Here is a 144,179-nt window from a genome sequence, read left to right as displayed (position 1 = left end):
TGGATCAAAGCGAGGCGTGGGGGTGAGACTGCCCGAGTCTTCTTTCTGCCATCAGACCTTGAAGCGGTTGCACTGGCATCTCTCAGGCCCGCCTGTTTCATCAGTATGCACATGCTGCTGGAAATTAATTTGATTAAAGGCCCTCTGTTTGCACCTCCACCCGCCCGGCTCCTCCTGTTTAAAAGCCCTCATAGTGTATGATTAGCGCGCATTTCCCCAACCTGGCTGGGAGTGGCGGCTGGGTCGGGAGGTCGCGCAAATGAAAGAGAACAACTTCATTGTGAGATGACTGGCCCATAAATCATCGGCCGTTTTCTATAAATCACGGCAGATGGCAGGGAGCGAGCCGAGGCTCATGGGAGCTTGACGCAGCCCCTGTGCATGATGGGAAGGGCCGGGCCGAGCTGCGGCGGAGGCTAGCAGAAGCGCGGGGTCAGTTCCAGTTTGCGGAAGACGTGAGGTGCGGTGGAGGCGGGCCAGAGCCTCCCCCCACCACCCTGTCTCACCTGATGAGATGCAGACCCCGGAGGTCCTGGTCCCGCCCCTCATCACGCTGCCCTCCATTTAACGGGTCTAATCTGCCTGCTTAATATGGAGACAACTTCATCTCTCCCTCGTCCCCGAGCTGCTCCGAGAGCTGTCAAGTTGACACTAAATGTCCGCCCAGGAGGGCCGACTCACACCTTCATTATTCATCATGATTATTTAACAGAGCAGGATCCACTGCAGCCTGACTCTGCTGCAACACTCGCCTTTAGCACCTTCTACATTTCACGTGTTCATATGCAAGAACAGGAAAGTCTACTTTTTCTGCTTCTACAGAACAATTTAAAACTATCAACAGAGTGTGAAACAACAACAGCTGTGACATTCACACTGTGGGGCACATACAGCCCAATTTGACCTTAACAAGTAAATTTAGCCTGTATAACACATACAAAGCAACAGATGAACTCTTTACAATTCTCCTTTTTCACTGCAAAGATATCAAACTTCACATTTTATTTCTACAGTATACAGAAATACTGTTGCAGTAAATGAAATAAGCCCATCAGGATGGCTGTTCAGGCCTAAACTTCAAGAAATAACTGTGTAAATTTACAGAAAAACTCTGGCAGCTCAATATCCAGGCTTGTCATCAAATTAAAAAAATAATAATTTTGTGTTAATTTACTAAAATGCACACAAAAAAAGACTAACAATAAATGTTGTAGAAATGGCATCCCACCAGTCAAAAAAAAAAAAAAGAAAAAAAAAAGAAGAAAGAAATGGCATCCCACGAGCAAAGTTGGACTGTTTAGCAGGACCCTGGGCCACATTTTTGACCCCCCTGAGGTAAGTTGTTAATTCTTAAGCGTTTATTCAGTTATGTCAGCAAAAGGGGCATCCACACAAGAAGTAAATCACAGCAGCAGATCGTGAAATATGAAAGATACTTTGTAACATGAAATAACAATGGGCGAAATAACTTTTGGCAGTAGGCTTCCAACTATGAGGCAAGTGACTGAAGCCAATACCAATGAAAATGAAGGACAGTGATGACTAACATATAACATATGGTAAATATAATATAGGATTACCTAGGCAACCAGAATGTCCATTAGCGACTGACCATCAGTGACATTAACCATCGTGTAACAAGCGAATTTTATGTGTGGAAACTTATTTTGTTCAAACAGAGCTATGATGCACTGTCATGTAATATTACTTTAAACCACCAGATGGAGTAGTGAGTCACCATTGTATCCAACATTATTCAAGCTAATGTTAGCTCAACATTTAATCAGACAATTTATTTGAATGAATACACTGAAATATGAATTAGAAGTTGCCTTTCAAGTTAGAAAAAGAAAACAGAGCACAGACATGGATCAAAACTATCACTAGTGGAGACTTAACACTCATCAAAATTGAATTTAAGACATCCTTTTTAATCTTTTTTAAGACATTATATTAACAAATTTGTATTTAAGACTTTTAAAAGTTTTTTTTAAACCTTTAAACCTTTAAAACCAAAGTTACATCAAAGTTACTGATGTTGAAATCTGGTTAAGCTGCACCCAGCTCATGAGGGGCAGCCAATAAAAAAAGAAAGCTGCCTTGAAAAGGGAGGAGCTAAAGTAGCTAAAACAAAGAACTGAACTGAAATTAACTGAACTAAATGGCTGCAACCAAAGGCCCAGTATGAGCTGAATATTTGGAAGCTGCTCTAGTAGAGCCCAAAAACAAAATCATAGAGCTGGGGTGAATGAAAATCAGAGTTAATGGGGTATTCCACTGCTTTTACTGGAGCTGTCTCCTTGAGGTCAAAATAGGTTGTATGTGGCCCCTGAACTAAGTCGATACTGCAGTGTTTCTTCTCTGTGCAGGAAGCAGTTTGATCTCCACTCAGTCTGATCAGTTCCTCTGAGATGTGAGTTTGGAATTTATGGGGTTGCCTCAGTCGGCCCCCAGGTCAGACCTTGGGGTCTTCAGAGACCTCTGATGGGCCCCTGTAGGATTCTGCAACCCAAAGCAACCGTGTTGTTTGGATGTGGATCAAATCCCAGCGTGCATCTGGTCTGAATTTCTTCTTGCGATAATTGAGGGCGTGATCTTGGTATTTTTTCTGCCTGTGTGTTTGGGGAGTTTGTTTTTCTGAATCTCAGTGTTTTTTCAAAGACAGGAGGGGAATGGCTTGTTAGGCTTTTCTGCACGATTTAAGGGTTTCTGACTTTATACAAAGGCACACCAGAGGTGTGTTTTTGCTTTTTATCAACAACATCATGCTCATTAAAGTAACCTACAGTTTGGATCTTTCTTCTGGATGTATAATATGAAGCCCCAAGCTCGATAAAAACATGCATTTTGCAGGTTTATGTCCTGACCCATTCTGAAATGGATGGTTTAGGTTTGCGTAACTTTTGAAGCTTTTTTCAGGGACTGTGAGGGGAGTCAGAAGCACTTCAAGCAACCTGCCACTGTGTTTCTGATGGGTGGGTTTGTACCACTGATATAGCAGCAAGCTCTCAGATTATGAGATTCAGTCATGACTACAGGATTTTATGTAGAGATCACTTTGTTACATTAGCTGGTTATAGTGTGTGTGATGTTGCTGAGAGGCACACAAAAACAGCTGGCGTGTTGAGTATTACTTGTTATAAATGATAAAAAAAGAAAACACTGAAGATTTCACTGAAAATACAAATGTGCAAGTCAAAACTTAACTGACCCACTTAACAGCAAATTCACTTGTTATTGTAAATGCACAAGTTAGAAAATTGTGAATATTGAAAAAATTAAAGTCCAGACGCTGGACTGAAAAACATATTAGTCTTTTTCCAAAGTCCTCCGATGTCTGAGAGCATGATTCACTTTGTCAACAATCTGTTTTAAAGGTCAGATTCTGACAGATTCTTGTTAAAACACACACACACACACACACACACACACACACACACACACACACACACACACAAAACAACACAAACAAAAACAGACCAACAACTAGACGTGACCGATAGAGCCTCCAAAATATATCACAATATTTCAAGAAGATTTGTGATAATATTTATGACATGACAGTCTGGTGAACTGTCCAGAGTTTATGGATGGATAGTTACGGCAATATATAAAAAGAAAACCTTAACAAGACTTTATCAGTGTTTGCAAAAGGACATTTTCAGGTCATTAGGTCATTTTTCTTCTTCTATCCTTCTTTTTCCAATTAGTTGTTGTGACTGATGACACACTTCCTAATTCAACGTTTCCAGTGCACAAAGCATAAGTTGTTGTTCTAGGAATCATATCACAGTGTGACGCTTTTATAACTTGCATCAAAATGGATAAAAATGTTAAAATTTATAGATTATACACAATTACTCTATGATGATGATGTGTTTAAATTCATTACAAATCAATGCAAACATGGTCTAGTACAGTGACTTCAGTTAGCTGAGGTGAAACCTAGCTGACAGCTAACAGCTAGAGTTGCCTGTGTCACCATCCACCTCACAGTCAAAAGACCCCTAATAGAGCAAAGCTTCAATACAATCTAAACAGGTGAATTATCCATTTTCTTCCATTTATCCAGTTCAGGATCACAAGGGGGCTATCCCAGCTACCAAGGGCTTACTCCCTGGACAGGTCGCCAGCCTGTCACAGTGCCAACACAGAAACATGCAGAACCATTCACACTTGCATTCACGGTTTTTGTAATGCACAACATTTTTTAAAAAGTTCAAATAGTTTGAAAGAATTAAAAGTATCCAAATAAATCGATTACATGTAATTTCACCAGGAACATCAGTAAGAACTGCAGAAACAGCCAAAATCCATCCTCAAGAAAAGAGTGTAAGTCATATATCTTGATCAGAGTCTATGCAAAGATAAAATCTGAATGAAACATAAAGGGCCGATTACCCAAATACACTCCAGCATCTGACTGAAAAACACTCTTAGACCAGAAGTCGGATCCAGACGGGCCCTTGAACATCACAGGCGAGTGATCATTAAGCAGGCTGAGGATTTCAATTCTGTTCTGTCTGTTGTCCTTTCCCTCTTTCTATCTTTGTTTTTTTTAAAGTGTTTGAAACAGGTCTCAGAGGGAACGGGAGCTTCTGGTTGAGAGCCAGTTGGACAGAAAAGATCCAGCAGAGGGGGAAAAAGAAAATAAAGAAAAGAGGGCAGCAGCTAATGGGGCTCTGCTGCTTTTAAGTGCAACGTGCCAGAGGAATAGATGAATGTGGAGAATTCCCCGTTTTCCCCCAAATCACAGCAGAAAGACTTCAAAACCAAACAACACAGAGAGGCTTCAGACGGTGACTCACATGTGTGAGCGAGTGGCAGAGGAGCACGTTCGAACACAACACGTGACTTTAACTCAACATCCTCTTCTTGAACATCATCTGGATACCAAGAAATAAATGTGGAGATCCCAATGTGTACAAAGACTGTGGAGGAAAAAGGTGCATATTGAATTGTCCTCGGTTTGGATTTTCAGTCTGTTCACTGAATATATTTGCGCAAATACATCTGCAAGAAATTTCTGTATGAACAAAAACAACATCTTATTTTCAAAGAAAAAAAAAAATAGAAAAATGAATGAAATGTAAATACTAGTGTTGGTCACTGAGGGAAATCAGAGAGTTCTACACATCTGTGAGGAAAAAAAATGTGGATCTTGAGGATTTAACTTTGTAACTGAAATAGATTAAAAAATAATACCGTCTTTTGACAGAATTGATGGCCATGGATTATGGTGCACTACTTTTCAGTGAGAACGAAAGTTTGGAGAGTAGAAGGATATTGTTTGAAGACAAATCTGTCACTTCCACTCACAACCACAAGAATATGCTAGCAACCAAAGTGTCAAGGTTTTTGGTTGAGGAATACACATTTTTAATTTTCACAAAACAACTCTAACAGGAGGGAAATTTATTTACAACTCACCTGTTTAAACCTTTTGAAGCCTTAAAGTTTGCATTATTACTGGCTTGACTTCTTTCACTGACAGGCATGCTTCTTACACCCCACAGGCAGGTGTAGATGCTAACTGGTCGTGTCCAAATTCATGGACTGCATCCTCCTGAGGCCGCATTTGTAGACCGATTACGTCACAGCGACGCGCTGAAGGCTGTCCAAATTCGTAGACTCCTCCGAATGCAGCCGACAAATGCGTCCTCCTTTTCCCCGAATTTGAAGGATGGGTCGGGTGTGTCCTTCGTGGTCTACCATATCCCAGAATTCATAGCGCGGCCCAGCCAAACTCCAGTTTCCAACAATGGCGGCCGCTACTAAGTTTTAAAATTACTCAAACTAATCTTTCTGGGTCACAAAATAAACTTTTAACATATTTTCAGGTGAGAAACTAGCTGTGTAAACATCAAATATCTGCTCGGTTTATCAAGATATCGCATATTTGCAAAAGTGCTTCGACATTTTCGGTGACGTCTGCTACCCACCAGCTCGATAGCAAGCTGGGAGCTCGAGGGTCACTGAAGCTCCCAGCACATCATTTTCAGATCACCGCGGAGTTTCGCTACTCGGGTTAAACGTAATATATAAGTCACTTAGACAACCTAAAAATGTTATTGTTGGGCTTTTTTCAGTGTTTTATTTGTTCGTGAGTAAATCAGTTTGGCTCAGATTAAAGTTATTAGATTAGATTAGATCAAATAAAACTTTACTAATCCCCTGGGTGGGTTCCTCCGGGATTTTCACACAGCTGAATAAACGTCACACAGACAACTGATTAAACAGAATTGTGAGACGGCCGAGTTTATTAAACTCCACTGAGACAGCGGTGATGCAGATCAGAAGGCTAGACCGTCCAATTCCACAGCCGTTTACTTCCGGCCTACCCGACCTTCTGAGGACCCGGCCCACGTAGACCCCGAAGGCCGGGGTTAGGGTTAGTGACATTATCAGCCTAATATGGTTGCTGTGTGGTTAATTGCAGGCAAGAAATCTCTGCACTAGTTGTGGTGCAATTTTATAATATAACTTTATGGCTGTTACCTAGCATTATTTAGCAGTTTGCACAACTAAGATTGCTAGCATTAGCTAATAACATCTCCTGTCATCCAAATGTGATAACTTTTGGCTTAAACAAATAGTGGTATGCAAAACACTACTGTGATAACTTTGAAAAGATGAGACCAAAATGAAGGGGTGGCTGCAGCCATATTTGATATGTAATCTGTAGAAAAACAGAAATTTAAACAAAAACTGTTAAATCTGCTCAAACTTTCAGGCTGCAGCTCTAAATAAAGTTGCTTTGTTTCACTTGCATTAACACAGTGACCTCTGATTTTGTGCTTGCTGAAGGTTTTAAAACTTTTAGATATTGTCTTGCGCTCCAGAGACAACCCCCCACCCCCACCCCCCCGCGACGCCACACTACCCTTACCCAGGAGTCCCCGACCTGAGGCGCAGCCACTTTAGATCTGGTCGACAGTGTAACGGTGGATTGTGTTTTGAAAATTTCTTCGCTGAGTCTTCACATGAAAGGTGTTGTTTTTTGGGGGGGGATTTTTTTTTTTTTTTTGGGGGGGGGGGGGGATGTTATCCCGTTGTGGTCAGGCAGTAAAAAAAAACATGTTATCCTAGAGGGGAGTTCATCCTTTCTCGCCGTTTCAAAGCCAAAACAGCAAAAGGCAGAGAACAAAGCAGCTCTGTGTGTTTAGGCCGGCTGCTCACCGAGTGTTTGTGTCTCAATTTTTACCCCCACCTCTTCCTCCTCCTCCTCCTCCTTCATCGCTGGCAAAGGCGAGGCTTTGGCGGGGAGCTATTATTTCATAGCCCGTGAAAACGGAGAAACGAAGCGCGCGTAAATTTTAACCACAAATCATAAATACCTGATTTCTCCTCAAACCTGTCAGAAGAGTAATCAGAGCAGGAGCAACGTGATACACCTTGTTCAGAAAGGCTTATTCTTTGTTATTTTCGCGCTGCGGGGCTTTGCCAAGAAGAGCACACAAAGAGAACACAGGCGGCATAAAACATTCAGCACCTGATGCAACGGTGATTTAAGTTGGTTAATGTTTTTCTCCCCGTGGTGAAAATGAGCTCACTTGGTGCCAAGAACCCTCCAAAGCCTGATTATTCTTTCTTGTATTTAAGACTCCGAGTTTATAAATCAAGCTTTTCTCCTCGGATGGAGGGGGTAGGGGCCTTGTTTTCTTTACAAGCTGCTTCAACAGGCGGGAAATGCAGCATCATTTTCCACTGCAATTAACAGGGAGGCCCTGATGCTGAGGTGCCAGCTCTGTGTATGGCTCTGGCACCTTCCAGCCTTTTTCTGGAAAGACTTAACAGGCCCCGACTGCATGTCTTGGCTCGGAGATTTGAGCTGGAGTCGGCCTCCCCTGACGTAATCCTTTAAGAAACGGCTCTCCTCGCATAAAAGGGAGGCTTGCTGTGACTATCAGTGCGGTTAATATCCCCGACGCGAGGCCAAAGTTAGCGGAGAACATCTGAAAACGACCTCTTCCTCTTCTTCCAGCTCCACATTAAAGCCCATTTATGCAAAGCGTAGCTCGGCCTGTCAGCGTCTAATCATTACAAGGATGATCGATGGTGTTTATTTTCTGATGATGGAACGCAACCCCCTGCCTGATGATAATTGTAATAAAAAGGACAGATCAAGCCGGCAGAGTTATTAAATTATCAGACTATAATTTGCATTAATGCCGGCTGCAGGGATGCAGAGGGGTGGTGGTGGTGGTGGTGGTGATGGGGTTGGGATGTTTGACAGAAGCCCAGCTCCAGCTTGTTAGAGAGTCCACCTTCAAAAGCTCCCTCTGCCCTTGGCACCCCCCATACGGATCCTCAGCATGCCATCATGTCATGATGACATGCATGTCATATGACAGGGGGACAGCTGAGAGGCACAACAAAAGTGAACGAGGCAAACTTTAGTGGGCATGAGAGCTGATTTGAGCTAAAGCTGGTTTTTAGGACAGATTCACAATTTTCTTTTCTCTCCACTCGTCTGACCTGAGAGTCGCTTCCTTGCACACCTCTGACCTACAGGTAAGTTCGGCCTTTCTGTGAGAAAACAATGAGCAAGCAACCAAAATATGCAGTTTGGGAGTGGCTCAGTTGGCCTCCAGAATTGCCAGGAAGTGCCAAAAGTTGCACTTCGCCCTCCGTACAGTTGTTGTGAAGGAGGAAATTAGCATTAGAGACCAAAACAGTTTTTTGTGTCCAGGTCTAAATGTCTTTATTACTGCTTTAAAGCTGCACATTTTAACTTTGGAGTCAAACTCAGGTGGACATGAGATTAACCTCCGTAAGCTTCTTTCAGCTGCTCCCTTATTTACACCCATTCACAACAGGACATGGATCCAAATATTTGATCTGAAAGATTTTGCTGCCATGTGCTCTTCCTGCAGCAGCCCTACCAGGATCTGTGCCTCCTTCCAGTCTCGAACTGGGATATTTCTCAGTATTACGCTGAAATTATGATTCAGCAGTGGTTGTGCACTGGCAGTGCGTCTACCTGCAGACCGTGTCCACTGCTGATAGAGGAGGCATGCAAAACAAGTGGTGCAACTGGTCTGTGGACCATTCTTGTTTATGCTGTTGTTGTTGGATCATCAGCTGTGGAAAAGAGCGAAGAGCTGAAGTGAAACTGATTGTCCACTGAAGCCACTGTCTGTGCTTTTCATGCTGTATTTTAGATATTTGCTGATTTTCTTGCAGTTCTCTCATTCCTGGTTTGAACTTCACTGTCCGTTTCTTTCAGCCCACCTTTCAACTATTTACGAAACAAAGAAATAATTAGCTTAAGCCACTCCATAATATGGCCCGTGTCTTTTAAAGTACAGCGTGCTTATGATGTAAGATAGGGGAATATTGTTTCTTCCTGTAAAAACCTGACTTGTTACCCCTTTATTTGGTTGACATTAAGTATTTGTAAGTGAATATAATTACTTTGTAATTTCAAATAAATTTGATAAAATTCAATTTAATTACAGGGGAATAACACGTTTAGTCATGGGCCCTGTTTATAAAGTGTTACCGAAGTTTCTTCAAACCTGACTAAAGTGGGAAACATGTTGATATTAGGCAAATGTTAAATAACCTTTAGGACTTTTGAGACTTTCTAGCGAGCACTGAGCGTTTAAGTCTTTCTGTGTGTTCTCATCAGGATACTCCAGCTGTCAGCACACACCTGCTGGATGACACCTGGATGGGCCCAGCATACGTTTAGTGCTGCGAATCCTCAGAGTGGGTGGACTGGGTGAGGAGGAGGGGGAGAGGGCACAGTGATAGGAGGTTTTAATGAGGACCTCCATCCTTAAACCTCCAGAGAGCCAAGACCTGCAGGGCCCCGCTGGCTGTGAGGTGGCGGCGCTGACCTCCCTCAGCTGCCTCTGCCATCCACCACTTCCTGGAGAGTTTGAGCCATCCATTCACAGAAAAGTTGAGCAACTTTACACAACAAAATGTACATTTTTAAACCTTACAATTTGTTTGTTACAACTATTTAATAAGGAACATTTCTTAATTTTGTACTCAGCATTTTTTACTTATTGCATCTCATGTTATGGCAATGCATCAGATCGTCGTAGATTTCATTCACAGTGATTAATGGTGTGAAATGAGAGGCTGAAAAATGTCAAAATTTGCCCTCTGGAAAATAAAAAACATTATCTCTCGTTATAAAATATAATATTTAGCATTTACTGGCTTTCTATTAATTATTTATATCAGCAATTCCAAAAAACAAGCTGAGATACTTCATCTCTCCAGCATATTCTGGGTCTGTCACCCAGCACTTCCCACCCTATATTGCTCCTATAAAAATGAACTCCCTGAAATGCATATAAGACATATAAGGACTCAAAAGCATCACTCACAAGCATTCCCACCTCTTACAAGCAATCACTACACTGCACACCAGTACGGTTTTCAAGCCAAACCCAGTTTATACTGGCACAGCGTGTTAGTACATTTTTCCCTTTGTCTCAAGAACCTGGGATCCTTAAAGTCATCCACTTGAGGCATCAACTCATTCCCAATTCCCAATGCAAAGAAGGTGCTCAACCCTTATCTGGGGCTCTCTGGTTACTTCAAACCTTTGTGTTTAACCCTGGAGAACCCATGGGGTCAAATTTGACCCCATGGGTTCCCTAGAAAACCAATGGGGTCGGCTCTGACCCCATGGGTTCTCCGGGGTTAAAGTAAATGTAAATACCTGGAGTGTTATTCATGACTAATTTCCTTTTTATTTACGTCAGAGACAAATCTCATACCAGCTGATGATTCTGGAAGTTTTGCAAGTTTCCTCTAAAAAGGTGTGATGATCGATAATGATTGACAAGTAAAACCGACTTCCTGTTGCAAAGCGTCCTTGAACAAAACCCTAACCTGTACAGAAACACCAACTTCCTGCCAGATGTCCTCGCAGTGGTGTGTGTGTGTGTGTGTGTGTGTGTCATTACATGTAAATGACAGTGGAGACTCTGCCTGCATGAAGTAGCCCAGATAATGACCACCACAATTGTTTGTGTGAAAGCTCTCGGTGTCGGGATGAGCCGTTAATATCACAGAGCGCCTCAGACAGATGGCACGTTGTTGGAAAACAGATGTTATTTTGCATAGCAACATATCATGAATATGCATACTGTATTAGTTCATGACACCGAAGGCCTCGGCGATGATTGGCCCGCTCTTTGTTAGTTAGCAGTAAAGGAAATATTTTAACTGTAGCATCTTTTGACCTCTGACATGGGAGATTAAAAAAAACTGACAATGGTCATGGTTTGTTGTAACCTCATCACTGCAGCCATATGCAATACCAACCTGAGTGCCAGACAGTACAGATGATTTTACAGGTGTTCAGTCTGTGTATAAAGAAATCTGGAGGTTTGATAAACATCTTCAAGTGATTCTGCTCTGAAGTTTGCACATATTTAAAAAGTTAGCAGTTCCTACCTGACTTTTATCAGCTCTCATTCTGATGCCGCTACGATTGTGTTTTAGAGCCAGAAGGAAGGGAGGTGTGGAGTGAAAACATGAAGACTTCTGGTTCTCCTTACCTGATTCTGGTATTTTAAAGCTTACAGTTGCAATGTTTAAATGGAGTTAGTGGGGATAGGTTATTTGGAAACCGTAAATTGCCCATAGGTATGAATGCGGGTATGAATGTGAGTGCAAACGGTTGTTTCAGTGTGTTAGGGAGTACCCTGTCTCTCGCCCTAAGACAGCTGGGATCATGACCCTAGGTCAGTTTGCTCAGCCTTTTTTGGGTTTTTTTAGACTTCAAATTTTGTTTACTTAAATGTTTTATGTGATTTGTGGTTTTCTTAGTGTTTAGGTAGTTTCGTGTATATTTGTCCTCTTAGTGTACAGTTGTTTAAGAGTTTAGTTCTTCCCTAAGTGTTCTGCCCTCTTCTGTCAAGTCTCCTGTGTTAAATGTATTCATGTGTCCCCATTCAGTTATCTCACTTCCTGCCTTATTTTGAGAGTTCTTTGTGCTTTTAGTTTTGCTTCCCTATTCTTGTCTTCTGTGATTTAGTTCAGCTTGTGCCATTCTTCTCAACTTTCTCCACTTTCCCTTATTGCCCTTCTAAACAGGTGCTGTCACCTGTGGTCCTTTGTTAGAGTGTCTAGTGGTCTATTGTTTCTAATTGTCAATGTGGACTTTCTCTTGGCTGCAGAGAATTTACTTTTCACAGTTTTCACTGTTCCCCCTTTTTGGACTTATGTTTGACCTTTTTTTTACTATTGCAAACTATCTACTTATCTCTAAGTTAAGCTCTGCCTGCCTCAGACTTTGCAGTTTGGACACGTCACACAACACTCAAAAGAAGTCATTCACAGTGATATCAGGGTGTCCATCGACCCAGAGTTGTTTTATTGGACCATAAAGGCAGTTTGTAATGACAGTACAATGTTTTGATTTATGACAAATTAATTTGAGAGTACTTTGGCCTCTTTTTGTAATAACCAGGGTTTCTTTTTAATCTCTTTGCTTTAAGCTCTGTTTCCAGATTTAATTCAAGTTAAAGATATCAAATAGGTGATTTTTGTGATATCACCAAAAATCATGTTGGGCCACTGAGACTTTTCAAGTCTAGAACTGTTGGAAGCAAAATCCCATTTCTTACATTTGACCTTTTATCTTGGAAAGAAGTCCAAGGAATAAAACAAGCTCAGGAATGCTGCATAAATAACCAACTATAATTTTCCTGTTGGGTTTCAATGCTTGCAGTTTAGAAAAAAAGCTCAAGGGGCTTTTACTTTGGAAACACCTCAGCAACATTCCCAGACAGCGCTGCGCTCCAGCAGGTCAGCGTGTCACTTCATTCAGGAAAACCCAGAAAAGTGTCTGAAACCCTCACAGAGCTGGTTTGGTTCTGCAGATTCTTTCACTTTCTCTATAAAAATTTTAAGACAGGGCTCGTTAAAGGACCATACCGGTGTTTTTGTCCTTTCAGACTTTATCGTGGCACTGACCTCAGTTTCTGAGGATTATTCACGCGGCCTTAGTTAATATTAAGCAGGCGATGACACGGGGGGCCCCTGTGCTCGCTCTCGGCAGGGAGTTGGCCCTATTGAAATGAGAAGCCGCGCCTTAATAATACATTTGTCCCACAGGGGCCACCCATGCTAAGACATTTCAGGAACTGCAAGGTGCTTCAAATCTCAACACGTTCAGGTCTGAGGCTGGAAGGTCATCTCTTGAATCTTAATCACCTAGAGTTGGTTTACTGGATTCACAGTCATAAGAATGGTGAAGCTTTGTGGGGATACCAGTGAGAGCCTCTGCTGCTCTGGATACATCCGTGCTTTTCCTGTCTTTTCATAAACCCAGTCAACCTGGCAGAACTTACATTGCTCATTCCTTGTCCAAGAGTCAGATTGGATTTATATTTACTTAGAATTTGACTTACAACAGCTACTTGATTTGATCCAGTTTCCAACATCTAATAAAATTTAATGTATTTAAAATCAAGATTTAAAAACAAAGTGATCTTTATTTAATAGTCTTTAATTTAGGACAAACAAAAATGGAACATTGGAAGGCAAATTTATTATTCCATTGTTCTGTTAATTGCTAATGGTGATGCCTAAGTAAATAGCTTGATGCAATTATAAAGTAATTTTTTGTTATCATAGTTGTTAGCATCATCGATCTTCCCAGTCATTTGGCTCAGAGACGGATATCTTGACAACAACCAGTGTTGGGGAGTAACGGAATACATGTACCGCCGTTATGTATTTAAAATACAAAATATGAGTAACTGTATTCCGTTACAGTTACCATTTAAAAAGGTGGCATTTAGAATACAGTTACTTTGTTGAAATAAATGGATTACACGGTGGTATTTTCCTGTTTCATATTGTGGCGGGTCAGGACTGTTTGGGTTTTGTTTGACAGCTACATTCTGTTGTTCCAGGTGGCAGCGTTATGGTTGCCATGGTTACAGGATGACGCTCTCTGCGACTGTGTGTTTCCTGGGTGAGAGAGCGCCTTTTTGTTGTTGTTGTGCTAAGCTAATAGGCAGAATGCTACAGTCATAGCCCTAAAGAATGTAGCCTCATGGGCAGTGTAGTCCGAGCTGCAGGGAGAATGGACTGCCATACCTGTTATGTGTCTGTGAGCGCAAGGAGGGAGAAAAAAGTGGAAAAGTACGAGTTGTCATCGAGCAGAAACGGGAGCTGGAAGCATGTAAATATAATAATAACCACTACAGCCAAGAAGAGTGCCTGACGAGCCCAGTTGTAAGTAAGCTATTAAGACTCGACTGTACACTGTGTTCGTGTTTTCCTCCAAAAACAATAAGTTCCGTTGGAGCAGCCTTTCAACGCCTCTCTCTGTCTCTCGCTAGCAAAGTTGACCCAGACAACAAAGTAAAGCTAGTTTTCGGCTACGAGCCCAACACGGAACCCGACATATTAGCCAGAGGTCCCTTTACTATGGTTCAGACCTTCAGTAATAGTAATAAATCACAGCAATAGTACATTCATGTAGTTGTAAAAAGCATAATAATATATTAAGTAATCCAAAGTATTCAGAATACGTTACTCTCATTGAGTAACGTAACGGAATACGTTACAAAATACATTTTGAGGCATGTATTCTGTATTCTGTAGTGGAATACATTTTAAAAGTAACCTTCCCAACACTGACAACAACAAATATGGTCCAAGTAGCAACAAAACAAAAGGTAGATATCATTCTCCCCAGTGAATGAACCCCTTACATTTTAATGCAGATCTTTAAGTTGCAGGCTTATCATCCAGGAGTCTGTGATCTTGATTTATTACAAGAACTGCAACACAAATTCATAAATGTTAACACATTAAGACCCTCACGCATTAAAGCTGAGAGACAGGTTTGACATAATGAAATCTCTCAACACGTTATTTGTTCAATTAAGCACTGAACAACTGAGAGTTGAGAGGTAAATAACTCAGTAGTTTGCAGGTTTGTTGGTTTTGTGGGTAAAAAAAGCGAGAAGAACTATGGAATAGAAACACAAAGGTCCAAACTGGAGGCAAACTACCATCTCCTTGCTAGTTACTTGCTTACTTGGGCCACAGTCACTTCTCAAGCCTCCTTAAACTTGTAGGTCTCCAGAATGTGAACATTATCTGTAACTGGCATCAGCACGTTATGGTGAAGCGCAACCTGTATGTAATGGGCAAACACAGGAGACATCTGTTAAAATGTTATTATGTCCTGCCCTCTGATGGAAACTTGTTATTAACACTGCATGTTGAAATGCTGATGACGGTTGTGGTATTAGAGATAATTTTATGATTAGTTATTCGTCTTATTAACTACTAAAGTCTTATTAATTAGTAATTAGTTACTTATTAATTAGAGTTTTATTAATGAAACAAATCTCCATCACTGAAGAACTCCTTGTGCATAAATGTGACAAGAAATTGGCTTTGAGAAAACTGTAATATTTGAGGTTCTGGGAAAACAGAAAAAGCTCCTCAGTTTCTTAGAGGGCAGTCAGAAGAGTTCAAAATATAAAGGGCCCTATGGAGGTGTAGCTTAAACGTGGCAGTTTTCATTGAAGAAGTCACCATGAACAGAAGATGGATTGTTGTAAACTCTTAACTGATTGATTAGCATATGTTAGACAAAATAGTGTTGTCTGTTTGTAAAAACAAACAAAACAACAACAATAACTTAGTATTATATTGGCAAACAGTAAATTAAAATTTGGGTTTTTTCTGTTTTGAAGCAAGTGTAAAGGATTAGCCGTATCTAATTATTGTCCTCTTTGTGAACTGCAAGCAGTTTCCGTAGAAAAAGTCTCTCTGTAGGTCATTTCTAGGCTTGTTCTTTTTTTTGGTGTTTACTTTACTGAGTGTCTGCTTGTGGCTGACTCCTTACTGACGTCTGATCATCTGTGGGCAGATACAAATGGAGACAGACAGCCTCCTCAGCTGCCAGTTTGACCACAAGCTTCTGAAATTGATTCGTAAATTAATATTGTCTTCCAGCCTCAGCAGGCAGAGACCAAAATCTGGAGGGAATTTACATATTAGTCTAATAGAAATGAATGAGGCATCAGTGAGTGCAGAGCACTATCCATCATCTGCTCTGACACCAGGCGCAGGAGGAGAGAGTCGGCCTTGTTAGACTGTCACATGTGTAATAATAACGAAATAATGCAGAGCTGTGGAGATGTGATGTGGTGTCATCGCAAGGAAAAAGACAAGAAGAGGGGCGGTGGAGGTCAGAGCAGAAGAACAGTCTCCTTCACATCAGAGTGAGTCTGCTGGAATGAGTGTCACCACTGTGATGGAGCTGGTAGTCATTTACAATATCATCACTTTGACTCAGTGTCTGACCGCACAGAATGCGGGGACTCTCACATTCTTATGATGGTGGGTGGTGTCACTGGTGGTGCATGCTAAAAGAATTTCCTGTGCAGGATTTTCAGGATTTGAGGAAACTAAGAAAAGTTAGTTTAAATGAATGAATCGGCCAACAAGCCAATGAAAAATAAACCTAGAAAAACCAACTGACATACCAAAGACAAAACAATAAAAATAATCAACAAACAATAAACAAACCATGGAATCAATTTAATCAACTAAGAAAACAACCAATCAGTAAGCTAACAAACCCACCAACCAAACAACAAATTAACCTGAAAACCAAAAATAAACCAAACAAACTGCCCAACTATTGTAATAGACACGTAAACTGATCAACTTACAGATAAACCAACCTACAAACCAATAAACCATCAACAAATCATACCGATAAACCCAGCAACCAACTAAACAACAAATCAATGAGCCAACAACCAAACCAACCAAGGACTACCCAAAAAACTATCTATAAACCAAAACATAACCAATTTACAGACAAGCCAACCTATAACAACAGAATTGCCAACAAATCAACCAACAAACTAACCTACAAACTAAACTGCTAATCAACCAACAAACCAGTAAACTAGCTATCACATAAAACAAACAAACTTGCCAAAAATAATAATAAAAGAGCCAGCAAACCAACCGAATTACCCAACATTACCAACCCACCATCCGACCAACAAAATAACAAATAAACCTACTATTGAATCTACAAACAAAACAACCAGAACCAACAAATAATCTAACCGACATACAAAACAACCTACAAACTATGAAATAACTTTACTAAATGAATAAATTTAACATTAACTCATATGACAGAGCAACACAAGCAGCAATAATAAAACAAGTAAAAACAAAAAGGCCAAAAAACAAACTAACAAAACCAACCATCAAAACAACAAGCAAACTTACCAAAAATCCCATAAAGCAACTAATTAAATTAAAAAATAACCAACCAGAAAACCTACAGAAAAAAAAACAACCAATAAAAAGCCAACAAATTAACAAATAGACTGAAAACAAACTAACAAACTAATCAACAGTAAAGCAAACGTAAATTAATAACTAGAAATCAGGAATTTAACTAACCAACAGACCAATGACATACAGCATATAGGGTTTTTTTAAAAAAATAAATAAATAAAACTCAGTTTCCAAACCTTAGAATAACCTGCAATTTTTAATAAAATACTCAAACTATACCATATCTAAATATTAATTTAAAATATATATGGTCTGAATGGTACTGGGGTCATTTCTCCTACTGATTGCCTGTTAGGCAAGGTGCTTTGGTCATGACAGGAGAGATTCTATTCTTCAGCTAGCATCATGGGAACCCCTCGATTTAAAACCTGAAGTGATTTGCTGAAGATTTGCCTGGCGAGAAGCTGTTTGGATGTCTCTGTTTGTATTGGCCATTAAACTGTAAATGGACCTCGACCAATTTAAAAATGACTTTTTTCAGTCAGTGCATGAATTGAGGCCCTGTGTAAGATTTCAAAATGAGCTGTACTCTGCTGTGAAATGCACCGTACAGCATTGATTTTTAGCTGTTTCCACTTCCATTACTTTTAGTTAGCTGCTAACCTGTTGCTCAAGTCTTCAGGTCTTCTCATTTCTGAAATTAAAGTTTTTTTTCAGGTTACTTGACATACTCTCTCCGTATTATCAACTGGTTAGTACCACGTGGGGGTTTTGTACCCCCAGTTGGGAATTACTGATGCCATCTCCGTCTTCAGCTGCAGGCAGCTTTGCTAAGGTTTGAGTGTTTGCAAAGACTTGTCGGTCATAAAGAGCCTGTCAAACTTGGAGACCTGAGAGACGCCTGAGAATGTAGCATTCACTGTAAAAAACATTCCTCCGAAGGTCTTTAAACTCTCTGCAGACAGGCCTGTTTGTCGCCCCGCCATGAGCTCAGGCTGTAAAACGTCCACCCGCTGATGGTGCTGATTGGAGGTGACACTTGGGCACTTTTGGGGCTTGCTGTAGTTTGGACAAAATCTCTTTCCAGCTTTTGCTCTACGTACAATCTCTGAAAGATACATTTGAAGTTATTCTGGCTTTTTTTTAACCCACCTTCAAGCACAACAATGTACTTTGGTTGTTACTGGATGGAAGTGTTAATGCCACTCTGGAGAATGATGCAAGTTCATGTTTCTGCTAACACCTAAAATATGAGTTTGAGGCACGAACCTGAAGCAGAATGTGTGACCTCACAGCTGTAGTTTGAAGTCCATCCAGCTCCAGCAGCCAACACAAACACACACAGTAAAGTGAAATGAAGTGGAAACATGAGCCTGGACGTCCAGTGATGTAGGAGACATCTGGTATGCAGCAGCTAAAGTTTAAAAATGAAAAATGCTCCTATATATATAGATTATGGGTTTCTTTATGAGGGAGGAGGAGCAGATGTCACTTCAAGAATTTCCAACAGTTTTGCTGAACTTCTGAATGGCAGATTTAAGTGAAGCTGCCAGACTCATGTAATCATCTTCATTCTGTCCAATCTCAAACTGTGTTTTTCCGAGCTTTGTGTTTCTGCAGCATAATATTTTAGATAGATGGATTAAAAAAACAGACACATGAAGGGAAATGTCTGTGATTGACCTCATCCTGGAAAAACTGCAGATACACCTGATCAAGTCTTTAAAATGAAGACTCAAAGACTGTAATGAATGTAGCAAAGCAGCGAAATACTGGAGGAATTTGTGGAGAATTATCTAGAATTTCTCTGATCTTTAACAATTTTGTAGTAACTGTATCTATAGGTAGGGATGGGTATTGATAAGATTTTCATGATTCCGATTCCATTTTCGATTCTGTTTAACAATTCGATTCTTTATCGATTCTCTTATCGATTCTTTTTTTTTTAAAAAGGAGAACACTAAGGTCGATTAGCTTAGAACTTTGTTTTATATCTTCTCTTTGAACAAGATAGAAATTTAGGAGTAACATGGCCTTACAAACCCAACAGTGAGATCTTAAGAGATCCAGCCTACGGCTCTTCAATGGGGTGTCACAGGGTCCCCGGGGAAAAAAATTGTAAATGTAAAATAATAAAATAAATATTCTTCTGTAGCAATAACAAAGTATAACATAAATTATTCTGTAGCAATTACACAAAAATATCCAGTAATGTCCCTGCCTACAATTAAACACATTCACTTACCGAAAATTGGGGGCATCTGCTGTGGCAGCCTTTTACCACAAACTTAGTCACTGCTCGGTGACATTGGTCTATCCTGGCCTGAAAGGAGAAGCTACCGGTAGACTGTAGCAAGAACTGCCAGAATCTGAGCCAGCCAGACTCTGTCTCTCTCATCATGGTCACCTAAACGCACAGTAATGGCAGGTTTTGTAATAAGGCAGATCGCGCTAACATAATATGCACTGTTAGTTGATTATTTACCTGCCGCATTAACGGGAGAGGACGTGCAAACGTTACCGCTGCTGCTGGGTTGAGATTCACTAGTCTGGAGCGGAATTAAAAACACGACATTCATTTAAGGTCATCGCGTGTTTTGTGAGCAAATGCTTTTGCATATTCGTAGTGTTTCATCCCTTAAATGAAATATCTACTTTGCAAGTATTGCAAGTTGCCCTGTTGTCATCCGTTCTCGTAAAGTATAATCAAACTTTTGAGCGTTTGAGCCGCCGTGTTTCCTGCCAGGTAAATGACGCTCCGCAACGTGGTGACGTCATTTGGGGCGACTGGAATCGATAAGGGAATCGTTTGCAAAAATGGCAAACAATTCCAAGGAATTGAAACAGTGGGAACCGGTTCTCAACAAGAACCGGTTTTCGATACCCATCCCTATCTATAGGATATCTAGTGTGTGTCAGATTCACCAATTATAGACTTCTGTTGTTGCATGACTTAGAGATGCAGTGGTGGCTCCAAAAGTGAGTCAGTCCCTACTGACTTCCATATTAAAATGTCCAACTTTACAGAAATAAACATATTTATAGCCTGATATAAAAACAGTTTTAGCCTCTATAGATAGTACCCTTCATAACAACTGTAAAAGAAACAAACTAACCCATTTGGATTTTGCAAGGCACATTGGGGATGTGGCCTCTCTCACTGACAGGTAGCAGCTAATTGGAGTCCCTGAACTGGGCCTCTGGAACGTGTTTGTGCTGATGGAGCCTTATGGAACATTTCTAATACAATTATTTCATAAATAATGTGGCTTTCAGTTAGTTAAATTGTCTTTAATTTTAAGCTTTTGATGTACTTTTCTCCTTTTATTCAGAAAGAGCTTAAAACCTTCCAACAGCTGACTAAACTTTACCAACAGAATGTGACAAGACAATGAAATCATAACTTTATGTTCAAGACACCAACGGTTGTGAACAGAAGTTTAGATATACGATTGTCATGGTAATTTGGGGCTTTTAATGATTTCTTCAAACTGTTCTTTTTCCAGACTGGGATGATTGTATAGCCCAGGGATGCTGGTGTTCCAGCACTTTCCAGTTAATGGCAGCCTTGAGTCTTGGTGTTTCCTGGTTTGTTCCTGAACATATTAACCAATTTCCTCTCATCTCAGGGTGTCTGTTTGGGTCTTCTTGCAGAGTTTGCAAAGCGATGACGCATCACAATAACTTGTATTTAAGTACAGTTGTTTTGAACTCATGATCTTGGAATCTGCAGTTGTTTAGAAATGGCTTCCCAACCTTCCCAGCTTGTGTAAATCTACACTGGATCTACATTAGATCTTCATTGACTTTCTTGGACTCTCTCATTGTTCTAAGTATTGATCAGTCCAGTGAGTGCCGTCAAACAAATCCTTCTTATGCTGCAAGAGAAACTAGCAAGTGTGGTCAATCATAATGACTAATGAGAAGTTAATAGGCTTTAGCATTGTCAGGTTAAAATATATTGTAGAGCCTTTTGACCCAAAAAGATCAGAGAAAATTCAAAATAAATTCGAACCCAGATATTGTTTATTAAAGACATTAAAGATGTTTGCTGTATGATCATTACACTCCTGTAAAAGAATTCAAAAAAAGCATTAAAAGCCAAAAATTGCCGTGACCCTTATGCCCATAAATGGATGTAAACCTCTGACCACAGCTGTATGTATTAGATTGCAAAGATAACGACTTTAACAAAGTTAAAATTGGGCCTTGCAAAAGTGATCAGATTTTGCAGCTTAGAAAACAAAGAACTTGGAAACATTAGATTAATTAGAATGAGTTGTATGCAAATCTTAAATAACTCATTAAGGCTTAAATTAAAAACCAAATAAGAATTTAAAGCCAGGTTAGGGCAGGTTCTCTGCTGCAAAACATCCCCAGTCATTGTTTTTTCACTAACAAAGTTACAGTACAGTCATACTTCATGAGTGCTGAAACCCGTCTTTCATCTTCCTCACTCAGTTATCGCCATCAATAAATGAAGGTGCTGTTAATGCACCATCTTTGCGAGTCTTATCTCCACCTCTTGTTCGGGCCCTGGTTGTATTTCACAGCCCGGGGCTATTTTCTTTCTCACTTCACATCTCTGAGAGGAGAAGGAATTCCAGTGGCAGAAGCAATCACAAGCTCCAGATCAAACGTATCCTCGGCTGAATTCCTTGACAGACTAAAATCATTTGTTCCTCTCGCTAACCCTCAGCGCTGCGTCCCCGGCATCGCTCGCTCCTCTCAGCTGGTTTGTTTTATGTGGTTTCAGCAGCCGAGTCCTCTGGGCCGCTCTGTCAGAGCCAATATTGGAATACACACAGGCTAACTGCAGCAGCAGCCGCCGCTCTGCACTCATCGAGCCCTTTCGCCTCCCGTTAGCGTCCTTTTTCATCAGCTTACCAGTGAGGATTTACATTATGTCAAGCCTGTTCTCGCCGGCAAGGCAAGACGAGGTCAGGGGAAGTTATTTCAAAGCCGCCCTGAAAGAGGTCGTCTTAAGAATGTGTTGGCGCCTCAGCCTGACATTCAACAAGGAAGGAGTGAAGAAAGTGCGTTGTCGGCACGGGGTGTGGGAACATGGCTTCAAAGACGAAAGTTTTGTTGTTGAATTATTGAAGCGATCAACACTCCTCCTCCTCCTCCTGCAGGAAATGATCAAGGGGCAGACTGATGAATAATAATATTTACTCAGCCACAGCGAGAACCAGGAGACGACAGAACCTGCTGGAAAACAGACTGAGTTGACGCTTTATTTGATTTACATGAGAGTAGGCTTTATGTTTTTGGACTGGGCTCATTACCAGAGCAGTTGTTAGCAAAAAGGTGGAATGAAATTGATAGCCGTCCTCTTGCTGCTTCAGAGTTTGACAGGTGATCGATTCAAGGAAAACCCTGAACCTGAACCTTTGACCCTGCATTTGTCTGCCATATTTTGGGATTTGGAATGACAGTACCATCCATCTATGAGACTACAGAACTGTGGCCTTCATGCTTACCAGATCTCAACTTGACTGAACAGCTATGGTGAAAAGTAAATGGACTGTTTCTTTTATAGCACTTTTCAACTCTACTTGAGCACGCACTTGTTCATACAACATGCCTTATTCACCCATTCACACTTTATCGTACAAACACTTTTTTCTCCTCCTAAGTGTTTTCTATCTAACATTTACACTCCAATGGACTCATTGAAAAGCAATTTTGGATTCAGTCTGTTGCCCTTAGATACTTAAAACTGGAGACTGGAGCACCCAAAGAACAACTACCAATCTTCTGATTAGTAGATGACCTGCTCTACCTCCTGAGCCCCACCCCACATGGTAGATGCTGGACCTTCCAGCATTATTGTTAAAGCACTAAAGGAGGGTATAGTATAAGTGTTGGAGGAACAGGGATCATCCCTCTAGTAGATCTCAACACTTGAGATTTAGTGCGAAGGAATACCAAAACACCTGACTAAAAAGAATCTTCATAACATACTTTAACCATGTTCATAAATTACAAACTACATAAGATTTTGAGAGAATCAGGTCCAGATCATAATCTGTGCATAAAAGTCACTGTGGATATCACTATGTTGGTTTTAGGCTAGAGTCATGTTGGTTTGAGTGTCCTAGAAGTGACTGTATATGGATGAGTGGCTGTTAAGTTATCAGCTGGCTTGGTTAGCAGGATGTACTGACAAACTGTATATATGCATCACATAGACACAGATACTGGTAATTAAGTAATATTCAAATAAAATCCTAGAAATTTATTTACAAAAAGTAGAGCACAGACTTCTTAGATGGTCTGTAAGTACAGTTAACTGCACAGGAGGTATATCATTGGTCAGATAATTATAGTGAAATGTTCCAACAGCACAAACAAGGTCCAGAAGTCCAGTTCAGGGACTCCAATTAGTTAAGGTGAAGCCTGGCCACCTGTGTCACCAACCATTTGTGAGTAAATAATAATTTTAAGCCTTGATAACATTTAAACAAGTGAGTTGTAAAAAATAACTTATGATGGCCACTTGCACTAATGCTCTAGACTAGCTTTATCTCACGTGGGCGTGTGGGACATTATATGGTCTTAATTATGTGAAAGTGAAAAGGTTAAAGACTGTCTAGTCCTATTGTGTTGGACTTCAGGGGTGGGCAATTTATTTTCCCATGAAAAACTGGGACTGTTTAGGAGAACTAATAGGTCCACCAGAACAGTCACAACAGTCCCAGTTTCTCATGTGACCCCTTGAAGAAATGAGTTGCCCACCCCTGCCAAATAATTGTAATGCCTTGCAAAGTTCAGGACTGTGGTACAAACCAACTTTAGAGACCATCCTGCAAAAAACAAAAACAAACGCTTACATTAAAGCGGAACCATTTTAAAACATCTTAAACACTCCAGCCCTGAACATCTCTAGAGATTAGAGATGAAAATGCAAATGTCCAAAAGGAGTCACAGTTTACATTAGCCAGTCTTGTTTGAGAATGTGATCAATGCGCAGGTAAGAGACCAGTTCGCTCAGTGGTACTGATAATGTGTGCTGCACCGTGCATGCTGTCATGATAGCTACCTTGACCAAACCAGAGTTCTTTCAGCAGTGAGAATAGGTCTGAAGTTGATTATTTTGCGCTACATGTAACTTCTCCCCACACCATCATGTGTGAAAACAGCTTAAATCAGGCACACTTTGAGCTAAATACAAACTGAGCTGGATACAAACCTTTGGTATTTTCTAGAGACATCTTGGATTTATATCTATATATCTATATGTTTATTTATAAAATAAATATCTTGTTGGAATGGCTTGTGACAATCACATTTATGAGAATAAAAGTTTGACATTGTATAGCTCTGCAAACATCATAAAGAGCTGGTTGGGCTCAGTTGGTTTCTTTAATTGTTACAAAAATGGTCCTTAAGCCCTACAATACACATTAAAACTACATTTTTAGGCCTGTCATTTATATTTTGTTGGAATATTGGATGCTTAAGTTAATCATGGCTAAAGTAATCCCAGCCAGCCAAAGGCTGAGGCTTCAGATTGCTCCAAACGCTGAGTTTCATACATTATTTTTCTACTCTTAGATCTTTATGATGTTAGAGAGAGTGGATGTCAGTAACCCAGGCAATTATAGACATACAAGCTCAATCGGCCTGCTTTCAAAGCCTTCTGTTGGGCCCAGAAAAAAAAAAAAGCTTGAAATTGGCTAAGTAGGTGCATTTTAAACATTAATATTGCTCTTTGCATGGCATTCCATGGTGTTTCCTAAGCTACAGCCAAATAGTTTTTTTATATACTGAAAAAAAATGTATTTCTGATTCTGCTGTGGATAATCTGGGCTGGAAGGACAACACAAAACACATGCATTTAAAAAAATCAAAGTCAATACTGTATTTCTTAGAAATATACAAAGGATATTTACATATAACGAGCACAACAAACTGTTTTCAACAGTGTAAAAAAGAAGAAAGCTTGAGTCTCTGCTCTGAAGTCTTCTCCTCTTCTCTCTGTGAGAGAATGGCCAAGTTATCAATAATTCCAGTCACAAATCAAGTCTCTGATGCCCAAATCTGAGACGCCACAGTTAATCTCAGCAGCAATGCAGCAATCAAATCACAGCTCACCGAGGGAAGTGGCTGTAAACTTGATGATAGATGGAAAAAAAAGAATAGTGAACTGTTTTCTCCTTGACAAATATTAAAGTTGAACTCAAGTAATTTACAGTGTGAAAGGTTTTAATTGAGTACACAGATAATTACCTGGTTGAATTTGCACGTTTTTTGAATATAACTATACGCACAACATGTGTTTGTTGTATCTGAGGCAGGCACTTAGTAAACTGATCTTACTGCAGACCTGTACAACAACTGAATAAACTCCCTTGTTCATCATTTTTGCTACCTAAGGCAAAAAAAACAAAGAATGATATGGCTTTTTGAAAAGACTAAAAAAAACTGCCATTTTAAATAATTCATAAACAAGACTGTACAAGGAAACAACAGGCAGGCTGCAGAAGCTTTGAGCTCACAATCACATCAATTCCAACTGCGGGATTGAAGGGTTATTCTGCATCAGGGGTTCAAAATGTCTGCACACAGTTTGAGGCTAAGACATCAAGTTGAGGAACTTGCTCTCCTCTGCTAGAGCAGTCAGCAGTGAGCTCATGTCCCCGATGGCCATGTTCCCTGTCCCCGCAGGCACCGAAGGCAACGTGACCGAGTTCCTGGGCGTCGTGAGGCGAGAGGAGCTCTGGGACAAACTCTGGAGCAGACCTGGACTTAGCGTTCCCGACATGAGGCTCGAGTGATCCCCATCATCCAGCATGCTATCAAAGTCTATTTGTGCCTGCTCCAGTGCTGTGGTACAGTCACTGGTTCTTGCCGTCTGATTTGCGCTTGAAGTGGGAGGCACCACCTTGTTACAGTTTACATTACCATTAGGCTCATATACTTGAATCTGCCCTGTGTAGTACAAGGCATTGTCATTAGCATTATTGCTGCGGTGAAGTCCTAAAACTCCAGCAGTGGATAATTCGGAGTTAGCATTAGCAGCTTGCATCATTTGCTGCGTAACTTTTGGAACTGAAGGGTTCTTGTTCAGAGATCTCGGTTCGGTTGGTGGCCTTGGCTGAAAAGTGTTCTGATTTCCAACTTGTGAGGGATTTGGGGAGTTCATGTTACATATTGATGTGTCAGTGTGTTCAATTTTTATCTGCACAGGCTGAAATCCAGCATCAGCAAAGTGCAAGTCAAAGGTCTCCATGTCACATGACTCCTGTTTGCAGTTGCTCCCACTAATGGTGTTAATGCAAGGCTTATATGTGGTGTTACCATTCCTGTCATAGGGCTGGATGCCTTCATTTAACAGGGCTTCATTGAGATTCGATGGCTGCTGGAATCCTTGTTGCTGGAGGCAGTTTGCTCCTGGCTCGGAGTTCAGCTGAATGTACCTCTGCTGCATTGTGAGGTTCTGATTCAACTGCTGGTTGGAGCTGAAATGGTTGCTAAGAGATCCTAAATTGTGGTTTTGCTGGAGCACAGCCAGGTTCCCTCTGACTTGTAGTCTGGAGTACTCCTGGGAGGCATCCATGAGTCCTAAACTTGCTGGAACATTGGATGGTGAAGGTGGACACATCTGTTCCTGTTGACCTGGACTATTCCTCGAAGTGGGTAAAATCTGTGAGAGTAGATTCACAATAGCCATCCTTCTCTGACTGAAGTGCTGCTGCTGGATAGCCGAGGCTCCTTGGTAATCTTCATTTGTCTTATCTCCATTATCAGGGATGTGACTTGTTGTTGTCTCCATGGTAGCATTCTCTGAAATGCTTGGTGGTCGCAGACTATAAGGGTAACGGTGAAGACCTCCATCTGATCGATGACAGTCTTGCTGAGATAAACGTCGGTGATCTGCTGCAGGAGGTGGACAAGGCTGGATTGTAACCCTTCCACTCAGCGTGCCCATGCTGTTGTAGCGGTGCAACTGCGACTGGTTTAAAGTTTCTGGGGCAACCTGTCTCACAGGGTCACTGGCTCGACGGGGGATGTTAGATGGGACTTCGTGGGGCATCAAACTTCTTGTGGCATAGCTGCTGTACTGTTTGAAAGGTAGGCCTTTGTTGGTGGAGGGTTTCTGGGAGTCCTCATACAGGGCTGCATGGGATTTCAAACACATTTGGTCCATATATGGAAGAGGTGTAGGTGGTACGCCCCCAGTGGCAGCTGCATATTTTGCCTTGAGACGGTAGTGCTGGGCTGGGGTCAGGCTCAGAGGGCTGGGAAGACCCACTGCTCCAAACACTCCTGCTCCTCCGCCACTCCCACCACACTGACTGGCCTGACTTGAGCGCCGTGAGATGTCGGCAGAGATGGGGTCGTAGGAGTCCGCAGAGCTGATGTTGCTGGGGCGGTTGGCACCAAATTGTGAGGCCTGGCTGGAGCGGCGACTGGAGAAACAAGGGGAGATGCCTGAGGAGCGGCGACTGAGGGTGTAGACTGAGCTCAAGCTGCTGGAAGTGCTGTCACGTCTCTCGGAAAGGTTTTCTAGCACAGTCATTTTACTAGAGCTCAGTTCACCAAAGCTAGAACCAGGGAAGGACGCCGGACCCCCACCCATATTTTGGCTCTCCAGGAGGGAACCTGTGAACAAACAGATGAGAATGAGAAACTCTAGATCTAGAGCTACTTTGTCAAGCTTGTGGAGCTTTTTTTCGAGTATTTTTAAACTCAATCGAACAAACATAAAATACTAGGAACTTGCTAGTGGACCAAATGTAGTGCGTTTCATTGAAGTAGATTCTATCTGAGGGGGCAGTGGGTGTATGTGTTCATATGAAAGAAGGTGCACCTGCTCTTTCTACGTCAATTAATGCCACAAGTAATATCACATATACTTTTTCCGCAATAAAAACAGATCAATATTCAGATCGCTCACTGGGCAGTTTCTCATTCTAGTCCATGGTCTTGATGAAAGTCCTTTGTTGTGCTCTGCAGCTTCAGTGAGTTCAGCACAGCAGCATAAACCTCCATCCTCCAGAGTAGAAGGACTACCACTCAGAACTGGAAAAGCACCTGAATAATGTGAAGGATCCCTGGGTCTGCCTTGGTTGGACATACTTGAAACATCTCTCTCAGGTGTCCAGTCAGATACTTTGGGTACCAGGGAAGGACTCCATGTAATCATGTTCATTTTATTAATCTTCTCCTAAATGACTGAGCTCATCACCTCCAAAGCTGGTCTCAGACAAAGTGCTAAGGAAGCTCAGCACGTATCCATGATCCTATTGTTTCTACCTACAGCTTATGGCCATGGATGAGGATGGAACAAAGATGAATCTAGTAAACTGACAGTTTCAACCTTCACACTCACACGTCCTGTCCAAGTCTATTCATGTGTGGGAAACATTGAAGTAAAGTGTCCACCTGCTTACTAATTAGTTCTTGGATTGGAAACAAATCACCTAAGAAAAGTGTTAACTATGGAAAAGTTTCTATATTTTTAGTGAAAGGTTGAAGTGAAGTGAGTAACTGTCAAAGCAGCTTTAATCTAGACTTTCTATCAACTCACCGCCTGCCAGTATGGGTGGGAGCTTCGTCCCGAGGACCACAGGTGGTGTTGGGTTGTTGGTCCACTGGCAGGAGTCCCTCACTGTCTTCAGTTTCTCCTTCTTGAGATGCTCCAGGCGCTGGCTGGTGCTGAATTGCTTTCTAAAGCGAAGACCCACCGCTGCGACCCCACTGGTGGAATCTTCAAAGCCCAAGGACTCCACAAACGGCAGGTCATCCAGGGTGCTGAGGTCCCCTAGGCTCCCCCCGCTGTGCGCCGCCATCTCTACTCCACTGTCATTGTTGGTGGCACTGCCAAGTGGTGATGGTTCGCTGCTACATGATGACTGACCGCCAGGGCTGGACTGATACATCTGTGAAGAAAGAAGAGAAAGAGAAGGAATGCAGAAAACGAGATTTTAAAAAAAGAACATGAGCAAAGCAGAAAGAGACACAATAGTTTGTCCTAAAAACAGCTTTTCTGTAGTAGAACAAAAGTGGGACAGTGGTTAACATGGCATGAAAAACAGTGAATCAGTGAGTCTTTTATCCTCCCCCAGCTTAATTGTAAATAATGAGTGTGTTTTTTGGGGATGGGGGTGAAGAGGTGGGGGCGCACCACAGATTACAGACTGTCTTAGTCTGTCTGTGAATTAGAAATGGGCAGGATGAAAGGCTGCTTGAGCCTGAGCCAGAGCGCCGGGCCAATCATCACAACATGTGATCACATTTCCCTCTCCAAAAAATCAACTGTCAGGGTGGAGGCTGCTCAAGCATTTAGGTGAAGCTTGTTGTTCTCTTACCTTCACAACTATATCTTTCAATGTTAGTTTTGTTTACGTCAAATTCGAGTTAACAGAGGGTTTAACATGATGACAAACCTCTCCAGTCGGACTAAGGACAGCAATGATTAGACGGTGTATATCCACTGCCTGGCCTGTTTCCTTGCAGTCTCTAATATATTCGCTGCTAAAAAAGCTGTCTTGATCACAGCTTGCTGGTTGGCTCAGTTTGCACAACCAATTCCCAGTGTTTGAATATTCATCCAGGAGTGACTTTTATCATGGTCTGTGATGGGTGTTTGATAGGTCTCTGCTGTGAATGTAATCCTGTGTAATGGAAAAATGTACACCGTAGTACCATTACGAGATAACAACGTCATGCATAAATAACTCCCTGCTTGTTTCAGATGACTAAAATCTCAGAAACTAACTGGATGCAATTAATTCCAATTTAATTACACAAATTAAACAAACCCCATTAAAAAAACAAAACAAAAAAAACAAGAAAAGCTACTTCAATAAGAGATTAGGCAATGTAGAGTTGTTTTTAATATTCTACCCTTAAAAGGATTAAAGTCCTTCTTGACTTTTGGTACTTTAAACAGCTGTTACTGGAATAGGGCAGGGCTTCTCAGACGTTAATCAAGGAGCAGCCCCCATGCCAGAGGTTAAGCCCAGTGCTTTGGGGTCAATGAAATTGACCTTTTCACCATGTTTGCCTTTTGGCATGTTTTAGATGCAATTATCTGACATATTTGGCTGTTTTGATGAGTTTATTTTTTTTGGGTAGTGGCTTCATCCATTTTGTATTTAAAGCCTATGGCAATGGTGGCAAATATATGGCAAGTTACAAAGAATCATCAAGCAAATTACAGTGAAAAAAACCCCTGCAGTTTTATCAATAAAATGCTCTGTCTTGCTGGAATACCAGCATTAAAGATAAAAGCATGAGACTTAAAGTATTCCTAGCAGTATTTCAAGTTGTTTAGATTATACTGCAGTTGCTAAAAACAAAACTTCTGAACCTGACTCAACGTGATTACACACGAGTGTATTACACACTTGCATAAATCAACGGTTTGTGAAATGTGACCATTTTTGGATTATACAGTACTGTGCAAAAGTTTTGAGCCTCACATCATTTCTTTAGACTTAGCTAGGAAAAAGGGAACAACTGGACTCGTAAATGGAAATAAAGCATACGGCAATTCAAATGAGCTGGAAAGGAAGGCAGGTTTCTTGTCATTTCATTAATGACTGAGAGTGCTGCACCGTGGGTTTCTTTTACTGCACTGGCAGTGTGTTTGGGATCATTATCATGCTGAAAAAGGTGCTTATATCAATCAGATGCTTTTCAAAAAATATTGCATGGTGGATCACAGTTTGATGGTACTTTTCTCTGTTCATATCTCATCAATTTTGACAAGATCTCCAACACCACTGAGTTATATGCAGCCCAAAACCATGACAGAGCCTCCACCGTGTTTTACAGATGTCTGTAGACACTCACTGTTGTACTTCTCTCCTGACCACATCTGTACATACTGATAATGATTTTCACCACAGATTTTTTTTATTTGGATTCATCACTCTATCAGAGCTGCTGCTGATTTTCAGTCCAGATCTTGTATAATCCAGCCTCAGTCTTTTCTTCTTGGTTCCCTTCATTAAAAATGGCTTCTTATCAGCCAAACTTCCACTGAGACCATTTCTGATGAGGCTTCAGTGAAGGGCCAGATACATCTTAATATTTTTCAAGGACACACTGCACACCATGATGAGTTATGACAAGTTTCCAGCTAATAGCTATTTTTTTTTTGGTCTGTCTTTGGCACATAAATTATGTGTTTATGTTACAGGCAGCTCGTAATAAAGTGGCCAAAGATGCAATTCAAAATATGTTCTTTGCTAACTTGTTTGATTCAGGTGTGTTGACACAGGATGTCAGCACACCTGAATCAAATGATTAGTTCATTACCAGCCCTCTGGAGAACTTCAAGACATGTTGACCTCATTTAGCCATTTAAATCAGCTGTGTTGGATCAAGGACAACCCTGGTGTAGACACAACACTGTTTCTTCTGTTGAGAGTTAACAATCCTCTGGAAATGGACAGGTACAAGGAATGGAATGAAAATTAATGAAAAAGTAGCCAGTGTTTAAAAAAAATTGAAAGACCTTCAAAGAGCCTGAACAAATATTGCTCACGGCCACTTTAAAACATTACAAGAAAATCTGGCACCTTGGAATGAAAATGAGGAAAGGAATGGGAGTGGGTAATGAGGCATAACTCAAGATGGCTTTACAACAAGAGTGGGGAGAATAAACCTGGAGGTGTTTGGGACTTTAAAGCTGCTGTTCTTTGGTCATAATGTAATTTTGGAAGTGAATCAGTGTAATGGAAAGGAAGGAAGTTGAAAGATGGTAAATAAAAAGGACTTTAAATAATGTACAATAGTTATAAGCCACAGATGAGCTCACCTCAGTAAGGTCTGTCCATAAGGAAAGTCAGAAAGGAGAGAGAAATGAAAACAATGAGGCAGGAAGCTGAAGAAAGGTTAGAGCAAAAAGGCATGCTGGACTAAAAGAAGAGAAATAAGAGAAATACTTCATTAAACAAAAGAGGTTTATACTAGAGTTGTTAGAATCAAAAGCTGTGTAGTAAAGTCAGCATACAGTACATAACTCGTCTAACTTTGTGCCCCTGTGTGTGTGTGCAGATTTGAGCGGTCTTACCATAGAGTTTTCTGTCTTGATGGATTTGACCTGCAGGTAGTCCTCCACACCTCTGGGGGAGCTGTTATCCAATATTTTATCTTCCCTGTGGGTTCGCTCTCTTGGACCCGTCTCATTCTCGCTGTTCTCCCGGGGTGGCGGTGGCCTGGGTGGCAGGTCGCTGCGCTGCTTCTTGGTGACGTGGGCCTCAGGGCCGTGCACTGTCTTCACGTGCTTCCTGAGAGAGCTGGGATCGGTGTAGCGCTTGGTGCACCCGGGGATCTTACATACGTAAGGTTTCTGTAGGTGCAGAGAAAAAATTATTCAACGCCGAAAAAAAAGACTGAAAACTACCGAAAACTGCAGTTCCCAAATGTTATGGTGGCCACATCCATCTTTGTATATACAGTCATTAGAGCCTGCATATTCACTGTGAGGGTACATAGTGAACTGCGACTCCAGCAGGCTGTGAGGATCTGCTGTCAACAGCAGTCAGAGGCAACCTGCAGGTTTTAACTCCCTCTCTAATGCTGCGGACCTGTTTTTATTGAGTTGTATCGTGTGACCGTGAGCTGTTGCAGCGATGCTGAATTCCCACTCTGCAGTCCCACGGAGCGCTCTGAAACACTGCCAGGATTCATTTTCTGCTCCTGCAGGTGGTCTGGCTCTTGCAGGGGCGGCAAGCATGATTCGCCCTAATGCATAGTGAGCTGTGGAGCTCATTATGCCTCCACCTCATTATTTACTCACAAATGTCTGCAAGACTTGCACAGGGGGACACAAAGGGTGCCGGCACCACTTCGTACAGACACAAAGGAACAAACCTGCTGCCCAACATGAAGCCTTCAGCTCACCTGAGGTGGAGGTGAACTGCTGTCACTACCTGCAGCCTCACATCTCCACCACTTCAATCGCAGCGCTCTGAGAGAATTTGTTATGCAGCTCCATAAGAGAGTCTGTGTGATGTTTCAGTGAGCGGAGAAGTCTTTTGTACCTCGTTCGAGTGCGTCCGGTTCTGGTGCTTTGCCCGGTCCGAGGCGTTTGAAAAGGCTTTGTTGCATCCTTCGTGCTCGCAGACGTATGGCTTCTCGCCGGTGTGTGAGCGCAGGTGGGTTTTTAGATTCTCCAGGCGGGAGTAGGCCTTAGAGCATCCCTCAAACTGCAGAGGAAGACAGGAAATAATTAAGTGACTCTAACAAACAAATGGCAGCAAAAAATAAAGACAAAACACAGATAACTGTCTGGATAAACAGTTAAATAACCAACAGGGTAACACAAGGCCTTCATAGTGGACATCCTAATATTTGTGTGGCACTTTAAAAGTAGATATTCACTTCTATTTATACTAGTAAAGACTTTAAATCATATCGTGAGACTGTCATCATAATTATGATTAAACCTTCAGCCACACAGGCAGAAAAACCAGTGGAGACCAGTTGGTTGCAAAGCAGCAGTTTAGCGATTTTTTTTGGAACAAAACTTAAATATACTGTTACAGCTTATAAATCCATCAACTGGGGTTTGGGTCAAAACCAGGGGTTTACAGATGTTGTGTGGGGTATAAATTCTTTTAATCTGACAGTAAAATGATGAATGCTTCAGTAAGAGGAAAAGAAATCTGTGTTTTCCAGATGTGTGCATATGTGCAGTTGCTGGTGTTTAGAGAGCATGAGGGGCCCTGTGGGAGCCTGAAGAGGGCGCAGAGGCCATCCGTTACCCACCGTGCACTTGTGTGGTTTCTCCCCCGTGTGTCGGCGCATGTGAACCACCAGCATGTACTGAGCTTTGAAGGGCTTCTGCTCCCGCGAACAGTCCTCCCAGCGGCACACGAACTCCTTCTTCTCTCCGTGGATGTGGTCGTTATTGATGTGCTGTGGGACACACACACACAGAGAAATGAGAGGGTTTTCTGGGGAGAGCTGTCCACTAAGAGGCTCTCACGTTGTTCCCGGTTTAATGTTTCTGTGGAAATCCGTCTTATCAGCGGAAATCTCAAAGGAAGGCTGCAGCAGAGGAAAATTAATTGGGAATACGTAGACTGTCTGCGACAGTGGAAATGAACATGGGTTAAAGAGCGAAATCAGACAGCTCACTAAAAACCATTTCTTCTTAAAATAAATCATATTTTTTCTTAGCATTTTCAACAAGCTTCATCCTTTTATTGTGAGTGTTTTCAAAATTCACCTTTTTCTCTCTTATGTGTCTTTGAAACCTCAAATTTATTCCTGCTTTAACAGATTTTTGAGAGAAAAAAATGCCCTCAAAAAAAAAAAAAAATAGAGCCTCCCGTGGAAGGTTATTGACTTACCTGATTATCTAACCCAAGCGGAAGACAGTTTGTTGTAATATTTGCACAAACACACACACTTATTTTCGTGATTACAACTGCTTGACTTCCTCTTTTAAAGACCGTTCAACCCCAAAATAAATGATCTATTCTTTCCTCGTGCTCTAGTTTGATTTGGTATCCGTTTTAAAGCTATCAGCTGTCAGAAATTCTGCCTTTTCACCAGTATAGTTAAAGTAAAATGCACTTGAAGACCCGATGACTGTCTCTTTTCAGAAATCACGACAGTCATCAACTATTTTTTTCTACCGAATAACATTTGCTATATGTGTCACTGTGCAGAAGGAATAGTGCATATATTTGTGTAAGGATGTCATGTTCACCTTTAGGTGATCCACAATCTTCCTATGTGTAGTGGATGTAGACAGTGAAAGTAAATAGTTCCCACATACTGTAGCCCCTACACAGTTGTGGATTTTTAATAACAGAGAGCATAAAGTAGAGGTCGTGAACCTGTGACTGTTCTGGCTGCCTCCAACTGCTCACTTTGATGGAAATGAATAAGTCCAAATTTAGTTTTTTTTTAACCACTTTAACTTGTATTTTTTAAAAAAAAAAGAATATCACTGTGTTTACTGGTCTGAGGATTGATGTATTTATGACTAAAGTTGGGTCATCTGCTAATCAGAAGGTTGGTGATTTGATGATGTAAACCAGGGGTGTCAAACTCAAATACACAGTGGGCCAAAATTCAAAACTGGAACAAAGTCGCGGGCTAACATTAATATTTATTGAAAAAAAAATCTTCCTCTAGATATAAGAATGAATCTTTTCTTATGGACTCAAACACGTTTTGCTGAAAAACTGAATATGGAACAAGCAAAGCTTAATACTAAACAATATATATATTAGCTGTATAATACCAGTAGGCCAGCTCTAATAGTAATTTGGTATGGCTTCGCGGGCCAAATGTAATTAGGCTGCGGGCCAAATTTGGCCCGCGGGCCAGAGTTTGACACCTATGATGTAAACTATGATCCCAAATTAAAGTCAAGCGTCTGGTTTCAAAAAGCCAAGATTGCAGATGTCCCAAAAACTGGACGACTCACACCTAAACTATCTAGATGGACGAGCATCACTACAGATCAGAAGAAAAATATGTAAAATGGATTTTGGGATGAATTCTTCCTTTAAATAAGCTGCCAGCAATGTTGGGAAATATGCTTACATGATTTATTTCAGACAAGTCCCCCAAAAAACTTCCTTCAATTACATAAAGTACTGATTTAACCAGACTCTTTAGAGAAGCCACAGGATTGATATTAGTGGTGTTAGGATGAGTCACCTGCTGATATCTTGCGGTAAAGACTAGTGTATCCATCCACTTTCCACCTCCGTGCTGTGTCTTTGTATGCAGATACAGCCAGTGAGCACAGGTTTTGATCATGTTACTGATCAATGGAAAAATTATTCCTCACATGTTTACCCTTGAATCTAAAGAAAACAAATGAGTGGAGCTCTGCCAGGGAGAGGATAGGATCTAATGAAGTTTACAGGAAATGTGGTCTCGATTTGTAAAAAACAAGGGCACAGCTGACAATTACCCCGACCACGGACTCATTTGTTTACAGCGCTGCGATCAAAGCATCAGAATCATGTTGAATCCGAAGCTCCGGTGTTTGAAAATGCCACACATAGCAGCTTTAAAGGTCTGTAAACAGTCACAGAGCTGGTTTATGTGAGACTTTCCTCAGATGGACAGAAGAATCGGGGTTTAATGAATGATGGACAGCAGCCTCCCAGCCCTGCAGGACCCTCACTAATCCTCCTCACTCTGCTGCCTCTTTTCTCTCTCTGCTTCACTGCAACTGAGGAATGCCTAAGACCCTTTCAGCCAAGACTCTGCGTGCTGCGATGGGAAAAAATGAAAGCGATGATGGTTTGGAGGTCAGCTCGTCAGCCAGAGGAAAAACTCAAAACAAGCATGTACAAGAACTGAATGAACACAGAGGTTGTTTTCAGTGTCCAGGTAGATGTTCACGTAGATGATCGAAGAGCTCATTCCTGACCTTTGGAAGAGAAAGTCAACATTTAGTCAACATTTTTATGAATTAAAATATTTTATTTCCCTTGTTTCAGGGCAGATTTTCTCATTTTCAGTATCAAATTTGATCCTGAGTTGTTTTCCAGCAAGGTCGGTATTAAACTTGAAGCTTCATAATGTCAAGACCAAATAGGAGACGTTACAGCACCTACGTTCATCTCTTATTTGCATAGAAGTAATGTTGCTGTTATATTTAGTCAACTTATTTCTCTAGGTAGGAGAACACAGCTAATGCAGATTGTTTTTACAGCCATAAAGCTAACACTAGTATTCCATCTCTTAAGTAGAAAAGGTCAGCTAGCCATCCAAACCATCTGGTAACTTAGCAGGCCAAATTTCAAATGATTTATCATCTGCAAAACTGGAGACTCTCTGCTGTCCTGTGAAAAACTAAGAACAAGCTCACTGCTTCCACTGAAATTAAGTGAGAAAGTAAATTAGCTCGATTAACTGATCATCATCAAGCTAGAGCACCTCTACAAAAGCAGAGGTTTTGTAAGTTTTCGGATGTGCAGCATTCAGGTGTGTATTAACATAATACTACAATCTATCCAGGAGTGGGAATCCCAGCAAGATCAGACGTGCAATACTCAGAGAAACCGAAGAGGTACATCTCAGACTCTATAGGCCTCAGTTAGCATGTTGAATGTTAAAGCTCATGACAGCACACTTAGAAAAAGACTGAACAAGTGTGGCTTGTTTGGAAGGGTTGGTGCTGCTCATGCTTCTTTGTGGTAGCACAGCTTTGGTTTATAATGTTGCATTGAACAAAACAAAAGAGTTCAGCAACAATGTCCTTTGGATAGGTCAGACCATAATGGAGACGTTTGGTCGTAATGCACAAAACTAAACACAGCAGTCTGCAGTCATCAAGTCAACTATGAACTCTTCTGTATACCATCGTATTCTAGAGTCAAATGTGAGCCTTTTGTTTGATGGGTAAAGCATACAATGATCCCAAAAACAGCATCAAATATACAACAGAATGACTGAAAAAGACAATGATAAAGGTGTTTCAGTGGCAAAAGTCAATTTACTGAAGTAATGTTGCAAAGAAGATTGACTCCACGATGATGTGAAAGACCGATAAAGTCATACAGCAAACCATTACCTCAAGTTATTGCTGCTGAAGGTGGTTCAACAAGCTATTGAATCATGGGCAGTACTTCTCTCTTTGTCAGCAGCAGTATCTGCCAGAATGGCAGTAGTTCATGCTGTGGGATAAGAATGTGCTGGACGTTCACAGGGAACCTGAGGTTTGTATATAATATGTGACGATCATAATTTTTATGGTTCTAATTTTTGTTTGCAGTTTCTGGTTGGTCAGGTTTAAGGAGACCGTAGTTTGGCTGCCACAAGAGGAACCCAACCAAGGTCACCAGTCTAAACAGGAGTCATTTTAACCTGTTAAGCAACAACAGAGTTTCATATAGAATACAGTTTGAGTCGCAGTTATCTATCACAGCTTGCATATTTTATATCTTCCCCCACTGAAAACGCTATGTCCAGATGAACAGAATCAACTTTCTGGGACCTTCATATTTTACTTTTGTTTTAAATGAGTGCTTGGTGCATGATGTGTGAATGATGCAAGAAAAAATGACTAATAACATTCAGATTTGACATTCTCATTGTTGGAATTCAAACTGGTTGATTTTTAACCACAACTGAGCCAAACCAAACTCTAATAGTCTAGATTGAATATCTTTATCTGAGTTTTCAGAAGCTGCGTTGATCATATGGTATTTATTCAACAGGCAGATATGGTTTTCATTGGCCTGATTTTTATGGTTTCAGGACAAATCTTTCTGTCAGCTTCATTTCTTTTAGGTTAGCAAAGGTGTTGAGATGTCAGAATATTTATCAGTTTGCAGACGGTGGTTTTTTTTGCAGTCGCACACTTACGTGGACCAGCTGGTCCTGCGTGTCGTACTCTTTGGTGCAGCCTTCCCAGTGGCAGTTGGTTTCGTAAACAGCCTCGGGCTCCTGCTTACAATCGTCCCGATCCACGTCATCCTTCAGGTCCAACAAGCCACTGTGATGGTTCTGTAGAAAATCCAGACCGAACACTGTTAAACACATGTCAAGCTGTCCTTTATTTTTCTCAATATAAATGAAAAACACCGAGAGTTATTTACGTTGAACTGAAATAAGTACGTTTTCTCGCCTTCATCTGAGGGCTTGTTTGCACCAAGCACATGTGGAAGCGTTTACTGCCCAGCTGTTAGGAGTCACATTCAGCTGTTTGTTCATATGTTTTACCTGCCACGAACACCAGAGATGGTAAATTACAGATTAAAGCTCGCACCGCTCCATCATGCTTCACTGAAGTTAAAGAGGTTGGCATCAGATTTGTTTTGACAACCTCAACCACAAACACACACGCGTGACTTCTGTTTACAACTCCACGTTAGCTTGTAATTCAGCAGCGTGAACGTAAATGAACCAAACACTGAAATCTCACATTGTCAGCTTTGTGTTTCTGAGTGTGTGATCAGGCGTCCGGGCTCGTCTTCAACAGCGGCAAATCTGGTAAACCCGTTGAGAAACTGTGTTTCTCAAACAGTTCTTTCAGTTTGATAAAAGCTTCCCCAGTTTTCTAAATATCGCCCCCCTTTCCCCAGTTTTCACTGTCTAAAAAACTTCCAGAATTTCCAAAATTGTTCCCACTTTTCCTTTCACAACTTTGACAAAAATCAAAGAATGTCCCAGAGTTGTGATCAATCATTCCAACCAAAATGATATATGTATATATATGTATATATATATATATATTCCCGTTCCAAAAAATTCCCCGACTTTCCAGTTCACAACTTTGTAAAAAATTTAAACTTTCCTCAGATGTCCCCACTTCCTGGAAGTGTCACTGTTTAAAATGTTCTCCTGCTCAGTGTTCTCACCAAGACAAATGTACAGGGACGCTCACACATGTCTGAGACACAAACTGACACGTAGTTTGTCCCACGTGGCTCCCGGTACACTTCCACCAACACAAAGACGCACACACACACTGACACACAAGGTGCTGACTGCAGCATGTTTGTCTCTGCCCCACGCACGCTATCTTCATCAATTCTGGTGGCCCCAAGACGACTGCGCGCACCGCCGTCCCCATGCATCACGCCCAAACCTGCCTCGCTATCGGAGAGAAGCCGCAAATTTGTCAAAAGGAAGAGGAAAAGGCTCCTCACATGACAATAAAGCCCGGCCAATATTTCATGAAAATGAAGTGCTCTGGCACAGTTTACAGTGGCCGCGGAGGGAGAGGGAGGGGGAGCCAAACGAATGGATGCAAAGCTCTTATCATGTGGAGTTTTTCTGTATCCGAGATGCGATTTACAAGAAGGCGCATCAGGGGCCACAGATCAGGACACAGAGAGTGAAGGCAAACAAATGTTCCCACTTTCCTGTCCAAACTCCCACGCTTCTCAAAACAGTCCAAAAACATCACCTCATGATCCAAAAAAGGTCCTGATTTTACAAACATCTGATTACTCATTAAAAAGGTCGTGACTTTTTTAAAAGCATTTTTAATGAATGGCGCCAAAGTTTCTTTCAAAACTAAGTCCCGTCTTTCCACACAATGCCTTCTTTCCAAAGAGTACTCACTCCTGAAACTACGTTCAGACTTTCCGAAATATTCTCACATTTTTGTGCTGTTGAGCAAATTGTTATCTATTTACAGTTCAAGTCTCGGTTAACTCAAAGGTCATTTTACTCCATATAACCCTGATGCAAACTTAAAGCAGTAAAACACATTTTTCTCTTATTCTTTCGTACCGGTGAACAGGGAGACGATGGCCTGAGTCCTTCTGCTTCAGGCTTGACCTTTGACCTTTTGGTGTTCATGGGGTCAACTGTGCTGCTGACGGCCGAGTCGCCTCTGTGGTTCTGAGGAGGGGAAAGATTCAGGATCAGACACCTTTAGATGTTATGCAAGAACATCTTAAATGAATTGAAGTAAAAGTTTATCTCCAGTAATAATCCTGTTACTCCTGCACGATAATCATAGTTTTGCAGGAGGGTTACTGTAACCTAAAGTTTAAAATGTACGGAAGCCCGTGGAGGACAATATTACTATTTTGAGTGATTTATCTGCTGTTCTCCTTCTGTTTGTGTATATATCTATTGTTATTTACTTTATTTTTTGCTTGTTTTAATATGTAATTTTCTTACTTTTTCTTACTGTATTTATTTATTGTTTTTATGCTGCTTTACATGTGATACTTGGTTATATAAATAACACTAACTTACTTTAAGTGCATTTAACTTGAAATTTAAATTTTTTTTGCATTAATATGGTGTCACTCTGTGGAGTAGATTTAATATTATTTAAATGAAATAGTGACAACAACAACAACAACAAGCAACCAAGACAAAACCCCACTAGAACAAAAATTAAACTATGCAAACATTTCTATATTTATCATAGAGTAATTCATATTCTCAGCTGAAAAAGTCTCTAAAAAAGGCAAATACAATTCAAAATATAACACAAGGCAAATCACCGGCCCCTGTTCCCTTCTGCAGGATCTACACGATGCCCTTCCTAACCTCTCACACAAACATCTGTAATGTGAGCCAGACTCTGAGATTAGACGACCAGATTAGACAGAGAAACCAAGTGTTCGAGTAGAGAAATGATGGGTTTCCCCCCGAGAGTTTACCTCCAAGGGGGACACTGTGAGCATGTGCGGAGGCTGACACCGCAAATCAAAACACTGCGAGCGCCGTGACCCGGTGAGCGAGCGGAGGGCGGGATGATGACAAACAAAATCTACAGTGAGAACAAACAGCTGGAAACCGAAGCTGCAAAATTCAGGGTTTGGCTAAACAGTTATTTCAGCAGCTGGCATGGAGAAAAATACCTGGGGAACAAAAAGGGGGAATTTCCTGCAACCGCACAGAAATCAAAAGCTTCAATCATCCAGAAAGCTTGAAGTACACAAAACTCTGTCAGCTTACAGCTGTCTTAAACTTATATTATTTTCTCTGTTTATTTAAAATCAAACCAGACAAAACTGTCTTTTGTTTGAAGAACTTTAAATACTGATTCAAATATACGAGGCAGATGTTTACAGTCTTGTTTTTTAAAATGGCAAAAGAAATAAAAATGTATAAGAAAACTACAATATCCAGTAATGACAGTATTCAGATGTCGTGTGTATATGACTTCCACCTAAAAAGCTGTCATACTGTAAGAATAAACATTTTACTTCTGCTTAGTCAAAATAGAAAATTAACAACAGCCTTATAAGAATGTGTCAACAGAGCTGATGTTACTGAACCAGTGAAAATGTGCTTAAAAAATGACTTTTATAGAAGGAAAATGCAGCGACTACCAGAAACTCTGAGTACAAAAATGAAAAAATAATAATCCTTACTAGCAACAAATAAAAAGAGTTTAATGCGTAGCCCCTGAGCATTACATATTTAGAAGAAAATCAACAAAAAATAGAAATTGGATTATTACTTCTGAAAAATGAATCCAGAACCAGGTCCTATGTGACAAATTAAACAAAAAAGAACAAGTAGGGCTTTTTTTTAGCAAATTTTTTTTTTTTTTTTAAATCTTTAAACAGCATTTTGTCTTTAAAAGAGGTGGAAAACCAAAAGCTCTCATTCACTTTAAGATTATTTGAACTTGTTTCTAACAGAAACTGCTGCTAAATTTTGTCCAAATCAATATCTTCTATAGTCTTCACATATTTATATGTGTCTATGTAAAATATATTGAAAGGGAAAAAAACTGAATCACATTTATGGGGAAAAAATTTAGACTAATTTCTCAGCTTTGAGCATTCCTAAGAAATGTGGATGTGTTTAATTTTAGTCACACACCAGTTAATTAATCAATCAATAATTCAATCAAGCCATCTGTGAAGCAGAACTCCATAAAAGGTCGAGAGCACGTGGAGCGCAGACATCAAATAACATCCACACAATACAAAAATCATTTCTAACCTGCATCCTGATACTAACCTGAACCTAAAATTATCAGCAAATATGACTTTGTGTAGAAACTAAATGAATTAATAAAATCACTTGCAGTACTTCTAAAATAAAGTGCACTGGTCCTTACATTTATCCCCTGTGATACCATATTTGATGGTTTTAAAGGTACAGAACAAACTTCCTTTAGCACAAACTCCTCTTTCATTTCTGTAAATTAGTTTTTTTTTCTCCTGTACTGGAGAGGACATGACAGAGCACACAGGAAAGCAGGACGGCCAGGGGCAATGAAATGGAGAAAATGATGCGAAGTGGAATCAAACCGTTGCCCCTTTATATATTTTGTACCTTGGATACCAGGTCGCTGTTGTGGGTGGAGGCAGGAAGCGAGGAGAGGCCGAGGGCCCCCTGGCGAGTGGCGAAGGTGGGCGGCGGCTGGATGAGGGGCGGAGTGTGGCCGAAGGCGCTGAGGCCTCGCTGCTGGGAGAGGAGCTGCTGGTAGGCCATGGGATTGATGGGGTGAGGGAAGGGGAAGGACGGGCTGCAAGAGGAAATTTTTGTATAAAGGATTTTTGTATAAAAGAGAATCTCAGCGGTAAACATAAAACCTGATACTTATATTTACAATGAATAAATTAAACTTTGGTTTACTGTGCAGTTAACCTCCATTCTTTAATTATTTGAGGAAATAAAATTAAAAACGAAAATCAGAAAGAAAGAAGAAAAAATTTTGTGACTTTTCCCTTCTGCAACATATCAACCAATCAGGAGAGAGAGAGAGAGAAAATCAGACACCTGAGCTAGAATAAACCTGTTCAGTCTGAGAAGGCGATCAAACACTGTTCAGTGATTGAGATAAAGAATCAAAACTTGTCTCATGAGAAGGTTAAAGTTCAGTGGATCTGAACCTTTGAGTGACAGATCCAGGTGTTACGTTATTTGACATCAGTGTGGGTGCGGATACCTGAGCCCGCCGACCGACAGGTGTCCGTAGGAGCTGCTGGCGGCCGAGCTGGAGCGTGAATTGTTGATGTATGCCACCAGGGAGTTGGGCGAGGTGCGGATCATCGTCTGGAGGTCGATGCTGGCGTCGGACAGCGGCGAGATAGACAGCGCCCTTTTCCTGCTGAGCCGCGGCGTCAGTCTGGGGCTTGAGAACCGCGACACTGTGGATGACACACAGGTGGGTGAACAGGTGATATTATCCATCACACTGGTAACATGTAGGCTAGCAGTAAGAGGAGTCTAAAGGAAAGACTCTTAAATCTAACGAGTCACTCTCCACCTGAATGCAGTCTACTTAGAATCAGCCTGTGTCTGCTGTTTGTGCTATTTTGGGGTGGAGGCATTAAAGCGGTGAGGGTGGAAGTGCATGCTTGCTGTGATGGATGCTGCTGCAGCATCGCTGTGACACCCAAAACCCCGCGGACTCACAACAGCCCTATCAATAAGTGCTCACAGCGAATATAGTAAACTATCTCTTCACTGACACAAACAGAGCCTGGCAGATATTACTGTAGATATTAGACAATAAACTCAAGCCTCAAGGACGCAGGAATTGCACTGTAGAAGCAATCGTCTGGAATAAGTGACCTACATCCGACTGGATCTGTCCCAGTGACACAAATTTTAAATGGAGAAGGGTCGAGGGGGTTAGTTGTTGTTTGATTGCACAACACTGAGAAGAATCACCATGTTTCAGGGTATTTCGTTTTACAACTCCCTACTTTCCTAAAATAAGTAAAGAGCACTTTCAGTGGAGGGAGAATTCAAATAGTTGCAGATTGGGTTTCAGTTTGTCTTTACATAGGGAATAGAGTATAACACTGATGACACCTGGCTTTAACAGTTATGCATGCTGATGCTGATTTGCATAACATTATATGAAAACTGTCTTTACTATACAGTCTAAGTCAGCGGTACCGGTACCAGTCAGTGAGTCGTTTGGTACCGGGCCGTGAGAGTTGAGGCTCAGGTGTGAAATGTATGGTTTTCAGGGGCTTTATCGTTTTTTATCGTTATTTCTTTTAATCATTTTTATCATTAACTCGGTTTCCCTGGGCCTTTTCCCATGTGTTATGAATAAATATTCTGTTTTATTGGTACCAATACTGGCTTTATTTTGTTGTATTTATCCGCAACACCTTAAAGGTGAAAATAAACCGGTCCGATAATGTCCACTAGAGGTGGGCTCCAAAAGTTAAAATGTCCAACTTAATTTCTTTAGTTCCAGCAGAAATAAATGTGTTTACAGCTTAATACAAAAAACATTTTTAGCCTATGTAGTTAATTTCCCCTCATGACTACTATACAGGGGAATAATTGTTTTTTATAATTCACCTATTTAAATTGCATTAAGGCTGTCATGTTTAGGCTGTGTGCAGGCAGGATGAGGACCCAAACGCAAGCTCACGGAGGCAGGAATGAACTCAAAACACAGTTTTATTGCTGACGGAAGTTAAGGTGATACAAAATAATATGAAACTAAACTGTGAAGTTATAAAGGAACTGACTCACAAGGAAACACACGGAAGGGCACAGTCATGAGGGAGAACGCGACATTGAACTGAGGACATAAATACACAGAGGGTTAACGAGGCAAGTGGGAGCACACGGGGAACACAGATAATCGTAATGAGACAGGGCAGGAGTGAACACAACAGGATGGATACTGACGAGAGACTGTCAAAGTAAAACAGGAAGTACACAGAGGTTCAGACAAGAGGAGAGAGAGAGCACAGGGAGAGCACGGACATAACAGGCTGGGGAAAACATGGAATAAGACACAAGGAGGGGAAACGAGGGCTCACAGATACACAGAGGGGCACACAGGGGGTAATCAAATAAGGAACATCTTAACAGAACAACCTAGGAACCACGGCATAAATAAAGAACAAAATACAAAACACACGAAAACTAAGAATACTGGCCCATACATGGCCCAGGACCATGACATCGGCATTATTAGAGGTCGTGCCGCCTTAACTGACAGGGGCTTTAGCTGCTAACTGTCTGCTATGTTCCTGAATGGACCTCTAGACCAAGTTTAAAAGGATTTGTATAATTTTGGTAATAAATAAAATCAGATCATCAGCATACAGTTACAGGCTGCGATCAGTTTGTTCCTTCTGGTGCACTTTGATCATCTGACAGATAATATGGCTTATTGTGTGGTTATTGTACTAACAGACCATCCCTCCAGTTTTAGTAAAATTCTGATTTTATTTGGCTTTTAATTAGCAAGAATCGGTGTGTGTGTTAGCTGATAACTTACCCTGTCATTCTGATATATTCATTTCTGTCTTGAAAAAGCCAACACAGAGACTAAAACACTGACACTGACCCTTCAGTTCAGAAGCCAATGCTAGCATCACAATGGCTATTTCCATTATGATTTTGTTTTCGATCTACTCTATGATAGTTTGGGTTTAACAGAATTATGTCAGTACAACAGCAGGAAGTGTTTTTCACCGTGCTAAACTAATCACCTGTTGGCTGCATCAGGTGATCAGTTTGCAAAACTAATCTACCAAGAGCCACTCCAGGTCCTGTCAATGCCTTTAATCTAAAAACAGCTGTCATCACAATGGCACTTAATCAATTTGAGCGAATGGACAAAGGACCCCACATTTATTATGTCCATGTAGATAAGAAGCATCAGTAAATAATTTGTTTTTCTTACAAGGAAGCTAATATGCTAATAACAGGTCCCTTGATTGCACATTTAGAACTGTAGTTAAACCATAATTTACTTGCATCTATATGAAACTGTTTGTTTGGTGGTTGAAAGGTGAATGCTGTTGCTCGGCTGATGTGTGTAATCTTTGAGTACCCAAAGTGCCTCATCCTACTGAGACATCCCTGATACTCACAGGCAGGTCATTTTACCATCTGTAAGGTTTTTTTTATACAAATGCACTGCAATGAAATGTGTCCTTAATGGGCTGACATAAAGGTGAAGAATGAGGGAAACATATCCCCAGCATCACAGTGTTGACATGTATTTGGTGCTGTTTAAACAGTAATCAATAAAACTGACTTCTGCGTAAATCAGAAAAAATTAGGGATTTTTTTTTTATCATTGTGTTTCTTGGTTGGATTTGGGAGAGTTTGACAGAGGTCAACATGTACTAGCTGTTTATTGTTTTAAAAAATTAACATGAGAAGGGCTTAAATTACAGACAAATACATGTTTTTTTCCCAAGTTTTCTTTTGGAGAAAATCCCTCATTTCAATTCTCACAGGCTTTAGAATGAAGCAGGGAATTAGCCTCCTCTGCAGCTGTCTGATCATTACATTTCACAACTTTAGTCTTTAGTCCAAACATGTGTCTGCATGAAATCCAATGCAGCGTTCACATCTGCCCACATGTGGCGACCTCATTAAGATTCAGACACGACCAATCAATCTTCCTGCAATAATTCCTCGTAATTACTCCAGATAAACATCACCCAGTCCGGGTTGGACTTCACGATGCTAAATGAGGGCAATTTACAAAGAATTGATTTCAACTGCAAGGAAATGTATGCAGAACCATCTGATCGATCTCAGCTCTGACATGTAAATTCAGACAACAAAACTCTTCTTCAAGCACTTAAAACAGGCTCCAAACTTCCTTTTTCTTTAAGTTGTAACACTGGGCGGACATACAGAACTCATTGCCTGCTTAATTGTCATTTTTTTCCTAACCAGCTAGTCCAGAAGACAATGAGAAGCACACTGACTGTATTTAGGTGTTATGGTTAAATAATAATGTTTAATGTGACATAAGTAAATAAACAGATTTTAAAAGATTCAGTCTGAGACTATAGATATTTTTTTCCTATGAAGTCAGAGAGAGTCAAGCCCCACAAACTGTATATAAAAGATGTCAGTAGCCACTATGATGTCACCCATGTATTTCTGGCATGGTGAACCCTTAAAGTGAGCAGACTGAACAATCTCCATGTTGGGTTTCTGAGTCAGACCACATTTGAATGAAAGGATGGGAAGAAGTTATGAGCTAATGCTGGTTGGTATAGCTTGGCTAGCAAGCTGCACCCATAAACTGTAACAGTGCATCACATAGATTAGCACAATTATTTGACAAATTACGGTATTAGCAATACTTATAATTAGCACTATTATCCTGAATGACATCTGTTACCACTCATAAACTTTTCAATTCTTTTTTTCCCTAAAAACTCTTGTGTCAGTGTCTCCCTCTCTGCAATCTTGGAATCTCTGAGCTCTGTCAATGAAATGGTGGTAAACTCAGATATGCATTATTAGCTGAAGCTGTGGAGCTTTACCCTCTCGTTTCCCTGTAAATTGGATTTAAAAAAAAAAAACAAAACAAAACAGCCCAATGCTGAAGACAATACTTCAAAATATGAGTTAACAAGCTCATGGGTGACATCATGGTGGGTATTACCATGTATAGAGCTAAGCCTCTGGGAAGATTCAAATACGTTTTCTGAAACCCTGGTAATGACTACAATGTGGCAGGTTAATCTGGTCTTAATCTGCAACATGCTGTTTTTAGGCTAGTCTACATAGTGCATACAGCCATATCTGTTTGCTACTCAAAAATAAATGGAAGCCTTAAAAGTTGCCCTTTATTTTTGCACATCAAATTACCAAATAATAACAGTGAAGCTGGTATCCTCCTCAAAGATGGGAACGTTTAAAAAATGTTCATTTAAAGAAAGAGTTTATCCATGTTTATTCCACCACTGACGGTGGCTCTAATGTTCTCAAAAACTGAGCTAATTAAAGCACATTAAAGCATTGTATTGGACACCTGACACTAAATGCTGCCTGGAAAAGGGCTGTTAAGATAAATGTTAAAATCTGTCCTTGTTCCTTACAAAGAAACAGTTGGAGGGACTCCTGGAGCACATCTGGTTCACTTCCTGTCACCAAGGCCCAGAAACTAGAGGCTCTGACGTTGAGCTTTTCCTGCGACAGCAAGGAGCTCAGCATGCAATTAATTCTGCTTTGTTTGCTTTCACTGCCGTGCTTATTAACGATGGGACTCGGAGGGTCTTTCCAAGTATGTCCTGCAGCATATGTTACCTGTTTAAAGACTTGAGGAGGAGGAGGAGGCATCTTTATGCTGGGACGTATGGAATTTGAATGATGATCTAACAAATCCACAGAAGAGGAAAAACATTTCCTCGATTCTCGAGGGACATCTTAGCTCTGGAGGTTTGTTACTGTTTGAGGGGCGGCCGGTGTTGCTGGATGCTAATTTGGACATTTAACCAGATGAAGCTCAGATAAAGCCCAGGTTGATGCTGATGGTGGTGGTGGGGGTGAGGTTTTCTTTTTTTTCCTACTGTTATCGGTGATGACGGCAGCGGCTCGTACGACGCCGTTCAGGACTGGCAGCCATATTCATCTCTGTTACTTCCTCTCACCTCTGGGGAGATGTGTTTATTAATGTGCCACTTCCACTGATAAATGGACCAATGGAAAGCCCCGGCTCGACTCGCTCGCCGCTGTCACTGCCGCTTCCCCCACTTTTCCATTGTGATTTATATTAGAAGCTGCTTTGGGAAGGGGGGGTGAAGTGTGTTGAAAACATTTTGGGAAGACGGGGGCTCTCAATTAAAGGAAAGTCATAAACTTTAGATAAAAATCAAAAAGCTGCTTACACTTTCGATTATTCTGGGGTCAAACTTTGACATAAGCACTTAAAAAAACTCACAAGGAGTCTGTCAACTATGACATCTGTTAATTTTAAATAGACATTTAAGCAAAAGTGACTAAATGATAGCCAAAAATATTTTCCTTATGTGAGCAATAAATATGAGGAAAACCAGTCAAAGATGCTTCCCAGATAGAAGTGAATGTTTGGCCCAGATGCGGCCCACATCTGCAGTTTTCTTTGGCCTTGAATGACTGCATAAACATGGGGTTAGCATGGCTGCCACAACGCAGCCAGAGGTCAAGGATGTTCTGTTTTGGGAGAAACGACACTCGCCAGCGCGCCAAGTGCCAAAAGAAGCCCGGATTAGGCCCAGATGTGTCGGCTCTCTGGGTTAACTTTACATGATTGCACTTTGCACATCTCTCATTCTGGAGCTAATAAAAAGACACCAGACCATCGACCATAAAAACGTGTAACAGATGAGTAAATTCGATGCCTAAAAAAAAAGATGACCTTTTCTCATGAAAATAAAGATGTAATCGCTATAAAATAAAATCTCATGTTATGACTTTGCCAAGTTTCTGTTCTTTCACCTGCAGCGTGAGACTGTTTTATTTGTAACAGAAAGTTTTTAAATCATTATAATATAAACAAGTCAAACTGAAGACAAAACTGATCTGATGGTGTGAAAGATTACGTTCAAAAACAACAAACTTCGAGGTTACTTATTCAACATGAAACTACCACAGATGGTGTCAAAGATAGGGAGACACGAGAGGAATTGTTCACCCACACACACAAAACTGATTTAAAGATCTTAAAACAGAAATTAGTAGATCTGCTGCATGTGTTGAATATCTCCACCTTGAATCTTTACTCAGCTTTAACAAAGCCCCAAAACAAACCAATCAAAACCTTCTGATACCAAAAGCCTGGTAACAGATTTGCAGAAAACTAAATATTTGTAGGACTGAGAGCAACCACAGCAGATGAATATGAAGAAAGCATCTTAGACAGCATTCCTGTTAGACAGATACCTTATGTGTTGCTTCTTTTGAGTAGTTTTTCTCAAACATCACCAGCTTTCCTCCCCTCGTTTCTAAGAATGGAAATATTTCACCGCGTTTGGCAGGTAGAGTGATCTTGCTGCTCCCTGCTCACAGTTTCAGTGAATATCTTAACAATGACATTTTGGCGAGACGGAGCCAAACGTGCTTTCCGTTTGCTTTGGCTCCTGCGTCTGCACAGTGTTTCGGGACGGCTGGAAACTGAGTTATGACAGCTTTAGTGAGCGCGGCTGGCCGGCTTCACGCTGCTGGCAGCCTGCCTTAGCTCTCAGCAGCACAACTTTGGCCTCCGACACCATAACACAGCGAGCTCATTCACAAGCCTGTGGGGAAGAGTTTAACCCATGCTGACGGCTCGTTCAGCGGCTCAGCAGGCAACCGTATCACTCACTGTAAAACTTGGGGTGAGGCCTAAAGTCACCAGTTATTTGTACATTTATATATTATATTTTTATATTTTAACTTCAGATGTGCTCTGTTTTCAGCGTCATTGTGGACCTCATAGATTGGTTGCAAGTTACAACCTGGAGTTCTCCTTTTCATTTTACAGCCTCAGGATACTCCAGCAAGAAACCACATGTAAGGGTTTTAGAAATGCAAAGACCTAAAATTCCCACGCAAATGTGTTGTTCTGTCCTTTAAGCTCATTATAGTTCATTTATAGAGGAAACATCACTGTGCTTTCTTCTATGAGTTCAGACTTCCTGAGCTGCTTTGGAATTTACATATATTACTATAAAGAAGAAGGTGAGAATGATTGTTCCAAGCAGACAGCAAATATATGCAGCAGTCACACAAGACCTGGTTACTTAAAGGTAGACTTTTAACATAAGTGTGTTTACTGTTTCAAAATACTTTAAAATCCAAATCATCCAAAATTAATGAAAGACATCTATGTGTTGAAGCTAAACTGGTGACAATCTTTACTTTTGTATAAAACCAGTTAGTAGCACAAGATGTTGCAGCGAGTAAGTATAACCTTTACTTAACCGGGTACACGAGGTCCTGAAGAATGCGTCCTTCAAAACCCTTTTGAGTAAAACATGGTGGATGGTTAAAATGTGTAACTAGTGCTGTATAGAATATTACTAAAGAGTGTATGAACAGCTATGCAGCAATGAGAGACTATCCAATGTCAATGAAGGTCACCAACTTCGCCACATAGCTGTTGGAATTATCAGTCCCATCACTGAGGCAACAAATTAACAATAAATTAAAGCAACTTCCAATGGAAAAGTAGCACATGTGACCGGGTTACCAAGGCAACCACTGGCCTGAAATAAGTACTGGAAACCAGCTGCCAGCTGAAAAGCAATGCATAAGCTTATTGCTTTGATGAGTATAGAGTAAGCTGCTTTTGTTTTGTTTTGTTTTTTATTTAAACTGTAATTTAAAGGGAACATGTGCAATATTAACAAATGTTGCCTTTTGATGCATTGCTGCAAAGTTAGCTTAAAGACAATTTATATATGCAGTCCCTTGGCAGGTTACAAATGTTATCCATAATTGCACTTCAGATAAATCAATCTGAATCCATGAGTAGCATTGGAATAACTGTTTGAGACTTTTCTGAAGCGTAACATCAACTAGTTTGCTCTCAAGGTTTGCTTATTAAGCATGTGCCTAGAACAAAACCCAATAAAAAAGCAAAAAAATTAATATATATGTGCATCCACACCAGACGTGAGAGTCAAAAACATGCCAACAATAATATTTAAAAAAGAATCAACAGCTCTCATACTCTCACACTCCAGTTTTGTCTTTTAGTGTAAAACTTCCAGCACACCTGCTCAGGATTATGACCAATAAAAAATATATATTGATGGGTACCCATAACTTTTTTTTTTTTAAAAGACTTAAGATTAAAGTCAGATTTCTACTAGAAAATTTTAGATTTCTGACAGAAAAAGTCAGATTTATGAGGAAAACAACCAGAATTCTATCTTTCGCCTCACAATTTTAGAAAAAGTCATCTCTTATAAAGATTTTTTTTCCAGAGGAACCTAATTCTCTCCCTGCTGTGTTTTTATATGAGTCTTGTGGCACACAGTAGTTATGTAAAGCACCTAGAAAAGCAAAGGTGAGTAAAGGATGAGCAGGAAGATGGCCATAAATATCCTACAACCCAGTTAGAAATTTACTGTATGAGAAACACTAACAGGAAATGTCACATCTGTGCAAGTGCAGAGGCGTGAAGCTGGCAGGTATTATCACAATGACTCAGACAGATGAAGCTTTCTGGTGTTCATCACCAGGACTTCCCCTCCACTATTAGTCTCACTCTCAGACACGGGTACCCTTTTAAGGTGCAGAGCAAAGCGCCGGATCAAAGCAGGCATCCATTACATTAAATATACCTACTGCAGCCAAAAGTGCCCCACAGTGGAAATATCACAGCACCACAATAAGTCCTCCATGTTTACGGAAAAGTGCTGGTGGAGGCCGGGTGTGGAGGCGAGCTGCTCAGCACATGTCCAATACCTGAAGCCCTTTAGATGTTTGAAGATGTTTGACATGAAAAATGTACACAGGGCTTTTTTATTTATACACCTCTCCTGTGATCTCTGTTTCATCTCCAACGTGATACGAATTTCATCTCCCTAATCGGGGTCAAAGCAGCTCATTGGGTAGAGCCGGGTGGGCTGGTGGGAAAAGAGACCTTTCTACAGTCAGTTTTAGTCAGCTGGATGAACTGACTTTTTACGTGATACAGGATTTGCCACCTGAAATAACGCTCACAACACAGTAACACCCCAAATAACCTATAAAAACACATAAGATACACAGATACACTGCTTGATATCAGAAGTATATACAACTCTTATAACCAGATTAGATACACTTGTAGTTTGTGATTCATCTCCCAAAGAAAAGACAAAACAAATAAGATAAACTTATAAAAACTTAACTGAAATGTTTGTTTCCTTTTTTTTCCTATACATTGGATTGGAAAGTCAAAATCAACAATATGAAAAGCCAAAAGAGGTTCAAATGTAGGTTTTATTTCAACTTTAAAACTGTTTCCACACATTTTTACCATTTGCGTATAGCATACGGTGGCGTACATTGTCACTCATATCCTTGATATTTTAAAGCCCCTTTTCCTTTCTGTTTTTTTGTTACAACCAGGTGACCTGTTTGGGGCAAAAGGCCGAAGTTAAATAGAATGTATGGGTGCATCACTGCTGTAAAGCTGGACATTGTAACATGGCAGTCTATGGGGACCGACTCAGTTTTGGAGGCACCTTCCACTGGTAATGACAGGAACTGCAGTTTCACATTTTTTCATTTACTGTCATCGTACTATGTCTGAACTTCTTAACCTAAAAATCACAGGAATCCAGAAAACCAAAACTAGGGGCTTAGAGAAGTTAGGAAATATTTCTTTGAAACTGCAGCTGGAAACCTTTCAAGTCAAATCTCAGAGGTACTCACCATCAATGGGAGCGATGTAGTCAGACAGGTGGGCCCCCGCCGTGGCCCCGGCCCCTTGCATGAGCAGCTCGCTATAGGGGCTCCGGTGGCTCGCCATTAGGTGATAATACTCAGCCGGACTGGCTCCAGGTGGAGGAGGAGGAAGTCCAAACAGCCCACGGTCTTTCAAATGCTCGTGGGCCACTGCAGGAGCAAGCAGAGAGGGTGCGAATGAGCAGAGTTAAAGAAAGCTATGAGAACAGGAAATTAGGACAGGGAGGATAGATGGATGCAGGGATGGAGTGAATGGCTAAACAGGAGGAGGGAGGGAAGGGGGAGAGGGGTAAATTCCTGGTGCCTCACACTGAGGGGATCTCTGAATGGGGAGAGGGGCCAATGGGGTGGAGCTGGATCGCTGATGTGCAACAGCCCGTGTAGGTGCTCCCACCCACCAACCCCCCATTTCTTCAGTCACACAAGGAAAACAAGTCTTTATGTTGTTGGTGTATGTAAAGGTCAAAGACTCCAGAGTGTAAATATTAGTTCTGATTTACTGATTATTTTGATGGACAGTGGAGGAACTTTCACATCATGAGTTTAGTTACCTAATTTCACTACTTTTTCTTCAGTTTTTAAGGTGGTTGCAGCCACTTAATTAATCTGCCAATTAATCTAGTTTATAGATTTTTAAGGCAGCCTACAGCTACTTTATAATGCAAACTCGTGAATCGTATTGGTGTTAACATCTGCACATAGTAAGATCATTTTAAATGTGTCAGCACCTGAAAGTCTAAATTATGAATCTGTTTTTTCTCCTCCACGTCCTCACATTGTGTCTTGCTCCCTTTTTTCAGGGTCTCTGCCTCCTGCTCAAGTCCTAATCGATCTTTCAGACGACATCAGGCCTCTGGGCGTAAAAAAGAGCAGACGCCGTGCTCGTGCTGACTTCATAGCTGAAGTAGCTGCCCTTAATTCGCCCTCACAGGATCACATTTCCACCTTAAAAACTTCTGAATGATGACCAGAGAGCTAGTTAATCAGATGAAGCTGTGGGAAAAGAGACGCAGTGCAGGAAGAGAGCCGGCAGGTTAAAAACTGCAGAACGTCTGAAAAACAAAAAGATGCTTATTTAAACGGGCTCCAGTTGACTTTTTTTCACATATTAAATTTTTTTGTTGCCAAAGTGTCCTTTAACAGCGATGTGAAAATAACAGGAAGTCACATCTCCATGCTGAGGTGAATAAAGAGGTCACCTGGAAGGCTAGCAGTCTTCATTTCCAAACTCAACACCTTGTCTTTCAACAATCTTTTCTCCTTTGGTGCAGCTTTATCACGGGCTGATCTCAGGCGCGGCTGCTTATTTCACTTTAAAAGCTTTGCCACATTACCACTGACAGACTGTAAAAGAAGATTTATACCCCGTCCCACCACCGCGCTCCAATCTGTTATTGTAATTCAGCGCTGAGGAAAGAGTTGTCATCACGTCCGGGTAGATTTTGAGGAGGGGTGGGGGATTGTTGAGGGTTTGCCAGCACTGTTTTATCAATTTCAACTTAGTGTTTCTAAAAGGATCCTCTTAGTATCAATGTGGAAGGATGAAGAGGTCAAGGTTTCCCTGCAGAAAGACCCCAAAACATGTCACCAAACACTTCAAACCCAGACTGCCGACTGAGTCATAAGTAGTTCCTTCTAAAATCACAATATTACTTAATGATGCTCCAAAGCAGTTTTCAACCAGTGGAAATAAAACCATAAAGTTTTATGATAAATACAAAATATAACTAGCCTAACATGCTTGGAGGTCATTTATTTTCTACAATGGCTTCATATCTTTGGATTTATTCAAAAGAATTTAAAATATCTACATTTTTAAAAAGATACTTCTCATACACTAGTTTTTGGCTTGGTTATGATACATTCAATTGGTATACTTTTATTCATATAGCTCCAGCTCACATCAAAAGTCACCTCAACGCACTTATATTGTAATGTTAAGAACCTGCAGTTTGGTTTCTTAGAAAGAAACCAATTAAAAAAGTATTATTTGTTTTTATATTTGGCTTTCAGACTGGTTTTGTCCATGGTTTTGAATGGCATTTGACTGGATTTTGGAGTTGGTTTCACACTTGGATTAGATAAGCTTCAGTTTAGCTGGGATTTGTTTTTGATTTCAGCTTAAAGACTAGTTAGACATATTAAAATAGTTACATGTATCCATAATTAGAAGGAGACAAAGCAAATATCCTTCTCCAATACCTAATAATCTGCAGAGATCCTCCAATAAGTGATTTGTCCAAAGCGTGAATGAATTATGAAAATGCGTATTTGTTTTGTCTGCCAGCTTGGGAAGATGGCAGTAAAAAACAGCTATATAAAAGTAAATAAGGATTTTAAGGTCCTGACGGCAAACTAAGCCAAAGATGGTAAAATGTGTAAATGATGTATAAAGCTTAAAAATCCATTGAAATAATGTTACATTTTACAACAATATAGGTTGAATTTGTCCCCTGAAAACTGATTGGACAACGTGGAAGAGTAAAAGCAGACAGAGAAATAAATGTCTTTCTTTGTCTCATAGATAAAAAAGAGAAGATGGGTGAACTTACAGTCCGCAGGGCTGAGTCCTCGGGCTGCTGAGATCATGGATAGGGTGGGGCTGCTGTGCACAGAGCGCAGGTAGTGCTCCATGTGAGGGCTGACATAGGGGTGAGGCGGGCTGAAGGGAGAGTCACCCGTGGCCACTGCAGCTGGCGAGAGGCGAATCAGGGAGATGTCGGAGATGACGGGGCTGCCGGCCAAACCTGCAGGGCTGGAAAAGAAAAGACAAATTATATGCAAACTGCTGCATACTGCAGTTGATCTTTACACTTCTTTAACCCAATCAGCAACCAGCTCCAGAGGTTATGTTCACACTTTTGTAACAATGGAGCAAAGAGGAATTGGATATACAAACATAATACTTGTTAGCTTCCAGATTTAGGATCTCCCCCCTTTAAAAGCTGCGTGCCATCAACATGAAGCACACTTTGACACGACCACCTGAAGCGCCCTCACACTTCACAAACTCCTGCGGTGACGGTGAGTAATCCATCTGCGAACCCAATCCTCCCAGCATCCACCTCAGTGTACACAGAGTGTTGAGAGTGATATCACGTCTAACGCGGTTCCTCTATCGAGCTTTTGATCTGGGAGAGGAGGAGGAAGGGGTGAGATCAGGGTCATGGGACGAGCAGACAGTGGGGGAGGAAGTGCTGCACGGCGAGGAGAACAGCCTCTACAGATTACACTTTTGTCCACGGGGCATTTTGTGGGCGTCTTTCACCTGTGTAAGGTTATCTGGAAGACGGCTGATTCTGCGGTTTGGGGAAGATGAGCCTGATAAAAGAATGCAAAGCTGACACCTTTGTCCTGAATCTGTGAACTTCAGAGTCACACAAATATATGCACAAAAGTATATTTGTACTAAATGTGAAGTGAGCAAGCTTTGAAAAACTGGAGATGTTCTCAGAGTTCTTCTGTCAGATTTACTTGTCACAGTCACTTCATCTCAGACTGACACCATGAGGTTCAGATCAGGGCACGATTTTTGGATTGCATGTCTGTACTTGATTTTACACATGCCATACACTGCTTTTGCATTTGGTTTTAGACAAGCTTCCACTTTGTCTTTGATTTAAGATACATTTCAGACTTTGTAATGCCATGTTTTATTCTTGATTTCATATTTAGGTGTTAACTTGGCTTCGGACTGCTTTGTGCATAGTTTAGACTGTTTTTGACATTATTTGAGGTTTTTTCACTCTCACTGTTGCCTTGTCTTTGGTCTTAGTTTCATACATTTTTGGCTAGATCCATTCTAATTTGGACTTTGTTTTACACTGCGGTTTGAACTTGGCTTTAGATCAGGTGTTGGACTAATTTGTTTATCTTATTTTATTCTTCCTTTTTATATGATTTCTAACATGGCTTTGCACTTCATTTCGAACCTCTTTGCACATGGTTTTTGGATTACATACTGACTTTTATTTTAGGTCTTTCAGCTCACCTTTGGGCCATTTGAGACTTGGCTTTGGAGATTTTTGCTGGGTTTGGCTAAAACAGCTGGATTTTCAGTCCTTTGGTCCTCACATACTTTTAGCCTGGTTTTGCTCCAGTTTAGAGTTGGGTTTTAGACTCATTTTGGAGTTGGTTATCTTATAATTTTATTTTTGACTTTGTATTTGGTTTAGGACTTGACTGCAGATTTCGTTTTGAACTTCATAGTTTTAGGACTGGCTTTTGGCTTGATTTCACTTTATTCTTCACTTTGTCTTTGGATTGTGACTCCACTGGTTCTGGAGCATTTTGTATAACTTGGAGCAAAGGTTGTATGGATTTGTTGAAGCAGAACTGCCTCGAACAATCAAAAAACAGTACTCACTGGATGTACTTCCAGTTCTGTCAATACATGTATAGCTCTGTAACGGGCTTCATTGTGTTGAGTTGCCAGGCTTTTTTCTCTGCTAGGTGTGGCTGCCCCTGGTCTATCTTGGCTATGTCCCCAGTGATAGTATTAAACATATCTATAAAATAAAATACAGCAGGTTTCCAAAGAGCTTGGAAGTCCAGAGGGGCTTTGTCAAAATGGTAAAAATCAATGAGTAATTCAAGAGAAAGAGAGAGTTCATAGTTTGAAGGTGCACTTTTTGATTAAACCATAGTATGTGTTTAAAAAAAATGAAATTTTATCCTGAAAGCCAATGGTTAATGGAGAACATGATGCAGGAAGAGAAAATAAAAGTTCTGTCATCAAGTATTAATTGAACTAAAATGTGCTGATCTCATGTTTCACCACAACAGCGGAATTTCAAAGAGTCGCTGCCAAAGTCAATCATCAGTGTCAGCAAAAACCTCTCGCGAAGGAGGAAAGTTTCTCAGCTAGATGAAAAGAATTCTTTTATTTCTTATTAACCACAGGCTCGAAAGACCTTTCGGGGTTTTGACCAATTTCAAAGTTAGAAATGTCAATAAAACTACTGAACATTTAATCAAAATGAAAAAGTTCTTATCATTATTCATTCAAGTAGTTTGAATCTGAACCCACAGCTGATGTTTCAGTCAGTCATCTCCACATCTGTGCAACGACCTCTGCTTAACGTTCACCAAATCTTTTCTATCTCTCACCTGGCTGCTTCATTAAAAATACATTCTCTCCCTTGTCTGTCCATCCAACAAAGACTTGACTGCCTCACAGCCAGAGCGTTGGATTGCATCACGACTGAGGCAATGTTTTTCTGTCTCCCCATGCACACGATAAAGATCTGATTTTCCACCCAAAAACATAATCAGCCCCTTGGTCAGTTTGAAATATTAACACTCTCGTCATGTAACAGCCTGAGGCCTGTCTGTCTTTGAATCCAGCCTAAGTTGGGTTGTTTACCGTGATAACAAGCTCCTCCAACAATCACAGTCTGAATCAGATGAGAATATAAATATTTCTCTCTTTAAATCTAACCTGAAAGCTTTGTTTAAGCACACTAAGAGCTAGTCATGTAATATTCAGATGTTCGGAAGGTGCCAGCAGGCTGCAGGTTGAGCACAATGCTCGACCTTCGAAGCGTGTCCTGATTTGGCCCCATGCAGCAGGCTGAGACAGGAAGGAGCCGCCCGGGAGAGGCGGAAATAGGTGGTGGTAACAAAGAGGATCCCTGTCTTCTGTCTCTTGAGAAAAAAATGTAATCTTATGGTATACATCTCAGTTCTTCAAATAATACTGAGCGCAATTTGTTTTATGCATCGGGAGACTTTTTTCCATCTACTGTTACTTCTTTTACAGCTGCTTTTCTATCTGCAAGAATTCAAATCTGATCTAATGCAACTTAAATGTACAACACACATTTCTGAACTTTCAAAAGTTTTTACATCACTGCATGCAATGAAGCGGCAACTTCTTCAACTGAAAAATGCAGCGCCGCAGTTGTGCGGAAGTGCAGTTCGGAAGTGCAGTTCCTCTAATGGCCACTTGAAACCGTCTTTAAAGGTAAGTCAGTGCTCACAGACTCCCGGTTTTGTTAAGTTTTACAGTAGAAGCAATCAGGCCATTAACTGCAGGCAAAATACACTGCAGTGTCATTTTAACCTGGCAAAGTTCATAAATATGACTTTTATGTCTGATGATTTCTGAGACTGTTTTTGCAAATCTAATGCTTTCTATATAAAAAATAATCTAATTTTAATTTTAGCACAAATTAATGACTTTAAACTAGAAATTCTGAATGTTTTTCTCTGATTATCACCCCTTCTGCTCTGTTTTTAGCCTGCAGTGCACTATTATGCATTATTATACACATTAATCTCTACCTAGCTAAAGAACAGAAGTATAGCAGGATGTGGGACACAGTGCAACCAGCATGTTTTTCTTATCAACAAAGACTTCAGGTCCATTTAAATGCACTCTTAGAGGAAATCTACCAACCAGTTCTTTTACCGGACAACGGCAGATTCAAAAGGCCATATCAGCAGCAGCCATCTAGGTTGTTTTTTTAGGCCTACTCTATATTAGATAAACGGCTGTGATTGGCCTGGTTTGAACAAGAGGAGTGCCAGAGGCATTCTGCACATAAGCTCTTGGATTCGTCTGGTTCCCAAGTTGTTAGTGCTGCTGATGGATCATGAAGTTAGACAATAAAAAACAGCTGAGCCGTGATTGTTTCTGTGTTTTACAAAGCTTTTAAACTGGAGGTAACAGACTGGCAGACAGACTCTGAAACAGCAGTTTCACTGAGTTGATCTCTAATGCTATTATGACTCAATTCTGCTTAATTTTCCACAGTTAAACCTCCACATGAACAGTATACCTTCATATCTTGTCTTTTGGGCCTCAAAAACTCCTGTGCAGTAAAAGATGCATCTGAGCTACATGGACTCTTCTGCATCCTTCTGTTTATTTTTGTTTTATTTGTGAGTGTGTGCGTGCACATATACATGGATGACACCAGAGATGAATTACAGTGTGACAGTGACTCTCGTCTCTGGTGTCGGGCCCGGCGAGCTCTCTGATTTAGATAAATCATGCCGTGCAGCAGCGCGCCACTGAATAAACTTCCACTGTAGGTTTATGAGTCTGCTGCGTGAAGCAGACCTCTCAAACTTAACAGGCAACAATGCCCCCTCCACCTCCTCCACCATCGCCAACCTGAAACCCCCAAACGCCTCATGAGGTAAAAGAAATGACCTAGATACAAACAAACAGAAGATGGGGCTGCAAATCATGGCCTGCTTCAGAAGTCAATTCATCATTTCATCCTCAGTTTGTTTTCTCTTTAAAGCTTTGAGGAGATTTATTTTATTTATGAGCGTCTCTAAAAAACAAATTTTAATGAAGTATGGATAAGTTTAGAAATTCAGTCTACACACTGATGTGTAGAAGTTGTGTTTATTGTTAAATAACATCTTTCTGGGTGTCTTTCTATTAAATATTAATATAAAACCATTTGACATGTCAGGCAATGACAAATAAATAATAGAAATCCATATTAACAAGCAGATGTAAGCCTAGCTTTAAATTGAAATTGAAAAAAAAACTTTCAGAAGGTTTTTTCTGAGCTGAAAAATTGTATGGACAGAGATACAGTTTTAACATGAACATTGTATTCACTTTTGTCATATAGCTGTGAAACTGTGTGTGTCTCTTAGGTATCTGTTAGTTGTGGTGTGCCACAGGAGTCTGTTTCTGGGCCACATTTATTTTCTTTATATATGTTGTGCTTTCAAGTAATTTGAGTTACTGCTGAAGACACACTGATATACTATTGGCTCAAATTGTGGTCATAAATATGTTGTACTTGTAAATCAAATGCTTAGTTGTGAACTGAGTTTTGTAACCTTGTAAACCAAAATATCTGAAATTTTTATGTTCGTGCATCTATAGATGAGAATTTGTGTGCGTGGAAAAAAGATTTGTTTGTGAAAAATATTTGCAAAAAGTTACAAATTCTTTTTGTTAAGGTCTGGTTACAGACACAAAGCAAAAAACTACTCTGCGCTTCCCTGGCTGTGTGTGAGTTTCAACTTACGAGTACGAATTTTGACCCAGTTTTTCTTCCTTTCAGCTGATTGGTGAATGTCATGTCAATCACAAATTTGACAAATTTACAAAACTCAGTTCTAAGCTGGATGGACAGTATTTTTTTTTTCCCAAATGAACAGACTGAATCATCAAAATGAAATAATAAATAAAATCACCTGAAACTAGCTGAAACTAAAAAATACTGGGTTTAACTACTAATTACAAATTGTTATCTCAGATGGTGAAAGGTTTTCAACAAGTATCTTTTGGAACAATGGTAGTACTAGCTTAACAAAAAGCAGGCTTTTATCTCACCACAACTGATCATAAATGAAGGAGGGAAATCTAAGTCGAATTTTTAACTGTTAGCTCATCAAGAAGACACTAAAAGCAACAGGAAGCATTTAGCTTAATTTAACACAAAGTCCATGACTCATGAGCTGCTGTAACTCCTCGCTTATCTGTTTCCAGTGTATAAGGTATAGAAGGGAAATTTCTTGTTGGGTTCTAACTTGAAAATTTCTGTCATTAGATGGTTCTCTGATAAAATTATGACTTTTGGAAATCTTGGTATCAGCTTCAATATTAACTTCAGTTTTGTCCAGCACATCATGAGTTTAGCATCTACAGATACAAAGGCATCTAAAAAAAACCCATCTAATCAAACAGAACTGAGATGCTGGGCTTTTAACCAGGACAGAAAGAACTGAGTTTAGTATTTTACAACACTGTCATTACTCTCCATTACTGCAGAAAAAATCTATTAACGAATGTCTTGGAACAAGAATTCTGAGATCAGTTTCCCCTTCTTCTACTTTGGCTCTCCTGAAGAAGGCTTTTCATCTGTCCAGTCTCATACATACTGATGCGTGTCCATAAAGTGGAGATTTTCTTCATTTAAACTGGAAAAAATTCCCATCTTTAGCCTGAATGGTCTGGAAATGGCAAGATGTTAATTATTTCTAAGGCATTAAATGGCATGTTTTCTAGCTACATCTCTGAGAGGTTTGTAGATTGAGTCAAGCAACCAGCAGAAAACTAACAGGACCCTAACATCTGGAACGATCTCCAGGAACTCAGATTGGTAGTGTAAATAACTTAGTTTAAAGTTAAAGGAAAGTTGATCTTAAAAGCAACTTCTAGGGTAAAGACTTTCCTGATTTTGCTCAGGTTTTGGTCTTTTGTTATATCTTTCTTGATTTTTATTTTCTTGCCCCTGTGAATCACTTTGTAATGTGGACTGTGTCAAAGTGCTGCACAAGCAGGTAAACCATAGAGCAGGAGGAAAGTGTCCTTCATTGCCCCATCTACAGAACTAAAAATGTCTTCTCAGAAAAGTTACTTCGTTCCACCAAAAGTTTCAATATGTAGATCTGATCCCTGCCTTATACATGATGCTGTTTGCAGACTCGCTCCGTCCGCAGAGACACCATCACGGAGGAGGAAGTGTTCCTCATCTGCAACCTTCTTACCTTACTGTCATCTGCCGGCAACGGCGCGGGAAGAAAAAGCGTCCTGTGCATCCAGTGGAGGGAAAAAAAGAAGAAGCTTTCCCTCGGCTGCTTTTTATGACAGGCCTGACAAAATAACCAGCCCTCTCATTACGGTATATGCAAACAATGATAAAGGGGACGGCGGCGAGATGTCATGTTAGACAATCAAGGAGGGGACCTCTGACACGCTGCCACGAGTGTGTAATAAAGTGCCGCGGCAGGCGACAAATGACACCGCACTTAATTTGCTGCGCAATGTTCCTGTAATTAGGTGAATTTGGCACAGGCAGGGGGGAGCGACAGCTAGATCAAGGTCTTGATGAATTAGGGGTCCACTGTCAAGATCAAATCACATTAATCAAGGTGGCCGAGTCCGCGGACAGCCATCCCCTCCCTACCCCCTCCCTCCCTTCTCCCAGCCGGCGTGATGAATAGCCCTGCTTCCGCCAGGCGCGAAGTATGCATCACCATCAAATCTGTGAATTTAAATGTAAGAGTACTATTTGGAGGATTCTATTGACTTTTTTTGTCCCGCCGCCAGTTTTTCTTCTGTGATAAAGTAACTCTGAAGTCTCCTCGTTGTTCAAAGTGTGCCACGAATGCGGCAGCCCTCTGCCTGATTTTATATAGCTCACTTTTTTAAAAGTTTACAATTAAGATGTGCACTTTCTGTTTGTTGTTTTTGTTAAAATACTTTAAGTTTTATTATTTCACTACAAGTTTTCTAACACTAGCAGGCCTTCACTCCTGCTAACGATGTATTTTTTTGGGAGAAGACATTTGTCCTTATTCTAATTTGGGACACAGCAGGAATACTCCACTTCAGTCTTCAAGAGGCAGCACAAACCAGTCAAGTAATCATTAATCAAACTCTGTTTCTTTAGCATGTTTCATGCAGATCAGTGAAATTTAAAATGATTCAAAACCCAATAATTAAAACTAAATACAATAAAGAAAACACACACCCATAAAACAGAAAACACATTACAGCTACTTCTGAAACAAGTATAAACCTCTAATGTGTCAGGATTGGTTTCCCATTTTGGCTTTTTTATTAGCTCTTTGGGGGCAGGGGTAGGAAAACCATCTTTAGTGTTTCAAGATTGTCCCATAGACTGTGTATAATGTCTCTGCTCTAGTTTAAAGTCAATAAAACAAATACCCTCCTCCTGGTTTCTCTCTTGTTTTAATTGGGATTGCCAGTGTAGCTGCTCCTTACATGCAAATTCATTCGAAGAGACCAACATGAAATTATAGTGATGGATTAAATCAAACATAAATCTTCCAATAATTATGAAATTTAATGCAATAATGGGGAAACAACCTGCAGAACCACCTGAATGTCACTAATCTCAGATATTGCCATCTATCACCAGACCCTTAATTAACCTTAAGGCCGTTTACATATTAATTTGATAGTTAATGTTATGAAGTAGCCATCACCAGACTCATATACTTCATGTAAAGGGTAGTGGGTGGATCCCGAGTTAAACTTCAAATCCAGCAATTAAAATAATTACCAATAAGAGTGAATCATCATAGTGTTGCTTACAGATGATCTTATGGTCGGTGGGGTTTTCTCTCTACCTTACTATACTAGATACTAGAGTACCTGGAATTGACTCTTGTTGTGAATTGATGTTAAATAAATAAAAGTGAATTTAATTTTAACAAATAAAAATACACTTATCTGGGTCAAGATACAGAGATATCAGTATATGCAGAGAAGCCCAGACCTCCCTCTCCCATCCCCAAGCCAGGCAAGAGATATAATCTCTCCAGCATGTCCTGGGTCTGCCCAGGAGGACATACCCAAAATCCCTCACCTAGAAGCATCCTAATCAGATATTACTTCAACAGACCTCAACCACCCCAACAGATCAAGGCATCTATGGACAGACAATCAATGGAACATGTTAGCCACATGGTCCAACCCTCTTGTGGACCCATCATCCTTTTAGAGGAAAATTTAATAAAAATCAGAAACAGAAACAAAGCTAAAACCTAGATCAGTGAAGTATGTATCTACATATAAAGTATGTTGAGTCAAAGGCTGTTTGGACATGGATGATGGTCGACTTCACCACTTGAAAGAGTTCTGTTCCCCATTGGGGTTAACCTGACATCTCAATGACTTTTTCCAAATAGCTGGGAGGTTTAAGATTCCGATAAAATTCATGGCTCCAGTTCCTGTGGGATAATGGCTTTATTGTAAAGTTTCTTTAGAAGTCTTTTTGGAGTTTTGAATTGTGCTAAATGGACCTCATCAGCAGATTGAGTTTGCAAGGCTGTTGTGAAGTTCATTCCTGACCTTGCAAATGACTCCAGCTGCTGATGAAACTCATGTATTTTGATCAAAAGCTCTCCATAAAAGTTGAAAACATAAGGAGTGACTTTCCTAACCGCTGTTTTGAGAACCAACTTTAAACCAGAAACATTTTCAGAGTCTTTCAAACTGTGAAATGAAGTGAAACCAAAGTCTCATTTAGTCTGTTGCACAGTTATAGGTTTTGGAGAATTCAGGGGAAAAATTCTGGTTTGACTTTTAAATAAAAGCAAGAACAAAACCGACAGAGTTTTCACAACAAAGTGAATTTCCCTAGAGAAAATAAATGGGATTTCATCTGTGACTGAACCTCACTGCAACCCAGAAGTCGGACTCACCACCAGCACTGAAGCCTGTTTTGTGACCTCTATACTCCAGGAGTTTAATTATGGTGGTAGCTCGGGGGCAACACGGCCTGCACCACACAGATTAGCTCCACAACAAGCCATTAATGAATATAAAGAGGTGCTGGGCGGAGGTGGGGTGTATTATGTCATCAGTGATGGATCCGGCCCTGCCGATCGCTGCTAATGGAGCGAGCTGCAGATTGATACCATCCAACTTAAATTTTATTTAGCTTTTCACTTAGTCAGAAACAGAAAGGGAAATAAATATAGCTAGTAGTAGCCATAAATGTAACTAGTATATCCACTCCACTAGTATATCCACACTGTGGGCATGTTTATTCTTATTTTTCACTGCTAGACCTGATCTGATATAACTTATTTCTTAAAAGGAAAACATCAATCTTTAAAGAGCTTTTCATTTACATAAGAAGTCCGTAAATCTTGTACCAAACTGAGGACAAAAACCTCCAGTGTAGTAAAACTTTAATACTTTCAACACCACTGAAAACAGGGAACCTCAGTTAAAGCTGGCAATCTTCCTCCTGCTGGTAAAATGCCTTGCTTAGTGGCACCTCAGCTATTAAAGGAGAATATTTTCCTCTCTTCTCGGTGAGATTTTTACCAGTTTGGATCCGAGCAGCTGAACTTCAGACTTCTCAAGCATCAGAGTGTTTCATCCCCAGACGGCTGGAGCCAGAAGAGCAAAGCTTGCCCACATAATCAAACTGTATCGGAAACAAGGGCTGTAGAGGGGAAATTTAGGAACTAGCATTGATTATTCACTTTGGAAGTCAGCATGTTGTCATCTGCTTTTGATATTGAACTTGGCAAACGTTCAGCTCTCATCAGCTAGCGTGCTATCACAGCAAATCCTCCAGAGTTAAAAAAAAGAAGAAAAAAACAACCTCTGTACTGTTCTGGAGTAACTGAATATGAAATAACTATTTGCATCAAGAAGATCTGATGACTTGAAGCCAGTTTAGTCAAGAAGCCTCTTTGGAGATAATTACCCAAAAGAAGAAGAAGAAGGCGGTCACTTACCTGTGCATGGCGTGGAGTGCATGAGGCTCGTAGTGGTATCGTCCCTCGTGATGGCGCATGTCAATCGGGATCGGCGTGTGGAAGGTTGGGAAGATGTGGTGGGGGGCTGCAACAACAGAGAGGCAAAGAAGAAGAAGAAGAAGAGAGTTAGCCGAGGAAGGCAGAGAGGGAGAGAGGAGACTTCAAAAAAAGAAGAGAGAAATTTCAAAGGCAAAAGGGCTACAATAAAGCAACATGAATTTCAGAGCAAGCTGAGCACTTTCGTGTAAAATATTGGCACTATCACACAAGAGAAGTGGAATAAATAAATAATCAAAGTTGTCCTAAGAAATCCTACATCTTGAACATAAAAGATATCCAACTGGGCTTTTGACAAAGACCTGCAGCTAGACGGTCTTTGAACTAGACGGGATGATGGACTGTGTGGAGGGAAGCTGCAGCCCCGACTCAAACTGGGACTGACAGCGCCGGGAAAATGCTTTCTTCTACTCACGCTCTTTCCATCCAAACAGCCTGAGTCTCCTCTGGAGCTCCAAACAGGCTCATAAAACACAGCTAAAGCCCTTAACTGACTCCACACACTCCCCCTGTGTCGGGTGTAAACACAAGCGCATGTGTCTGACTGATTATTGGTTGTTTTTCCGGACATAATTACTGGAGGAGGAAATTGTGTGACTGTGCTTTCTGTTTCTGGGATTGAAGAGCCGGATGCATGGTTCCTGATCTGTGTTTGTCGGCTCAGTGTTGGGATAAATTACTGAGGTATAATTCCAAAAACTTAAAACAACAAAGACCAGAGTATCTGGACTTTTTTTCATCCAAGGCATGAGCCAAGCTCCAAAAACGCTGGATCCTACATTTCCCATAAGGCAATTAAAGCTTTGGTGCCCTTGATTCTATAGTACATGATGGATGAATACCTGCTATCATCCAGGGAAAGGAAACAACATTCAGCTGTCCATATGGGAAGACACCTGAGTGAACATGCTAAATTGTGCATGCTCATGCTAAAAGTGATGAAACATCCTCATCTCAGCCACAAATCCAACCCACCCATCTCACTTCAAACTACAATACAATAAATGTTGTACTCCTGCAGTTTCCTAATCATCTTTCATGGTCCAGTGCGAGAAACCAACCTGAATGACAGAAGTTGCCATTAAGACAAAACCTGTTTTTCAAGCTCTTGCAACATCTCCCTTTGTATAATCTAAGGACCTCTGTATCATTCCACTGGTTTGTCATTAAAATGACAATAGACTGGTGCCTTCAACCTGGCCATGCTGCATGCTTGAGGTTCAAAAAATTGAGAAGTGAATGCCTAAACAACACCAAAGTGTGACTTGGGCCAGCTAATGTGACTTCACTTTAAGCATGTGCTATCGTTGCTATAATGCGCCCTTTAAAGTGAAGATAAAGACCCTACAATACTTGAACAATCAAACAATCCCCTCTAAGGAGCATTTGCTGATTGTGGTGAGGAAGAACTCATATTTACTCTATCCAGGCTTAGGGGAGGGGTCATCGGAGGAAAGAGGAGCTAAAAACATATTTCACTACGTCAGGATTATTTTAGCTCTCTGTGTAATTGCTGTTCACTTTGAAAAGCATAATTCTGGTTTCTTTCACAACCTTTATTCATAATTTGTTTTGTTTATTGCTATCATTTTCTCACAACAAGCCAGGTCAGTCTGTTTTTATATCACGTTTAAGTACAATGGACGTTGACCAAAGTGTTGCACAATTAAAAGTAACAACCTATACCTATCACAGAAAGATACAGCTGTGAGTTAGATGTATTTTCTTTAAGCTAAAGGATTCAGGAGAGATTTGAAACTGTTAGTAAGCAAGACAGCCTGAGCTGACAAAGTCATTTTGTAGCAAGCTTTGGCTGTGAAAGAATAAAGAAAGGCATTAGCTAAAATTTCTAAAGCTAGCCACAATTGTAGCTAAGCTACAAACAATGACTAGCTAACAGAAAATCTAATTTTGATGTCACAGAAAGTCACAAAATGTTGACTTTGCCCGCAAAAGATAAGTTACAAACCAGCTGCTGATTGGTGTTTTGTTGCATTCTAGCAGAGCCATGCTAATGGTTCCACATTTCCAGCCTTTATGCAACGCTAAGCTAATAACTGTAGCAACAGATGTCGTTTTGTTTTAATACAAGCAGAATTTCCAAACGCATCTAACTTTTTCCTGTAAACTCAGATTCCTCTTACATTAGATAAAAACTGTTTGTGTCAGATAAGCATGAAGACAAAGCCCAGGTTGTGTTTAATAAAGGTGCATTCCTGCTTCTCATTTACCCAGCCGTCTGTTTTTACAAGCTCTGAGCATCCTTTTAATGGCCCTTTTTATTTGTCATTAAGGCGCTGTTTTTCTTTCATGGGTTCTTCTCGGATCTGGGAAGTTTACCCAAAACATCAGAACTAATTAGCTGTTGCGATAACACGAAACCACAGAAGATGTCGTGTCTTTATTTTACCACCACATAAACAGAGCCTTTTGGGGGTGGCTCGCTCAGCTTTATGGAGTTATGTTTCTTGTTAACATTTTTCTCAGGTTTTTAATCTGGAAAAGCTCCACGAGGGCATTGCCTGACTCTCTCTCCACATGGTTCTCTCATCGTCTCCTTGCTCGTCCTCGCTGCAGTTTTCACGTCCTGCTAATTGCATCCTGGTGTGTCTCGACTCCGGGCTGCCTGATCAGAGACGAAGAAGACAGAGAGCGAGGAGGAGGAGGTGAGCCAGCTGATCTCTGGATTGCATTAAAATTCTTCCTGTGTGACACACACACACACACGCGGGCGCTCTTGCGGGAATTTCTCAGGGTGACCTGGGATTTGGGAGCGGCGGGGTCAGGGCCACGGATCATTATCTGCTCTCCACCGAGCGGCGGGAGGGGATAACGTCGCCTCCTGGGGCCTCTGGGGGCCTCAGACCTGAGTGAGTCAGCATTCCAGGTCCATTCCTCTCACTCTGCCCCTGACAGCGTGACGGACAGCCCCGGTCCCTGAACGCCTGCAGAAATAGCCCACTTTACTTCATTTTGGGCCAGCCACGGGGGGCCCGCTGGTACGGGGGCTGGATTCCTTCAGGCGACCAGCTAAGCCTTGTCACACCATCGTCTGGGCCGTGTTTGCTTTGGAGGAAGACGCGATTCAGAGGGTCTGCTGAGGAGGGAGCCGGTTTCCTGTCGCCGACAGTTGGAACGAGTGACCGCTTTCACTTTTCCAGTGTGGAAATGTCTCTGAATGAAGTGCTTGGGTCATCGCTGTCACTCATCAGAGCAGGAGGGGGAATTAAGAAAGACTCTAAATGGTTTTTTTTGGTGCTTTCGCAACTGACCCGTTTGTTGGGTTTAAATAAACTCAGTTCAGTTTATTTAGGCGAGTGTGAACTCTGGTTATATGGTGAGAAGGAGGTGGACTGTGATATGGCTTCATGCGACTGAAACTCTGATTCAAATCCATCTCCTGGACGTGAATCATGGAGGAGCAACATTAAACTTTGGAATATGGTTTTCTGTCAAATAACTTTTATTTATTCCTTAATCGAGTCTTCAAAGAGCAGCTTTTAGTTCAGCAGTGTCTCATTACAATAAAATAGCGCAGAAAAAAACAAGAAAGTGTTTCTCTTTCATTTAAACTCTGTTGTAGTCATCACGGAAGACTAAACCCTGCTTCCTGACATTGACAAACACATCTGGTATTAATAAATGCAAATGCCACGAAAATGACAGCATGTACCAGTATAAACCGTCAGCCGAGCTGAGACATTATAAACACAGAGAGTTTAATCAAATGCTGGCTTCAAAACTCAGTGGAGAGCTGGTTTAGTCTCTGATATGACAAAATACAGCAAAAATAAAGTCCACCACAACTATCCAAAATCTGAGGTGATGCCTCTTTGCTCAACCAAGAGACCAAAAACCAAAGAGACTCAAATGGCAGTGAAGAGAAATGAATCGAAAGCAGCAATTTTCTGATTTGAACTCCATAACCGGAGTTTTTTTTAATTATTCTTTGTGAATCGCACTCACATATAGTGTTTATAATAATTTATATTATTATTAGAAATCTCTCAAGTTCAAGGATGATAAAACATAAAGTGATTTAGTTGCATTCAATTCGTATGTAAGCAAAATTAAAAATAATAAGTTACCACAAATCTTTTTTTAATTTAGTAGAAATTGAAATGTTTGTCAGTGGGTAAACAATTAGTATTGCTCACTCAGAAAAATCAACTTATTCTTAGTCCTGTGTGCTTGCATTGAATAAGTTGTCCTAACGTGGTTATCTTAAATAAGCTTTACTTTGTTTTTTTATTAGAATTGACAGTGTATTAGAGGCTGTGGTTACTCTTCTACTGATATTGGATTTAAACGTGATGAACTCACCCAATATGTGCGGGGCAAGGTCATATAAGCTCTTATAAACAGAACAAGCAAACTTGAATATTTTAACATTTTTAAAACTTAAGGTATCATATTTCTGGAGTATGAGACAGTAATGGACGAAAAAATGTTTTCCAATTTAATGAGGAATCAAATCGATAATTGATATTAATAATGGAACCATATTTTCTGAATTCCCATCCTTAATTACTCAAACCAAGACTTCTTCCGAACACAAATTTAATAAAGACATCTTAGTTTCTAAGCCCAACCAGTAGCTACAATCCATCATATACCACTGCTGTCCCACCAACCCCCTAACACAGACTTTGGAGGTCTAGGACCCGTATCTGTGGTGCACATGGAGGCGTAGACACTAAATGGGCATTTTGAAGTGAAAAGAAATAAAACAGCATTATGTGAAACTCCAACATGGCGAGGCACTGACTGTTCCTACCTTTTATTAACAAAGAGAGAGTGTGACCAAACAAGACCGAGGTCTTTATGATATACACCAGAGAAGATGAAGAAACATCAGGAACAAAGTTCTGCTTCAGTGTGGCATGAAAGAGACAAAATAGGTTTTACTCACAGTGTTAAAGATGTTTCTGTGGGATTTAAGAGCTGTTTGATAATGTGATCAGTAACACCTGTGTTTACCTAATATTTCATGTGATGATGAAGATGAAGCAGAGGAACTACAGGTGGGAGAGTCCTACTTTTCCTCCTCTTCTGAAAAAGTTCTGATGGTCATTAGTTTTTTATTGATTGGTTTAAAAGTTGGATTTCAAAAAAAAAAAAGTCTTTAAATGGATGAAACTGATCTGCGGTTAGCAGTGAAGATGCTTGTCTCTGTTCCTGTGAGTTCCAGTCATGACTGACTCGTGTTAAGGGCGAAGCCGCCCCTTCCTCTTCCTCGCTGTTTGTCGTGGAAAAAGCCCCGCGGTCGCGTGTTTTTATTGGAGTGCTTCACATTAATTAAAGGCTCCAAACGTGACATTCAAAAGTCAGACGGCAGCAGCTGTGAAGAGGACGAGCAGCGAAGTGCTGCAGAGAGGTTACACCAGTAAATAGACCGGTCCCTGGCAGCACGTGGTGGAGTGGAGAGGAAACTGTCAGTGTCTTTGTTCATGCTTTATCGATACCTTTATTGATTTCTACTGATCTCTATTTAAAGGACCTCTGGAGCTCTTCAAAAACACTGAAATCCTTCCACAAATGTTATCTGTATTTATGTTTTTAAGTCTTATGTCTGTTTTGAATTTCTGTTTCTATTTTCTGTTACCATTTGCAGCCACCACAGCCCCGAATCAACTTCTTTAATCATCCTTCTGCCTAAATTTACTTCCATCTGCTGTTTTTATTTATGTCACTGTTTAACTCGCTCTATATCTTGACTCTACAGCTATTTCCAGCCATCTCTATATCCAAATATATCTCCATGTTTATTTATTTTATTTTCTTCTTTTTCATTTGGTCTTCTCTTATGTCTTTGTATCTCTGCAATTCCTCTGTATCAGTTTTTCAATCACAGGTTATCTCTTTTCTTGTCATTTTTATCTCCGTTCACAACATTATAAACTTTTATTTTTTGATCCTTTGTTTTTATTTGTCTACCTCCTGTCAACATAACTCAGTCTTCCATTCCTGTGGTAATCATCTTCTCCTATTTCTGTTATATTATCTAATGATGTCTCATTAGATCGTTGTTATTTAGGGACACCCCTCTTCCTGTATTTATCTCTATTTAGTCTTCAATTAACATCATTTTATCCTTCCATTATCTCTGTTCATATTGCCAGTTTGATGATATATTAATTTTATATTCTTCATGTCCCTTCTAATCTCTTTTAGCTCCCTTTCTGTCTCTATTTCTAATCTGTTCTCTCTGTGAAACTCATCTCTCTTCTTTCTTCTTCTATCCATCCGGCTGAAGTTTAATTTTCCTGGCTATGTTTTCTGTTATGTCTCTGTTCATTTGTTTATCTCCTTCCTGTTATGCATCTCCACAGCTACGTCTCCACCTCTCCCTAACCCCATCTCTACTTTTCTATTTCTATCGCACACAAAAAAGAGATAAATAACTCTCCAATTCCTCAGATGTATATTAATCAGAGGATTTGATTTGACTTTTCAAAAGTCAGTTCTAAAAATGGAGGCGTGAATCACTCCATCCACCTCTGTGATATCAGTCTCTCTGACAAATTTGTCTGTTTCATCTGTAATTATTATTTTTTTAATCCATCAGCCCTGTTTATATGTATTTTTCTATTGCTTTCAATATCTTCCTCCTCTTTGCTATAAACAGATGTTGATACTAATTTATCTTATTTGTCTTTTTATCTCCACTTCTGTTATTAACTCCACAGCTTTCTCCCTCTCTCATGATGATCTCTGTTCTTTATTGTTTTACATGTTCCCATCAGTCCTGCTCTGTCATGTCTTTCCTCTTTACTTAATCACATTAATTCCTATAACTGTATCTTTTGTGTCTTTGACTTTTACACACACACACACACACACACACACACACTTTCCTGTGGGAACCATCTTCTCCTATATATATGTGTGTGTGTGTATATATACACACATTAGTGTTTATTTCTATTACATCCATCCTGCTGTCAGTGCCATTTATCTCTATTCTGACTTGTAACATTTGAATCCATTTTTATTTCCTGACCTAATTTCTCTTTTAAGTCTTTATTTTCTGTCACTTGTTATCTACCTCGATGGCTCTGCATAGCTCTCAATACCACCTGCTGTGCCTTTATGTATCCCAGCCTTCCTATCTGTAAATGCCTTAAACTCTTACTTTACTCTTACTTACGTTTCTATAGTCAGCTCCTCACATAAATCCTAACATTTGCCTGAACATTTATTTTGAGATATTTATATATCTTCCTCTGTTATAATTTTTTCTCTTTCTATTCCTATTTTAATCTTTATCTGTCTCTGTGTGTCCTGCATTTTCCTCTCTTATGCTGTAACGTCAGATAATGTTTTCATTGCTATGCTGTCTTTTCCTATCTCCGGTACCATCATTTCTCCCTGCATTTGTCTCTATTTCTTGATTGTATTTTTGTTTCTCTCACTGTGTTTTCCTTCTTTCATTGATTCTTTCTATTACAATCTGTATTATCTGTTCATGTGTCAGTCTGTCACTTTGTTGCCTTTTCTTGTCACCTTAGTCATTACTGTATTTAATTTTCTTGTCTTTATGTTACCTGTAAACTTGTTTATTTTTGTTTATGTCTCTATTTCTGTATTTCTCCTATCTGCCTCCATAGCTCTCCCTTCCGCTCTGCTCTATTTCTGTCTCTCTCTATAAGTCCTACACCTCTATAGCCATCTCTGTGTCAACACCTGTCCTTTCCCGTCTCTATCTGTACTGTTATTTCTTTATATAAATGTATCTCTGTCACAATTCAGAGAGAAATTCCTCCAATTTTTCTGTGGACTTCTGTTTTGCCTTTCTCATCTTTATTCTACTTTTTCTTTACTATTTCTCTCCCTCCTCGTCTCTCTGCTTTCTGTGACCGCCCTCTCCGACTGTCCCAGACATCCCTGGCTGTAATTTGGCTCGCTCCGGTATAATTACCCTCTGACTGACTGCACGAGTACAGCAGCTCGGTGTGCATGTGAGAGAGCACTAAAGGGCCCCATTGATTGAAAGAACAGCTCGAGTTAATGCCCCATTCATAACAGTCGGAGGGTGAATTGTAAGAGGGGGTCAGCGAGGGGGGCAGGAGGAGGACAGGGGAGGATGGGGGTGAGACAAAGAGCAGCTAAATCTGGGTCACCAAAACAGCACGGTCAGGGGACGAGGTCTTTTTAATTCTACACCACTGTAAGCAACCGTGGAAGACAAATAAAAGACCCAATGCAGTTTAAGACTGGAAAAAGTAAAGAGAGAGAGGAGATTAAACAAAAGAGGAAGAATGAAAGAAGGTAGGAAGAATAGGAAGGAAAGTGCAGGAGATAAGAAAAATATAAAGACGCAAAATGATCAAAGTTGAAAAAAGATGGTTGTAAGAAAGTTGGCTGCACAGAGTAAACTGAGCATCACGCTCATAAATATCCTTTGAAAACAGCAGGTTTTGTTTACAGCAGCACAAAAAAGGGAAAATTAATCTTTACTTAGAACCAGGTAAAACTTTGCCAAGTGTTTGAAGACATGCAAAACTAAACTGGCTGAGATTTAATAAATGTGCTTGAAAGGTTTTATGCACTCCAAGCTGAGTCAAAGCTAAATTGACTTAACTTAAATCAAGAGGTAATGACTTGTTTCTAGAAGAATTTCTAGCATACATTTCTCCTCTTCCACCTTGAAAACGTTGGACTTGGAGGAAGTAATTCAGCCGGTCGCTCTGTCAGCTTTTCAGCCATCCACACTGAGGTTTCCTCTGCGGGCCTGGGCCTGGGAGTCCAGGCCGGGGATTGACCATGCAGGCTTATTCCATCACCGAGACAGCCCCATTGTTCTGCCGCCACAGGAAGAACAAAAGGCGAGTGCTCGTGAGAGTTCAAGAGGCGCGTTTACCTGATTCACCGGGCCCCGATCCCCCCTGGGCGTACGCAGCGTAAGGCAACGCTGCCGTGCCCCCGCTTGGGCTCTAGCCATCTATTAGTCTTTGCTTGGTAACATTTGTTTTAGCGGCTGGTGAAGCGCCGCAGAGGGCTGGCTACAGTTTTTCATAGTCAGCCTCCGTTCAGCACACACACAGCAGAAACGCGGCTTTCTGCTGTTAGAGTGAAGCACGAGCTAAATTTAGTCGCAAAACTGCGAGGAGGGCTGGTGATGACCGTGCAGAGATAATATGTGCATATAACCAGTTTCAGTTAACACCACAATTTACTTCAAGGTCCTCTGAGCAGCAATTTCAGAGCCTCTGCAGGAGAGTTTGCTCAGTTGTACAGTTGCAGATGTTCATATTTACACCATTTTTGTCTTAAATTTCTGAATCCGATCCTTTTTTGGCTTAAACATGCTCTTTCTGCACCCAACAGTAAAGTCAGGACATGTATTTCTTAGAAGTTTAAAACATGTGGCCTGTTCTGAAATGTCATCAAATATGTCATGGCCAGGGTATTTCTGTTTCTTTTTGTTTTGTGTGGAAACTGTTTTTTTTCCTCACTTCCTATGGAGAGGAAGGGTCTGCTTCAGGGTGGAGTCTGGAAGTTGGATGCTTTCCCTCACACCTGCACCGCATCTCTTCATGGAAGATAATATTTACATTGGTATGCTGTAATGTCTGTAATGACGTGGAATATTTAAGGGTGGCATGTGTGTCAGGTCATTGCCAGATTATCTTAACCTCTTCTGTGGTATTGAGGTTCACCTACTAGTGGTAATTTCTTGCCGTGGTCAGTTTTAATCTTTTCTAGCCTGCCAGCTGAACTCAACAACACTTCTCCCAAACTGCAACCACCTGCCCATTCTCCACCGAACTCTCCAGTATCCTGGACTGTAGTATGGACTCTTCCCTCCCAGTTCTGGAACCCCCGTGGCTAAAGTAAGACCAAACTTTCTGACCCCCCGATTTGCGATCCATTCACTACCTCTCACTTACACTCTCTCTCTCACCCTGCTGACCATCACCAGTGCTGTAGGAGTGATTCACTGAGCATTCTGTCTAAAGTATTCTGACTTCACAAGAGTTTCTGGCTGGTCAAAACTGTATTGAATTCATACTGCTTCATAACACGTCTCCACTTTAAATGGGCTTTATATAAAGATGTAGGATGAATAGGATATAGCTATATAGGAGGATATAGCTTTTTGTAAATCCTTGACTTTGCTTTTTGGCCATCACCACCTTGCTTTTTTTAGAACCCTTAGTGGCTGTATTTGGACAACAGCATGGACCAGTAACTTTACCAGGCCATTTGCAACAGTTCAAACAGTTCATTAACTCCAGCTAGCTAAGGGAGAGTCAGCTTAGTCCTTACTTATGCATAAATTTAGATTTAATAAAGTTTAGATACATGAGTCTATCCAAAGGGCCAGATTAAAGATTGGATTAAGCATAAACCATCACTACATGTTGATGATGTGATTCTATTTGTTACCAAGTTCTATAAACCATTAAAAATAGGCCAGACATCCAGTTTAGTGAGTTAACTTAGCTGAAGTTGGTACCTGCTTGTGTCGCCATTCACCTGTCAAAGAAGCCACGGCCCTAATATTTTAAACTTTAGGTCAGAATACAATTAAACAGATAAAGATTAGAAATAGTTCACCCCCTACACAGTTGTATGTAACCATGCTAATGTAATGTTTACAGACATAAAATAGCCTGTAAGCATGCTTATTTCTGCCATAAAGGGACATTTTAATATTGGAAGTCTATGGGAACGGGAAATCAAAACACCTGTTAATCCAGTCAGTGACTTTTTGAAGCTCCACTGAGATTAAAAAAAATCACTAGAAACGCCACAAAAATTACAATTACCTCAAATGCTAAATAAAATCCAACCCTGCGGTTTCTGCCTCCATCCCAGCTCAATGAAAACAACACATGTTTAGAGAAATAGTGAAACTGGAGCTACTGTCTACCAGACACATAGTCCTCATGAACAAAGCTGATGGTTGTGGTAGTTGGGGGTGGTTTGGGACTTTCCATCACCGTCACCTCCATTGTGTTGGAATGACTACAGACATGACAGACTTAGGCAAAAATCTCAAAACCTGGACAAATGAACTCAAACTGCAGCCATAAAAATGCCATTCAGTGTAAACATCACATAACTTTACAGAAGCTTGACAATAAGCAAGTCCTGCTCTACAGGAGCAGAAATGTATTAGTATTTTTTGCAAGGTACAAGAAGTTTACCACAGAGGGAATGAGTCAGGCCTTCAAACATGTCTGTCTGTTTCCAATGTATTTCCACACCATCTCTGATGCCCTCTCACTTTATGTTTCATTGGGGAAATTTCTCAAATTGGAATAAAAAATTGATGCTGCATTGATCCAATCAATCTGTGAATCTTCAACAACAGTAAAGGACTTCACATAGAAGAAGGAGTTGGTTTTGGCCTCAAAGTTAGCTTTTCGCTGCTGCCAAGAAAACAAAATGCTATTCTGACTGAACCGGACCAGAAAACAAACGTTTTGATTTTTGCAGCGATTATCTTCTTGTAGCAGTCCTGAAGAACTCTTAACTAGAGCAGGGTGATATGACCAAAAATATTTATCACGATATACATTTGAAAATTTGCGATAACTGATGATATAACTGATGATATAACTGATGATATAATTGACACTAGACAAAATACTTTACAACTCCACAACTTTATTAGTGCAAAAAAAAAAACCACCAATGTATTTTCACTTAAACAAGCAGCTGTTTTATGTGAATTAAAGTTATATAAAAATTTTACAGTGCAAATGCAAATTCCTTGCTGACAGTTTAACCTAAAGGCATTTCCAGTGGAACTTGGCTGACATATCCTCAGCATAACCATGTATAATATCCTCAAAACTTAAAAAGAGGTTATACACACACAATACGGTAATATTATGTTGAAGCACTGTACGTATCACTCCACCAGGCTCCTGCCTACGATAGCCGTAATGCTCCGACAATCCATCAAGCAGTGCGGCTTCGTAGCTTAGTAAAGTCGTACTAAAACATTTGACAGATTTTCGAGCGCCGTGTACGACATAAAATCATTTCGAGGTCAGTAAACACAACCAGAATTCATACATAAGGCACACGGGATTATAAGGGGCACTGTCGATTTTCACAAAAATTAAAGGATTGACTTTAAGTGTGCCGTATTTTCCAAACAACACAGTAATAACGACGGCCCGCTAGGATGCTCTACCAAAAATAGTTCTTTGTTGTGTATCTGATGGACAAAAAAAATTTTTACAAACCAATTCTGGTTCATCCGTTTCATTCAACGATTTGCTTTCGCCGCCATGCTTTTTCCGATGTGCGCGTATGAAAACAAAGGCACTGCGCATGCGCGTTTTACCCATATTCTATCGCGATATTTCATTTTTCTATCGTTGCCCAAAATTATACCGGTATTACCGTGAACGGTATGATATCGCCCAGCCCTACTCTTAACCTGGGGGTCTCGCAGGTCATTCACTGCTTCTGACCATAAGTCAGTCATGATTAGCCAATTAATGTAAAATAATGACATTGAGGATAGCTTTGGGGTTGGTTTCGTCATATTTTCACTGATGCCCACATACTTTTGTCTGTTAAATTATTTATTTTTTCTCTTTTATAACTAAATTTAACTCAAAAAATAGAGTTTTAAGAAGTTTTTGGCATATCCTGTGGTCACCCTGCTGCATATCAGTGTATTCAACCTCAGGCAGACCACCACCAGTCCCTCCATGCAGGACTGTGTGGAGCATGGAGGCCACAAGGGACAGAGTTACTTATCAGCCTCGGACAGCTGGGCTCAGGCCATGTGCTAATAACCTCCATGCATCAACGGGCTGAAGGTGAGGGCGCGGCGGCAGGCATTAACCAAATGAAGCAGGCGGCGGGGGCTGACGGGGCCGTCCTACAAGCAGCACGTTGTTAGCATGCTGTTTGTGTAATTTAGGTACTTAAAAGACGGCGAGGGTTCAAAGACTGATTGCACCGTCGAGTAATCAGCCACCTCCACTGCGCGCCTGATTTATCACCCCCTCGCTTAATAGCACTGCTTAACACACAGGTTTGTCCAGATTAAGTAATTACCTGAAAGCAAAAGTTTATTATGTGGTGCGACGGGCTGGTGATAAAGGCCTGCTGTCGAGAGGAGCCACAGAGAGGCCTCGGAGCTGCTGAATGAGAGTGATAATTAAAATACAATGAATTAAATTGTCGCTTCTGGGGCTGTCACCATGCTCCCCAGCTAACATCCATATTACCCCGCCGGCACCCTCGCTAGGGGGGCGCCTGGGATTATGCCTCACCCCGGACTGGTGGAGCAGCTGAGAGGGAAATGATTCCAATGAGCCATCTGTAAATTAAACAAAGACCTAGTTCCTCTCCGAAAATGAGTGTGGAGGGTGAGAGGGGAACAAACCTGAGCTAAGAATAACACCTGAGCGCACATTAGCTCTGTAAGGTTGTTGTGCTGGCGTCTTAATGAGGCGGAGGCCTCTGCAGGTACAGATGTTGGTGAACAATGAGAGGGAGGCAGCACGGGGGAATCTTTTGAGTGATGCGCCTGTGATGATGAATGTCTCGCAGGTGGAAGCAGAAGACGTCTTCTCTGTCTTCACACCGCTCTCCAAGGAGGCCCCGGACCTCCGGCTCGATCTACCAGAATAGATGGAGCCTCTGTCCTGTGGTGTCAGCACCCGTCCACCTCCCGTGTTGATAAACGCTCTGCCGCACGTCTGACACAATCTGCTGAAGCAGTGTTGTCTCTATTTTTTGCCCCAGCCACTCCCCCGGCTCCACTCTCTGAACCGACTTTATTTGTTTGACATTGTGCTGCTGTGTGTGATGGAGAGCAGGCCCCTGGCTGACTTCATCAGGCCTATAAAGATGAGCCAGGAGCTGCTTGTCTCCAATGAACGCCCTCCAGCAGGCGCAGACAGGGCAGAAGAAGATTTGGGTTAAATTTCTGGCTACAACGGGAAAGAAGAAATCAGAAGTCTGATCTAATACAAGAAAATGCCTCAGCATAGACACCAGGGTTCATGGTCCCATCGTAGTCTGTATATGAAAGATGGATGGAGTAACTGTGACATCACCCATTCGTTTGCAGACATCCATTTTGAAGCCTGGAGTTCTGGTCTTTAACATGTTGGTTGTTGGGACCAGAAATGACCATGTTTGGACAAGAAGGTCACCTAGAAACAGCTGCGAGAAGCAAAGCAACAACTGCTACGATCACAGACTGTATATAAAAAACTGTGATGCCACACATCAGTTTTTGGACTCATTTTGGAGTCATAATATTACAATTTTTGCCATATCAGGTCAGTTCAGCCAGAAGTGACCATATTTGGACAAGTGGGTGCAGTGCTAAGTTAACAGCTAATGCTAGCTAGCTTAATTAGCAGATTTCTATGTATAAACTGATGCTACAGAAGAAGAATGACCCAGTCAAATTGTTCCACTCACCACCATTGTGTGACCTCTGTTTTCTTACTCTTGACACTCCTCACAAAAACTCTCTTTAGACACTTCAAACTCTCCTTTTGTCCTTTCTTTCTGTGTTAAACAGAAGCTTGCGGGAGAAAGGAGTCAAGAAAAGGAGACAAAGCTGCAGGGAGCTGACTTTCTAATCCTGATTAACACTTTCCCACTGCTTCAGGAGCCACACACACTCAGTGCAAACACTGCAGGTCAGGAAGTTTGGATTCATACAAACTCCAACAACTTCGCCTCTGATCAGTGTCTTGAACACACAGAGGGGGAATTACAATGCAGAGCTGAAAATTACAGGACCCAGACGTCCACAGCTCGATGACACGTTAGAAAATCCCCCCCCCCCCCCCCCCCCCCCCCCCCCCCCCATAAACCACTCCCTGACTCGAGTTTAGTTTAGAAGGCCTGCTCGGCTTGTAATCGAGCAAAACGAAGCAAAGCGTTTCACAAACTTTGCCATGAAGCAAAGGAAAAATTACACCCTATGAGACCCGAGCATGCAGGAGGACCCGCCTGCATTCACTGTCTCCTTCTCTTCGCTCTGACTTTACAGCACAAATCAGCCTGGATTTATGGCTCAAAGGGAGGTGGGCTGATGTTAACATTTTGGGTAATTTTTCATCAGGTTATATCGCTTGCTAAAGCTCAGCCATCTACATGTAGTGTCTCAAGCATGCTTCCCCAAATCAAACTGCCTGTTGCTACAGCTGAAAACATTCCCAAAATGTTCATCATTTAACATATCCCACATCTCATACATCTTAAAAACCCACAGGCCTTTAAAGCTTTGAAGATTTCTGCCAATAACCCAAACCAGCTCAAAGACTGTGGTGAAATTTTTGAGGAGAATGGCTTCCAGGAAGCAGGTGATTCCACTAAACTGAAAATTCATTCATAACTCAGGGTTAATCCCAGTGTTACTTAAGTCCTGCTTCAGAGCGGATCCCTCTGACCTTTTTACCTAAATAGTGGATCTAAAATTAACTTTTACGATGGGAATTCAAAGAAACCGTTGCGTGAAGAAGCCCCAGGTCCTTCTGTAAGGTCACAGTTTTTTAAATCTGCAGAAATTTGATGTGTATCAGTCAGAACTTTGACCTGATTGGATAATCTGATATGCTTTGACCTACAGACGTGACACAATGAAGAAGAAGAAGAAGAAGAAGAAGAAGAAGTAGAAAAAGAAGAAGAGAAGCTACCAGAAGCAGCTTTATTGTGTCTGCAGTTAGGTTGCATGCCAGCGCAAATCCCCGCTGTCATGAAGCTATTTGTCCGTGAGTAAAGACAGCTGCTGGATCACAGAAGGATGAGAGGGAAGGTTGGATTTTATGGGGAATGAAGAGAAGTTGATTAAACATTTGTTCTGGATAGATTTTAGGAAGAATAAAAGTCACGAATCTCCAGCTGAGAAAGGCCAAACTGCTTTTCCTCCAATCTGCCCTGCAACTCTGCATCACCTAGCGGAGCTCAGAGTCAGAAATCAGAGTTCATGATAGTCAAAAACGGCCAAATCTCATCTTTGTGCTCTTTATTTTTTTGGTTATTCATCACAGTTATCGTCTTGTCATTAGCAACTAAAACCCTGAGCAGGTGCAGTAATGTAGTTTTCCTACTGCCTAAATTACATGAATTTATGAGCATTATGTGAGTCTGCAGGAGGAGGTCGGGGTGGATGGTGGGTGCACAAACCTAACAAATTCATGCTAAAGATCAGGGTTCAGCTCTTAAAGTTGATGTGCAACAAGCAGATAAAATCACTGGTAAAACTCATCATGTTTGCCGACAGATGTAAGTAAACCAGGCCAATACTGATGCAGTAACAAATAGTCCTGTAGTAACTGGTCAGTTCCAAGTTGGCTCGCTTTTTGAATAACCCGGCAAAACAACAGGAGTAACAAACCAAACCACTGCTCATTTTAGAGGACGATGATAGGTACACAGATATCAGTCAACAAAGCCAATATTTATCCATTACTGATACTTGGGCATTATATCAGTAGATCAAAATCTAAAAAAAATGAACAATATTTTTTTATTTAATTTGGTTGGCTTTTATGATTCTTGTTTTTATTTACTTTCCCTTTTACCTCAGTTTTTATGTATATATTCTTATATTTATTCAATATTTCTTAAGAGTAAGAAAGATTTAGTTACATATCTTTATTATTTTTTAATACACGATTCATTTATTTTTATTTACTTAATTGCTTTATTTGTTGTTTTTTTATTGCCCAGTTTTCATTTTCCTAAACTTTATTTCTGTTTAACACCTTCAGAATGCCACTGTGGAGGATGTCATTTAAAGTTAGTCATGAAGCAAATTAAAGCATTTCAAATGTCACATTTTGAATTAATTGATGCCATGGGTGATGTTTAATGTATATCTTTGGTGTGTTTAAGGAAATTACACTATTTTCATTAAGTGTTTTCTTTAATAACTGACTCTACTGGATGCACTCAAGCAGCTGCAGTAACAATACACCGAGCTCCTCAGCAGAGTGTAGTATTGATCTGCGTCAGGCCTCTCCCCCTCCATCTCATCCCCCGTGGGTGACCTCTGACCTGCACAATTCAGCCTGCTGAATGGAAGCTGCGTGCTCCACAAAGCCCAGCGAGCAGTGCAGTGTGTAAAGATAAAGTGCCTAGCTTAGAGGAGGAGAAGAAGAAGAGGCCGCCTCACACAATGAGAGCACAATTAAACGCTGACTCGCACCTCATCTCGACCTGCCTCAGCGAATCGTAACGGGACAAAAGCACGGGAAGTGGAGGGATCAAGTGCACCATTTCAGACCAAAAAAATAGCTCCTCTTTAAAGCATATGTAGACAAAAAAAATTTTTAAATCATCGCAGTGATTCATCTTAAAAGTCCCGACTAATGACTCATGTTTGGACTTATTAGGAAAGAGCTCTAATCTGCATATTTCCTGACCTTATTTCAGGCCCAGTTTGGGCTGGTTTGGTGGCTAATTAGCTTGAGAAAACACCACCAATGGTGAGAAGACAAAGCACATCAGGACAACAATTAGTCCAAAAAAAAAAAGCTTCCTGAATATATTAGAGCCAGAAAAAACAGATACAGGAGAGGGATACAAACTTCACCTTTTATATCAATTTTGATGAGATTAACCTCCAAACACTGTCATTAGTGTCAGCTAGGGTCTAGTATTACACTTGGTGGGTGTGAAGAGGTTTAAGTTTTCTGTAAAAGTGGAGGGCGGTGAAGTTGAGCTTTAACATTCAATTTCTGTGTGATCACAACAGGAGAGAAGAGGAGTTAAGTCAAGCAGGTCAATCTGCTCCCACCTCCAGCTCCGGGAGTCTAGGGAAGCAAAAGGGAGCTAAAATAAAAGACCTGTGAACAGGTAGAGTACCATAGTTTATGAGCAGCATCTGAGCCTGTAGATGACAAACAAATTCATGCTAAAGATCAGAGTTTAGCTGCTAGAATATCGTTCATGATGTCTGCTGATATTTGACAGATATCAGTAAAGTGGGCCGATATTTATCCGATATTAATACAGTGTCCTTCCAACAAATCCTCCAGATGTTAATCACTTAATCAAGTTGATTCACTTTTTGAGTAATCCTGCCAAACAAACAGAGAACCCAACAAAACCCTGTTGAATTGTTTAACCTTCTCACTAAAAGAGGAGGATGGTGGGTGTACAGATATCAGTCAACTAGGCCAATATTTAACCAATACCCATATTGTTTTTTATATATATATATAAATCAGTCCATCTCTAGCAAGACAAAAACATCTAAAATAACAACAAAATAAAAAAAACCCAAATGACCAAATTTTGAAATAAGTAAATTATTAGACCAAAATTTCATTCATTTGATTAGTCGTCATTAAGTGTGTGCTAGTATTTAGCATCTCATGTGGCGGATATGAAGACGTTGAACCTGTAGACGTGGAGAACGGTGAAGCTGAGTTTTAACATTTAATTTCTGTGTGATCACTACAGGAGAGAAGAGGAGTTAAATCTAAACAGTTTGTCATTCAGGAGTTAATCTGCTCCCACCTCCGGCTCCTGGAGTGCAGGGAAACAGCAGGGTGGGTGTAATGGCATGTTTCTTACTGACGGGGAAACTGGATCACGGCTCCTCCTGAAAGCACCGCCAGCTCGGGAGGAAACACGAGCCTAAGTGACCACGAGGGCTGACACGAAACCACTGCATGCAGCCTCCTGCCCACGTTCACAAAGAGGCCTCCCCACTCTCGCCAATCCCCTCAGGCGAGCTCTCGTTTCCTAATCACGGGCTTCCCCTCCGTCTCTCAGATTGCTCTGTAAATCCCTGAGCTTTGCTCTGCCAGGAGGATCAATCAGGACGATCTATGAGTGATGAGGGGCTCACAGAGCTAATAAAGGTTGTCTTAGCTGGCGTGAGTTTGGTAAATTTTCTCCGTCTGTTAATGCTTTTTCAATACAGGTGGTTAACATATACGAGTAACCCTTTCACCTTCACTCCTCCACTGCTTCACTTCAGTAAGTAGGTTAAAACTTCACAAAAGAAGGAAAGAAAAGGGCATTACTGAGAAATAATCCAATTTACAGAAAAAACAGAGGCTAAGAACAATATCTTGACGGCCACAAGGTTAAAGTCAAGGCTTCAAAGCAGGACATGGCTACTGGAGTACTAACGGTTGCATTTTACCACAAAATACAGTGTTTTCCTAAACGTAACAAAGCAGTATTTAGTAACTAAACCAAACCAGTGAGTAGAAAGCCAATTACATCATTTGTGACCCCTCCTTTAGGTCTCCAAAACTCTCGGTGGCCAATATTGCTACGGCTGACGAACCAACCGCATCTTCAGGATGAGAATGGATCCAAAAAGTGTTTTATTTAATCAGCATCTGAACCTTGATTCTAATAGCTTGATGGGGTCGAGTCCTCTAGAAGTCTATCAGGAAACTTCCAAACTTCTCACTCAATTTATGACCACAGAAAAGTGTTTGGTGATGAATTTTATGATCCCAGTTGCATTTAGATCGTAAAACCAGGTGATTTTGGGGGTTTGGAAATCTTGTAAGAGAATCATGTGTCTCTCAGTTTCTCTGGTTTGAAAAGATCTTGAAGACTTTTACATCCTACCTCTACAACCCCCACCAGTGTCCTCTGCATATTTCCGTTGGCGGGGGCATTTGCAGCCCTACAACTTCTACAACTTCATGTTCTGGCAGCCTGTGCCTGTTCATTGAGACCATCCTGTCAGTCCACGTCTTTTTGAACACGATCCTTTAAAGAGTCATTTCAGAGTGTTAGAACTGATGTCTGACTCCAACAAAAAGGCCTCTTAATGAGGCTCTAATCACTTTCATGGGCTTTCAGCGTGTAAACCACTTACTTCAGCGCGTTTACGAGGGAAAATATTCCTCAGCGTTGAGCGGAGAGCCGCGTCATCTGTGGCGCGTTTTTTAACGGTCGCCATGGGTCGCCGGCTTTGCAGCCGAGCGCTGGTGCTAAGAGGGGAAAGTTTGTGAAACGCGAGCCGACTCGCTGTCTCTCAGACCGGAGCTTTAAAAATCCATGAACGTGACAAGCTTGTGCTTCATAAAGATTTATAATCGGCGGGCAAACACCAGACCGTGTGTTTATCCTCATGTGCGAGCTTTGATTTTCTGTGCAGCCCTGCTAATTAGCTGTTATTGCTAATCTCCAGCTGCTTTCTGCAATACTTACAAGGCAATTAGCGTGCCTCTTCTCATTTCACAGTAACTGTGTAAAGAGCGCCGGAGCTCAGTCGGCGGCTGCCTCACAGGACAGAGGTTGTGGCTGTAGGCCCGTCACTACACTCTGTCAACCTGACGTGTCAGGCCTTCACTAACATGGAAAACATGCTTAGCTTTAGCCTGGAATAACGTGGAATAATTTGATTTTTGCTGATAGATAGTGAGGGTAGCAGTCCACATTTGTGGGCAGGTAAAGGTTTCAGGCCGCTGCTGTCTCCATGAGACCTGACCTGAGACAAGCTGATGTGAGGACATGTGGAGGGTGTTTTAAGGTTTACTTTATGCGGTTGGTGTTTGTTTTGGACGGAAAGAGGTCCGGGGATTTCCATCAGCTGGCAGGGAGGGGAAGAAGGGGAGGAAAATTTTCTGCATCTGCAACGTCTCCAATCCCCTCTGCTTTCCTACAGTCACTGTCCCGGTATTTGCATGGTTCTTTACACCACTCTAACCAAAGCACATTTAATTTTTATGGGTTTTTAGTTTAGAATCAGACTCTCTGCTAAAGATTTAAAGCACCAGCAGCAGCTAACAGTTGCTACATGAGTTCATTGGACCTGTGGGAGCAGGCTGATTTAAAGCTAGGTCAGATCAGCAGCACATGAGCAGTCTGACCCTGAGCGTTGCCCCATCGTCTCCTCTTAGGCCTCGACAGAAACGAGGGGCGACATCCGGCTGTGAAACCTTCCACTATAGTTAATGACTGTATTACAATATAAGCAATTGTAACTAGTATAATAGCTTGTTTGGTCACAGCTGAAGTGATTTTAGGAGGTAAAAATAAACCAAAGCATGAACAACATGGTGAGAACACATGCCTTTCACCTTCAGGACGTTGTAGGTTCAGACTTATGTCAGAAATGAGGCTGCACAGTGTTCTGTACGGAGGAAGGAGTGATTTTTAGATTTATACTCATGAAGCAATTCTGAATAAAATGCAGCTAAAATACAAAAAAAATCAAAGGTTTATTTTTTTATGATAATTAATCGTTATGAACAATATGGTTGGTATAAACTGAATGCATACCAATCAAGGTATAATATTTGATTGGTATGCATAATACTTTTGTGACAAAGTGTTAAAGTTACCACTTTGGACGTAAATATTTTCTTGAATATAAGATTACCTGACCACAGCTCCAGCTTCCTCCTGTTAAAATGCAGGGAGAAGAATCAAAAGCCTCAAAATCCAATTCATATATACGCAGTTCACATCAAAGCTGTCTGAAAGAACTTAAATAGGAACACGAACAGTCCTCAGTATTACAGAGAGACCCTCTGACAGTCAGATGATCCACTGTGAGCAGGAGTGAAGAAAGAGACCTCCAACCACCAGCCTCAGCCATCTGAAAGACCTCAAACACAAAATGAAGCAAAGAGAAGACTACAGTTAAAGTCCTGCAGCAGTGGCATATAAACACATGCCAGTGGCTCCTGTTCCCCAAAGGAGGCTACTGCAGTGGACACAGACAAGTTTCTGCCGTGCTCTCAAAAATGTCAGAATCACAGTTTCAAACATAAAGATTTAACATTTAATGACCTGATGAAGCTGCAGAAGCATGTTCCTCCTGCCTCATGTTTCAGAGAAACACCGAAAGAGCTTTTCTGGAAACTATTCAAATCATTTGGATCATTTTTGAAACGCTAACACTCAAGGACATATTTCTCAAAAGCCAACAATCGCATGTGCACGAGTGCAGGGTTGGGGTCTGCTGGATAATGAGGATTTGTTAATATCTGTATGCTGTATGCTCTCCCCCGACTGCAGCATCACTGCTTGCTGTCTTACTCCACTTGTTTGTTTTGGCGGTTTACTCAGCTCGCTCTGATATCCATGGTTTAAGAGCGCTTTGCAAATATGGCCTCCACAGTGACACTTACACTGATCCCTCTGTTTGCACTGGGGGTCACAAGTTAAACTAACACACACAAGCAGCATTTCCACATGTTTTCTGTCTGACTCGTGCAGATGTGCCTGCAGTAATGAAAAGAAGTCCGGGTCTTCATCAGCAAGTCCACCACTACGGCCTGTTTATACACAGTAAGATGGCCCCTCCACCACCACCACCACCACCAGTGTGTTTAGAGGGGATCTGTGGTCAACTTTAGAGCTTCGGAGCAGCTCTGACTGAGCTACAGCTCTCGAGTCTGTGGAGCCCTGGCTTCCTCAGCTGCCTTTGAGAAGGTTTTTATTAAATTAGCATCTAGTTTTACTTATGGAAAGCTCAGTTTCTTCCCACTTGTGTTGGACTGAATGCTGTTCTGATGAAGATGACTTGTTCCACTGGTAGAAAAATGGTTCATCCCTGTGAATCAAAGCCTCAAACCTGAGACTGATGTAAACACTCAGTTTCAGACAATTTTTTTCTACTCTTGGCTCTGCATGATCCCACAGAGTGGGGGAAATAACTAATAGGGTCACCTCAGACACAGAAGCTCCTCCCATCCTCCTCTGTTAGGAGTGGCAACCAATCAGGGGGAAGCTGGCTTAAAGTGTAAGGCATTTGAACTGATTTTTTTTTCAGAAACAGACAGTGGAGAGTTCAGATGATGCAGATCTTAAATCTTAGAGGCACACAGGGAAAAAACTGGGTTATCTATACTGTAGCTGATTTAAATATATTTTTTTAAGTAGCATTCAGCGAACCTGAGAACAAATATATGGTTTTGTGTCTTTATGTTTTCATTAAACTCAGCGTTTCTGGTTTTGGAAAAAGTCTAATTTGTCTAAAACCCACCAACATCAGCTTGGTCAGGACCGCTTTGATCAAAAGAAGGTTTTATTATTTCTTTCAGCATCAGGATCAATCACCAAAGACATGACAGGAGCAGCTATGGTGGAGGTAGGCTGTGTTTAATAGCTGGATTAGCAGTCTGCATTTACAGTTTGTGTCAGAGTATAAATGTACAGGAAGACAATAATGGTGCTCTCATACTTAGCATGGGGTATTAATGCAGTCACACTGGAAGCCACCAGGATGACAAGAGTCCAGCTGATAGCTGTAATCAAGTATTTTCAGGATTTACCATCAAGTCATCTCACTGTTCTCCAATATGTGCATCAATAAGCTCCTCCTCTGTTTCATATTGGTGTTCATGTCAGGAGGATCCCAGCTTATGTGTTTCTGTGAAGTTTGATCAACTCAGATTTGTTTGCATTCACCTGATTGCACAGACTTTGCATGTGTTGAAAGTTATGGCAATGATGAGTCAGCGAGCCTATAGGTGCTACTGCTGCTCGTGCAGACTACTTTGCAACCCTCCTCCACCATTCCTGCTCTTTCCATGCAGTTTCTTGCTATAATCAGCATCATATTGACTGCAGATATACATAAAAATCTTTTATGACAACAGTGGTCCAAACCAAACTGATTTTGGTGGCTTATTTGTGAGAATTTTGACATTTCTGCACCTCCCAAACTCCAACCACGGAAGGCGACACATACATTTAGTCATAGCTCTTTCAGCTGAATGGTGACAAAGCGGCTGGTCCCCATGCAAGTGTCTGTGTGCTGAGCCCAGACAAACCTGGGACCTGCCCCCCAAACCTCTAAGGCCACCTCTAAGAGGGGGCGGAGAGCTCATTTGTAGTCTAGTAGATGGGGAAAGGAGGGACACCATAGAGGAGAAGGAGGTGGTGGTGGTGGTTGGGGAGTTTTGGCTTAATCCTCTAAAACATCCATACATCGCTCCCAAGCGCTCACTCCCCACAGTTGTAAATCTGCAGGAATGCAGCCTGTTGTTTTTGGATCCAGTGCAAGGAAAACCTCAGAGTCTCCAGACGTCGCCTGAAGCCTGTGGTTGTATTTTTCAGGGCCGAGAGAGTCTCAAATACTTTGATCCTCAAGCCCAAAACGCCACTTTCTCAGCTCTGGTTGTGTTAATCTGGGTTTCTCTTTATCTACTGTTTTCTCTGTTAAAAGGAAATTAGACAGGAGATGTCTGATCATCTTTAAGATGCCAGGAAATGGCCTAAAGAGGAGGTATGAGGCATTAAAAGTGCCAAAGTTTGGTGTGGACTTGCCAGATTCCCAGCAGATGTGAGGTGCCGTTCATCCCGTGAATCTAGGCCATGTTTTTACAAGTTTCCTTAATGACTGCTCGCAAGTCTGAAAACAACTAACAAGGAAAAATAAGTGCCTGAAAGTAGAATTTCTTTTTTTCTATCCAGCAATCTGTACCCGCCTATAAATAGATGAAATTCGGAAAAAAAAAAAAATTCTGCTTTTACTTCAGTTCGTCTAATCTCGAGGCTCCTCGGACCAGCTGGTCCCCAGAGGGAAACTTCAGATAAAATGGTACGAGGGCATCTTGGAAAGTCATCAAGCTAAATGTTTACAAAGAGCCGCAGAAGTGTGTGTGTGTGTGTGTGTGTAGGAAGCCCATTAGCCTCGATGATTGTATACGCAGCGGGTTCACATGTGGAAATGCAGAGAGCCACTGTGATTACTGGAAACTGTACTGCACTGAGGGGCCGTGCTCAGGGAACACATAGAGCCAGATTTGAGGCTTAAAAAGCACGTCTTTTGACACAAATCTGGGAAAACTCTAGAAGTTTTTCACAGTTGATCAGCAAACACTCCTGTAAACACAATAAGTAAACACTCCTGAGTGTCAGAGCAGACACATTCAGGCTTAATCTGAGCTCAGCCCAGCAGGTAACCGTACATTCGAGGCTCTTGGCTCCTTAAAACACATTCTTGTGTTGTGTTGGTCATTTGTTCATCTTTTCTTGTGGATTTTCTTTTTGATCTAGTGTTGCTTTTATTCTTATTAGTAACACGCCAAGTTTTAATTGAACTGTCTCTTCCATTTGTCTTAATTTAACTTGAAATTTGTCCAAAATGTGTCTAATGTTTATCTCTCTGTATTCCTTGTCACAGCATGTTGCTTTAAAGCTGTGGTATAGACATATTAGTTCAGATAAAGCTCTGGAAAACAATGTGTGGTGACGCGGCTGTGACCCAAAGATCCAGAAACACCTGTAATCTGCCCACAATGACTGTGATTGGTCTGTTCGGTTCCAACACTTCCTTATGTGCATTTCCAGCTACTGGTTCTTCTACTTTTACTTGGCAAGTGCAAGGTTGCTGGTTCAATTCCAGTCAGAGACACAACTGCCCTTTGGGTTACATCAGAAGGCCATCTACCTGCTAGAAGGAGCTTCTTCATTGGTTCTTCTGTTACGTTTCAGGTCGGCTTAAAGAGAGAAACTCTGCCACCAACGAATGTTTAGGTGGAGTAACTGCAGAGCAGTGCAGGCGCACCACCCACAGAAATCCCAAATCATATTCTCCATAAAGATTCAATGTGGAAGTATAAAGTACACTTTAGGTGTAGCAGCCAAATCTGGGCAGCAGAAAGCTGCAGATGTGGCTCACATCTGTACAAAACATTTACTGTTTTTGACCTTTTTAAAAGGCCACAAACCAGCGCTGCTGCGTCAGGTCATTATTTTAATGTCAATGATGCCTACAGTGACAGGATAAAGTAAATTGTACTTATATGGTGTGTGTGTTTCTTTTATCTATTTGAGTACTCAAACTGCTTTTTTATTGCAAGCCTCATTCACATAAGCACCTTTAATGTAACATTCACACTGATGGATGCATCGGGGACAACTCCTGGTTCAGTATAGTGTCCAAGAATATTTCAACATGTGGACAGGAGGAGCTGGGGGATTTGATCAAGTCACCTTCTTCTTATTAGACGACCCGCACTATACAACCTAGATCACAGGTCCTTCAGAGAGTGGATCATGATGTCAACATGTACAATAGTGCCAGTGCAGTCGTGCCAGCGGTGTACTTTCAAAAGTACAGTTCACTCAAAAATCAAATATAGATATTTATTCTTTTCCTAATTGGAGATCTTGAGCACCATTTACTTCCATTATATTCAAGTAAAGGCACACATCTCTATCGCTCACACACAAGTCTAGATCAGGGGTCTCAAACTCATTTTACTTCCTATCTAAACTGATCTCAAGTGGCTAAAGAGTTAACTTTTAGCATTATAACCTCGATGAAAACATTCAGTGATTCCAAGAAGTGCAGAGAAGATTATTTATTATTATAATTTTAACACTGTGTAAATCCATCCAGTGGGCTGAACTGGGCCCTCAAGCAGGCCGGTTGTAGCCCCTGTGCCAGATGTTTGGCATCCCTGATCTGGATGGATAAAGAGCACTCAGAGGACCTGAAGGAAAAAACGTTTTGTAAATAAGTTTGATTTTAAGGGTCACTTTATGATGAAACACTAACAATGAGCTTAGCACGAGCGCTCAGTGTCAGCTCTGCTCATCTGTGCAGGAATCCAGATCTGATGTCAGGGGGCTCTTTTTCTGGCCTCCCCGGGATGGGCCTCATTTAGACAGAGGCAGAGAAGGAGAAAAGAACTGCCCCCTATTCTTCTTCTTCTTTTGCCTCCTCCTCGCCGTCTTCTCCTCCTACTTCTTCTTCTTCTTCTCAGGAAGATTAGTGGCCGTCCTTTTGGAGTAGGAAGTGGACGCTGAGTTTTTTTTCCCCTGTCACATTTTTCTCTGCCAGCGGGCCTGACCCCCTGAGCGCTCCCTGTGCAGCTCGCTCGCCCGCGGCGGGGCCCCGCGCATCCAGCCACCATCAATTACTCACTGTCCACCCGGCCCGATAAAGAGATCTGTCCTTATCACGAACGCTCGCTTAAAATACTATTTACACAGCCCAGCCACGTCGCCATTCATCTAACGTAGGGAGCTCGGCGTGATCCCATTGTTTCTGCCCAACTCCAGTTTGACTCTGTGAGACCCGAGGCAGATGTTTGTATTTGTTAAGCACCTCAAAGGAGGCCGGTTGCTGTCACGGCCAATCAGAGGATTAGTTTAAATCCCTAAAAAAACACACCACTTTAGTGAGGGCAAAGAAAAAGTGGCAACTAGTCCCACATTAGTATTGTTTTTTTTAAAAAAAAGCAATTTTTTAAATCTTAACATTTCTTTATTTTGGCTAAAAACCCAGAAATAACCACCAGCATCAATGTAAAACAAAGATACATTTATCATTTTTAGCAAATTTAAATACATTTCTAGCTAAAAACTGGTTAACTGATCATTTTTCCTGACAGGCTTCCAGAATATATGTGCTCAGGAATGCTACAGCATATTTAGGTGTGCTGCCCCCTCAACATCCCCCCCCCCCCCCCCCCCCCCCGCACACACACACACACACACACACACAGCCTGCCCCGGGGCAGCCGAGGAGGTGCTAAGTACTTAGGCTCCTTCCCGGAGGACCAGCCGGGCTCAGCAGATAGACCTGGGAGGGATCGGATGGGGTGGGAGGCGGTGGGAGGCGGTGGGCGCCGACCGCGGCACATCAATCTCCCTCCCGAATGACAAACTCACTCTCTGTAAGATGTATGTCAGGAGCCGCCGAAACCAGTTAATCAAATCATTAGCGGCACCCAGTAGCTTCCTCTGGCCTAGTTTAGCGACACAGACTGAGAGGAAGCGGCGAGCTCCGGCTGAACGCTGCGAGAACAGAGAGAAATCTGCAGCCGGTGAAGGATTTAAAGGTCACATGGTTTTCACGTGTAATAACTCTGGTTTCAGATCAGCTCCGGGGCCAGATAAGAATAAACTAATAAATAAGTACACAACCACCGGGATGCGGCCTCCATTTTTCTCAGAGCATGTAAAAGGATTTCATACCCACGCTTGCTTTAAAAATGCTCAGGTTCACTGACCAATCCCGACCCTGGAAACAGCAGGAGAGGAGACTGATGTTAGATCGAAAGAGCCCTGGAATAATACTCTAAATACACCAGGAGAAAAAACTGCATTTCCCAAGAATGAACTTTGAAATCAAAGCAAGAAAAAGTGGCTTGAAGTGATGGATGATGTGGTATCACTGAAATCCTAAGAAGCACCACTAAAAGGACCTAGTGGTAAGATTGAATAAGTTGAGCATAACATCGAGAAAAACTGATCTCAATGGCACATCCGGCCACTGGAACTGCAGATTTACAAATACTGTACTGCGAGGAGCATAAATACTGTCTGTATCGGTATAATGACAGCTCATATGTCGAGGTTTTTCACATGAGGGCTCACATTCCTCAACAGTTGTCCGCTACTTCCATCCAAACAACGGTTGCTGCTGTATGCTAGCGACCAAAGCAAACACAAGGAGGTTTTTGCCAACTGTTTGGGAAATACACATTTTTTCCTAGCAAGAGATTACTGAGTTGTAGGGCTGTTCGATATATAACGATATATATCGGATGACGATATAAAAACGTCTACTCGTTTCATTTTACGCTATCGTTTGTTTCGTGGTGTCGCAAAATAAACTGTTTACGGCAATATTTTTTCATCGTTTTGATGGTCACTGTAGTGGATATATTAATTTCTTAAAGTTCTCTCTTTCTCTTATATTTTATATAACCACACTACGGACGGACAAGCGCCTGTTTTTATGCGTTGTCGTTAGCAACAATGACGGTATCACCATCGCGCGTCCGCTTGTTTATGTTCCACATAAACCTTTCACAATAAAGCTCAAGATCCTGTTGAGACTTTTCAAAATAAACTGAATCACGTGAAAGAGCAGATTATTTACGGATGAGAAGTAAAAAAGAGCCGTCAGGTGCTAAAAAATAAACCTTAGACTCAAACGTTAGAACAGGCTAATAAATACTCACAATGTCTAAAAATGTTCTAATATGTATCGTTTCATGCATCGGTTAAAACACTCGACTCCAGCTACACGAGGCGCAGCTGGAAACACTTCCCGGAAGTCGAGCTGCCCAAGATTCACAGAATTTACAGAAAATTTTAAATTTTTGTGATTTATATCATTATCGGACGATAGAATTCTTATATCGGGATATGAGATTTTGGTCATATCGCACAGCCCTACTGAGTGGTCTGTAGGCCACTCTTGTTTACAAGGAAAAACCTGTCCTATGGGCATGATCTTGGAAGCCATTGTGTACCTACTTTTTAAATTCTTCATAACGTATTTCGTGGTGACGTACGGTTACGTGTGGTTACGTGTGGTTACGTGCGGTCATGTGCGTTTTGTGGCACAAGAAAGAAATGCAAATGGGGAACATCAGCAAGGCAGAAAGGCTTCTGACCAAATAATCTAAGTACTGACATGTGACACCGTTGTTAATACAGCTGCACTGGCTCCCCATTGAATTCAGAGTCCATTTTAAGATTCTGGTTCTGCCTTTTAGAGCTCTTCATGGACAAGCACCAGCTTACATTTTTGAACTTCTACAGCCCTACGTCCCTAGCAGGTCCCTGAGGTCATGTGATCAGGGCCTACGGCATATCAGGCTGAGAACTAAGGGAGACAGAGCTTTTGCCACCGTGGCCCCCAGACTGTGGACTCAGTAGTGTCTTGTAAAAAACAACTAAAAACGCATTTTTTTAGAATTGCATTTGGTTAACTTTATATCTGTTTCTGTTTTATGCCTTGTATTTCTGTGTGAAGCACTTTGTGATCTTTTGTCTTCAAAGGTGCTATATAAATAAAATTTTACTTTACTTTACTTTACTTTACTTTACTTTACGTTCATGCAAAGTTTGATTTAAATTGGTTTAGACCCGTTAAGGAAGCGAGCTAATTTTAGCTAGAAATTTTACCTAAAACTCTGAACTGATTGCAGCAGTAGCTAGCTTGCTAAGCTGCTGCAATCTACCCAAATTTGCTATGGAGCCACATCAGCATTAGTATTTTGCTCTTATGTGGAGTCTTATCATGCTGGGAGACAGTTTTTTGGTGGCGTTAGTGATTAGTAGTCTGCATTCTAAGTTATTTTTAGCTAGTATTGCTAACGGTTTTTGAATACCCTAAAGACATAAAGGTGTTAAAAACAATTACAAAATGCACAGAAGATTATGTCTTACGCATAAAACTCCTTTTAATTTTAAATGGAGTGTTATTAATGTAGTTAACAAGGTAGGCACTGCTTGGCTCCTTTTATCCTAATGGAGGTTTTCCAGTTTATATTCACAAACTGGCCAGACTGGATGACTTTCAGGTAGTATGGGAGCCTTTATGGATCAAGTGTGCCTTTAATGTGTTTCCTCGACTACCTGAAAAAAGGCAATAACTCTAAATTTAACAAAATCACATTTCAGCTCAGCCTTCATAAAATGTCTCTGAACATATATGTATATAAACAGGCGGGGGGGATTTTACTCCTAATCCGGGGCGACTTTAATCCTCCGAGGCCCGCGTCTACAAACTGACACATACATCAATAAAAGCTTGGTGGCTTCTTTGTCATTTTCGCACATTTCTCAGTAATATTTCCCCCTCTAAATACCTCCAGTTATGAGAATGGGCCTGAAATCATAGAGGTCCCAGAGTTGGCGTAAATCTGCGTGCCGTGGCCCGGCCTGTATGAGCAGACAGATGCGTGCTGTCAAAGGAAATACAAGCACTCATTTGAATCTATTAACTGGGCAGCAGAGCCTCGGGCTCGGCCAGGCGAGGAGAGGGGAGTTCAGATTTTTTTTAATTTATTTAAAACCCCGCTGCTGGGGCCGAGTGTTGGTAAATGACAGCAAACTTTGGTCCAGGAGCCGCCATGCCAGAGTTTTATTTTATGTTTCACTCTAAAAAAAAAATCTCCTGAAAGGGAAGGCGAGGGGGTAGGGCGGATCATCAAACGGAGCAGATAGGAGCGTCTGGAGCACCTGGGTCCATCCTAATTGACTCGGAGCGTGGCGTCCCCACTTTTTAAACAAAGTGACTCTCACTTGAGCTTCATTATATGCGCACCCCATTTCCATAGGCCTCTGGGAACGGGACCCGGGCTGCTCACGTAAAATAAATGACCGCTCCATGATAAATGGTTCTATTAGCAATCCAGATTGTTAAACTGTGATATAACAGATCGGAGAGGGAGCGCGGGGGCCCATTCATTTTCCTCCCTTCTGCACCCGTACGCGGCTGTAAATAGCTTGTTTTTATGTGTAAATAACATATTAAAACTCGGCATTAGCCATGTCCTTTGATAGAGAGGAAATTGTTCTAAATAAATAACGCGGGACGGGAATATAAAGCAGGGCGGGCTGTTATGGAGCCGAGGCTCAGAGGTGGGCATGACTTAGGTGACAGGAATGCTGCAGACAGCAGTAAAGCATATGCTGCCAATAAAAGACGCCGAACAGCAGCCGTATATCCTCCACTTTTCCCAGCTTTGTTTGGAAATACGCTCTCAGGTTCAAGGACCTCGGCTCATCTGCCTCCCTCTCATGCTGCATATTGACTTATCAGGAGCTGGCAACAGGAATAATAATGCATATTACCACGATAAGTAATTGCTCTGTCCCGACGCAGTGGCAGACGGTTGTGGTTTTTAGCACCGAGGCTGGATATCTGATTGGTGGAGACGGGCAGCGGGCTGGAGAATCGAAGCTTCTTGTTTATTTAAGATTAAAACACGAGGCTGATAGGGAGGAAGAGTTATGGAGAGACGTTTTATTTTAGGTAGGAAGAAGATTAAAAATGGCTACATATAAATATACAACAGTGCAGGCTTATTAAAGTTCAGCTGAAGCTGTGTTGAGGGTCAGAGGAGTTCATGCAAAGCGGGCTTATTCTGGATGAAAAATGGAGCTTCTCTTTCATTTTTCTGCAGCAAACTGCAGCTGTACCAGTAATCTTTCTCAAAGACTCAAAGTCAATCGCTTTTCTCTATTTAAGACTTTAATCTGACAGATCTTTGAACAAAAAATAATAATAATCAAAAGAGACTTTAGAGCAGGGATGTCAAATACACCCAGGGTCTAATCTGGCTCAGTGGGTGGCTCTAAAAAATTAAAAATGCAAAGAAATAGGACATAAATTTGGCTTTTCTCATTAACAATGAATTATCTTGAGTTTTACAGCTTTCTTAAGACCCCATTGCTTTGAGCACCAGTGTTGATGTCATTACACAGCCACATCCATTTATACTTGCAGTTACCATTCTGTTGTACATTTACAATGACAATAATGAGCAAGTGTACTCGATTCTATTCTATTCTATTCTATTCTATTCTATTCTATTCTTATGGTGCTTTTGTGGCAACAGCAAAATGCTGGAGGTGACTAAAATCAAATTGGAGCTTGCACCAGTAGATGTGATGTCGTTTTTGTTGTAAATGTCAACAAAATAATAATGACCTCAGTCACACAGGCCTAGAGATCAATTCGCAACTATCTGGCAACCACTGGTCATGAGTGAAAAATGTTTTTTTTTTCCTGAATCGGTTGGAGAGAGGTTGCTAGCAGTCACATGCTGAAATTGATTCCAAAGAGGGATACGGTGCGGCACTATTTGCTTCTGTCGGTAGTAGATTGTTACGGTTGCTATAGTTTGCACAGAAGATGTCAACTTGTCTAGAAACATTTGGCAACTGGTCTCTGAGTTGTAATGAAACTGAAAAGTGGAACACAAAATGTTCAACTTGTTATGTTTGCAAACTACAGGCTGGCACAGCATCCGCGCTAGCAATTGTAAAGAGGTTTCTGGTGCAGCAACTATTCACCTTTCCTCTTACGACTGATGGTTGACGGCAACCGCTTCAAGTGGTGATTTTTGTGGTTGGTAAAAGCTCCTAGTTGTTGTTTTTTTCACTTTAGATGAATCGCCATGTATCAGAAATGTCCTGTTTTTATACTCACAGTCCACAGTTAAAATCTGGACATATTGGAATTATAGATTATCATTGTAGTTTTATTTATGGGATAATGAACTGCCAACTAAGCTAGGTACTGTTAGCTGGGAACTCGCTGAGAACTGCAGTCTTTCATCAAATATGCTTTAAAAAAGCAGTAATGTCACAGTGGCTATGTTCATGTTTTTACTTTCAGTTTCTGGGTCTGACATGCAGTACGATCCCCAGTCTCCTGGGTGAAAGTCCAAGAGTACGTTTCCTTAAGTGCCCAGATGCCTACCCTACATGTTGAAAGAATAGGCTAAGGGTATACCCAGTGTGCAAAAATGTGTGTCCAAGTGTTGGCCATAAGAAGAAAGCGTGTGATTTTATTAAAATATTAAAGAAGTCCACATCCAGAAATGGAGTGCCATTCACTTGAACCCAACATGTAGTCTCATATGAACAATTAAAGCTGTATTTCTTCATCATTGTGGCAGGCCACCAAGTTCTCCATTAATAAAGAGAAGAACTGTCACCAAATCACTGGCTGTATTTACATTTCAAACGCGGCCCACTCTGCATCCACGTCAGAGCTGCTCCACCAGGCCTTTTTTTTCATCCCTTTTATACACTGGCGGTAAGAACAAGGTCTTTTAACCTCATTATCGAGAGCTTTCATCACACGTTCACTGACATCTTTAAAACATGCATCTCTTTCTGCCTCTCATGTCACTTCACGAGACATTCATCATGAAAATACCTCAGCAGGTGGTTCATGTAGTTTAAATGTGGCTCAGCTGAAGGTACTCACACAATTTTATCTTCTTCTTTTCCTTATTTTCTGTCATTAATACAACGTTGGATTAAACATCACTGAAGCTTCAGAAAAGCAGATACATGTATCTAAAAGTAACCATTGTTATTTTTACTTCTGTAGTCAGCCAGTCAGAAGAAAGCAGGTTTTTAGGGAGTTGGACCTTAAAGATGAGATAAAATGGCTTGTCTTATAAGATGAAGTTGAACGCCAGTATAAGCTGATTCAGTTAACAACTGCCTCTGCTGCTGTTGGAGGTTGGAAACTGTACTACTATTGGTCGAGGACAGAGGAAGAGGAGAGGGGAGAGGCATGTTAGGAGATAGCGAGAGAGAAGGAAAGGCAGGAGTGTGGAGGTGAGAGTAGAGACCCCCCAATTCGAGCAGCCAAAAGATTTACAATTTCATATCTAAACCTGTAGTTATACTAACTCATTCAATCTGTTTTATAGAGTCTGGGTAAAATGGCTCACGTTTCTATGACCAGTTAAACCAAGATTTGAGGTAATAATTGAGTCTCTGCAAATCTCAGTTACTTTAAGCTCAAAAATAAAGTTAGCAAAGTGGAACTGTAACAAGGCTGAATAATTTTATATAAATATAATTAAAATTAAAATATTGATTGATTTTATGCATTAATGGGAAAACACCCCCCCCCCGCCCCCCAAAAAACAAACAAACAAACAAAAAAAACAAAAACAATCTGGCTAGTAAAACTGTCCAGCTATCACTTCATCCTAACTCACTCATCTTTGCTCATATCCAGTCCTCCTGCAGAGACCTGTACACATTAATACAGACTGAGCATAGACTGTGGTTTATGAGTTATTAGCAGATCCACATTATATTTTAAATGACAAAAGTGAAGTGCAGTGATCCTGCTTTCATCCAACAGGATGTGACTGCAAACAGAAGTCTCATTATTAGACGTCTATAGGAACGTGAGCCTACTTCTCACATTAATTATGACCTCAGTAAATATTTCCAGATGTCACTCAGGACCTAATAGTCACTCAGACAGGAGCAACTCGAGGTTCAGTATTTTGCCCAAAGATACTTTAACACGCACAGAGAAGTTGGGGATCGAACCACCATCCTTCAAAATACGATTACCGGACAGCCTCCTCTACCTCTTGACCCCATCCAGTTTTAGGTTGTGTTGTGTTAAAATATAAGACGTACGAAATAAGTAATACAATACAAACACAACAATTAACTTACTGTCGAGTTTCCTGATAGAACAAACTTGCACAAAAGGCTTTGTGCTTAGTTTTAGTTTGTAGTTTAACCCGCATTCGCTGCAATAATGTTGGTGTGACCAAGGCTTTCAGTTTGACCTCTGATTTGTGGTTTAAACTGGTTTAACTAATCATTATTATTAATTTCATCAAATTATCCCTGATAATCACATGAGTACAAATAAAGCCCATTTTCTGAGTCCATACAGTTGCAAAAACACTGTGAAAGGTAAGGCACAGGCAGGTTAAACACTTGCTGGATTCTTCATTGAATTATTAAAGATTAACTGTTGGAAAATGATAGGAAACCAACTCCATTTCCTCTACGTCTCTATTCAAACAACACACCGAGTTATAATATCCAATAAAACTAGACAAAATACAAGTTGTACTAACCAGAAAATCCTTTGTGATTTGGCAAGGTGCTGACTTTTGGGCCGCGTTGCCAGCTTTGTCACCTCTTTACCAGTTAATGAGTGTTTCTTTATAATGGCAGGCCACCAAGTCCTTCATGAATGAGTAAAAATGTCACTAAATCACACGTTTAATTTGCATTTCAAAGCCAGCCCATCGGCTTGCATCTCTGTCGATCTCTGAAGCTCCGTGTCGTCAGCTCCACTTTTTTTTTTTTTGCCTTTATACTCTGGAGGTAAGAACAAGGTCTTTGAGCCTCATTATGCCAAGCTTTCATCACACGTTCGCTGACATCTTTAAAACATGGGTTCTCTCTTTCTGTCTGTCCCTCCCTTGTGAGACAGCATCGGTGCTACTCTTCATTTAGTTCAACAACACAAACATTCACCTGCCCCAGCACCCCCTCCCCACCAACCACCACCTCTCTTGTTATCCACTCATCAGCGTTTACAAATGGTGCCACACTCCTTGACTGTAGACACTGGGCCTTCATGCCCATTAATGATGCTCATCTGAGCATTGTCTACTTAGGATTCCTATCAGACATCTACTGTAAGTCACCTCTGACTGCTGCTGGTATCTAAGGAGAGCCACGAGCATCAGCTCCCTAGTTGGCGCCTTGTCTTTGAAATGTATATTTCATCACTTGGTTTGCTCCCCTCTTTGCCCCCTGGCTGAACACTTGGGAGACCTCGGTTCACAGCGTGGCGAGGCCTGATGCCGGGCTCCAAACTCAAATTCAGTCACTGGTTTAAGGAGAAAGTTTTAAGAAGTGCCTTACCTCTGGTCTCTGAGGGTGAGGGTTTCTTTGGGAGGTCGGTGAATCCGCTACCGTCCATTTTGTCTTTTTTATCTGTGGCTCTCTGTGGTGAAGTCTCCATGGTCGAGAGCTGCAAAAGCAAGAGGAGACAAAAAGAGGTGTTAGAGCCGACCAAGTTGAGCACACTCGAAAGAAAGTGTTCATTTAGGCCCGGAAGAGGACACTCCACAAACACTCTGGAAGCACTTAAGAGTACTTAGAGGTTCCTGAAAAATACCCAAAGAGAGCCTTTTTAGGCCAAGACCTCAAAATGGAACAGCAGCTATATTAAATAAATCTTTTAAAGTAGTTTTAATACATGTCTAACAAGTTAACCTCTTTACATCGACCAACATAACCAAGTTCTGTTATGGTTCTGTTAATATCAACCTCTTTTTTTTATGAAGTTTCCACCTCCAAGCAGAAATTTCACTTTAAAATCAGCATAAATCGACATATAAGATATTATTTGAAAGATAACCCATTCAAAAAACTCTGGACTCTTAATCTCTGAAGATGTTTTTTCAGCACCTTAAAGCTTTGCCAGCATCCTGGTTGGACAGTAAATTTATAATTATATGGAAAAAATTACTCTGAGGGGGGCAAGTGCACAAATGCACTGTGCAGCCAACACACTGTAACTTATGGACCTCGATCGATGACCCTGACAGGGCTGTACGCCGAAATGCGTCAGTCAAACAATACAGTTCTTTGACTTCTGACTCTTCACTGAGTCTCTTAACCCAGCGGTCCCCAACCCCCGGGCCTCGGACCGGTACCGGTCCGTGAGTCGTTTGGTACCGGGCCGCGAGAGTTGAGGCTCAGGTGTGAAATGTATGGTTTTCAGGGTTTTTATCGGTTTTCAGCGTTATTTTGTTATCATTTTTATCGTTTACTCGGTTTTCCTGGGTCTTTTCACGTGTGTTATGAATAAATCTTCTTTTTTTCTGTACCGTACTGTACTAGTTTTATTTTGTTGTATTTATTCGCGACACCTTAAAGGCCGGTCCATGAAAATATTGTCGGGCATAAACCGGTCCGTGGCACAAAAAAGGTTGGGGACCGCTGTCTTAACCCGTAGTTGGAATTAAACTGTGTTGGACTGCAAGAAGTGATCGTAATACACAAATCAAAGCTCACTATATCATCTATAGTTTCGTGAATTTGGGGAAATATCATCAAATATTTCCTTGAAGAAGAAAAAGTTGTGAATGATCTGTGAATGAAGGTGCTGCTATAAAATCTGAACATAAACCATCAGCTGGTTCCACTTGGTGCTGTGATTGGCTCAAAGCCAAGCACCATTCGTTAGTCACCCACGAAGGGGTGAGATAATCTCACAGAGCACCAAGCAAACATGTCAGAGGATTTTACGATGAGCAGCAGCTCACTTCACGAGATTTTTGTCTTCTCGCAAACTCCCGCTATTCACGACTCAATCTGCTCCACTGCCGCAGGGAGGGGGGGACTCGGGGGTCACCATGGGGGTCAGTTTGTGGGTTAAAGGGGTCAGAGGATAAGGAGGTGGGGGTCTTAGCTCGCATGTCATCAAAGTTTATTTGACTACTGACCTTTCCACCACGGCTATTCAGAGCTGCTGCGTGGTTTAAAAAGTTGGAACAATACAACTTTATCTTCAAAGTTGAGATGGAGATGAAGAGGACTCTTAATTCAGCTTCTATAGTGTGACTGGGATTTTCCTTTAAGGAGGAAAAAACTAAACATCTGGGAACCTGATTTCCTCCTTCTGTTTCTTTAGTAAGCCTGGCAGATCAGATTGGACTGGATCCAAAACCAGCAGAAGTAAATCTGGTGTCAAACAATGGGCACCACTGGCAACAATCCCATGCATTTAAAGATGAAAATACGGATAGCAAGCGATTTACATGACACAAAAGAGGGTCAGTGTAAATTAATTACACAGACATCTGATCATTTAAGTTGTTTATAAATTTAGAAACCTGATAAGAGTTTGCCACATGCCACCTACTCAACAAGAGCCAAAACAGGCAATCAGTTAGTACTATACTGGTATATCGTTCTAAAATAACATTTTTTGGTCTTTTAATATAAAACAATATAAGCAATATAAGTTAAATTACTTTATCAGATGATGTTATGCACTAAACATCGCTAGACTGGTGAGGCTGACTGACAGTTAGCTGGCTAAATGATATTGCTTATTAATATTAGTATATTTGCTTATTTTATTAGCAAAATCGTATCACAGTAGAAATGCTAGTTCAGGACTAGCTTGCATCAAAACCACAACAAATCTTTGGATTAATTCAGTTTTTTTTAAGAAAAAAAGAGTCTACATATCAAGAATTGACTGAAAGTCGTGTAAAGAAACCAATTAAAAATTCTCTCAGCTTAATTTTTCAAGTTCATAATGTTTTTCTGACAACTTAAAATTGTTGATTTTTTTCAGTGCTAAAATGCACTGCTAATAAATAAAAATGGTAATAAGAATAACTTTATCATTAAATGTATATACTGTAAGTTGTTTTAAGTCTTTTGCTTGTACACTTTTTACATTGCAGTATTGCAGTATTGCAGTATTGCATTGCAGTTCTGTTACTGTTTTGGAGCAACTGTAACCCACATAATTTCTTGAGGGATTAATAAAGTATTCTGATTCTGATTATTTCCACTAAAGTACATTTTCTGAAAACCCTAATGTTTTTACATGTTAAACTGACATGTGCAGATTTGGTCCTTAATAGAGTCTTTGGTCCTGCCCCATGTATAATGTCTTCTGTATCTTTTTAATGATTTAGTGGCAGTTTCAGAAGACAGACCTCTGACCTTTTGGCTCCAACAACAATCTGGCTGCTGTAGGTTGCAGACTTTGATAAACCTTCAGTTCACTGAGTTTGTCAGTGACCAAAAGTCAATTTACTGCCTCTAGTGAAAAAGCAGGGAGTCTGACTGACAGGTGTGCCTGCTGTCTTCAGGATGAATCAGTGTAACAGGTGTGAGAGGACAGCAGTGGAGCCTCATGGGAAGCTCCTCGCCACACACAAACCTTTTTTAGTTGAGGTGATAAATGAGGCACGTAATGGCAGCCTTTCACGCCTACAGCCCTCTGATGTGTCCTCGCAAATCATTATTAGTCAAGCTTAACATTTACTGTTCACACATTTAGCTGTGTAGGCCTCTCAGAAAACATTAGTCTCTAAGAGTCACAGTTCTTGGCCTAAAAAGGGGATTAATTATTTGGGAAATTGTTGTAAAGACACAAAGGCAGAAATACCAATTGCTAAACTTACAAATATGACAGTTAATTAATTTTATGATGTAAACTTCTAACATGATTCAGAATTTTCAACAAAAAAAGGAAAGGAAAAAAGGAAATAGAAATGCATAAGAGGAACTGACAGCATGGTAGTTGTAGGCTGCGCCAACCTGAGGTGTAGTTACACTTTCAGGGGCGTGCATCTCGGGTTAACCTAGATCTATGTAACACTGTAGGGTTTTAGGAGGGCTAACAATGTCCCTACAGTATAGATTCAACGCATTAGTCTGTCAGTCACCAGCTAACACCACCTAACTTGATTGGTAAAACAAATATACCTGGTAATTAATTGTGAGCATCAGACTAATAACTTATTCAAATTTCACTTAATAAAACCTTAAGTGAACTGCGCAGTTCCAAAGATACAATTAGTTTGTTTCATAGTGACACAAGTTGCAAAAGTGACCATATTAGGAAAAAAGGGACGTTATCAGCTAATGCTTGCTAGCTTTGTTTGCTAATTGGTGTTGAATGACAGATTAATAAAATACCAAAATTTCACTCACTAAACTTTAACCAAAATCCGTTTTTTCCATTCAATTTTTATATCTCGTCTATCTCTTGTTAGCTTAGTAGTATCAGTAAATGCAAAAGTGGCCATATTTGGATGACATGATGGAGTCATCAGGTGATGCTGGCTATTTATTGGCTAAGAAGTGCTGAAGAACTGCCAAAGCACTAATTTTCTTGATAAAAGATGAGCTTGCACCCTACCATTTTTCTCTGTAGCTCTAAAGACATACGATTAACTTGACTTGCTTTACTAGCTAATAACTTATAGCTAGTAAAGTTAGCTAATAACGTTATCTAGCACGATTTCTGTTGTGTAGCTGGAGGTCACATATGTTTTTTTAATTCCTCAAAAAGTCTACAAAGTAAACTATGGTGAAAATTAAATGGCGAGCATGGCAGTGAGCAAAAGCATCAGTGAATTTACTCGTGGGAGTATCTAACAACCACGTTAGCAAGTCAACAGTTCAGTCAGTGAGGTAATTAAGCGTGGCCTCCCACTGTTGTCTGTCGGTCCTTTCAAAAACCTCACAATGATTCATTTGAGTGGAAAAGCCCAGAAAGAGAGACTTGCAATGGGGTTATTTAACGGAACAACAGCTTCAGAGCGTCCCTCCCCCAATTTCTGCAGAGTCATTGTGAGGAAATCAGCGGCTGTTTATCCTGTCAAGTCATCCTTTTCCCTTCACTTTAAATCACAAACACAGCAGTTTGTTTAACTAACACATCTGACTTTAATTTTTATGGCTTTCCTGGTCGAAAACGTACAGTTTTTAACTGTGCAATCATGCACAGTCTGCACAACCTGTGTTTTTTTTTTCTTTCTGTGCTTGCCTCCACTCTGAAATTTCAAAGCAAGTCACCTCAGAGAAACACCTTTGCCACTGTGTAAATTAACTAACAGCCGCTGACACACAGGATATATCTTCCTCCTGTGGAGGGCCACGACTTCTAGAAATCAAAGGGCCTGCGGTGGAAGGGTATTCCCTGCGTCCGGGAAACAAATGCCTCTCCTTTCTAGGTGTACTCGAGTACAGTTTGGCTCATCAGCCAGCGTCTGCCTGAATTATTAGAGCAGCTCTTGTCAGGCAAACAAATGACTCTGTCTCGACTCAAAAGGTCACAGCGCAGTGGAGTAAAATCACAGAGCACGCAGTCAATTCCTCGGAGCGGTACCCCCTTTTCCAAGGGCCACTTGCTGGAATTTATGGCTGGGGCCTACACCTATTCTCCCTTGAATAATAGCTATCCCGTAAAAGAAGCCGGGATCGGTGGCAAGTCTAAAATAAAATAAATAGAAGGGGTGGTTGTTTACTGTGTGAAAGCACAAACAGAGGCTAACGGTGACATTTGGATTTATACCGAGGAAACGTCCCCCGCGAGGCCTCCATTTGTCCCTCAGCTGATGGTAAACAGACTCGGACCATCAGCCAGGCTGGATGTTTCTCCGTGAGATTCCCCTCAGAGGAGGATGTTCAATATCCTGTGGCTGATCTCCTCCTGCCCTCGCCAACAGCAAACAGATGTGGCGGCCGAGTTCAGAGGAGAAAGCGGCACGGCGGGATGAATGGATGCCTCCCACCTGAGTGCCATGCCATGCCCTGACCTCACTTTTATGTTGTTTTTGAGGCGGCTCAGAGCTTTCTGTGAGGCTCGTAGGAATTCAGAGCACTCATGTTATTTCAAAGCTGGAAATAAAACCCACATTTTACCTGAAAGAAAATGTTTTAAATAGGTACAAAAAAAAAATCATACATATACACCAAGAAGGACATGTTTCATATACTACAACCAGGTGTTTGGACCAGCCGCCTGTGCCACATGGTGATATGAGCACTGAAAGTTTGACAAAAACGCTCTCTCTGAACTTTCTGCTCAGCGTTACTGCAGTGAAATTAGTTTGGTTTTAGTTTCTTTATAGAGCCTAAATGTGTTTGTCAACCATTAAATTTAAAACATTTCCATTTCCTGTACTACTGTTGAAGAATGCTGGAAATTAAAAAGCATCAAATTTGAACCCATCACTACGAGGGCCTGTACCTGAGAAAATGTACTCATGTTGTGATGTTAAAACTTATCATGCATTAAAATCACCTGATCGTATAAACTTTTCCATGTTTTTTTAATTCGACATTTTCTGTTACGAAACAAGAAAAAGCAGAAAAACACATAATAAAACCTTTTAAGTAAAGCTACCAATTAAAATCTCAAAATAAAACTTTAGAGACATTTAACCAGAATTTTTAAAGTCATTTACCAAGAAGTCCCCATGTTTTGTTACCTTTTTCTTTTTTTGTGGCATTTTTATTAAAATGCTTATTTATTATAAATAAATACAAACTGCCATTTCATTATTTACATCATAATAATATTTTATTACAATTTGATACAAATTTAAATATTTATAGATTTTCTAATTCTAACAGTTTATCTTAACTAAACCATAATTTAGTTTTACTTATAACACAAGAATATTATAGAACACAAGTTTGAAATTATTTTTTTAATCTTACTCAAAATTGTATTTTAATATACTATATTTTTAATAAATAAAAATGGATGAATTATTTTTAATCTGTGTTTTTTGACAGTAGAGCTTTGTGATATCTGACTGGTGTTTTGTATTCTCCTTACCTGTTTTGTTTGAAATTCTTTATTATTTATTTTTAGTCTTCTAAATCTCCTCAATAATTCAATAATAACAAAACTCACCCAGTCATCTCAGACACAGAAGTGAAAATGAAACGCGTAAACAGGGTTAATGTGTTATTTACTTTATCAATTAGATGATTAATCAGGAAGATATTTCTTTCAGCTTGTACTGTGTGAGAATTTGTAGTTTCAGTTTTAATGTTATTGAATGTATTTGGGTTCATTTCAATAAAGAAGCAGAGCTTACGTTTAATTGATTAATCTGGATTTTAAAGGGTCAGACACTTCCAGCTGACATTAACTGAAATTTTAATTTTTAATTGTAATACCAAAAACATTAAACATCAAAGTTGAAAAACAAATGCTCAAATATCCTGTTTGATAGTTTTGGTTCTAATTCAAGTGTCTGTAACGCAGCTGTCTCCAAAGCAGGGATTATCTATCAGCTCTGCCTTACAGTGGATCTATTCTGCTCATTTGCAGAATAGATCCACTGAATAGCTTTGCATGATTCACAGCTTAAAATAATGCTGTGTCCCTAATGTTTTGGTAAATTACTGGATCAAGTCACAGTTTACTTGAGTCCTGCATGTGTTTCAGGTTTGATTCCTGACACTTAATCCCGTTACCGTGAGTAAAACACCTAAAGTGTCTCCCTTCTCCTTCTTCTCTGCCTCTTTTTTTATTAGGTTACACTCTGAAGGACCGCCTGAGCGTGCGAGTCCACGCTGACCGATCGCTTTGATCCCTGACCCCCAGCCAAATGGTCCGTCTACAGCCCGGCCTCTTGCTGTTTTACAGCCTCACTTTGGACCGCAGACTTCCTCCTCGCTGCCTGGGTGGATCTAAAGTAAATCCTAAACTTTGGTGATTCTGGAACAGGTCTAGTATTTTCCATAGTGACACACAATTGCTGCACAGCTCAATAAATAACTAATATAACAGTTACATTATCTACACCAAACAAAGATTTGGTATATTATTGGATATTACAGCAGTACATATTACAGCAGTACAGATTTACATCAAACTAACGGCCTCATAGACTGAATGATGAATCATAATTTCTTTATTGACTAGAGTCTGAATAAGTCTGTTTTTGCTGTTTTGAATGAGCAGTTATTTATTTTAATTACATTTTTACTCATTGAGCTCCTTTATTTGATTTTTTACTTCATGTTTTATTTCACTGAGCTCCTTTTTTTTGAGTAGTTTTTACATCATTCACCTTTTTTTTTTAACTTATCTTATCTTATAAGCTGAGCGAGTGTCTGTGCATCTGCAAGCTGCTTTGCAACCCACACCCATCCCCACCTCATCCTCGAATGCTCTTTCTGACTATTTGTCCATATACGGTCATGTTGAGGTTGACAACCCAACCAAATAAATAAATACTACTGATGGAAACAGCACCCTTATTTTGACTCTAGATGTTGTTACTGAACTCTTTCAAACTGCATTCTTACATTTTTATTCTTAGAGTTAGTGTTAGAAGTAGTAACTGTTCAATACTGTGACATTATAGCGAGGAAACTGCTGTGTGACCAGAGCAACCTGCAATAGAGCTGGAGGACAGGATGTTAAAAAGGATCCAGTGAACTTCAGACAAGAACACATTTTGTGTGTGGATGCTTCTCACTTCATAAAGATGTTTTTTATTAAATTAAAAAAAAGTGGAAGTGTAAATCCAATCAGATTAAACAAATTCAGTGTGTTTTTCCCAAAAAGGAGAAAAGTCTTCACAGTTGAATTATTTAAGTGTTATGAAGGCAACTTTTGACCCACATGAACTTTCAGATTTATGTCCACAAAGATCACAGCAGGAAAAGGTTATTCATGTACATAATTTTCTCTTTTGCTGCATCTTTAAAAGGCACATATTACATGTTAGCAGTGGTCATGGCAGGCTTAAAGTAAACTCAGACGACGACGCTAATGATGATGATGGTTTTCCTGTCAGCTTCTCTCTCCTTACGCTTGGTTTAACTTTTGTTGGTCAGGTTTACTTTCACTAACAGTAACATAACATGTTTTTGACAACTTGATTATTCTTATTTGACTTTTCTAGTGTCTAACTTTTGCACTCTGTGTGTGAGGAGGTGTCCTCACAGTGCCAGGAGAAAGTAACGCACTGCAGCTTAAGAAAACACCAGCCATCAGAAAAGTGCAGCAAACCTAACAAAACACAACACAACCGTTTTTGGGGAGACAATAAGCTGAGCTGTGGAAGTGACAAGCTAACAGTAAACGGCTACAACACCGATGAATCTTCTGCTCCTCATAAGCGCGTCTCATATTTTGTATGTTTTGCTTTCTGTCACTTCTGTGTCCCCAGAATCATTAATTTTTGTTTCCTAATACAGTAAATTCAGATTCAGTAGATTCTTATTATTTTATGTATTTGTTAGGAAAGCTGCTTTAAGTCAAGCCTGATGTGATAACACACATAAGAAGTGTCCTTCCCACAGCAAGAATTAAAGCTTAATCATATGGTAAATGAACTGGTTCTCACATAGCGCTTTTCTACTCAATATACTGAAAAGCACCTGAATCCAAAGTATCGGTGTTAAAGAAGAACTAGAAGTAGTTGGGTGAATGCCTTTTTAATCGGCTCCTGCTGAACCAATGACCGAGGATGAGCTGTTGAGTTTATATGCCAGGTAAAGGTGCACATCACTGCCATCCTACAAGCTGAATGACAACATTTGCAAACTTTAAGACCTTTAAAATGGTGTCGACTGCACAGTTTGGAGTTTGATGTGGTAGCGGTGCAAAGTGTGCAAAGTGCTGCATGTTTAGTGCTCTCCCCAAAGAGTTTCAATCGACACCTCCTTCTGATGCTTTTGCTGCGTAGTAGACATGATTAGTAAATAGGAAAGTTCATCAGTTTTTATCTATTCAGAGCTAATGGGCCTTTAGTGAATGTGGACCAGGCATCATCCTGAGAGGAGTTTTTTGGTCGCTTGGTCAGAGCAGAGCTGATACCTGCACAGCCTCCTGGGAGATGAAGTCTATCCCCGACCCCTCACAGGTTCCTGTCTCAGAGTTTTGGGCGTGTCTGGGGGGGTCGGCAATCACGTACAAACGCTACTGAGGGGTGACTGATTGCTAAAGAATCCCAGAAGCCCTGCGGGGACGCCATGTGTTAAAGAAGTTGGAGAAGTATTTAAAAGAAAGTGTTTTTTTCTGTCAGCTGATGTAGTTTGGCAGCTTTTCAGAGCTTGTTTTAAGGCTAGGAAGGATGCAGCGTTTCCTTAACGTGTCAGCGCGTCATGGCGGGTGTCTATCCGCGCAGCGAGGAGCATCCTTCACATCCGCCCTTCAGATCAGCTCGCCGTCCCTGCAGGAGTTAATTAAAAGAAGCATCAAAGCTGATCCTGAAAAGCAAAGAGGAGGAACTACAGGCCCCCGGCGGACCACGGCGACCTTTGATTTCTGCCGGTCCTCCAAGTGTTTTTCTACATGTGCGTGCTGTCAACACGTTCTGTGACGGCTGCATTTCCTCTGTTGGAGGAAGTTTTCTCGTGTCGTGTAGGAGCAGCGGGGCGAGCTTCAGAGTCAATGTTTGTAGATCTGAGAGCGACTGAGAGACTCTTTATTCCTGCAGCTTGTCCCCACGAGCGGCTGAATAATCCTACCCCCGTTTGACCCGCTGGAAAGCAAACAGCCACTTAAAACCAGCAGAGAGAGTGAGCAGAGGAGGATAAACTAAAACCTGAGCACAGTTTACCTTTCGAGGGTTAACTGTTGCCTGAGACAAGTTCTCAGAGACTGAAAAGATGTTTTATTTTCTCTGAACAACGATCCAAAACCCAAACATTGTCCAATTCTGGTTATTGAAAACATGAGCGAAGCTGATCACATCCAAAACAAGTTCTTCTCTGCAACGAAAACAAACGAAAAACCAAAGGTTTGAATTGTTCATCAGACTGTTTAATCAGCGTCCTCCAAAGTCCTTGCAGCCTAAAAACCACCAAACAGGTCCGAAAGGAAAAACTGAAAGGAAGCTCTGTCCACGGATTCTTCATCATTCTGACTTTAAATGTTTAATGTGACTGATGAATCAAGATAACTAAGTGGACCTATTCATGGGGAAAAGGCCACCATAAACTTAAAGGGACAAGAAAAGCAGGTAAAGCTGTTTATTGATGAGTCAGGGAGTGATTTTCAGGGGAAAATGATACAAATATCTGTACAATCTCAGAAGGTTTTAGGGACTTTGGGGGGAAAGAAAGGCTGTTCAAATACTTTAAGTAAATTTGCAGATAAATTAGGGGTAGAAATGATTATTAGGTCAGAAAGAAGGTGCAGGTTAATTAGAGTTTCTAAGGAAGTGATGTTTCTCTTCTCTCGGTTTCTTTTTCGGTCTTTTGAAATCTGCTCTCAGGAGTCCTTTTGTTTTTCTCTAAAGCACAGAGGAATAAATCTCCGACTGCGCAAAAGCATGCTGTATCTGAACGTTGGGGACGTGTCGGTGAAGCTGCTGGAATCTGTTTAATGATTTCTGTTTTCAGGGGAAAATGACACAAAAAAGCCTGAACATGTGCCGCTTTCATGCAGCAGAAATGACAGAGCAGGTCTTTTAGCAAAAATATGTGAAACAGAAGCTGACCGCTTTCAGTTAATAAACAGATTTCAGCTTCAACGACAGATCCAGATGTTTAAAACAGCTGAGAATCAGAGTGGTTCCTTTTCAGCCCGAACTGCTTCAGTCCTTCAACATGAAGTCAAAGCACCAAAGAAGCGGACGGAGCTTCACGTCAGCTTTAATTAATAAAGATGGGAAAATCTTTGAGTTCCTCTGCGGTTTTTAGGTTTTATACGACTTTATTTATTTTTCCTTAAACTCCTGAAGTGTTTCAATTGGACTGAAACCCAAAAGGAGACAGAGAGAAGCAGGAGGAGAAGCAGGCTTTATCTTCACCTTTAGCCCCTCGTTAAATCCTACAAAAAAAACCAATCATTGCGTCGCTGATTTATCTGCACTTTCAACATTTTAATCTCAGTTAATTCACATCACACTGATTTTATTTTTCCAACACACTCCAAAAAAAATCCTGCTCAGATTGCTCTCATTTAGGAAGAAGGAAAGCAGCAAATATTATCCTGGAACAAAACAACAACTCCCGACTCATCAGTGAACGGCTTTACCGACACATCTGGATGTTGTTCTCACTTTAAAGCGTGACCTTTGATTCAGGTGCGAAACATCTGCAGCAGCTGAGAATCGGAGCGTTTTGAAGATGGCTGCTAACTGGTGCAAATATTCGCTCAAAATAACAAAAAGTTTCAAGCCCAAATCATAGAGGATGCAAAGATGGAAGATTTGCTTCCTTTCTCAAAAGAGAAAGAACTTTTTTTTCTGTGTCTGAAACAAGCAGGAGCTGTAAATCTGTGTGTTTAGTTTGGTGTTCAGACAATTAAAAAAGCCTCTTTTCAGGCATTTTTCACTTTTAAACACTCAAATGTGTTTTTTTCAGCTCTCGGGGCTCCCTCTTTCCTAGGACAGAGGTCAGGTTGTCCACAGTGTGTTTTTTTCTGTGCTAAACGGTGAATCTGCTTCTCTCCCTCCAATCCCCTCCTCTGCTTTTCATCCCACTGAAACCCACCAGGAGCGATGCCCCGGGGCCACACGGCGTAATTGCTGCGGACTTGTTGTTTTGTGGGATAAGAGACTTTTGAGTCCTCACAGCGGGGCGTTTCTCTCCCCCCCCTCTCGCTCGCCTCAATCTTTTTCTCCCCCCCTCCTCCTTCCCGAATCCCTCGTTTTCCCCCAGTTTTCTCTTTCACTTCTTCCAGCCTCAGTCAGGATGAAAGTGGACGTCCCCGTCCGCCGTCGCCCATGCCCATGTCATCCTGAATAAAGGGGGGCCCCCCATTATTTTTTCCCATCTCTGCACCCCTTCCTCCTCCTCCTCCTCCTCCTCCCTGACTGCTGGAACTCTTCATCCTGCACAATGGAAATGCACTAAAACTTTTTTTTCTGATGCAAATTAATGCAACCGGCCTTTCAGGATTCAAATAAAAAAAAATCTGCTGTGGACTGGAGCTGAGGGAGGAAAGGAGGTGTCAGCGCGCCTCATGTTTGTCTGAGGCCTTCAGGAAGCCTCCATCACAACATCTTTTAAATTCATCTGATTTTGAGGCTGTAAAAAGTGACAGTATGGTAATGTAAAGGAAAAGCTCGGAGAGCATCTTAAATATCAGGTTGCACATTCCTGGAATTCCTGCTTCCTTGCAAACCTTCAAACATCACCTGGAATAAAAGCTCCCAAAGTGTCTTCTTCTCCCGTTTCTTACCTCCTCTTGTGCCAGAAAACGATCAAGTATTAAAATCAGATGATTTTTTTTTAAAGCAAATTGAAGTAAAAAAAATACTCTGAAATTAATTTTAAAAATATAACTGATAGGAAATGAAGCAAATGTGATATTTAAACTCAATTATTTAAACTGATTTAAAAGTTGCAGACTGCGCTCTGCTCGGAGTTTCTAATGTTTCCGTAAGCACATGGCCGACCAGCGGAGACTCACCCGAGCTTCTCCTCTTTCTCCTCAGTCTTCTGCTCTCTCCTTCTGTCCTTCCACTCAAACTTTTCGTCTCATCTAAGACCCACAAAGCTTGAAATCCATGTGCGGTGCACGCAGACACGCGGAGGAGTGCGCGCCTCGGGTGGAAAAGTATCCGCAGAAAGATGTCCGAGCGCACACCCTGAGTGGGACTCGGAGCAGCAGAGGAAGACTCCGATCAGCTCTCCACGCCAAAGTTTGGAAGAGAGGAGGAACTTTTTTTCCTGTCCGGGGATGCTGCGGAGCGTCACTCTGGATGGCTTCACCGCCCTCCCCTCTCTCTCTCCTCTCTCTCTCTCTCTCTGATGGGACGGACAGACCCATCAGAGAGAGGGTCTCTCCTTCATCACCTCAGAGGAGAGGAGTGACTCTGACTCCGCGCACAAAGCCAACCTCAGAACTTCCCAATAATTCAGACTGAAACAGAGAGATTCAGGTTACCTCAGAGGCATTACCGGCTCACTTTACCCCGTTAGTTCATCAGTTTGATGTTTAATATTAGTGCAAATCTGTGTGTGAGTGTGTGTGTGTTTGCAGGTGTCCTATTTAAAGCCACTCGGCGCAAAAAAAAAGCGCCACATAACGCGTCTCCGCAAAAATGAGGATTGCGAACACGATCTCAGTTTTTGAAGGTGCATATTTCAAACACACTCCGAGTGTTTCTGTGAAAACAGCGTGGAAGGATTAAAAAAACTGCCTGCGTTAATTTAACTGTGTGTGTGTGTGTGTGTGTGTGTGTGTGTGTGTGTGTGTGTGTGTGTTCTGTCCTCAAAGCTGGACTCAGGCTCCTGACTGAAAGTTTTACTTAAACTTAGTTTTCCTCTGATGGCGCAGTAAGCGAAAGGAGAACACGCACGGGTGCATTTCAGAGTGATACTGACACCTGGCGGTGGCTGCCTGCCACTGCACGACGAGTGTCGCTCATAACAGACGCACGAACATGAAGACAGTAAAATGTAGTGAATAAATAAACAAAATAAATGAAATGACTTTCTCTTTGTTAGACACATAATTATAGAAGAATAGAATAGAATAGAATTACCCTTTATTGTCAATGTATATGTGCTCCGTGCCAAATGTAAAGGAGTAGAAAAAAAAATAAACATAGATAAAATAAAATAACCTTCTCATATCAAAGACACACAGATATTAAATAATTATGAATGTATTGATTAATAATTAATTAATTATTTAATTAATCAATTTAAATGACTTTCTGATTGAAGGACGCCGAAATATTAAATAAAACTATTGTATTATCATATAGTTAAAGTTAAATCACTTTGACTTTAATCTTAGGCATGACAGTAACAACAAATCTATGTTGTACATATATTAATAATGATGACAACAGTGGTTTATTATTGTGGAATTATACATTGAATTTATATTTTTATTTTTGTATTTAGTACTTTATTGATAATGACTATTATAATTATTATGTACTAGTTTTATTATACATTTAATTTTATTGCTACTCTTAATAGTAGTATTAGTATTGTTATCCAGCAGATGCTCTAATTGTTTTATGTGTACACTTTTTATTTTGTTTAATAATCATTATTACTACTTTTAAAGATGTACTGTGTTTTATAATCACACAGTTTGATTTGTTAAACATTATTGCTATTCTGTATTTTGTATATGAATAACAGCAACACTAATAGTATTTTAGTTTATAATGCAATCATAACGCAAATTTGTATTTTCTTTTAAGATTTTAATAGTATTGAGTATTATTAGAGTACACATTCAATTATTCTTACATGTTTTACACCATTTTAATAGAAAAAATATATAAAGTTAGGAGTAATGCAGACAGTTTGGATTACATGGAGATTTCTGCAAAGACAGAAGAAGAGAGAAGAAAAAAAGAAGACAAAAATTAAAGTGTATTAATTAATCTTATAAATGACTGACACACAGCAAACAGGAAGTAAAGCAGAGGCGCTGAGGTATCGGACCTTAAACAGACAAGTATGAACCTCACGTGTCCTTCAACATGATTGTTCTTCACGGACACTCATTTTATCTTTACAAAATGCTGTGACCAACACTTGTGTTGTGACAGCGCCCCCCAGTGGACAAACTGTGTGACTACAACAAACACAAGGCGAATACATGGTGTTTCTGTCCTTCAGCTTATTGTTCATTGATGATAAAAGGCTAAAGCGAGTGTTTCCGTACACCAAATGTGGTAAATGTGATTGTGCATGACTTTGGGCGACTCTTGTCTACAGACATTTGATCAGACTTAGACTCAACTTTATTGTCATTCAGCCATTGACATGATATGACCTAATCACAATTCTTTAGCTCTCGTTATTGCAGTTTATCACCGAACTAAAGTAAAAACAGAATAAATATTTTTACATCTTACAACACTAAGTACTAAATATGTTAAATAAAAATGAATCCAAATCTGCTGCCTGAAATCAGATCAAATCAGAAATATATTTTTACATAATGTAAATAAAGCCATGTTTCTAATCATTTTAAATACATTTCAGTTATTTAGTGAATGAAAAAAGTGAAGAAATAAAAGTGACTGAAAATTTTATCAGTTATAATTGATAATAAATTAAAATGTCTGAATCTATCTACGTCTACCTATTTATGTTTCGTGTAGATAAATCCGTATTTTAGTAGGTAAACAGTAAGTGCATTAATAGAGAAATTACCAAGAACAAAAGTAAAAAGAGTAGAAATTACAATTGTGTCAAATAAAAATATACATTTATAATACATTATAATTTCATCCATTTAAAAATATTATTTATGGTGAATTTCATGTTTTTTTTCTTTTAAATGCATTTATTTTTTTATTTATGGCAGTTTATATCTTCTGTATGTGTATATATGGAAGATAAAAACTCTTCCACTGAGGAAACTCCTGAGCTTGACTGATTACAGCTCCACTGATGAGCCTCCGCAGTCCTCCAGATGCATCCTGGGAAATGAGACATCCATCAGCTGTTGTACTCAGATTACTCTGCAGCCAGGTGTGAGGACCTGACAAAAAGCAGAGAAAGCAGAGATGTTTTTGTATTTCATCAAATTATCTCCACCTGCTGGTGAGTGTTGAGAACTTCAGTTTCATAAGAACCACACGGTTCTCCAGTTACTTATTTACTACTGCTAGTTTTAATAATAATAATATTAATAATAATACATATTACTGTAAATAATAAATTATGATGGGTTAAACATGTGGTGTCACCTCCTGGCAGAAAATTGGACTATCTGCAGTCTGATCCTCGACTGCATCTGTGCGACCAAATTAAATGAAAATAAAGCAGCTCAGTTCTATCGTGACGGTTAAAAAAAAGGTGATGTATCACTCGTATCACTTCCATATGGAGATAATCCTGCCTCACAGCAAAAATAATATTGAATATCTTTTCTTGTTTAAAGTAGAGCGTGAGAAATCCGTCTCCCATCTCCACACCTGATCCTGATGACTTCCACAGACGTTCCTGTGCTCGTCCCCAGAGCAGGAAGAAATCTGACTTTTTGGGATTTAAAGTGAAGTGCGTCATAGTGGATGGAGGAGGCAAAGTTCACAGCTTTAGTCCATCAGCCTCTGAACATGTAACTGTTCACTGGAGATGTGTCGATCATCTCTGCTCTTTACTGGCTGTAAGTGTAAAAACAGGTCTAGACAGGTTTGGACATTTATACTGAAGGGGCTCTCCCAAAGTGTTTAGATGTATGAACATACAACATTTGGCGATAGGAAACATTAAAAAAACAAAATGAGGTGAAAAACTTTCAAAATGTTTGGTTGGTTATTAAAACTGCTTCATCAAATACAGTTTACAAAACAATGCCAAATATATCATGAGCACATTTTCTTTTTAATCTGCTTTTTGTTAAAATGTACAAGAATCATTCACATCAAAAACACTGGAAACATACTTAACTGAAGAGACTTAACAGTAAGATTTAAACACATTTTGGGGTAAATGGTACAAAAAAAGATTGCTTTTTGACTAAAAAGTGTTAATGTGTAAAAACGTATAACAAGTAAACATGATAAACCCAGCATGTTTATTTCCACGGGGCCCCGAGGGCCCTACATCAGACTTTGCAGAATTATGAGATTTTTATCTGTTCTTGAAACTTACAAGTGGCTCACATTCGTCATTTCACCATCAAGACACTAGTTGGTGCTGGTGTTCCTCTGTTCAAGTTGATTCAACGTCTTCTGGTCATTTGAAAAATGGCAATAGAAGAAAACAGAAATGTGTGTCAGGAAACGGAACAGGCCAATCACAGTCACTGCAGGCAAGAGCGACCTGATGTGCGGTTACATTTGTAGCGAGGTGTCTGTCAGGTACAGAGTACAGTCTGGGAAGATTTCAGTGTCCCAGAAACAATTTGTTGGTTGCAGCTCATGTTCAGAAATACTTAGAAAGCTTCACTGTATGTTCAACGCCTTAAACACTAAATAACTTTTCACACTGTTATCTTAAACTCAGCCAAATACTTTACTGTTCGTTTTACTCACAAAGAGTATTAATGCACACAGCAGGGCTAACTCCCTGTGTAACACTGTACCTGCTTTTTCATTGTTCATGATCATAGTGACGCTGTTGACATTGTTATCCTTATTTCATGAGGATAGTGTTGTGTGGTCAGTGCTTAGTTTTCCATATCCTTCCTACTGACACTCACTCTGTTCTACTGTTGCTTTTCCTTACTCTCTTGTTCAGTCTGATGTCTCCTTCAAGCCTCGATATTAACTTTACTTTCTGGCCTAATTCAATTCAATTTTATTCAGTTTTATTCATGTAGCACCAAATCACAACAACAGTCGCCTGAATGCACTTTATATTTAAGGTAGACCCTACAATAATACATACAGAGAAAAACCCATCAATCTTATGACCCACTATGAGCAAGAACTTTGGCGACAGTGGGAAGGAAAAACTCCCTTTTAACAGGAAGAAACCTCCGGCAGAACCAGGCTCAGGGAGGGGCGGGGCCATCTGCTATGACCAGTTGGGTTTAGAGGAGTTCCCTACTGGATAACTGAACTGGAGCTTTCACTGGGAGATGTCATGCTGGTCATATTCCTGACCAAGCCACCCAGTAGATCGTAGATAGAGTTAAGTCTCAAATAGGGTTTAATATTTTTCCCAAAACTTGGACATTTTAAATCCAGGCATCTGAAGCCACTTTTTCTGGGATTCCCAGGCATTTAGATCAGCACTAAATACAACATGCGAAGAAAAAGTATGCATACATTCATCCATATTCTTAGTTTAACAAACGCAGTGTCATTATCATTAGTATGAATATAAGATACATTCACAACCAGCCATGAAACATATTTTGACGTTCTCACTCTGAGAGTCACACTTTTCATTTTTTGTAATTTCTTTTTTTTTTAATGTATTGCACCCAAGTTCATTTGTTTCCTGTTTTTCATAATTAAATTGGATTTTCCCAGGATTAAACCCTGGTCTCAAATTACATATTGTAGTTTCTATAACTGTTTATTTATTAAATTTTTAACCAATACTAAACCTTTACTCTAATGGACCTGGATTTCTTTCTGGATCGTCCTTCCAATTGTCCAATGCAGATTTTCCATCTAGGTTTTCTCCCATAGCCGTTAGTTTTTCCAAGTCATTTACAAGGCAGTAAAGCTATGTACTCATAGCTGCAGACTTTTTCTGTTGGCATTAGGGCATGTCCAATCACAGATGGGCTTGACATACCATGCATCACAGGTCTTATTCTCCTCTGATATCTTGTGGTTTGTGGTACCCAGTTCAGCATCTACCACCAAATGGAGAATCCCATATCTGGGCCACATGGGTCTTCATGGCATAGAAGACAGTTCACAGCCAATGTTTCTCGCTTGTGGTAGGCACGCACACTGTATGCATCCCACAGTCTCCTGGTACATCTGTGAAAGCAGCACTGATGCCAAAGGATATTTGCAGGCGTAAGAGCAATATGGATTGATGGATTGTGTTGTCATCTGGATTTCTTCGACTGTGCTCAAACAAATCAAAATACAACCACGAAGGTCCTGAACTGTTAAACATTTGACTTCCAAACTAAAAAATCTCCTCGGTTTTGTAAACAGGGTTGTTTTTATAACAGTAAAAATCTCTTGAGTTACCTTGACGTATTTACTCATCATCTCATCCGAATCTAACCACTGTCATACCTGTTTGTGACTAAACAGTTCAAGGAAGTCAGGTCTTATTTTCAGTGTACACCTCTCTGATTTTAGATGAGACTCATCTGCTTCAGCCTTCAGTAAGTCTGTCCCAGAGAAACACATGTTAGGTAGCCCTTTGACCTTTAATATCCGCCAAGTTTATTTGCTAGTTCGCCCCTCCTCCCTGCACTCGCCTGCTCTGATGCGTATTAAATCAGATATGTTGTGTTGACTGGAGGAGCACCACTGCCCCCCTGCCTCCTCATACTTAACCCCTGGTGACCTCAGGTTTTCCTAAGTAAATTGATTTAGACCCCAGTCTCTGCTGTGTTTGCTATGACTGACCAGGCGACTCCATTGACCTTAATACGGGGGCAAGCAGATTAATATGCAGCCCCCAGCTCAGCCCTGTTTCTTCAGTGTTGTTTCACATGGGTGGGGTGACGACATCAGTGTCAAGAAAACAGGAAGGGCCCACGTGAGAAAGAGGGTGAATGATTGAGAAATCGCTCTGTCAGATAACAAGGTCTTCACAGTAACCCCCTTAACATCCTGATGGTTAGCAGAGACTGTTTACCCCAACAGCATTTTTATTTGGCAGGCAAGCATAGCAGCATATTTGTATTAGCACTGAACACAAACTACAGCTGAGGCCCTCTTTGTACCAGAATACCTAAAGTACTGTACTTTGGTTTGAGGATAACAACAACAATAAGTCTTGTTAGTTAAAATCTAATATTGTTGCTTTCTTTTGACATGAATCAATGCATTTGGATAGTTTTCTGAAACTTAACCAAATACTTTAACTTTACCTAAGAGTTTAGAACATCAGTGTTTCTTTAAGTTGCAGTTTAGGCCTCAAATTTCAAATACTTCTTGCTGGAATATAACGAGCCATTCTCAAGGACTTGCTTATAACTGGATATTTTAAGAGAGTCCTGCTTTCAATGTTGCAAACAATACTGAATATTGATGGCATTCAGGCCCTCAAGAATAAAAAAGGAGAAAGAAAACAGACCTGATTATATAAAAATCACTTTGTTACCTCAGGAACACTTCTTAAAACCATCAACAGTGAATGCAGCTCATTCCCACATAGCAAAATTGGTATGGCTCAGATCTGGCCCACACAATGTGCTTACACATGGCCCACATACCGCAAAGGATGACAACCCTTCGGGGACCCAGATTTGGTTTGCCAGAGGTGGCCCACACATGGGCCAGCACAAGGCCAGTTGCAGACACACCGGTGGTCCTGTGCTGGCCCATGTGTGGGCTACCTCTGGCAAACCTGATCTGGGCCACCAAAGGGCCGTCATTCCTTGCGGTATGTGGGCCATGTGTAAGCACAATGTGTGCAGCCACAGGTCAGTTGCAGACACACTGCTGGCCCTGTGCTGAACCAGAACAGTTTCAGTTCTGGCCCAGAACAGTTTCAGCTCTGGCCCCAGATGTCAGCCTAATGTGTACCTTAATTAAGCCATGTAATAACAACATGTGCATAATAGTGCAAAAGTAACATGACGAAACTCTGTTCAGACAGTGAATGGACTGATTCTTATGTAACATTTTTCACTGGGCCACATAAACCAAACCACAATCGAGCCAGATGTGGCATGCCATCACATATACAGTGCCATCTATGCCATGTCTGGCCCATATCTGGATGACATACATCTTATCATGCCAGAAGTCAGCCAGCAGTGCTGGCTTGATACCAGATCCGGGCCAGAGCAGCTTGCTATGTGGGTTGCTGCATCCACAAAGCAAGTTCAAACTCTACCACAGAAAGAAAAATAGAAATAACATCTAGAAATGCCACTAGTTCCCTTTTCTGATGATCTGAGACTGAAGACAACTGTATGACAACACTGCATGGACACCATGCATTGTCCCTGGTCTAAAAGGGCAGGATGGGAATGAGGTCCTGCCTCATGTGGTAGAGTTTAGGTATCTCAGGGTTTATGGTCTTAACTGACAGATGGATTGATGTCTACCTGTCCTACCTACTGTCTGGCCTATCTACTATCATCTACAGTGACGAGAGCTCAGCATGCTTTACTATTCTGTCTTCATCATTCCTTCATTTGTATCCATGCAACCAAATTGCATGAAAAGTTTATGCAGTATGTTGCAATTTTGCAGTTTTGCTTCATGCTGCATTACAAAACCTCATCTTCTGGGATTCTTCCATAGATTTTGGATTCTTCTCACATCGTCAATCAGCTTATTTGTTACTTGTATTTAGAACCAGGAAAAAAGGGGACTTGAAAATATGTGAACTTTTAGCTTAATTCTAGCTATCAGTTGCATTCTCCTCATCCTATTGGCTGTTGGGTGATTATTTGTAGTTTTTTTCACCCTGTGTTCATGCAAGTATTATTATGCAAGCATCATTATGCAAGCACAGCTTATGTTTGGTGTGACAGGGTAAGGTGTTTGAAGGAGTGAGTCTACATGGAGAGGAGCCAGTTGAAGACTTTGGAGCATGGCCTACCAGGTGGGAACCCTGGAGCATCTCTGCATAGATATAGAAAATTGATTTTTTTTAAACAGTTATTAAAAATCCCAGTACCAACCATCTAGTGTTTACCTGTATTTCTTCCCATAATCTACTTCGGCTTAGTCAGCTTTTGGACACTACAGAACTCATCATATTTGCATTTTATCTGTGCTGATATAACAGTGCATTACTGTTTAAACTTGGTTAAACTGCACACTGAAGTGGACAAAGAGCGCCAGAACACACCATTAGTTTTGGTCTCTGTGAGGAGCAGCTTGACTCTGACCTTCACGTTCTCCCCTGTTTGTCTTTTATGTCTCGGTCCATAAACCGAGACAAAACAAGCTCTCACAGCCATCATTAGTCACTGTTAGAAGTGGAATTAGTTATATTTATTTGTGTTCATATTGTGTCCTGTGCTGGTTGGTCACTGTCTTTGTGTCATTTTTCATGGTGCAAGGGTAAAGAGGGCGTTGTTCTCCATTTACAAGCACTTCAAAGCATCAGCGAGAGCTCAGCGGAGAGCACTTCACTTGTTTTCAATTAAAAATAAATGATCGCAGTGTTTGTTTCTCCATTAACTGGCGGGAGATGGGATTTTGAATCCCGTGTTTGACACTAATAGTTTGACAATCTGCCCTCCGCCTCCGTAATCCATTCATCGAAACCAGCAGCCCCAAAAGTTCCCATGCTGTGTAGGGTGCCGCTCGTATGTAAATGTGTGTGTGTGCTGGCTTATGGCCAAGTGAAATCTGTCAGTCTTTCAGAGACCCATCAGCCTCTGTCCGGTGGGACAATAAGGTCGATACAGACGGCCCTGCCGTCTCGCCTGTCTCGCTGTCTGACTAACTGATGACACCGATTCATTCACACCCAGCAGGTCTGAGGCCATTTGTCACTCTCTGCTCATTTACTTTACTTCCATCTGAACTGTCGATAGCAGCAGTGTTTCCTTTAAAGTTCATTCTGGATACCAGAAAGGAAGCTTTCAAATGTTTGGTTAGTGGTTTATGGAGCAATGGAGGCACATTAAGCAGTTACTAACTTAAGTTTAAGTTAGTTTTAGTTTCTGCATATAGAGTAAATGCAAACTTTGTATTCCTCAATCTTAACCACCATAACCTCAACCATAACTTCATCCTTTCCACCAGGTAACTAAAAACCCAACCACTTACCTGGATGGGATTTACTTACCTGGATGATTGAGCATGCATCAAGACAACCCAACCACCCGTCTTCACTCAGACTTCTAGTGTCTTTAACCTCCCCATACCCCAACTCTTCCATGGCAACCATTTTTAATTTCTCTTTGCTATTTGGACATATTGGGACCTGATGCATGTAAAAACAAAGAATTACCAGATTTTTTTTTTTTACCTGATTTTTGTTTCTGAAAAAATGAGATCCACATATGAGGATATTTGTTTTAAATTTCGATTGAACAGAGGCAGTATAATATCCTCGTAAGTGGATATCAGATCCTTGTAGAGCAAAATTTACTATTTTGGTCTAGACAACCCAAAACGTGACGTCCACATCTGTGGACACCAGGTCCAAGAGGTCAAAAATGTCTGTTTAGCATGTGGCTAAAACAAAACCCAGACCATATGGATGGTGGTTCTGTGAATGATTTAGGTGGGTTTTGGGGGTGCTTTTTATTTGTTTCTGTTTTTTGGAAACTGGTTTCTGTCTATAGCAGTTTCTGGAAAACCATCTGGTGAAAAGGACTGCATTCACAGTAATAGAAATTCAAAACCTGTGTCTGTTTAGCATTTTATTCGTCTTCTAAAACTGTTTCACAATCACACATAATTACATATATTCCACAAATGTTCTATCCAGAAGCTATACAAAAATAAAATAAAATAAAATAAGAGCGCAGGTACTAAAGCAACAGAGTAGCCAGTTGGTTCCCAAATGGGTTTATTGCATGTTGGATTTTGTATATCCTCTGGTCATTTTGAGTTCTTGCAGGTAAGTTGTCTTCCATGAGAAACTGTAGATATCTGCTAGCAACTAAAGCAACTGCAAGAATGCTTTTAGTGCAACACCATATACACTTGCACAATACACATTTTCCCTAGCAGCTGGTGATTGGTCAGTAATGGGTCTCGATGCCTGTGTGGCTGGGGCCTTATTTATTTATTTATTTCTAAATAAATACAATATAGTAAATACTAATACTAAGTACAGTGTGTGTGTGTGTGTGTGTGTGTGTGTGTGTGTGTGTGTGTGTTTGTGTGTGTATAAGGATGAATAATTAAGAGATAAATGTTTGTACAAGCTACAAGTGGCCATACTCATTAAATGATAACCCCAGGTAACGTGATCTGTAACGTCAAACGGTACTGTTTTAGCCATGAGTGGTGCATACAGAGTGCATGACTATGAGCTTTGTGGTGTCATCATAACTTTTATTTTGACCTGGTTTGTTTCAGATAAACATGTTTTGTCCATTTTTCATTGTCTTCTCTGTTCAGCCCACTTACTGTTTACTCCTCCAGCTTCAGTGCAGACAGTTTATTTGTTTTAAGGTGGTGAGAAGGCGGTGGGCTAATGTCTGGTTTCTGCTGTCAGGATAAACTGAGGCTGTCAGAAAAATAACCAGCAGAGGACAAAACGAGGCACTGTGATTTTTCTGAAGCGGCTAAACAGTGTTTGTGTGTTTACTCCTAATTGATTTCCCTCGTAATCCACAGGCTCCACGGCCTGCTGGTTTAGATTAGAGATTATCCTCCATTCAAAAGCCCACAGATGCCTTGAGTATTTTTCTTGCTCAAGTGCCCTTGAGCAAGACCCTCAAGCACTCACCCTGCACAAACGGTTCTGTATGACAGCATAAGCCACGCAGAACAGTAAAAATGTAAATTCCTGCTGAACACGTCATCCTGTTCACAAAGCCTCTAACGGTCCCTGATTCTCAGATAAGTCTCTTTGTAACCGTCAATCCCTGCAGCTGGGAGCGCGTTTTGCTTCGTCCGTTCTCAGGCCTCACATCATGTATGGAGGCACTTGTCTCAGGCGACTGGACGCACGTGGCCCTCTCCAAAAACCAGTGACACGTCAACAATGCATGTCAGCGCCGCCGAGAAGGACTCACGGGCTCCACGCTGGGCGAAGGCGAGGGAAAGTCACACTCAAGTGATCTGAGAGGAGATGAATGTCAAGTGCAGAGTGGGATCCCCTCGTGGAGGTCCCGTCACATCTGACCGGTCCCATCGGCCTGCTCTCTGTCACACTGAGGGGACTGTTTGGGAGCCAATGAGGCCTTTATGAGAGTGGTACCTGATAGGGTTTGGTCAGATATGCTTCCTCTGCTGTTTGGGGCAGAATCTTTTATTCTGAAATGGTTTTTTAATCCTTTCATATACAAAACAACGCATTAAAATTACTGATTTCAGTTTAGATGAGTCAGTAATGAGTCAGATGAGTCAGTCTCTAGCACACAGTAACAGTAATTTCCCCCTCCTGCGTAGAAGACAATGTAGATGGAAATAAACTGAATACTTGTCTTCTGTGGGAAACAGGTATTCGATAAAAAGATAAAAGACAAAAATACGTTTGCTAACTATCTTTAGCAATTCATGGACAAAACTGCTAAGTTAGATGCAGTGACTAAACTATACTGTTAATGGATGAAAATGAGTCCCCAAAACCACTGGAAGCTACATCCATCTTTCATATACCCTTTTCATTTATGAAAAAGAAAAGAAATTAAACCTAGCAGGAGACTAACAAGATACATGGGCTAACTTATTGGTTGTAGGTTACTCTACAAAAACATTCAGCTTATGCTATATTGTAGCAATCACACATTATGATTATAAAATTAAAGAATACATACATTTTCTGGGTATTCTTTGTCAAAAGCTACCAGGTTTGACACCATTTGGTGTTTTGGTCACATGTTTTAAAGAAACAGTCTCTTTTTGAGCTCATCTAACAGAGAACCTTTAGGGTACATTTAACTAAATTTGCAGTGTTAGCTCATATCTTCTTATTTTTACATATTAACAGTGCAATAAGTGCTAATATTTACTTTTTTGATGTTCCGTTTTGCTCTTTGGACACACAGTTTCCCTTGAAAGGGAATGAATTCTGTCAATCTGTGCACTGAGAACTGAAGAAGTACATATGTGTGTATTTATGTATTGTCTCCATGTGTCCATGCTGGGCGTGATGCTGTTCATGTGTCACACCGAGAACTGCAGTAATTGCTTCTTTGTGTTTTAATTAGATCTGTGCTCAGACACCTCGTTCCTCTCAAACCCTTCAGTCTGCGGCCATTTTGTCGGGACATAAACCTCGTTTGTTTGACAGGAGAAGTGGGGACACTCTGCAGTGTTATTAGCACCATTGTGCCCACGCACCGCATGGTGGGCTGAATGAGGGGCATAGGGAGGAGGCAGAGGAGATTAGAGCCCAGGGATGGAGGCAGGTTTGGGCCTATTGTGCTGTGGCGTTGGGAATCAGTTGGTACAGCAGCAGGGCAGCTTCCGCTCAGCCATTGTGACGTGGTGGTGGGGGTTTGTGAGAAGGAGGGTTGGGGCCCACACAGCTAAACCATAATCTGCAAGACCCCCCTTTCTCATTTCACTGCCACAAGACAGGTCTATTTTCTTACTGATGAGACTTGATCTAGACTGGAGCTGCAGTATTAGTTATAAGGCTTATCAGTAGTAGCTTATAGTAACTTTAGAAAGATGGTGATACATGAATGTGTTAATTTTCTAGAGTCCTGCACAGCTTTCTTACTGGAAACAGCTATTGCTTGGTGCTTTTTCTATTTATTTATTTATTTCTTTTGTCTATGAAGTGCTAGAAAAATAGTGTTTCTCTTAATCAAAGTTAAAGCACACGTAATATTTTGAAAACCTCAGTCCGAGTTTGAATAACCACTACTGTGTTTTCTTTTGTTTTTTAGAGCTAGAAATGACTGTGTTTGTACAAGAAGGTGGAGTACTAATTTATCACTTAACAAGGAGCTAGCCTTTTTAGCTAAACTGGAGTAAAGACTTCTGGGAATAATCCACATTATTTGTCAGATTATTGCATAAAAATACTCCAAAAAGGACAAACTGAGAACAGTCTCCGTATGCCGATGATGTGATTCTTTTTATTACAATAATCATGCAAAACAAAACACTCCAAATCAGTGGTTCCGATTAGCTGAAGCAAAGCCTAACAGACAGCTATAAGCTACAGCCACCGGCCGCCTGTGTCTCCATCCACCTGTCAATCAAAGAGGCCACACATGTATTAATGTAAACTTTAAGGCTTAACAAATTTAAAGACCTGAGTTAGCAAAAAGTCAGCCTGTGTGCAATGGTTAGAAACAGTACATGCTGTGAACATGTTTATTTCATATGTAAAGTTGGACATTTTAACATGGAAGCATATGGGACTGGCTAACTTTTGGAGATAGCCTCTAGTGGTCACTAAAGGAAACACAGTCTTTGGCACTTCCTCCTTTTTTAGCCATATAGGTTGATGACTTGGCACTGGCTGATGGTTCCAAACATATCATTTTGAAAATATTTCCATATGCAAGAACAAATACTAGGTTTAAGGTTACTAGCTCTACCCTCTCATCTAAATACACACACTTCTGCGTCAAAAAGATACAAATTGGTGATCTATATATATAAAATTCTTGCTTGTCACATTCCTCAAATAGTTAGGGTCATACAATCATTTTTATTTCCTTTATGAGTTTGACCCCAACTGGAAGAGTTGTGTTATTTTTAAAGGGTTTAAGTGCAACAGATTGAAATCACAACTTAGTGATCTTCTTCAGGTCGATTGGGAGTTTCAAATGTCCTGACCTGAATTAAAACACTGTGAGCTAAAGGAAAACAGATCACATCTGAGAGACAAAGTAAGGTCTCTGCGTCCACTAGAGGGCAGTAAGCAGCTGTGATAGCCTGAAACTTCATTCAGCTCAGTTTCACAGAGAGGACTGTAAACCTGAGGGGGTTGATCCAAGTGCGTCCTGGAAAATCCACGTAAACTCCTCGTTCAATGAAATCCATGCATACAGCAGATATATCTATATGTTGATATCTGGAAACCTCAGTTAATGTGTTTATGTTTACAAAAACAATTGTAAGGCCATTTACTGTATAAAGTCTGCGTTGTATGTAAAGGCATTTCTGTAGTCTTATTCCCCGAGAGCGTGTCCTGAACTTCCTCTGAATAAAGAGAAACAATAACGAATAAAAGTACAAATTAAAGACATGTAAATATTAATGTAATCGACACATATAAAGGCACATGGTAAAAGACATATTGTGTTTTGACTCAGCACACAGAGACTCTCTCTCTCTCTCTCACACACACACACACACACGCACACACTGAGAGTTTCTTTGTGGTGTTCACTAACATGTAGCTTGTCTCTGACCTTTGACCCTGCTCCTCCCTCTCCTCTCCACCCTCCACATAGGTGACAGTTTCTTTACCTTAATCCCCCTCCTCCCTACTCTACTTCATTTCTTCTCCCTGTCTCTCATTCTTCTTCTTCTATGCCTCTGCTCCTTTTTATCCTGTATTTATCTCATCCTCTTCCTGTCTCCTCCACCTCCTCTTCCTACATTCTTCATCTACCTTCTTTTATGCCTTCTCCTTTTTCTTACTTCTTCTTCATCTTCCTCCTTCTCTCAGCTCGTTTTTTAAAATCTTTTTTCCTCCTTCTCCTTATACTTCTTCTCTTTCTTGTTCTTCATCTTCTATTACTTCTGCTTCTTCATTTTCTTCTTTAACTCCTACTCCTTCATCTTTTTACTCCTCCATTTTCTCTTCTTCCTTGTTCATTTTCTTCTTCTTAAATACCTTATATTTCTTTTCCTCTTTTGTCATTTTCTTCTACTAATTTACTCCTTCTTGTCTTCATCTTCTCTCTTGTCATACTTCCTCTCCTCCTCATGTTTCTTGTTTCCTTGTCATCACATTTTCCACATTTTGTTAATTTTTTTAGCATGAAGTCCTTGGTACTATGTAGGAATAGTAACTTTTAGGCAAAAATATATCTTTAAAAACATTCCCCCACCCCGGACTGTTTTTCTTTAAAATGTTTGGAAAAAATAAAGTTACCAAATAAGACGTGACGCCCTCGTCTTCCTGGATTGCTGCATCTGTAAATAAATACATATTTGTGTGTGGAAAACGTTATTGACAGCACATTTTATAAACAAGCGAAGAAGAAGAATGCAGAGAGGTCTGAGTGGCTCATAGTTTTAAAGCACGTCCAGCATAAATGATGGAGCTTTACATGAAGGCCAGTGCAGAGAGGTGTCTGCCTCCACCACAGACCTGAGGAGACAGTTTACAAAAGCTTGTCTCTGTGCTGTCTGTGAACTTCCTTTAAACAGCTAGAGGCTCTAAAGTTGGTTTTTAATGCCAAGAAAAGCAGATTTATGTTTTTCTCCAGAAATCAATCCCAGATATTCCTAAAAGACCTTCTTTTTCCTATATGTTTGAATGATAGGTTAAATCCTTTTGTGCATATTGAGCACTGACTTAAGGAACCGCCAAGAAACAAGTACTGCCTTAATTAACGGAAAGGAAATCTCTTGTACACGCTGCATTTTTAACTATGGTGATCTTATTCCCATGTATGATCCCACATAGTGTTTTTGGGTTGATTGTAAAAGTGGACAAAAAAATGCTTGGCGGTGAGGGAGCACTGGTTAGCATCATTTCAGACTGTATAAAAGATGAACGTAGCTTCCGGATTTGCATTCTTTCTAACAGCCACCAGGGGGCAAACCCCCCAAGTTGCAGAAAGACTTCTGTTCCTGTCTTGCTATGGAAGACTGTTACCATCACTGGAAAAACAAACAAAAAGTAGAAAGCCACCTGTAACTCAAGATTTTGGGTTAGCATCTTGAAATTTCAATTTAAAAGCCTGAAAATTTGATATTGATATGTATCTCAAAAATTTTTACTCACTTAGATTTTCAAATCATTTGGAGATACTCGATGTAAAAATTTGAGATGAGCAGTTAAAATTTCATTGTCAAAACTCTGGGGAAAAATGCAATTCATAAGTCATGACTTTGCAGAATTTCGACTTACTTTGTAAGTAACGTGAAATTTTGATAAGTCAAAATTTCGACTTACTTCTGGCGTTTTTGGAAACAAGCTTCCATACTTTCCTGTTGACTTTATTCTGTTTTAGAAAGAAGTGTTGTTCTGGGTTTGCTCATTGGCCAACAACTGTTGACTGACAATTTGATCAAAGTTTGCATTTTAATATGGGAGTCTATGGGGATTGACTCACTTTTGGAGCCAGCCTCTAGTGGACATTTGAGTTACTGCAGTTTTTGGCGCTTTATATTTCAGCCCCAGAGGTTTCAGCTCGCTGTAAGCCCATTTTAGTGATTGCTTTCTTTCTTTCTTTTTTTTTTTTCTTTTTTTTTTTTTTTACATATTTGACATCGTACATAACAGGCTGATAAATGTGGGAAAACTGTTGTACTTTTCTCCAGACGGCAGTTTTCAAAGATTCTGTGCGACATAAATCTCCACATTAAAGCTGAGATGTGACTCATCTTTCACTTTTTTGTCCGTCTACATTTAAACTATCTTCCATCATCTTCTGGCCATGCAGTATGGCTGCTCTTAACTAAGGAATGTGCATCTTTTCTCTGGGTCCCACTGCCTCATATCCTTGATCCCAGATGGCGAGGAATTCCAACAGATGCTTCGTGGAGACAAGCCACCCGACCTTTTTGGCTACATTGGAGTTTAATGAAAGCTGGGATCGCTGTCAGAGGGGGGGTTAAGAGGAAGCGCCTTGATCCTGGAGGCCTGGGCTGCATTATGGGCCACAGTCATCTGGAGCCCGAAACAGACGCCTGAGACTGCACGCGGCCAACTTCTGCAGACGTCCAGGTGGACAGATGACGGCGACGCCGGCTCCTCTCCTCTTATACAAACATGTGCGCTCCACTTTATTGGACAGCATTCTTCAGATGGAGAGGAATGCACAGGAAGTCGATCGCATGCTTCCTCCAGAGCGAGGAGAGTGGCGAGCTGCTATAACGGGCCAGCTGCGGGGTCAAGAGTCTCGGATAAAACATGAGACATGGCTGAGAGCTGTGTGTACATAAAGTGTCTTTATTTAGAGACGAGAACGTGCTTCAGCTCCTTTATTGGAAACACTCGAAAGATAAGGAACAGCATCTGTGGGCTCCTTTTTGATCTAAACTTTATTCGTTGTGATATCCTGACGGGTACGTTTGCAGTGACCACGAGGTTCACACCTAATTATTTCCATATTAATGTTCTCCTCTCTCTCTATGCTGAAAGAAATCAGCTCCACATTCATCACTTCTCTCTGTTTCCTGATGACGGATTAACGGTTGTATGTTATCAGCTGTCAGAGAGCCGTGACCTTTGACCTTAGTGACTTTGCTGCAAATTACTCATATATTTAAGACCAGTTCTCCTGAAATAACAGCATTAGTTGCAAACGTCTGCTGCAGCAACTACATCAAAAATATTTTTAATGAACCTTGAAGTTAAATCTCATAATATCTGATAATCGGATGATTTTAACACGAGTTATGAACTTCTTACATCTTAAAGTTGTCATTGTGTCATATATTTAGCATCAGTTCCTAAAATGCTGCTCGAGAGTATTATTTGCTGGATGACCGAAAGTCAGCATGGCAAGAGACATTATCACGATTTACAATCACATTTTGAGGTCTTTCCGGGACCAGTATCTAAATACTTAAATATTTACATTCACTTTGTTAGATAGAACTGCTAGTTAATGCAAATATCTAATCATCAAATCACATGGTAACAACTCACTGCATGCAAGTGCATTTAGGCATGTAGACATGGCCTGACTCTGGCAATGTTGTTGGTCCCGGCAGATCAGAAACTGCTGTTCTCCTGGGATTTTGTCTAACAACCGTCTCTAGAGTTTACAGAAAATGGTCTGAAAAAGAGAAAACATCCACTGAGCTGCAGTTTTCTGGGTGAAAATCCATTATCGATGTCAGAGTTCTGAAGAGATTGGCAAATGGCTTTAATGGGATAACAACTCAAAACTAGAAGTACAAGTGATAAAGCAGCAGAAGAGTACACTGCACAAACGGAAGCTACAATTTGCACTGGACCACCAAAACTAGACAACAGAACGTTGCCTGATGAGTCTCAGTTTGTGCTGCCACATTGAGATGGTAGGGTTAGAATTTGGTGTAAACAACATGGAAGTAGTGATCTATCCAGCCCTGTATCAAAGGTGCTGCTGCTGGTAGTGTATTGGTATGGTATGTTTTCTTAGTATACTTCTGGCTTAGTACCAACTGAGCATCAGTTAAACACCATAGCCTACCTGAATATTGTTGCTGACCATGTCCATCCCTTTATGACTGCAGTGATGGCTCCAGCAGGATAATACACAATGTCACAAAACTCAAATGTGCTAAGACAGCCTCCACAGTCACCTCATCTCAATTTAATTGAGCACCTTCAGGATGTGGTGGAGCGGGAGATTCACATCATGGATGTACAACCGACACATCAGCAGCAACTCTGTGTGACGCTATCATGAGAACCAAAATCATGCCAACCGACTGAATCTATGCATAAGAATAAGTCATTGTATTTTATATAAAATATATTGACTTTATTTTATGGCGCAGTTCTGTTGTAATGCATTGCTAACTAAGCTAAACACCTAAAAGTGGGAAATAACAATAACAGTAATAATAATAACCCTTAACAAAGGTCATGCTCTTTGACTTCACAGTAGCATCTCACGGATGAAGGTGGAGCTGTGTTCATCTAAATCATCCCCATACGATAAATAGAATGGCAGAAAACTCCTCCTCCTTTTCTCTGGGTCAACTGTTATAGATATGTAGCATTAATATTTAAAATTCTCCAAATTTTGATCTCATTAAAAATGAAAACTGAACAGGACGGTGAGAATAATTCCTCCCATCCATCACCCTTTTACTCTAACAAACCTCTCCACCTCCACCCACTTCTTCTTCTCCACTTTCCTCACATTTGTGCATCATATGAGCCCACCACAAGCTCACAGGGATATTTCATTACATCTCCTAACCTCTGACCTCTCCGCTATTAGTTGCTTGTAGCTGCCGTTCAGGAGCGGGAGTGTATTTTTCTGCTGCAGGAGGTGACAGCGTGAAATTAAAGGATCAGTTTGACTTGTTTTGGCGCCAGTTTTGACAGAATACGTCCTAAATATTTAATGAGAGTGATGCGTATGAGAAACTACACACATCCGTCCTGCTCAGTGATGGATGAGGCGGGCAGCTACATGATATGCCGCCCTGACATGGGACAGTGGCCCGGGGTGCAGGCTGCTGCCTCCCGAACCAAACACTAGCAGGAGGAGGTGAAAATTTCCAAACATGCTGCCTCAGAAACATTACGAGTTTAAAGTTACAATACTAAAATAATGAGATATTACTGATAATGTATCTGATAAAGCTGAAGAGCAGTGACACAAACACAGCTTTTAAAAGGTTATTTACAGAGTTAAAACTATTAAAGGAGGTTTTCAGGAGGCCCTTGAGATTGTTTTTGTCAATTTGATCATATTCAAATCTATTGTGGAAACTAAAAAGTTCAATTTAATTTAAAGAAAAATCTGTAAATCTAAATAAAAGTCAATGTTACTATTAATTGAAAGCTATAATAAGTCTAATTTTAGCTAAAATTAGCCTGATTTTAGTTCAAGCTGGTTGGGTTTAATCCTCACACCCAAAAAACTGCTATCAAATGGTTTCATTAGCTAAAATATTAACTCTAGCTAATATTAGCTAATGTTAGCTTAGTAGCTAACATTAGCTAAGATGCTAACATGTCATGAGGTAATGTTATCTTAACTTGTAATATTAGTTAAAATTAGCTGTTTGACTAACATTAGCAAACTCTAGCTAGCATTAATCTAGCAAGTTGCTTGATACCTGTTTAAGGAGCTAGCTGGCTAACCTTAGTTTACTCACTAATATTACCTGGGTGATTCTTTTAGACCTGAGTCCTTTGGATCATACTTTTTCTGAAAACATGACCAATAATGGTAATAGTACTCCAATTGCATATACTTAATTATATTAATCTGAAAATGATTCCTTAAATATTTTAGAAAATATGATTTTCCATTAAAACATGAAATCATAGTTTTTATTAGACATTTATTTCTCATTAAGAACCATTTTTTGGTCGTCCCTGTTACAGACAATTTGAACCCAATGTGATCGCAACAAAAATGCATTCTTGTAAAAACTCAATGATGACAGTGAGGTTGAAGAGCACTTACCAAGAAACACTCAGCATTTCACTCCCAAAGCAGGTCATGAGAATTATATCTAACCTCGATCTTCATATTTTTTAACAAAACAAATACAGTTAAGTTAAGATTTGATAAGACATTTTATATTTTTTGACTGTCCTGTATATTGTGTGTATATTTTAATTACCTTAAAACTCAAATTTCCTGTTATTATTGGAATATTACTAAAAGTACAGCAAGTAGCAGGGTTGAACTCAGTGTTATTGGAAATAGCAATGAGACTGAAGGGATGAGCAACATTTAATGTGGAGTCACATCAGTGTTAGCTTTTGGTCCTCATGAGACGTTTGTGCTGGAGCTGATCTACTGGAGATGTTAGTGATTGGTGGACTCCATTTCTAAGCAAATGTTAGCTGTAGCTGCATACTCTTGATCCTGAAAGCAGAGAACAGGGGTTCAGTCTTTCTTCTAGAAACCAGTCCACATCCTGTTAGATGGAAAAGAGGGGTCAGTAAGGACTTCTTTTTTAAGTTTAAAATGTGTATAATACGTGAAGAAAGTAAAATTTCAGACATTAAATGACCTCCAGACAAAGTGGACTGAACTGATGTCTGAGAAGCAACAGGTTCTTTGTTCTGTTCCTGCGTTTTTAGTGTTCTGAATGTCTCCATCGTTGACGGTCGTCCTGATATTTATGAATGGTTTTCTGTCGAAGGTGTAGGTGTGTAGAGGAAAAGGTCAGCAGGTTGCCTTTGTTTTCCCTCCACCCTCATCTTTCTCTTCCCACACCACGCTGTTGATGTATCACACGGGAGGTCACTTTGAAGTTCAGTGCCGGGCGGCCGGCCCTTGCATCCCCTCTCTCAGATAGATGCATCTGATGACAGGCGGCGCTCGAGTGCGTCTGCGACACACCGCTTTGACATGTCATCGATGTCTGGGCCTCAGCCTGCACCGCCGCCTCGTTTATGGAGGGAGAAGCAAGGTCTGATTGGAGGCTCAGAACGCAGGGTATAAAGGTCAAGGGGGCGTTTTTTCAGAGCAGTGATAAGCTGCCGTTTGACCTTATCGCTGCGCCGGCTCAGACTGGGCTTTGTGTCATGTGATATGAGAAGTGCAGGGATGAAAGAGGCTCATCGACACTGCAACACATGACATCATTGTCCATGTTTAGTCGGTGAGAAAGCCCCAAGATGTTCTTTTCTTTACACAAATCAAACATTTAAACCTAAAATTCTCTTGAAAAGAAGAATTTTTTTCTTTTTTCTCTGTTCTCAAACTGATCTCCCTGTTGGAGCTCAGTCTGGGGGAGTTCTTTTTTCTCCTCGTCTTTCCTCATGTTGTGTATTTTCCATTGTTATACCTCTCTGACCTGTCTTTCCCATGTGATGTTTGTGTAGTGTATGTATGGTCGGAAGGGTAAGATGGCACTAGCATGGCTGACAGCCTTAACCCAATTTCCCTTGGGATGAATAAAGTATGATCAATCAATCAATCAATCAATCAAAACATCCAAGAGTACTCTTGAAATCAATATATCCTGAAAAAAGGTCATTTTCCCCTTCAAATCATTAAGCCATTGAATTACGTTCAATATTTTTTTCTCAATTGTAAAAAAATAAATGTGTGACTTTCAGATTTTTTTGTCGTGCTAGTTTTTCATACTTTTTGGAACTCAGAAAACAACACAATAAGACGGTAAAGTGCACGTGTAAAGCCCAGAAAAGTGGGGTTTGGACATGTTTGGTTGGCAACACATAATAGTAACCAGGAACAACAAATTCATTGTAAATGATTTTATGTTAATATTTTGAAATCAGAAAACATTGGGTGGGTAGGCAGAAGGCATGGACACCCAAATTTATGAACGTGAAATGGATACAGTAGGTGAAATTTGAACTTGACCTCTGAACTCGACCTTTAACTTGATGTCGAGGTCAAGTTCGAGTTTCCTGAAAATCCTGTTAATGTCACAACGAGGAGACGTAGTGTTTTGAAATTCTTACCATAGGTGCATCTACTGAAAATTTCAGACGAGTTCAATTCTCATTGACCTTGACCTCAAGGTCAGAGGTCAAGTTTTCTGAGAATCTTAGGAACGCAAAACTTAAAAAGGAAGTCCCCAAAACTATAAAACTTAGAAAATACACAGAAAGGTCCTTCATGATTTCTAAAGATGTCAAGTGGGCAGATTGGAGTCTTTGCTGGGTCGATTCTGGGTTTAGAGTCATTTGGAAAAATTTTTTTTATTACTTTTAAATACAAAAATTTAAGTGTCTTCACTGCGGTAAAAACATTTTTTGCAGATAAATACATTTCTTGTGCAGGTCTGTGCTTGGAAAAAGTAAACTAAAACAGTGTTTACATTCAAACATCAAAATCCTAACTTGTGCTGTTACCACAGAAACCATGTGTTGAATGTTGTAGCCTGCTTATGCCGGTTCAAGCCTTTGAATCCCCTGAAGCCACAGGAACCAGGCAAAGGCAAAGTTTTCACTCATTACACTTCATTAGAGTGGAAAACAGAAAAAAAGGCGCAATGACGACAGCAAACATCCAAACTGATACTTATGTGAAGTCCTACATCCAAAACTGGGAGATCTTCAGGAGTGCAAGGTTAAGCTGCTTCAGCCGTGTTAACGTCTGAAACAGAAAATTCATACCCTGAATGGAGTCCTTGATTTCCTACAAGGTAAAATTACAAGTTATAATGATGAGTCAAGAAAAATGAGGGATGAAATAATTTCCCTCAAAATGATGCTAAAAGAGGAAAAAAGCAAAAAAGCAAGTGGTCGCAAAAACCTCAAAACCCACCAAAACATCATTCGAGATTTAAAGCGTCAACTTCAAGATTGTTTCAAGCATGTTCTGGAGGCTGAAGCGTACGCCGAGGAGTTGTGCTGCAGAACTTTTGGCTACAACATTGGGTGAAGGAAATGCAGGAAAATGCCACCAGAGTGAGTTTGGAGGCTGCTCGAAACAAGGCCTTAACTTTTAAGCTAAAGGAGACTCTAAAACCTGTGCAGCAGACCCCCAGTCAGGATTGTTCCCATCAGTCAGAAGACCTGCCACAGATGGAGAGAGTGGAGCAAAAGAAGCCCACCTTCAGCCTTCTGACCACTGAGGGTAAAAATCCAGAGGACAGTGTGCAGATTACAAGCACACGCATGAATCCTTGTGAGCAAAATAATAACATTTCAGAGTATAAGGATGCCTTGGAGAAGATCAAGAAAGCACAGATTTCTGACCATCGTATTAAGGAAGAGCTGGCAATGTCTGAGCGGGAGGATGAAGAGACACTGATGAAGAGGGGTCAGAAAAGCTTCACAAGAAGCAGGAGAAGAAGACAAAGAAAAATAAGAAGAGCAGGAATTGGTTTGTGATGTTATTTACCTCCACAGAAGACAATTAAGTTCACATTTTTCACCAGAAAGTAGAAACTCTCTTTGTCCTGAGAATTTGACCTGTACCAGAAATAAAAATATGAAAGCAATTTCCACTGGCAACATATTTGTTTTCTATTCATTGGAAAGCACTTTTAGTGTTATAATTTAGTTTAGTTTAAAAATGTCACCAACAAATATCTGTCAAAAAAAGTTATCGTCCTCAGCCCTTTGTGCCCAGCAGGCAACTCTTGCTATGAATTGGCTTAAAAGTATTACAATGAGAAAGATACTTCATTCGTCATTGCCATCAAAATAAAAAAGAATTAACGAAAACATTCATCTGTTTTGAGAAATCTGAACGAAGTCTTTACAAAATGTGCAAAGCATGTGAAAGAGGTCTGAATGTTCACATGGAGTTAAAGGAACTCAGTGGTAGGTTGTCAATTAGATTGTAATTTAGGTTTTTATACGTAACTGTACATAGAAATATAGCATATTTAATAGATCTGAAATGTTAAACATGGTCTTCCTAGATTGAGTCTTTAGGGAAAATAGATTTTGCAGTTCTAGTCTCAATTATAGATTGCATCAACTAAAACTTTTCACATAAAATCATGTGTCTAATCTGGTCTTATTCTGTGGGTTTTTCTGGATAACCTCACTGCTTCATCCCTCTGAGAGTGATTTTAGAAAATTGAGGAAGGATTTGCTTAGTTGAGCAAAAACAGATCTTTCAAAACACAGACGCAGAATTTGTTGAAACTTCCCTATTCCAAAACACTGGGTAAACACCGAACTTAAGATTACTTAAAGCAGAGCTGCGGTTTGGCCGTCCGGTTTGCTGAAGCAAAGTACTTTTCCTTTAGTTCGAGTCCTGCTGAAGTGAGAATGGGTCACAGGGCAGCGTGACTTGTTCTCACTGTAAAAAGTATATCTGCAGAAAGCCTTGAAGTCTCACTTTTCTTCTCTCACTGTAAATGTAGACGTCAGCAACACCATAAGAGTGTAAATAAAAACCAAAAACTTGCTGCTATTATCTTGTTTTGAAGATGAATTCCTGCTGATTTACTGTACGACAGTCTGACACCTGGAGTTTTATCAGAAAGCGCCGAGTGGCTTTTGAGCCCCTCAGGACCTTGAAATAAAGAGATACCTTTTTTCTGAATCAGCGTCTTCACGTCAATGATGATTCCCACATGAAAACTCTTCCTGAGGCCAAATGCGATTTAGGGAAACTTTGGCCAACATGCTGAGGTTGGGAAATCAGAAATTACAGGAGTTGTTTAGTCTTGTTGAAGAGAAGCAAAGGGCCAACTTTCTTCTGTGTTTCATATGCAGTGGACAAAATATCTCAAATAAAAAACATCAGCTGTTAAAAAAAGCATAAACTGGAGCGAGTCAGGACAGCAATCTGCACTTTTGTCACAGATTAAGTTTCTTTTGTAGATTTTGTAAATGTTTTGTTATGGACACATTTTGTTTAAAAAACCTTTAGACAACATAAAATACAACATTAACTGTGTGAAACCAATAAAACACAAAAATGTTAAAACAAAACTACAAAACAATTTGTGGTGAAAGAGAAAATACACAAATATAAAAACCAGTAATACACAAAATATCACCAAGAAATGTCACAATTTATGGAAAAACAGAAAACAAAACAGACAAAAACACACAAAAAAACCCCAAAATGAAACATAACGCAAAACATTTTTTTAAAAACTTGGAAAAACATGCATGTTTGATGTGCAAGTAATTAAATGCAAATGCTAAAAATGAAAACATAAAAAATTACAGCAAACCCTGTAAAACACAAATAATATTATATAAAATCTAAACAATTATAAAACTCTAAAGCTCTGTTAAAAATCACAGAAGCAAATATTAAATCCAGAAACTAAAACAAAAACAAAAACAAAACAGTAATGCACAAAAATGTTTTTACAACTGCACAGGCAAAATATAAAAAACAAATGTCAAAAATAGAAAAAATGGAAAACCCTAATATACAAAAAATGTATTAAAAAATACATTAAAATGAATTAATAATGAAAAATACAAAAAAAAAACATCCATTATCTTCTGCTTGCTCAGTCCTGTGCAGCAGGGATGTCGGAGCCTATCCCAACCTACATAAGGCCAGGGGCTGGACAGCTCACCAACCTTTCACAGGACTAACAGGGTCAGGCCAACAACCATTCACACTCACATTCACACCTACGACAAATTCAGAATCACCAGTCAACCTTGCATGCATAGCTTTGGACTGTGAGGGGAAGCAGGAGGAAATCTATGCAGGCACATAAAGATCATGCAAACTCCACGCTAGAAGACACCGGGCTAAAATCTAACTCCGGACCTTCTTGCTGTGAGGTGAAAGTGCTAATCACTGCAAAACAAAAACGCAAGACAAAAAACAAAACAATTCATAACACTTAAAGTTCTGCGACGACATTTTTTGAGTTCAGAAGTGCCTCATTCCCCCACTCAAATGTTTTTTGTTCAGTCAATGAAAAACAGCACAGAAAACTTAAGTAGTGGGCAGCTAACAGCTCGCCTCCAGAGTTCAGAGGTCAGGAGGAGGTCGCTGTGTCTCTCAGAGAGGTCAGAGATGTTAATGAATTCAGAGCAACAGGTTAAGGCAACACCCTGTTAAGTGTAACCTGCTCTGACATGTGGAGATGAGCCTATAGGAACTATCCTGCTGGTGAGGCGTGTTGTTATGCACGCGCTCTCCTCTGGCTAATGTAATGATTAACGCATGTACAAAAACAGTTGCTACTTGTGTTATCTGTCAGAGGTTTTCCATCATTTGCATAGTCACTAACGGGCTGCAGAGCACTGAGAGTGTTCGGTTATGCCCGCAATGAATTATCTGCTTGACGACATGAAAATACACTCCTTATCTAATCAACACCTTTATAATTCCGCTCAAGAGACAATTTCTGGAAGATAGCTTAACTTCAAACCTTTTGTTTTCATTCTGGTTCAATACAATATATTTTTCCTGAAGACAAAACACATCCTAAAACACAGACATCTTCTAAAAAGAAATGAAAAAGGGGGATAAGACATGTTTCAGATGATAAAACATAAAATTTCTCCAGTTTTCCAGAAGAAAAATGTTCATAAGTTCATGTTATTAGGAGTGTTGTATGTCGTGTAGAAAATGTTAAAAATGCCCAATAAACGTCACTCATTTTAAAGCTTCATGATACCTGAAAACAGAAAAACCACAGACAGAGGTGTCACATTTCCAAACCAGCAGCGTCTCTGGCCACCATCCTTCACGTCTGAACGACACTCAAGTCCACGTCCAAGTCTACGTGTGTGGGTGTCCAAACAAACCTGCGCGAGTAACCTGAGAGTGCTGACCTGGGCATCAGGCCGTATCGAAGGTGGAGATCAGCTCATGTTGGAGGTGCCGTTATCATCTCCCAATCTCTGGACCTTTTCCAGACCACTCCACCTCAGCTTAACCCCGTGACCCCAACGCCAAACGCTTTCAGAGGCCCCTGCAAGGTGTGGGAGCATCAGATAAGGACGTCCACAGAGTGTGCGTATGTGTCAGTGGTTGAGTCTGAGGCGTGTTTGTGTTGGTAGATAAGTGTGAAGGGCTGAGTTGTGCTTTGGGACTTCACATTATT

At 40.6% G+C, this 144,179-nt stretch overlaps 1 protein-coding gene across 1 annotated transcript; it reads right to left on the bottom strand.

Annotated features, from left to right (window-relative positions):
• Positions 1-25,119: 25,119 nt before the first annotated feature.
• On the bottom strand, positions 25,120-116,418 carry LOC102796796 (transcription activator GLI2.L-like). Its single transcript, XM_006800296.2, has 14 exons — positions 116,144-116,418; positions 103,135-103,243; positions 66,994-67,099; positions 56,346-56,548; positions 53,761-53,943; positions 43,589-43,790; positions 42,973-43,165; positions 40,453-40,563; positions 38,578-38,718; positions 34,003-34,152; positions 33,276-33,440; positions 32,303-32,581; positions 28,808-29,159; positions 25,120-27,879 (listed from the first exon to the last, which is right to left on the bottom strand). The coding sequence occupies exons 2-14, from the start codon at positions 103,232-103,234 to the stop codon at positions 25,850-25,852; spliced, it is 4,215 nt and encodes a 1,404-aa protein (XP_006800359.1). The 5' UTR covers positions 103,235-103,243; positions 116,144-116,418; the 3' UTR covers positions 25,120-25,849.
• Positions 116,419-144,179: the final 27,761 nt, after the last annotated feature.

The sequence above is a fragment of the Neolamprologus brichardi genome, chromosome 23, assembly GCF_056152115.1.
Source record: "Neolamprologus brichardi isolate AB-2024 chromosome 23, ASM5615211v1, whole genome shotgun sequence".
NCBI lineage: Eukaryota > Metazoa > Chordata > Actinopteri > Cichliformes > Cichlidae > Neolamprologus > Neolamprologus brichardi.
This window is presented reverse-complemented; position numbering and strand designations above follow the sequence as displayed.

Coding starts and splice junctions, on each gene's coding strand:
- LOC102796796 (XM_006800296.2), bottom strand. CDS start 103,234: ATGGAGACTTCACCACAGAGAGCCACAGATAAAAAAGACAAAATGGAC. Junction 53,944..56,345: donor AGGACTCAGCCCTGCGGACT/GTAAGTTCACCC, acceptor TTGCTCCTGCAG/TGGCCCACGAGCATTTGAAA. Junction 32,582..33,275: donor ACCGGACGCACTCGAACGAG/GTACAAAAGACT, acceptor CTGCACCTACAG/AAACCTTACGTATGTAAGAT.